The 144,179-nt window shown below is 41.6% G+C and overlaps 1 protein-coding gene across 1 annotated transcript; it reads left to right on the top strand.

Annotated features, from left to right (window-relative positions):
* Window positions 1-24,909: 24,909 nt before the first annotated feature.
* Window positions 24,910-133,458, top strand: MAP2K6 (mitogen-activated protein kinase kinase 6). Its single transcript, XM_004592952.4, has 12 exons — window positions 24,910-25,234; window positions 100,751-100,817; window positions 111,029-111,077; window positions 111,852-111,965; window positions 113,498-113,617; window positions 113,957-114,073; window positions 114,704-114,755; window positions 116,753-116,880; window positions 118,129-118,206; window positions 119,909-120,048; window positions 128,051-128,096; window positions 133,110-133,458. The coding sequence occupies exons 1-12, from the start codon at window positions 25,219-25,221 to the stop codon at window positions 133,185-133,187; spliced, it is 1,005 nt and encodes a 334-aa protein (XP_004593009.1). The 5' UTR covers window positions 24,910-25,218; the 3' UTR covers window positions 133,188-133,458.
* Window positions 133,459-144,179: the final 10,721 nt, after the last annotated feature.

Genomic DNA, 144,179 nt, shown 5'->3' with positions numbered 1-144,179 from the left:
AAGATATGATCACACAACTACACACACACACACACACACACACAACAGCAGGTGACAGAATCACTATAGCGGAATTTCAGTGAACTCATAGACACGCCACAAAGAAAATTAAGCAATAAATAAAGCTAAGAGATCCAGAATATAGAGCAAATCCATAAAATTTCTTCCTCTGACACAAGAAACCCATCATACGGCATAGAAGATGTATTTTTACATATAACACAAGAGAATATCCTATAAATAAAGAAGTATCTCTGAGTTTAAACGAGCCTACTTTCTTCTCGGGAAAGTCTGATAGAAAATGCTCAAACCCTCATGCTAGAGGAAATTGTCAGGCACGCCAGCTAGAAAAGGCAACTGCCTTCAGGAGGGAAGACACGAGCTGGCCTTTGGCTTCTCTGGAGCAGCGTTCAAGGTCCAACGACAATGAAACAGCGACTGCAAACACGCTGTGCCAAGTGGGGCCCGCAGGCTGGCAGCAAGAGCATTAGCAGCAAGCAGACTCTTGGGCACAGTGACCAACCTAGGGACCTACATTTTCAACAAACCTTCAGATGTTTTCAAAGCACAGTGAGATCTGAGATTTACTGATCGACAAAGTTCGTACAGAAAGAAGGCATTGCCAGGAATATGTTATGTGGCAATGACCATGTCCCTCTATTTACAGGTTGTATTCTCAAGCAACAAATTACTTAGAAATCAGTGCTTCTGAATTCTCAATCATGATATTCAGATATCTCAACAAAGGGTTTGAATGTCTCAAAAAAAAAAAACAAAACACCCAAAAAACAAAAAACAAGGTTTGGGACCAGAGAATCAATAGGTCAAAGTTCACTGCTAACTTTTCATCCAACTGAACAAACAGCAAAACAGCCATGAGAAGCAGAGCCAAGGGATATGCCTGTACTAACCTGAATGGTGCAACAACGACATAACTTATGACAGAGAAAATGAGAGGAGGAATACTACAGACCTTCGTGGAACGGAGTCCACAAATATTATGTGAAATTGAAGGATGTGGTGCTTTTCTAAAACGCTTGATTCAGCACCTTCTTGTTTGTAATGTTTACACTTGCGTCTTTAAAAAAAAATTAACCACACAGACATAGTTCAGGAAACAAACTGTCCTGTGATGAAGAGATGTGTTAAGTTCAACACTCTTCGCTTTCACCTCCTCCTATGTTCTACTAAATTCAAGGAATGTTTTCTTTACAATAATTTTACTACCTACAAGGGCATTTTATCACTCATCTTCATCCATTCGTATGCACATCAGTGGTGTCGAACTTTATTTCTAAACAATGTAATTGATTAAAAAAATTGTCCATACTGTGGGATACTGTGCGACGGTTCCATACATGTACACGATGTGCAGTGTGCAAACCGGAGTAGCTAGCATTCCCATCTCATGTATGTATCATTTCTTTGCACTGGAAATCTGAGTATCTTCCTTTTGGTTCTCAAGAAAGCATATAATATATTGCTGTATAGTTATCTAATCGTGCTGTGGAATAATAGAACTTATTCTTTCTTTCTGGTTGTGCTTTGATTAGATGGTAGGATATTTGGACAGCATGTGCATTTACATATTCATGACCCAGGATGGGCATCTGATTTAGCAGTTGCGAGCACCTGGTTTAAGTCTAAACTATTCAGCTCCTGAGCCCAGCTTCCCGCTACTGCACATGCTGGGACATAGCAGGTGGCTCAGGTACCTATATCCCTGCACCCCCATGGAAGACTCAGGCTTCTGGCCATTGCTTGACTTGTAAACTAGGAGATGAAAGCTCTCTTCTTCTTCTTTCTCTCTGCTTTTCAAATAAGATAAAAATAAGTAAATAATTTTTTAAAAGTGTTTATGTTTTTACACTTTTTCCTTGTCTAGGTTACTTTAAAAGGGAGTATATAATTATAAAAAAAAAAACAGTAAAACAAACACAACAGAATGTAAATAGCGGGTCTGGCGGTGTGGCCTAGCGGCTAAAGTCCTCGCCTTGAGGGCCCTGGGATCCCATATGGGTGCCGGTTCTAATCCCGGCAGCGCCACTTCCCATCCAGCTCCCTGCTTGTGGCCTGGGAAAGCAGTCCAGGACGGCCCAATGCATTGGGACCCTGCACCCACGTGGGAGACCCAGAAGAGGTTCCTGGTTCCCGGCTTCGGATCGGCGTGCACCGGCCCACTGCGGCTCACTTGGGGAGTGAATCATTGGATGGAAGATCTTCCTCTCTGTCTCTCCTCCTCTTTGTATATCTGGCTTTGTAATAAAAATTGAATAAATCTTTTTTTTACAAAAAAGAATGTAAATAGCAGTGAATCATAGTGAAAATAAAGGTGGTTGTTTTATTCTTTGGATTTTTACGTGGTTTTCATTTCAAAAATTTTTAGTTAGAACTGGGGCTAGGGTTGTGGAACAGTGCTTAAGGCTCCTGCTGTCAAGCCCACAATCCCATTTGGCTGCCACTTGTTATCTAAGTGTCCTCCTTCCTATACAGTCCCTGCTGTGCACCTGGGAAAACAATAGAAGATGACCCATGGACATGAGCCTTGCCAAAGAAGAGGGAGACCTAGCTGGAGTTGCAGGCATCTGGTTTGGGTCTGACCAGGCCTCCATGTTGTTGCCATTTGGTATTTGGGGAATGAAGCAGTGGCAGCTCTCTCTTTCTGTCTCACTGCAACTCTGTCTCTCAAACAAATAAATAAACGAGTCATATTTTAAAATCTAGTTAGGATTTATGCCATAGAATCCGACCTTTTTTTGGCCTTGGTGCCAAATTGACACATCTGAAGTCGGGAGCCTGCTTCGAGTTTCTCACATGCTGCGGTGGTTCAAGGCCTTGCGTCATCCTCCTCCGCTTTCTCATGCCAGAGAGCTCGATGGGAACTGGCCAGAGGGGACCCGGGCCAGTGCCCACATGGCTACTGGTGTTACAGGCAGACGGTTCATTTGTTATTCCACCACACCAAGCCCTTGCCAATTCTTTATCCTTGGGCTTTGGTTCCATGGACCAGAGTCATGACGGAAACCGCTCTTAAGCTAAAGGGCTCTAGAAGGGACACTCCCTTGGAGTGGGTGCCATGGTGTAGGAAGTAGGCTGTTTCTGCCCATGGTGCTGGCATCCATATGAGTGCTGTTTCAAGTCCTCGCTGCTCCACTTCCCTATCCAGCTCTCTGATAATGGCCTGGGAAAGCAGTAGAGGATGGCTCAAGTCCTTGGGACCCTGCACCCATGTGGAAGGTCGAGAAGAAGTCCCTGGCTCCTGCCTAACTCAGCTCCAGTTGTTGTGGCCATTTGGGAGAATGAACCAGTAGATACCACTCTCTCTGTCTCTCTTTTTCCTTCTCTCTTTAACTCTGTTTTTCAAATAAAAACAAATCTTTATTTTAAAAAAGAAACCCTTGGGCCCAGCCCAGTAGCCTACTGGATAACGTCCTCACCTTGGACGTGCCGGGATCCCACATGGGTACCGGTTCATATCTCGGCAGCCTTGCTTCCCATCCAGCTCCCTGCTGTGGCCTGGGAAAGCAGTCGAGGACAGCCCAAGGCCTTGGGACCCTGCACCCAAGTGGGAGACCTGGAAGAACTCCTGGCTCCTTGCTTTGGATCAGCTCAGCTCCGGCTATTGCGACTGCTTGGGGAGTGAATTAGCAGACGGAAGATCTTTCTCTCTGTTACTCCTCTTCTCTGTATATCTGAATTTCCAACAAAAATAAAGAATCTAAAAAAAAAAAAAAAAAGAAATCCTTCCATCCGTTATTTGGGCTTCTTAAGAGATATAATCTCTGGGTGAAGACAAACTACCACTCCCCTGCCACCCTTCTCCCCTGCCCTCGCATTTCAGCTTCAGTTTCTTTAACCTGCAGCCTGCCTTGGCGTGGAAGAAAATTAAATGAGACTAAAGTATCTGTCCTTGACAAAAAACATAGGGCCACAGACCAGCTGATCTCTTCCTGGCTACACAGCTGACATGCGCCAGGAAATCCCAAGGCTTTAACTTGGTGTGAGGTGGTCTCCAACTTGTGGTCAGCCTTTTTCAAAGCACAGAAAACTTCTAAAGTATTTCAAGAACTATGGTCAATGTTCCATCCATAACAGCTGAGACATAAGGTAAATAAACAACATGAATGAGAGCCAGAGGAAATAAGAGCCACCAACTACAGTGCCATAAATTATACCAGCTACAAATCATCAAATAAATATCCAGAAGGACAAAAGGAATACACGACAGAGAAATAAATGACAAAAATGTGGACATGTTTGAAAGTAGCAGGAATGAGGAGCGACTAGGCAGATTTGAAAAATAAACCAACAGAATGTCTCACCATGGAAAACATAAGAGCTGAAATGAAAAGCTTAATGGATGTGTTAGAAAACATAAAATAATGCTAAAGAATAGTTCATGGGAAGATTCAAGTAATTAGAATTTCAACACAGAGAGGGAAAACACAAAAGAGAGCTAGACAGATGTGCACACACGCACACAAGCCTGGCCTGTCGTAGCAAGAAAGGAGAAAAGAAACAGAGGAAGTGGTTCCTAGCTGAGAGAATTCCAGGAATAACGAAAAACTGATAGTATTGAGGACACTTCTTGTTCCTATTGTTCTACTTAGAAGGAAAGGCTCAATGGAGAACAAGCACAGCAGAAAAGTCTGGAAAAGATGCCCTTTCCCATCGGCTTCACACAGGATGCCGAGTTTGAATTGCACATTGCAGGACGAGGGGCCGCAGAACACGGCGTCATGTTGCCACCTGCGTTACGTTCGCACTGCAGCAACTGTGCAGCTAATAGAGTGGCACAGCGTAGAAGAGGGTGCACCCCACATTGCCTTGCTTCACTACCCCCACTTGCTCAACGCTGTGCAACCCTTGAGGGTTCACACATCTTTTCTTTTCTTTTTTTTTTTTTTTTAATATTCATTTATTCATTAATTACATTGCATTACATGACACAATTTCATAGGTACTGGGATTCCCCCCCTTCACCCCAAACCCTTCCCCCATCATGAATTCCTTCACCTTGATGCATAACCACAGCTCAAGTTCCGTTGAGATTCCCTAATTAAAAGTTTACACCATACAGAGTCCAGCATCCCACTTGTCCAGTTCAAGTTCAACGGCCTCTTAGGGAGGCCCTCTCAGGTTCACGTCATCCACTGGCAAGCCCAAGTGCTGAAACTGTGGGGCCTGGCCGGGTTTGGTTGCGATAAAAAAAAAAAACAGTACAAAACACAAAATGCCAAGGTGAAATGGCCTGTGCCAGTAGGGAATGCAACACCCGACCAGCACTCCTCCCACTGGTTTAGGTGAGGGACGAGAGTGTGATGGGCAGAGCCGGGGAGAGATGCGATACTCATTGGTTCCAATAGAGGTCGGGGCTCAGAAGAGAGCCAACCCAGGGGTTAAAACCATCAGCTGATCGGAGTGATGGACGGTGGCGAGCACTGTGCTTGCTAGTAGTACATGTAGGAGCCTGGACTGGGAATGCCTCAAAGTTTTTTTTAGGGGGATTCCCCTGAACAAAATGGAGGAATCAAAGCATTAATCAAAAAAAGATGGAAAATGGAGTAGATGAATCAACCACCTCAGCTTTATGCTTGCAGCGGAAAACTGGACAAGGGGAAACCCTAAGACGGACTATGTCAATCAGTGGACTCTGCACCAGCCTCATCATACCTGGACTGTTGCTGATGATGTGTTGGAGCTTCTAATTGATCGAGGTGACGCTCTGCTGGCTCTGCCTACAAACCACACATCTTTTCTATTCCACTACACTTCAATCATGGTTTCTTTCTTCTCTCATCTAAGCATCTCTCTTGACTATGCCTATTTCTCTCCATGCTTGTATCCTTGACTAACTCACAACCTCTGAGAAGGCAAGAACCATATCACACTCTCTTCTGCACTGTCAGGCTTTCCCTTAATGCAGAGAAGAAATCAGTGTTCAATAAACCCATCACTGCAGTCACTCTGTAAGTAGCTACTGAGTCCCTGCTGTGTGCTTGCTAAACGCTGCTATCAGCACAGTGTGTGACAGAAAGCACAAGAGAGCAGAACCCTGTGTTCAGAAAGCTTGTGTAATAATTCAGAGACACACAATCAATAAACAAGAAAGCAAGTCAAAACGGGCCAAATGTCAGGTAGTGAAGAGGCCTTGGAAAAGGAAAAATAGAGGTTACAACAGAAAATGCAACTGTACATGGAGCGGTCCGAGAAAGCTGCAGCGTGAAGTGGATTTTAACAAAGACTTCGGTACTGTATGACTGGCTGGGATCTGGGAGAGGATGTGGGAAGAAGGAACTCGCGCACTAGGAGTTTTCTGGGTTTTTGAGACAAGGCAGAGAGGTCATTGAGGCTAAACGAGTCCTGCAAGGATCTTCTGCGGACATTGCACTGACTTAGGCATTTTGTTTCTTCCTTGCTTCCTTTGTTTCTTTTTTCTTTTTTCCTCCTTCCCTTCCTCCCTTCTTTCTTTCCTTCCTTTCTCTTTTTTAAAAAGATTTAGTTATTTGTATTGGAAAAGCAGAATTACAGAGAGAAGGAGAGACAGAGAGAAAAATCTTCTACCCGCTGGTTCATCCCCAACTGGCCACAACGACCAGAGCTGAGACAATCCAAAGTCAGGAGCCAGGAGCTTCTTGAGGGTCTTTCACACAGGTGCAGGGTCCCAAGGCTTTGGGCTACCCTCCACTGCTTTCCCAGGCCACAAACAGGGAGCTGGATGGGAAGTGAAGCAGCTGCGACATGAACTAGTGCCCATACAGAATCCCTGCGCATGCAAGGTGAGGACTTTAGCCCCTAGGCTACCATGCCAAGCCATTCTTGGGTCATTTTTACATGTACAGCACACAGTGTTAACTCTACACACACTGTTGTACCATAGATCTCTAGAAGTTGTCACCTTGCAAAAGCAGAAGTCTACACTCACTAAACAACAACTTACTTTTTTTCCCTACTTCTAGCCCCTGGGAATTACCAATCCACTTCATGTTTCTAAGAGTTTGATTACCTAGTGGAAGTGGAATCACACAATATTTGCCATCTTGTGACTGGCTAATTTCACTTAGTTACATGTTCTCACGGTTCACCCATACTGTAACATTTGAGAATGCTTCCTTCTTCAAGGCTGAATAATATTCCATGGCTTGCACATTCTCCTGGTGCATTCAGTTAGATTGTTTGCAACTCTTGGCTGCTGTGAATAACATAACAGTGGACATATGTCTGCCAATATCTCCTGTTTAACCCTTTTTAGCATATACACAGAAGGCAGGTGGCTGGCTCTTTGAAGAAGCCTCCATGCTATTTTCCAGAAAGATAAACCCTTTTACTTTCTCACCTACCATAAACAAGAGATCTAAATGATTTACATCACTGTTAATACTTCTCTCCTATTTTTTTTCCCAATAGAAGTCATTTTGGTGGGCATGTGGTAACACCTTGTTGTGGTTTTGTTCAGTTCAGCTATAACAACATTGATACTGGTGACCTCTTCCATTTCCAAAGTACATCAAAGAGGAAACTAGAACGCAACTTTAAGGACAGTGATTGCCAGGATTGCCTACCCATTTAAATGATGATCTGCCCAAGGCAGATAGGTAAAGCTCCAAAGATGAATGAGATCATCAAGTAAGATGCCCAAGATTCTCTGTCATTCTTCTCCATTTTCTCTGCAAAGATGAATGAATAAACTGACATAGATACATCTACACACATAATTAGATAAGCAAAAGCATCATCAAAATCAATGGCAGAGGCCCGGCGGCGTGGCCTAGTGGCTAAAGTCCTCACCTTGAACGCGCCGGGATCCTACATGGGCGCCGGTTCTAATCCCGGCAGCTCCACTTCCCATCCAGCTCCCTGCCTGTGGCCTGGGAAAGCAGTCGAGGACGGCCAATGCTTTGGGATCTTGTAGCCGTGTGGGAGACCCGGAAGAGATTCCTGGCTCCTGGCTCCGGATTGGCACAGCACTGGCCGTTGTGGCTCACTTGGGGAATGAATCATCAGACGGAAGATCTTCCTCTCTGTATCTTCTCCTCTCTGTATATCTGACTTTGTAACAAAAATAAACAAATCTTTAAAAACAAAAACAAACCAAAATCAGTGGCAGGACTCAACAAGCTGGTGGTCAGATGTCTGCCTCCATTCTTTTTCCATCTTTCTTGGCCACCTGTGAAGTTAAAATGATCACTTCACAATAGTTGACTTCCAAGCACTCATTTAGTCTTGGTATATGTCCTTAAATGTTCTTTTCTGCTTATTTCCTGCTGCAGCCAATCTCTGTCATTGCACAGGACAGCTCCAACAGTTGACTATACTGGAAAGAGCTCGCTGGGCTCTTGGCAGCTGGAATCTGACAGTGGCATGCAAACTATTAACTAATAAAGCAAATGACTGAAAACTTGAGAGCCAGCTCTAAGCTTTCTGCAGTCAGGATTAATAGACGAGGGTGTATGGAATCAAGGTCTTTCTGTCTCTGTATTCGTACAAGACAGTGACGTGCTGTAGTCAGATGGGCAGCAGGAGCCGTCTGCTTCTGCTGAAAGTGAGAAGATTTCACGATTTTCTGTAAGAAATTCTGCCAAGGTGTAGTTTGATACGGTCCCTATCCTTGCTTTAGTTTCTATGCGGGCACTTACATTCATTACATAACATGGCACCGGACAAGGGGAGAGTGCTTCCACATACAGCACTCTGCCCTGTGTGCGGAATGTGTTAGAAACAAGTTCATGCAGGACTGTGTCCCCAAAGAAGGGGGAACTTCAGGGGAAGTTCCTGGAGAAAATCATCCAAAAAAAAAAAAAAAAAAAGCCTGTCGATTCAAGTTAGAGTTCATGAAAGGAAGCAAAGCCACAGAGCGCTGGTGCTCGCGGCAATGCTCACAGTACTGCATGTGATGATTCGTCAGAGAGCTGTGAAGGTTTTCAGCACGGACACAGCTTCTACGTATGTGGAGAGGGAACTAGCTCTCCAGCCTGACAACTAAACAGCAAACAACACCATGGAAACAGGCCAGGGCAAAGCAGAGGCAGCCAAGAGCCAGGGCCACTTCTGAACTCTGCAAGCTGCCTTGCTCCTGCGTGCCTGAGCAGCGTGGGATGATCAGGGCAGAATGGCAGAAAGGGGTTCAGATGGAAGGCATTCTACTCTGCACTCTGCACGTCTTCTCAAAGTGAAACAAAACAAGCAAAAAGCCTGCCAGAAGGATTACTATATTGTCCCCAGGTGACCCTTTCCTCACTTCCATTTGATGGAAACAGGTGGCGTATTTCAGTTACACACAAATTCATGTTTTGAATCTAAAACCTAGACCAAAGATCATGAACAGGTCCATTGGATACCAGTTTCTTTCTTTCTTTCTTTTTTTTCTTCAAGAATGAGAAATACTGCTGTTCAGAAGAGGATGTCCAAATCCTTTCAGCCCTCCATCTTCCGCAAGACAGCAGCCACATCCACACTCAGAAGCTCAGAATAAATTTAATAGACACGGTGGGTCTACTTCTGAGACTCATCAGGGCGACTCAGTAAATTGAGCTCATTTCATTAAATAAATGTGACAACATAAAAATAGTTTTTCATTTGTAAATTTCAAGAGTGCTCACAATCTTCGGGGAAATTGGTCTTTGTTCTTTGAGTATTACTTGCCATAAATTGCCTGTTCCAAGGAACACAGAAATAGAACTAAGAGTGTGTGCATATAGCATCTTGAAAAATGATTTCCTATCGGTTGTTCGTCTGCTTCCAAAGCATTATGCAGAACTGATTGAAGAGAGAGCTAGAATATCATCCAGTACGGAGCAGAATCATGGCTCTGCCTCTCATTTCTTTCATGACTTATTTTTAAAGTGCTGTTTTTAAGACACCAGGCACAATTTCTTTTTTGGAAGGTGCACTGATGGATATTACTCAACTATTGCTGCAAAACTTTCTGACTTTGAAAAAAAAATCTCAGCTATCGCACAGACGAAATGTTAAAAATATTTTCTTTTCGGGCCCAGCGGCATGGCCTAGTGGCTAAAGTCCTCGCCTTGAAAGCCCTGGGATCCCATATGGGCACCAGTTCTAATCCCGGCAGCTCCACTTCCCATCCAGCTCCCTGCTTGTGGCCTGGGAAAGCAGTCCAGGACGGCCCAATGCATTGGGACCCTGCACCCGCGTCGGAGACCCGGAAGAGGTTCCAGGTTCCCAGCATCGGCTCGGCGCGCATCCGCCCGTTGCGGCTCACTTGGGGAGTGAATCATCGGACGGAAGATCTTCCTCTCTGTCTCTCCTTCTCTCTGTATATCTGGCTGTAATAAAATGAATAAATCTTTAAAAAAAATATTTTCTTTTCTTCGCATTTGGTCTACTCAAACTAGAAATGATGGCAAATTCTCTAAAATAATTTATCCAGATTCAGTAAAAAGTGAAGTGTATGCACGGTTTGCGAGCTCAACAATTTAGACTTCATAGTAACTAGAGAACAGAATGGCCAAAAACAAGTGGAATACAGTTTGGAGAACACAAGGAAGTTCAGTATAATGATGCTCTCTCGAAATCCTCCAGATACTTGCAGAACGATTTCTGTACCTTAACATCTCTTTTCATTCATAAAGAAACACTCATTGTCTATTTGTAAACTCATTATGATGAAAAGTAAATTATTTCAGCTAATAAAAACTATAATTTTTTTCATTCTGGTTTTTTCCTCTCACCACAGCCTAAATACAAGAAATCCATTCGGATTATTTTGGACAGGTGCTACACAATTATTTTTAACATTAATTAAATTAATTAACATTTAGTAAGCATTTCTCCAGAAAGAAAAATACTCCCAAGAAATGCTTAATGCCTCCACTAATTATTATCCGATAATCAAGCCACTGGTAATTTAAAAAATATGCCTACTATACCTGTTAAAATTGAGTTAATTTTCTAATTAACAAGTTAATTAGTAAAAAGGTACAACTACTAGCAAAGAAATATGTATACTGAAAATTAAATGAAAGGGGTTATACTATTTAGGTCCAAAAACTTAAATAATTAGAATCAATCAAAATAATGTTATTTCAAAGAAGTACAATTTTTTCAATAAGAAAACTTGCGCCATACCTTCATCATTGAAACTCTTGCCAAGGCTAATTAATCGCCACCACGCCCCCTGCTGTTCAGTGTATTAATCTATGACATGACGCGGCCAAAGGCGTACCTACACAAGCCCAGCTCCTAGCTACTCAGCCGTCCTTTAAATCCACTCCATGCTGTGGTACCCAACTGCTTTCCCCAGATGACCTTCAGTCTTGCTTAACAAGCATCCAACCATGTTTTGATGTGTTGTAGTAAAAAAAATTTCCTTTCTGCATTCCAGTGGATTCAGCATTTCTATTTAAATTTCCCCAAGTTGGTGGTAATATTTCTTTAACTTCAGAGCTTTCTTATCTCTAGTCTTAAATTAGTTTTTTGTTTTTTATCACTTGGGGGGACTATGTTTTTACATTCTGATGTTCTCCTGAATCAACTACTACATCTATGTACTCAAGAAAGGAGACAAGCTTAGAGGTTTTCAGCAACTGCACACTCAGTATTTAACAGCCTTTGAGCACACACCTGCCAGGCATTCTTCTCACCAGTTTAAAAATATTCATTCACCTAATCTTTTCAATTGTCTCCTAGGGAGGGTACCATTATCACCTTTTTACAGGTGAGAAACTGAAGCCGAGAAAAGTGATTGGCTTAGCTGGAAGTCACAGAACAGCTATTTGGGAGTTTGGGAGACCAACCAACATGGTCTGGCCCCAGAACCTGTGATTTTTCTCACAATGCTGGATGGGTAAGCCATTACCAAAGCACACCTAGGATAATGAAAAGCTGGAAGAACATCGCAGCAAGCCAACCTGGCCATGGAAGTATTGCTGGAGTTGAGCTGATTCATCTTTTATTACATAGGACTGCAGTTAAATTTTGAGGGCAAATATTCTTGGTATTTGACTTTCCTATCTCTACTAAGCTTTTCGGTTTGATGTTAAAGTAAAAATTATATCAAATACACTCCAAATTACCTGAAATTCCTCTCCCCCCCATCAGTATCTGGCCATCCATATTTGCTTAATTCACATGAGATCTTTGCATGTAAAACAGTGTCACATGAGATATCATCGTTCTGAATTTTTCTACCAAACCTCTTTTTTCTTCCAACCTTTACATGTTTCCACAGAACATCTGCCTTTTGGGAATATTCATAATAGTTGCCTCTTCTGATGACATAAAACTTGAATAAGCCTGGTAGATATTAAAGTACTTAGGTGCATTTTTTTTCTCAATGAAAGTGAATGGTTGAGAAACAAACAAACCCCCAAAACCCTGGAAGGGGCCTTAAAAATAGAGTTTTCATGTGACAGCTCATGATTTCTTCTAAAAGTGTCCTGAAAAGATGAATTCTGAAGCACAATATGAAGCACATCACGTAGAACAGCACTTGAACAGCAGTAAGAGTCGATAGACCACATGTTTTAGAGTCACGCTCGTCCATTGGCTATTGGTTATATCAAAACTTGAAATAAATAAAAATCAGTGCAGAATTGAGTAATTAGATGCCTGGGTGGAGAAGTTACTAATAGGTGGGACCATCTAATAGTTCAATCTTGTTCTAATTATATTCTGAAAACTTTTATTTATCTGACACTTAAATATAGGAGAATAATTGTTAATGACTTTAATTTTGCCTGTGTATTATTCTGAGGTCAAATCATATAAAACTATGTTGGTACAGTGATATAGCAGGCTACATCTTTCTAAGCGCTGGTTTCCCATACTGGCACCAGTTCTTGTCCCAGCTGTTCTACTTCTGATCCAGCTCTCTGCCTGTGGTATGGAGAGCAGTGGAGGATGGCCCAAGGACTTGGGACCTTATACCCACATGGTAGACCAAGAAAAAGCTCCTGGCTCCCAGTTTTGGATTTGCGCAGTTTTGGCTGTTGTGGCCATTTGGGGAGTGAACCAGTAGCTGGAAGACTTTTGTCTGTAAAAAATTGTCTCTAAAGTAAATACAAATAGAGCCCAGTGTGGTAGCCTAGTGGCCAAAGTTCTCGCCTTGCATGTACTGGGATCCCATATGGGTGCTGGTTTGTGTCCTGGCTGCTCCACTTCCCGTCCAGCTTCCTACCTGTGGCCTGGGAAAGCAGTGAAGGATGGCGCAAAGCCTTGGGACCCTGTGCCCACATGGCAGACCCAGAAGAAACTCCTGGCTCCTGGCTTTGGATCAGCTCAACTCTGGCCGTTGTGGCCACTTGGGGAGTGAATTTCAGCAGATGGAAGATCTTTCTCTTCTCTGTAAATCTCATTTCCCAAAAAAACTTTTTAAAAGTCAATAAATAAATAAATACAGCTTTCAACAAATTATGATAATGTATATTTTTGGCTAGCACGCTAAGACAGTGCCTTAGGCCTAACCAAAGTCGAGCCTGAATCAGTACTACTACTGCTGAGTAAAAAAAGAGGAATTTACAGCTCCAGGGATAAATAAATAAAGCAACATGTTTTACATTGGGGTGCTATTTTTTTCACAATTTGTGATTAAAATGACTTTAGCATAAAAAGTACTTAACCATCATAAGCAAAGTGTACTTGTTGTCTAATACTTTCACTATCTTTATCCAAATCTATGAAGAAAGCATAAAACTTGGGTCCCAAATTAGCAGTCCCCTGCTTCCTTTCTAGATTGTATAAGAATCAAACATAGATTACAGACCTATAAGAGTTACCCTAAGTTTAACCTGCTTTACCACCTCATTAAGATGGGGTAAGAATGAATAACATGATAGTCAGACATCTTTTAAAGACATGTTATATGCAATACTTCAGGTGACTATGAAAAGAACTTCCCATTACATAAAAGTAATGAGGTATTAAAAATTAAAACCAAACATTGTTTTTTAATAAACGATTATCTGAATATTAAAAATCATCTCAATGTTCACTGTAAACCTGTAAGACGAGCTTCTAAATCATGGCACTCATGGGAACAGGTTTCAAAAATGACATCCTAACTGTGACATTTTTCTTTGAGATTTTCACCACCATTTCAACATTCATTCACAGCGGCAGATGGTGGTGGTCTCGTGCCCCACAGAGTCTTCTTCTATACAATAGCATCTGATTTGGCAACATGCCTTCCAATGTTTAATACATGCCTGGTGGTATTTATTTATGAAACAGAAACAAAGGCTAAGTAAGGGACCCATGAAATAGAAATCTCCAGTTGTCTCGCAAATATGCAGCGTCTATAGATGCTCCTCATTTGCTAAGTGTTTGTCCGAGAGGGAGGGTTGCTGGGAAGGGCTCCACGGCGGACTGCAAAGAATTCCAGTGGCAGGAATAAACATCTCTGCTGCTCTAGCCCCTGCATGGTGGGAGACGGAATCCTGAGCAAGCCTTGGGCACTGCACCGTGGAGAGCCTGGCCTTCACTTGCATGATGGTGTGAGACAGACAGCAGTTCTGGAAAGCTATGAGACAGAGGTTCTGAAATAGCTACACTCTAACACCTGATGTTGTAATCACTGGGAGGAACAACTCAGTTACACAGAAACAAAGAAGACTTCAAAAGATTCAGCACTAAAGTATATTTGAGAAACGACTAGGCATACATCTCAAAAAAAATGTTTTATACCCAAACAAACATATTTTAATTCATTTTTCCATGAGCATATTTTTTTAGTATCTTCACATATTGACTTTAAAAATGTACAGGACCAGGCCCTGCGTGGTAGCCTGGCAGGTTAAGTCCTTGCCTTGAACGCGCCAGGATCCCATATGGGAGCCAGTTTTAATCCCGGCGGCCCCGCTTCCCATCCAGCTCCCTGCTTGTGGCCTGGGAAGGCAGTCGAGGAAAATCCAAAGCCTTGGGACCCTGTGCCCACATGGCTGACCCGGAAGAAGCTCCTGGCTTCAGATCAGCTCAGCTCTGGCCGTCGTGGCCACTTGGGGAGTGAATTTCAGCAGATGGACGATCTTCCTCTCTGTCTCTCCTCTCTGGATATCTGACTTTCCAATAAAAAGAAATAAATCTTTAAAAATATATATAGGACCCATTTTTCTGCTTCAGTCTGCAAAGGTAATTATTAATCTGCCTAATATAAAAGACAGTAAATGCGAAAAATTTTCATCGTATTCCATTTATCTGCCATGTGTTATCAATATAGTCCCCATGGACAGTGGTCCAAATGGGATAATTTTCAAATATTGTTGACTAATGATGCCTATAAAAGTGCAGTTTTGAGAACTTAATTTTCTGTGATAGCTAACTTGTATATGTCACTGGCCTACCGGATTCCCCAGCATACTGGATAGCTTTTTTTTCCGGAAGTGCAGTAGGCCCATTTGACCAGACTCACTCAGGTCTGTGACTGAAGCCCAGAACCATCTATTCAGATCAATGTAAACACATCGGGCAGGTCGAAGGGCATAGCACTTCATCCCCGATCTACGTCATCCTCCAATAGTACAGCATTTATTGAATTGCCACCGTGCATTGGCCGAAGAGCAAAGTATAAAGGAGATGTTCAGGTTTTTGTGGGTTTGGTTGCACATGAACTGAGCCTGTCTCATTACCAATGAAGCAAAATGTGACCAGATTTCTCCTAACCTTAAAAAAAACCCAAACACCACACTTCTGAGGCACTGATGAAAAGTTATTTAGCCCCAAGAATAGACAGCTTAAAGCAAGGAATGACAGCTCAGAAGATCAGTTCTTCTGTTTCCAGCTGAGTTGGTTTGAAATGACATACTTTCATCTTGTGAAAGGTAAAGCAACCCATTTCATATATTTCTGTAAGGATGAAATGATACAGCATATGTATAAAGGGAACATAAACCATAAGATAGTCCCAAAATACTATTAATGCTCTCCACAAGATTTCAAGCTGCTGACACCTATAATCACACCGTTCATTTTTGTAAAGTATATACCTGTATAACTGTAGGGATTAATCCAAGTGTCACTGCTTTTTAAAATGGAGATGACAAATGGGGCTATTTGTCTCACTCTTGCTTGTTTTCTTGTATTCCTTAGAAAAAATGGCAAATTCCAAACACAGATCCTTTCTTGGTGCAGTTATTTACTTGAAAGGAGGAGTTCCAGAGAAAGAAGGAGAGACATGGGGAGGCAGTTTCCATTTGCTGTTGTACCTCTGAAATGGCTACAATGGCTGGCTCTGTATCAGGCTGCAGCCAGGAGCCTGGAGCTTCTTCTGGGTCTCCCATGTGGCTGCAGCAGCCCGACCATTTGGGTCATGACCTTCTGCTTTCCCGGCTGCATTAACAGGGTACTGGATTGGAAACGGAACAGCTGGGAATCAAACCAGTGTCCATATAGGATGCCTGCACCACAGGCAACGGCTTAATCTATAACACAACAGTGCTGCCCCATCTAGCTGATGAATCTCAAAATAAATTTCATATTTTGATCATTTCCAAGTGTGAGATACTAGTATTTCAATATATTAGGACTTGAACTTCCTGAAAGATACATAGACAAAGTGAAAAAGATGGAAAATCATAGATACTCAATGAAAACTATGGGATCATTTTGTTTTCAGTTTCAGGATTTAGTACTTTAATGATGGATGCTCAATTTAATTAATATATGCAGAAATATTTATAACAGGCTTGTTATGCATTCACTGCTCTGTTTAATAGGATCTCCAGGGGACTATGAAAGCATATTCAGGAACTTTCCAGTTGAATTGTGGAGTTATGATTTTGGTAATAGAAACAATCCATAGGGGGTAGCCACGATAATTGGGTACTTTTGGAAATCCATTGACCAGTAGCTGGGGTTTACACACATCCATAGTCAGGATCAATTTGTAAGGCAGGGCTCTACATATTTATTCTGTAAAGGGCTAGATAATAAATATCTTAGATTTTAGAAGCCAGACACTGCAAATATTCACCTCTGTTTTAGTACAAGTGTAGGAATTCAGACAAAAACTATACATGAAGAATGGGCATGGCTGTGTTTCAATAAAACTTTATTATCAGGGCCTGGTGCAGTAACCTAGCGGCTAACGTCCTCGCCTTGCACGCTCCAGGATCCCACGTGGACTCCGGTTCTAATCCTGGCTGCTCCACTTCCCATCCAGCTCCCTGCTTGTGGCCTGGGAGAGCAGTCGAGGACGGCCTAAAGCCTTGTAACCCTGCACCCGCGTGGGAGACCCGGAAGAGGCTCCTGGCTTTATTATGGGCTCAGCTGTGTCTCTCCTCTTCTCTGTATATTTGACTTTCCAAATAAAAATAAATAAATCTTAAAAAAATAAACTTTATTACCAGTAGCAGTCAGCAAGCTGGATTTGGAGCAAGGGCAATGATTTGACATCCTTCCCTCTTTAAATATTTCTGCCTTTCCCTGTAATTTAATAAACATGCAGTATTCCTTCCTCATGGAACCAGGGCATGCAACCCATCACCTTAACCCTTCTGTAACACATTACCTTTGACCATTGAAACGGCAGCCACAATGAGAACCTTGATGGCTTTAAGGTTGCAAACGGAGCAGCAGAGCGAATAGGAGGCTTTGGAGTTATCCTCTCTGGAAGAAGTTGCAAAATGGGATATCAGGTCTGATTGGCCAATGCGAACTCCTTTCCACCACCCTGAATAATACAAGCTAGTCATTAATTAAATATGGAGCTGATTAGGTGTGTGACAAAAGAGTTCTAAGTTTAAGTGTAACTTGAAACTCGCGTTTAAGTGGAGAATACAACCCTTTATTTGTGTCTCTGGAGCGCTGCGGCTCCTTTGCATTCGGAAAGCCAGACCGGATAGATCAGGGCCCCCCCAAAAGGATAACAGAGAGAAATTTCCAGCATATATGTATGCATCTATAGACGTGTATGACATTAGGTCGGTAAGTGTGTACACATATTTTACATACATGCATAGGTACACACATATATGATTATACATATAAATAGAGGGAGACAGGAAGTGAGGGGGGACGTACAAACAGACATTTATTAGAATACTGGAAGGAAAAACAAAAGTTCAATATCTCTTTTTCTATTGACCGGACAGGACTTGAAAAGGTTTCGATGCCCTCAATGACTTAATGTATTGAAGCAGAGTGATCCACTGCTTGCTAGCGCTCTGAAAACCCATACACAGTAGATGGACGCCTTGTCACCGCTGAATGTCACCCTGTAATAATTCCTACTCCTAATTCTCCAGATTTTCTAGAACTCACTTCTTTCTTTCAGTCCGTTGAGTCTAACATGCCTCATTTTCCCCCCCAAGATTTTATTTTTTAATTGAAAAGTCAGATTTACAGAGAGAAGAAGAGACAGAGAGAAAGATCTTCTTTTCACTGGTTCACTCCCCAAGTAGCTACAACAGCCAGCTGAACTGAAGCCAGGAGCCAGGAGCTTCTTGCGGGCTCCCGCACAGGTACAGGGTCCCAAGGCTTTGGGTCATCCTTTACTGTTATCCTAAGCCACAAACAGGGAGCAGGCAGGGAAGTGGAGCAGCCAGGATATGAACTGGCACCCACATGGGATCTTGGTGCATGCCACGCAAGGACTTTAGCCACTAGGCTACCACACTGGGCCCTAACATGCCTTTTAATACTGGAGAAACAGTTTGAAATAGCATCACACTGGAACATTGTGTGTTTCTTTAACTCTGAAGAAATACACACATATTTATATTTATTATGTATATGTATACACACATGTGCACACACACACTCATATATGTATAGAAAGAGAGAGAGAGAGAGAGAATTTAAGCCCATAAAGATTTAGGATGGTCTGCTGGCTTTTTCATCCGATTCATCAGACATTGTTCTTTAACTGTAAAGGCTTATTGACAGTTAATTTGAAAAATCTGGAACCTTAAGAGGAGTCTTAAGATATTAACTCAAAATGTTTAAATTCAGTCTCACAATTACAAAAAATATATATTCTTTCAAGAAAATTCATATGCTGACATTTCTTAATTATTTGATTAACTGAGAGAGAAAGGGACAGAGCAGACTATCAAGCAATTCAGGTATTTCCCTGCAGGTGACAACAAGTGTCAGGGACTCAGTTACTCGCGACATCTGTTGTCCCCAGGACCCATAGTGGCAGAAAGCGGGGGTCAAGAGCTGGAATTGAGAACCAAACATTGCTACTGTAGTTCCGCACACAGTTACCATAACTGACATCTGCATCGGTAGCTCAAAAGAACAATGCTAAGAAAAGCTAACAGAAACAACCTGTCTTAAATGAATTCCTTCAGTAGGTGACACATCTATGCATACATCAAACAAGCCTGGGTTGACTCAGCACATACTCTGTGCATGATGTGGTCTAGACCAGGGGCCACACAATGGTGATGAAACTCTCCATGCCCGCGCTTTAGAGTCAGAGTCCACCACAGGTAAGTACGGAGCAGGCTGGGAGCACATCCATAGGTCAGCTCTGTACTCCAGGCTCACTGCTGTGAGAGGTTCCCAGGCAGATGGCCCCACAGCAGACCTCATGTGAGCAGCGCTTCAAGGGGCTGATGCTCCTTGAGGGCACCGAGGCGTGTGGTCAGGGTTGGGATCTTCACGGAACAGATACCTTTGAACCTTGGATGAAAAAGGACAAAATTTAGAAAATGAAGTGAGGGCCATAAATAAAGGTCAAAGTCAGAAAACAACCAAACAAAAACCCAGCAGGAGTTAGCCTATGGAAGCAGCTGACCTGTGATGGCATAACTCATAGGAAAAATAAACCTGTTTGAATTAGATTGCTTAAACTTAGGGAGCAAAACCCAAACAGCTACAGCTCTGTCATTTTGGGGAAGGCGCTGAAAGCTATGCCTTGTCTCTAATTGGGTTTCTAAAATTTCTGTTAGCAATCATGGTTCATTATAATGCATTCATATCCTAAAAAATGCACTTTACATAGTTTGCAACCGCAATTCATCATTCTCTCCCATAAACACGTTCCTCACAGGGTTCTCCCAATGGGCTTGACTCAGTATACCGTACCTATGCATACACCGTGATCCCCTTGAATCTAGAAAGGTACATATACATACACATGAAATTTTGGCTCTAAGTCCAGCAGCTGGCTTTCCCTTGTTCCTGATTTTCTGAAGACACTTTTGGAAAACATTAATAAAATCAAGTACACGCTAGGGTTGCTGCCTGGGAAACAATGTAGCTAATGGTAACCCAGCCGCTTATTTCCTGCCTCAGCTCCTACCGGACTGTGCTTTCAATGATTATCATTGGCTGCCTGACCAGGAACTCTTCTCCTTACTAAACTTAAAAATGTTTAGCTCATGTAAAATTTTTTTCTCCCTTAAAAAATATCCGTTTCTTCCTGAAAATCATGAGTATTTATTTTTTTTTTAATTGGCAAGGCAGATTTACAGAGAGGAGAGACAAAAAGAAAGATCTTCCATCCACTGGCTCACTCCTCTAGTGACCACACCAGGCAGAGCTGGGACAAGAACCAGTGTCCCTATGGGTTCCTGGCACTTAAAGGTGGAGGATTAGCCAACTGAGCCACACAGCACACCAGGTCCAGTCATTAGTGGTTTTAATCTAACATGTCAGCTGGGTTTAGAGCTGCAAAATGCTAGATGTAAATGGGGCTTTATTCTGGCTGTCTTTATTTTACAGGGGGACCAAACACTGCTGAGAAAGGTGAAGTGACTTGGTAGAGGGCACACAGCTATCTGTCCATGCAGCCAGCTTTCCTCCTGTCTAAAGAATGTTTCTTAGCAAATCTTATTAGGTGTAAATAAGCTTAAGAATGGAGTATGTAGTAATCTTGTAAGGTGCACAGCACAGTTTTCTGAACTTGCCAATATTGACTGCTATACCAGATACTTCAGGGTTTGGTAGGGGACTTCCAGTGTGATCCCCAGTGTCCCTGCCCCCAACCCATCAAATGACAGCCTCAGGGCCACACAGTATCTCCAGATGCTGCCCATTGTCTCTAGGAGCGGAAACTGTCCCCCAGCAGAGAGAACACCAGTGCCAGCAGGTAGGATGTAACAGGTGCGGCTCTTACTGAGCGAAGAGCACACCATCTCTGCCCCATGTCCTCAGCCCTGCCTGTGCTTCTATGGCATTTCTTCAGAAGCCAGTCTGACTTTGCCTATGGGCCGGGCCTCCTTCCAGGAATCTCACACTTGGAATCTGACAGCTCAAGGCTCTCCCCAGTGCCCTAATTTCACTGATGGGGCTCTTTTATTGGAATCTGTTGCTCCAAGCTAGCCAAGGTGACAGGTCTTTTCTCCAGTCTTTCTCATTACTTCAGCATTCACTGAAGCACAAGATATGCAAGAAATTGTTCTAGGCACTAGGGATGCACAGATAATAGGGAATGTGTCTAGTTCCCAGCCGTTTAGCTTCCTAGAGAAGATACAGATGAACATCTGTGGCCCTGTGATGAGTGTTAAGAGAATTTGGAATGTAGAGGGTGTTAGAGAATTAGGGAATATGCCTAATTCATACCAGGGGTGCTGAGGGTGATACATCACGAAACATGGCACAAAGGAACTGCCAAGGAAGCCCAGTCTTTAAGGAGAAATTAGAACAAGTCAGGCAGAAGATGGAAAAGGGTGGCCAGGGAGAGGCAACAGTGTATACAAAAGCCATCAGGAAAAACCCTGGCTTCTGCTAGCTTCAGTTCCAACACAGGAGGAGAAATGGAGCTGTGGAGTGGGCACAGAGCAGGTCCTGTGGAGCCGATAGCCATGACAAGACGGTCGAAATGAATCCTGATGATAATGTGAAACGGAGAGGAGAACACACCGGACTAACATTTCATAAGTATCTGAACCACAGAAAATTAACAGATTCATAGCAAAAGCACAGATCAGCTCGAGAAAGACAACTGACGTGGCTGTTCAGAGAGGAGGCGTGTCAGAATTCCCACTTACTTTCTTACTTCCACCACCCTGGGAGGGGTGCCCCTCTTGGACCAGTGGCACCACCACAGGAGGGGTGCCCCTCTTGGACCGATGGCACCACGGTGGTAGGAGGAGGTGTGGAGGAAGGTAGAAGGAGGGACTGTTTTAGAACAAAGCAAAAGAAGAACGTTTTCCCCTCCGTTAGCTAATATTCACAGAGATCTCAACTTTTCTGTAACTCAAATTTTGTATTTGAAATTCTGAATATCTTTTTTTTTCCCCAGAAGGACAAGTGATACATTTTGCAATTAAAAAAAAAAAAAGAATCAATGAATGTCTGGATTTAAAGAGTTGGTTCCATACATGTGTGTGCTGGGTACATACATTAACTGTTACACGTGCATCGTTTCACTGGTCAGCTGTGAACTACGTACACACCCTTGCAGGGACAGAAGGAGTAAGACGCGCCTAAGCACTGATTACAACTCTTCCAGACAGAGCAGGGATTCTGAAGCTACTGAAGGGCAATGCAACTGACCACATAAAACAGAAATTGAAGCAAGCTCTAGGTGGCTGGAAGTTCAGGCCCCGCTTAGTAAGCTCAGTAGGTCTTCGTGGAGTTTGGTAGCTCTCTGAGAATTAGAACACAGCAGATGTTTCATCCTGTTTAGGAGAGAAAGCTGTCTGCGATGGACTGCTTCTCCATGGGGATGTCTCCTGGTTAAATGGTCCTGGGGTGGGGGAGAAGATACTGGCTCAAGGAGACTGTGGAGCTTGTGTTGACAAGAAAGGGAAGGGATGTTACAGGTTAGCTCCAAAGGGCAGTGAAAGGAAGAGTTTGGCAGTGCCTGCACCTGTGCCCCTTAGGGGAGCCATAAGCACAATCGCTTCAGGGGGAAAAGCCAACAGGAATGTGAGATTGCCTTGCTTAATTCTCAGTAATGTCTGTAAGGGAGATCAGCTTAGTGCACTGCACACTGGTCCTCAGTTCACCTCCTGCACTTTGTTTTCAGTGTTGATTTGTGGACTTCCAGTCGAAACAGGGTGGCCTTCATGCTTCTGATTTATCTGTTATTTAGATGGCCCTGATTTTCCTATAATTCTTTCTAAAATTCCAACAGTCTTCATCAAACGGTGTGGAATCGTTTGAATTGTTTTTTCCAAGGGCCTGCTCTGCCTTTCAGCAGTGACAGGCCTATCTCTAGCCTCTCCCAGTTCTAGCTCAACTTGATTGCCCAGGGCATATTTACTTTCTTAAAACAATGCTTTGATTCGGCCACACCCCTCCTCAAAACCCTTTCACCACCACCTTGAGTATGCAAGGAATAAAGTCCAAACGCCTGTAGGCCTTTAAGACCCTGTAGAATCGACACCCACCCATCTGGGCTTCCCCCCACCACGCCTGCGAGGAAGGGCACTGAATGGATCGCCCTTGTCTCCACCGCCAGCGCCGCCAGGCCCTCTTTGCCTTCCAGTGGCCTGACACCCTCAATCCTTCCCTCTCAACCTGAAAAAGAACATTTCTAGATCTGGTTTATTCAGTGACACCTCCAGTTCATCTCAGTCCATGCCCTCCAGTCCTTGCACATAATTATTGTAGACATGGGGGTCCTCCAACAACCTGGTGGAGAATGGAATTAAAAGGCTTTTTGGCTCCCAACATTTTTTGAAATCCACACTTCTGAGGGAACTGCAAACAGCTCTCAGGGTGCATATGACAGAAAAAAAAGAAAAGCAATGCAATGATTAAAAAAAAATTGCAACTACATAAACTTATCTTTTAATTCTATTTTTTTTTTTTCTTTCCAAGAACTTTTTAGAAGAACTCTCTTTCCGTGGTCTCTTGTGAAGGATCAATGATTTTCCCGCCAGGACACTGCTGTCCCTTTTACTCCTGAGCAGCCCAGAGAAAATGGATCATCCAAGGCCTTAGGAAGGGCCTGGGCACAGGCACTCAACAACCATCCTTGCTTTTACTTCATCTATTCAAGATATGTGACTGGGCTCGGCGGCGTGGCCTAGTGGCTAAAGTCCTCGCCTTGAACGCCCCAGGATCCCATATGGGCGCTGGTTCTAATCCCGGCAGCTCCACTTCCCATCCAGCTCCCTGCTTGTGGCCTGGGAAAGCAGCCGAGGACGGCCCAAAGCCTTGGGACCCTGCACCCGCGTCGGAGACCCGGAAGAGGTTCCAGGTTCCCGGCTTCGGATCGGTTCAGCACCGGCCGTTGCGGCTCACTTGGGGAGTGAATCATCGGACGGAAGATCTTCCTCTCTGTCTCTCCTCCTCTCTGTATATCTGACTTTGTAATAAAATAAGTAAATCTTAAAAAAAAAAGATATGTGACATAATTTACTCCAGGTTACAGTTCACTTTCTCCCCTAGGCCAGAGGCTCTCTGTCCCATCTTTGGTCCAAAAAAAAAAAAAAAAAAAAAAGTGTCTAAACATCTTTGCTTGTCACGTCTGCTGGTTTCTTGGATGACATATAAAAAGCAAAACTTCCCCTGAAACCCTGTAAGGTATGAGCACTGGCCTGCCTCCTCGTCCCGCACCTATCCTGGGTCGACTTTTCAGGGTCCTTGAAACTAACTGCTCTATGGATCGTTTCTTACTCCAGAAAACTTTCTTCCCTGCCACGCCAAATCACTGACAAATTCTCTGAGCGAGGGGAAAAAAAAAGTTGTCAAAGAATGGAGCAGGGAGCCTACAAGCAGGAATGGCTGTGCAGGTTCTGGAGCGGCAGAATCACGACTCAGCACCCAGACTGTGCAGGCCAGCCAAATGCTCTTTCTTTAACCTAATACTCTTTAGCTGTTTCAGGGGCTTTTGGGGAGCAAAAAATCCCCCCTTCCCTTGACTTTGCAATTTTCCGTCCGTCACTTACTAGTGCGTGTGTGTCTGACTTGTCTACCTGGTGCAGTCTTTGTTGAACCCAGTGAGCTCGCTCAGCGACCCGGACGACCACGTTTCCTTAAACCGGAGCCCCATGGACTCCGCGTGGGGACTACACTACCCAGAGGCCCTCGCGTCCTTCGCAGGAAGGACGTCTGCGCACTAAGATACTCAGTTCCAAGTTTGGAGCTTTTAGCTGCCAGCCCTGGCCCATCATGTAGCTGCAGCACAGCCTTCCCTAACGTTGCAACTGGAGGAAAAATCACTTTCCTGTCTGTTTTGCAAGGTGTGCATTTCCATCTCGATTCCCTGAAAGCCCAGCTGCTGCATCGGTAAAGAGAAACTCCACTTGCATGAAGATTGCACGCCTGCAGCTTGCATCTTTGTTGCAAAACTAGCTACAGAAGAGAAGCAAGGCAAAGTCTTTTGTGCTCCCCTCCCCCATCAAAGGAAAGGGGAAAATGTCTCAGTCGAAAGGTAAGGGTGTATTTGCATTACTTGCAAAAATGCAAAGGGTTGTGCATGCATTTATGAATGCACGGATGCAATGTTCGCCTGGCGATTGCATTTTTAAGTTTGAGGTTTTCCACAGCTCAGTTGCATTTCCTGTTTAGTATGTGCCTTTTTTTTTTTTTTTTTTTTTTTTTGCAGACACAGAGTTCCTGTAAGGCAGGGCTTGCAGTTCAGCTGTGCATTGACGTTATTTGCATTCTTCTGCTGGGATTACTGAGCTCTTTCTGCCTTTTGCACAGTCAGGAAAGAGAGCACGTTGGTAGCGTCTAAATGTGCAATGCTTTATGTAATTGTAAAATTCTTTAGTATGCACGCATATTATAAGCAATTTCGTGTGCAACAGGAATACGAACTTTTCAAAAGTCTGTAGATAAAGATGAAAGGTAAAAGTTGAGCTGAACTCCTGGGAAATAAATGTAATCTTATATTCCTTGGGGGAAATGAATGTCAGTATTTAGCTAAATTTCTATTGATATCGCTTTGAGCAGGAGGCAACTTCTGATTTCTAAAGGAAGTAAGGTGAAGTGTGAATAACACCGTATTACAATGAAGCAGATTAGAAGTCCTGCTCTCCGGAGATTCTGTGCTTCACACCGATTGCCTTTGGCGCATTGTATTTAGACACAGCAGTGAGACCTAAATAAATGTTTTGTGTCTGCCCACTTGGTAGATGCTTTGCATGTCGAGGGAGGAAATATCCAGGGGGGGAAACTACTTTTCAGCACAACAGTAACATGACGTGATTGCACTGTTTCATTGACGAGCATAATGAGATCCGTCAAGCGTATATTTGAACATATTTAATCACTTATAATAGGTCGGAAGATCAGGGTTATTGTCGCTTTCTTTACGGTAATTTCTTTTGCATATATATATATATATATATATATATATATATATATATATTGCAAAGTTGTATTTTGCAGGCTTAATGTCATCCTGGGGAGGAAATTAAAAAACATTTTTTTTCCCCTGACAGGACATCAGAGAGCTGAGCTTATGCTGTAAGCTGTCTATAAGGCTCCTAAGTCACTTGTTTAAGAACAATTCCTGCTTTACATATTAAAAGCAAATGCCAAGTGAGAATGTATGGAGTGAGAAGAGTTAGGTTCTAATGAGTTAGGCCACCTGGGGCTCTATTTGAGTAAGATTTGGTGAAATTAAAGTGTCTAAATAAGCTTTTCCACACTTTTTTTTTTGGACGTTGTGGCATTGCTTTTTAATTCTTCCGGAAGGAGGTCTTCTATCCCAACAGTCCCCGAAAAATAGGATAGTTTCTCAGGAGTTCACAGTGGGGCTCTGCTTTCCTTTGGAAGGGGAAAATGAAAAATGTAGTGAAGAGGGACAGAAAACTTCCAAAAATTGGCATTGTGGAAAACCTAAAGGTTCTTAACTGTACAGAGAGATGGTATTTTAGACGAGGCAGCCTGGGGTCTAGTGGAAGCAAGGGATGGCGTCTAGTTCGTGTCTGGTGGATATCCTCTAACTCCTCAGTTCAGTTCCATACAGGTGTCAGTATTATGTCTTGTATCTGCATTAGTCTTTTGAAAGTTCCCTCCTGCATTTTCTTCTATGTTCACTTGTAAATTTATATGTTTGTGAATATATGTATGCAGGCACGTGTACAGAATTTAGGGGTACCTAAACTATTCGAGATGAAACCCTTTCCTGCAGGAAATTTATTAGTATCTGATTGCCGAAAGGGAACCTGTGAGCAAACTTCTAGGCTGCAAGATAATAGGGCAGATATGGAAGAGAAACAGCAGTGTCACAGTTCAGGAGTGGAAGTGATTCTAACAATTGGAGAATTAGAAAGGTTTCCAGAAAGAGACGTTGCTTAGCATGATCTTAATGATCTTATCTTTGGATCTGGGCATCTGAACTAAACCTGATTCCTTTTTTGCATGTTTTGGGGCTTATCCCCCAAAGTAGCTCCCAATGAGTAAAATACATGTTTGAGTTTGAAGTTCCAGGAGCTACACGAGCATGGCTCTCTTCCCTTTTGGGGTGACCATATTGGATGAAGTGCTGGTGGACCTCAAATCAAGTCCCATTTACCCAGAGGCACTTCCTTAAGTGGAGCCCTTTTGGAACACGCATCTGATCTGATGATGAGATTTTTGTCCTAAAGGAAAATTTGGTAACAAAGAAGTGGATATCACTTCAGAAGCAACCGGGGTGTCTTGGCCAGGACTCTGTGGAATTGTCCTGATTCAGCCATGCTATCCTGAAACGGCCCAACACATTTTTTGTTTTTAATAGTACGAAACTTCTTTTTCCATATAGCAGCCAAACAAAATTGTAGGAAAAGTGAAAGGTAGGCACAACCTAATAGTACTGAAAAATTTAACAACATGTTCAATTCAAGGACCTTTGCAAACTTTTTGGATCACTATAATTTGGTGTTACAGACATCTAATTTAAGGCACAGAAGACGCGAAGAATGACAGACTCCCTGGGACTTGGAAGGATTGGATAACTTCTTTCCAGTCTTACAAACAGTGAGATTCTGAGAAAGAAGTTCTTAAAAAGAAATTGTATTTTCCACAGTTTCAACTCTAGGTGGTATATGCTTTTCAGCTTTGTTTATATTAGCCGTCTGGAGTTGAGCTGACATTTTTCAAGTATTAAAACAGTAGAATGCCTTTTGAGGAAATCTGAAATGTAAGTTAACAGGAAGGGCACCCAGAAAGTGCCGGAATTCCTGCACATTACAGGAAGACAAGCTACAGGAAAAATGTGTCATCTACACTAGCCAGGAGAGAACAGCTATTGTTATCTGCCATAATGATCTTTTGAGGGAAGGAGGGAGGAGGGAGCAAGAAGGAGTAATATTTTCCAGTTTACCTGAAAATATACAAAAAGTCTGACATTGTGAGAATATTCTTCTCACTTCTCGTAGGCTCCTTTAAAAATGGATTTATTTCAGTTTCATATAGTAATTAGTCAATCTGGTAAGGAATACCTCTAAGACATGATTCAGAAGCAAATAGCAGAGTGGTAGCAGAGGGCTTAACTCTACTGAATCTTTTGCCTCTGGAATTCTTCCCACTCTGGGAAATGAAATGTGTCAGTTTCTCATTCTGTGTGAATTTTTTTGTGAGGTTGTAGCAGACGGAGTTGTCATGCTTGGCCTGTAATCTGAGCCAGAGTGTTTTATCACCCCGTACATCTCAGGACGTAAAATCAGAATAGGTGCCCTGGGTTGCCTCAACTTGTTTCCTATAAGCGTGGCAGTCGGTGTGGAAAGCAAGATATTAGCAGAAGGGGGCTTCAGAGGGTCTTTAGGTGGTAACTGTACTGCTGGAGCAAGGGGTTGACATTCTTATCCTTTTGTTTTTCATGGATTAATATGAACTATTCTCTGGTATCTTAACAGTCTTAAAGATCTGCGAGAAATATTTTTAAAATAAAAAAAGGGTATAAATAATACTTGCTTGTTAGGGAAGCCTTTGAGAGCAAAGGAGAACAAGAACTTCTAATTACTGAAGTATATAGTTTGGCCTATATCTTTTGGTGAGCTTTTCTTCCATTTTATAAGTATATATATAACTATATATAACTATATATATATATAACTATATATATATATATAATCCAAATGTATATTTGTTACTTTTATCTTACTTACCAATATGCCACAGACCATTTGCAAGTTGATATATTTTACAGTTATAATATCCAATTCCATTATTTTTATTTGAGCAGAATCTTAATGCTTTTCAATTTTCAGTAGTATGACTGTTGCCATGATGATCTTCCTGGTTCACTGGTTCTTGTGCCTATGATGACCTTAGACTAGATTCCAGGCAGTGAAACTACGGATGATGGACGCCCATTCGCTTCTTTACATTTTGGACAATATTTTCAAAAATTATTACTACAAAATGAAATACACTCATTGAAAAATTCAAATCAGAGAAATTCAGAATGAGCACATAAAGCTCAAATTACTGCTTAGTTCATTTTGGGGCTGTGCATTCGTACCTACACACGCACACGTCTTGTGGTGTAGACACGGTATGTGTGATCCCTGCAACCTGCCTTTTGATGCTCTACCATGGCTCTGAGACATCTTCCCACAGTGACATGCGCATGCTTACTTTGTTTCACAGTTACATGTGTTCATTTGTAACAGCCTAGCCACTTTTATTTTAACCCAGTCTCCCCTTCGATTTTTACATTGTTGCCAGTGACTTTTTACAGCAATAAATAACACTGCAAGAAAGAATTTGAACGTATACTTTTGCACATTTGTCCCAATTATTTCTTTATAATTATTCCTGGAAGTGGAAGTCCTGGGCCAAAGGGCAGGCCTGGTTATGCTGCCAAATTGCCTCCAGAGAAGTAACACTGAATTTTATTCCTGCTAACAATATTTGGAATTCCCATTTTCTCATTTCAATCAGTAGAATAAACATTGCCAAATAAACTACTCTCCAGAAAAGTCATGCTTATCTGCATCCTGGGTATATTAATTAAAAAAAAAAACTTTGACAACCTGATAAAACATTTTAAGTTTGCTGTGACTTCTGTTTATTAATGTCAAGTCTAATTTTTCACTCTTCTTTTGACACTTCTGCTTTGGGTTCTTGAATTTCTTTTATGTTCTCATAAGTATATATTTAAATTTTAATCTGGAGTTTGAATTATAGTTAAAGTAAAAACAGATATTGACAAGATTGTGTAAGATAAGTCAGGAAAGATCATATAGGAAAGCTAGATTCCATACATCTAAATAATTTAATTCTTTGATGACATCTAGTTTCCATTTTCACCAAAATGTAATCTTAAAAACACATTTTGTTTATGCTGTATATAACTATTCAGAACCACATGAGAATGATTAGAAAATGCAATGCTTAGAGTAAAATCCAAATTTTGGACATAGTTTAACTCTGGACTTTCCTGAATTTTCTGTTACTCTCTTCAGGCAAAATCACTTTTACGTGAGTAAATAATTTGCATGGGTCCTGGTTGAATTATATGCATTGTATGACTGGATAGCTTACTTCTTGTTTGTTTGCTTCCTGTGTAATACCTAATTGCAAAAGGCACTTGACTTAAATTTTCTAGATTTGTGTGACGAATTAAGGCAGGGGCCAGTGTGGTTGCATATTGGGTTGATCCTCTACCTGCAGTGCCAACATCCCGTAGGGACATTGCAGTTCAAGTCCTGGCTGCTCCGATTCCCTACCCAGCCTCCTGCCTTTGGCTTTGGCAAGCAGCAGAGGATGGCTCCAGTTCTTGGGTCCCAGTACTCAAGCGGGAGACCCAGAGGAAACCTCTGGTGTTGGATCGGTTGGGCTCTGGCCTGTTGTGTCCTTGTGGGGAGTGAACCAGCAGTTGCAAGATCTCTGTCACTCCCATCTATTTCTCTCCCTGATTTTCAAGTTAAATAAATAAATCTTATAATAAATAATAATAATTTAAATAATAAATAAAACATTTAAGGCAGGGGAAAGTTGTGATGACATCACGCATTTTCCAGGTCAGTCCAACAAAACATACTCTATAACACAGCTGTAGTAAATTTGCCTCTTTGTGCCTCCTGATGGTAAGTCACGGAACTGGAAGGAGGGGAGTTAGGAAGTCCAGTCTCCTTGTTTTACAAGCCAGCTCACCGAGGCTTTGGAGTGAGTCGCCAGACGGCGGGGCAGCCACAGGTACTCTTCGGTCTCCTGTTTCTTTTCCAAGAGTTCTCACTAAGCCACACCAACCCCAGGAATCCTAGACCTGACATCTTTTTTTTCCTTAAGAACCTTTTTATATTTCACATTTGTGTTTTGTTGGTTTTTGTGGGGAGCAGGCTATAAGGGGCCTGATGGTACAATCAGCAGGGAGCAGTTTTTTTTTTTTTTTTGCTTAAGAAATGGTGCTAGAGGAATCATGGCAGTAAGATTTCTTACCAGTTTTCTGCCAAAGAATATTTTGTTTTCCAAATACCCTCCTTTTGCCTTCCAGTGCTACATGGTGCTGCTGCAAGTTTTAGCCACAGTGAGTGCTGCTTGTTTTCTTTGAAACACCTTGTTTCAAAGCTCCTGCTCGGTAGTAGCTAAATTTTTACACGTGGGGGATTTTGAATAGTGCCTGGGGGAAAGTGCAATTAATAAGCACATTTATTTTGTTGCAGAGCATTCTGAAGCTCATGCATAGGCAAAATGTTTGAAAAGTTTGTGGCAAAGATAAATTCTGAAAAACCGCCCATGGATTTCATTTTTGTTTTGTTTTGTTTTTGCACCCAAATAAAGCTGATCTTTCCAATTCCCTTTTCTAAGAACTTTTCAAAGTGGGCTCCTATATCTTTGAATTTCAAGTTTTATTATTTATTTAGTTATTTGCATCATGCTTATAAATGGATGCTCAACAATGACAGTGGAAATACTTTTATGAGTAGGGACAGCTTTCATTCTTTGATTTTTCTACGAGGAGTGAAGTAATGAAATTATAATGTAGTTTTCTTTCTATGCTCTTTTTTTTTGCATTAATATCCTCATTATATGTTTGTGTAATTATTTTAAAATTTCAAGAGTACCGTGAGGGTCCGGAGTAGAGTCTAGTGGTTAAGGTCCTCGCCTTGCACGCGCTAGGATCCCATATGGGCAACGGTTTGTGTTCTGGCGGTTTCGGTTCCCAGGACTCTGTGCTTCTGGCGTGGGAAAGCAGTGGAGGACAACCCAGGGCCCTACACCCGCTGGGAGATTTGGAGGAAGATCCTGGTTCCTGGTTTTGGATTGGCTCTGCTCTGGCCATTGTGACCACTTGGGTTGTGAATAAGTGAATGGAAGATCTTCCTCTCTGTCTCTCCTCCTCTATGCATATCTGCCTTTCCAATAAAAATAAATAAATCTTTAAAAAAAGAGTAGCACGAAAAACAGGTTCTTATGGATAAAGAAGTACTATTTCTCCTACTTAGACCCCTTCAGTGGTTTTTAAAGCTACAAGTCCTTCAATAGGTTTCAAGTGTGCAGAATTAAGATGCTGTGTGCAAAGAATCCAAGCAGGGGAGGGTTGACTCTGATGTCTGTGTCCTGCTCCGGTGCCCCAGGCTGGTTTTTAAGTCTTTGGAGCTGCTGAGGGCTGTCAGGGGCAATGAGAAAGTTCTAAGCAATCCTTGACCCTCGTAAGATGTGCGAACTACACAAGCATGGCCCCGCAGGAGAGGATCCAACACTTCCTCCAGACCTGTGGCTGCTGCCCTTCACCTTCCTGCTGGGTCTGCACAGAGCCTTCTCCTTTGCTGAGCTGGTCCATGTAGTAAGGTACCTCGTGCAGGTACCTTTCATATTGTAGAGGGTATTTCACACCAGAGAAGTGTGTCCCAAATGAGCATAATCCAGTCAGCTCAGCTCTGGTTGAAGCATTAAACAGGTGCTTGTGGGGGTTCCCCCTCCATGGATTTTCCAGTCTAAGCTGCATATTTCTCCTTCACTCATTTCTTTGAGATCAGCCTTCTCCGTACAAGCTGTCAACCCCAGATCTCTATCCTGGGCACAATCTCTCACCTCCACTGCCATCACATCACCATCATCATCATCATGTCACGACACTGCCACTTTTCTTGCATTATGCTTTCAAATATTCCATGTGCCTTATGGTGGTGGTGGTGGTGGGAGCAGATACTGTCATTATCCTTAATTTACAGATGATGAAAATAATCATTGATCAGTTGGCCTACTACTGGACAGCCAGCAAGTGGTAGATCCAGAAGCCAAGCCCTGCCAATGTGGCCAAAGCGTGCCCAGCACACCCTAGCTCAAGGCCAAGATACAGTACCGTCTTTTGTAAGTCACAAGCTGAACTGGTTTCTCCATTTTAAAATAATTGGAGATCAATTCAGTATCCACAAAAAAACCAACATTTTAACAGACACAGTCATGATTATTCCCCTCTGTGCTTCCCATGGCTACTCTTTTGTTTTATGTGATGCAGTTGGGTGACAGACACTGAGTAGGTGGATCCTGCAAAAAGTTAATAGAAAAATGGAATTAAATCAGGTTTTGGGGGGCTCAGAATAATTTGAAATCCTCGCAGCCTTCCATGTCCCATAAAAACCAAAGCTATTTGTTATCTATTCTTTCCCAGAAAAAGTTTGTGACCTTGTCCTTTGGGAGGTTACTCATTCTAGTGCGGGCAGTCTCCATGCTGGGGCTCTCAGGATACGTCTTCAACTTGATTTAGAAGTTGTTAACCTGGATGACTACTGGCCTGCAACTCAGCGATCGCTTTGGCCAGGCCACAGGAAATGTCTGAGTGGTGTTTCTCTTACCATAGGAGAATTTCAGGTCATTGCTCATTTCCGCTAAACTGAGTTATCCGCCTCCTTTAAACCATCCGGGGGTCCTCCCCCTTGGCTGGGCACTTCCTGTTTGCTTCATTTTTTCTTTGCTTCTGTCTCTTCCAATGAGAAAGTGCTTAATAACTCTCTTTTTTGGGGGTGTGGGGAGGAGTGTCTCCTAATCTGCTGCTTCTTGATCTCATGTTACTTTTGGAACGTAAATGAGCCACAACAGAACTTAATGGGAGTGCTGTTACCTGGTTTGGTTGGCCATCATCATGACCCCCTTCAGAGGGGGTGCCATCATTGCTTCTTTTAAACAAGTTTTCATTTGTTTATCCTCACAGTATTTGGAAGGTAGAAGTCAGGAAGCCAGAGAACTTGTCATCAATTGCTTCACTCCCTCGTGCCAGCAGCACAGAGGCCAAGCAGAAGGCAGGACATGGGGGCGTATCCGGGATCCCCCAAGTGGATGTCAGGGATCCATCTGCTTGACCATAACCTACGGCCTCTTAGTAGGCATGTTAGCAGGAAACTGGAACTGGGACTGGAGGAGAGTCTAAAACTCAGGCAGCTCCATATGGGGCACAGGCACTGGACGCTGTGACAAATCGCTGCACCACATGCCACCTCCCACAGTTTCTTTGTGTGAAGACTGAAGTGTTTCTCCAAGGTTAGACTGCCTCTGTCTTATCCACACATGTTCCAGTTTTCATCCCCTACAAATGTTAGAGTTATTTTCTTGTATTGACCCTGCAATCCCAGATGGACAACTCTTTGAGAGTCTGAATATACTTTTGTGTGACGTTACCTAAGTAATGGGTATTGTGTGGGTTTCTGAGGGAAGGTTGTGACACTGTGCTGAGGATGAACGGAGGTGGAAGTCCTGTGAAGACAGCTGCTTTGGTGGGACAAACCCAGATCTGTTTACCGTGTCAGCACGAGGTAAATTGAAGCCACCTACAAGGAAGTGCTAATTCATCGCCATTGGGTATTCTGCTTGGTAACAGAGGTGAAGCACACTTTTCATTCACTGGGGCTCCGTGAGATGGTGGCAATTTTCTAGATGAGCAGATTCAGGCCAGAGAGTTGAAGAACTGGCTTCATGTATCAGGCAGATGGTGGCAGAGCGGGAACTTGAGTTGAGGTCTGTCTGACTCCAGAAGTTGAACTTCTGTCTGTACTGCTAGAGCAATGAAGCCAAAATATGATGTTAAATACATGGTTGGAGATAGAAAGCATGAAGAGATTCCACAGCAATTTAGTTAAGTTTTGGCCTATTGGGAACATGAGCGATAACAAACAGGGGTTGACTTGCGTCTAGCTCTGTAGATTCCTTGTGACCTGTCCCTTTAAATGTCTGCAGACCACAGAGAGTACTGTGTGTGACTCATTTTGACTCTTAAGGTTGAATTCCAGGTACAACCCGCCCATTGGCTGAAGGAAGCTGATTACAGTTGGTGTGCTGATAACTACTCTTCTGTATCTATAGGAAGTTTCTCCTAAATCATCGGTATCAAATACTGATTCCACTTCCTGTCTTGTAGGTTGTATTATTTAGGAACTAAGCAAACTCACACCTCGTGTGTTACGTTCCCTGTCTAACTTGAATTCTTTTATAAGAGCAATAAAAACATGGCCAATGTGGCAGTGTCCGTAAGGCCAAAATAGCGAGTGCTCTTTGAGTTTTGTGATTTCCTTTCTTCCTGGTTGTTTCTATGTAAATATTACAAGTGCAGTTTCCTTGAAAATGATGAATGAATTCATGTTTATGCTGTTTTCCTGCTATACTGGACAATGGTAGAGGAAATCAGACTTGTGTGTTTTTTGTTGTTATTGTTTTTTTTTTTTTTTCATGGTGGTGGGTATGGGAGTAAGTAGGAATGGATTTTCATTTAAACCAACGGAGTTTTTCTGGGGTTTCTCTGTAGCCCAGACAGATCAGCCATAGCTGTACTTCAGTTGTCTCCAATGATCTCATGCTGAAGCCTCGAGTTATCTGTTCCCTTTATTTGTTTCCCCTGCTCCAGTGGCATTTGGGATGGGATGAGTTACAGATAAGAGTGAGATTGGGGTAGGCATTTAGAACAGCAGTTAATATTCCCCCAGTCTACCGTGGTGTGTCCAGGCTCAGGTCCCAAGGCTATTTCTGATTCCAACTTTGTTAACATGCACACTAAGAAGCCGCAGGTTCAAGTGTTTGGAGGCCCTGCCACTCACATGATTGAGTCATTGGCTCTTGGCCTCAGGTGATCCTAGCCATCGCTCTTGCATGGAGTTTGAATGTCAACTGAAAAAAAAAAAAAAAAAAAAAAGGAGGCACCCCAGCGTGGCTAAATCCTCATGTTGCATGTGCTGGCATCCCATATGGGCATTGGTTCATGTCCTGGCTGCTCCAGTTCTTGTTCAGTTCCATCCTTGTGGTCTGGGAAAACAGTAGAGAATAGCCAAAAGCCTTAGGACCCTGCACTGGTGTGGGAGACCCAGAGGAATCTCCTGGCTCCTGGCTTCAAATTGGCTCAGCTCTGGCTATTGCAGCCTCTGGTGAGTGAATCAGTGGATGGAAGATCTTTCTCTTTGTCTCTCCTTTATTCTGTTAAATCTGCCTTTAAAAGTGAACTAGCAGTTGGAATATCACTATCTGTTTCAGTCTTTTTAAATAAACCAAGTAAACAGTTACACACTTAAAAAAAGAAGGCTAGAATCTGAACAGCCAGCGAGACTAATATGTTTAAAAATTAATAATTATGCAGACATGGCCTTTCTGTGAGATTTTAAAACCTTGCAAAGTAGTCTCACCATTTTCTTCACCCCTTGCTGCACCCACACCAGTTTGCCATTCTGACAAAAAAAAGTCTTAATGACTCTAAGTATAATTAGAGGAAGAAGTTGCATGAAAGGATTTGTACAGACCAATTCACCAAATGCATTTTTAATCAACTGTTGTGTTTCAGATGTTGTGCCAGGAGGAAATAGATGTGTTTGACTCCTTTCTCTGATTTGGTAGCTATGAGACCTTAAAAAATCTTCACCTCCAGCTTCTGTTTTCTTCCCTTTGGCATGGAGGAACTAACACTCATTCATGGAGTTGTTCTGTTGATTCAGCAAGGTCATGCATGACCAGTGTTTGATACTCATTTATTCAACAAATACTAAGTGTGTTTCAGTGTTTGAGGCACTGTGTGGTGGTAGTCCACGGAGAAACAGACAGTTGCTTACCTCTGCCTGACCCTCAAGTCATTGAGGAGCTTACAGTCCGCTAGGAGGAAGGAAGAGCAGAGAAGTGTGTAGAACATCAACGAGACTCCAAGGAAAGGCATTGGATGTGAAGTCCTGTACTGCTGACCACTGGCCTCGAGCCAGCAGTGTGCCACTGGGCCCTGAGCAGAAGGGAGGTTTGGAAAAAGACTATCCAGTGGCAACAAAAGAAACTTTCAGTACTCAGAGTCAGTTAATAATGTTACAACAGTTTCTTAGAAGAATGAAAGAGAAAATACCCCAGCAAAATATCTGGGCCTTAAATTAAGACCTTATTTGTGTTTTCTAAGAAATTCCTGTTCTTACTAAGATAAATGCTCTGTTATAGCTTCCCGTAACAGGCAATTGGAATATATCAGCTGGTAAACTTTTAGGTGTTTTTTGTATCACGGAAACTCCAGGAACTCTAGAGGTTAATAGTTAAACAAGTTTATCATATCAACCAGGTTTATAGACACACTGTAATTATATAAGCAAGCTGTTGGTTCAATAATCAACGTTTAGCTAGGTCAGAGAATATTTTCCAGAGCATGGCCACAGCTGTAATTTTCATTTTTTATAACTTGCTAACATGCCAACCTGCCTTTGCCATTTCTTAGTGTTTTTTTTCTCTCCTCTAGAAATATCTGACGTCAGTTTCAGAAGAGGAAAACTGTACAATATGAACTCTCATTTTACCTAGCTCAGGAATGGAGCTCTGGAAGGTTCTTTGTGTTGCCAAACTCACTCTCTTAAGAATATGATTGGATACCAGTGAGGAAACTCACACTTGTTTCTGGAATTTTAATTTCAGAAAGATGTAGTGAAAGGTACATCGCTAATTAATGGATGGATTTTTTTTCCTTGTATTATCTTGGGTTCAAAGCCAGAGGGACCCTGTGTGTAAGGGGGTAGTCCAAGCTGTGCAAGCCACCGAACCGTTCTGCTCCTCAATGAACTGATAAAGTAGGAAAGCGATGCAGGTTTGATTCTGGAAGTGGCTGAAAAATACAATTTAAAATTTGTATTGTATTAGGGTAAGATTAACTTCTTCCATCAAAAATTTTAATCTTTCTCATTAGGTGAGCTAACGTCAAGACAACTAATCGGGTGTTGACTGGGGAGTGGGAAGTGGAGGACTTGGCGTTTCATGGATGGGTTTAAATAGCATTCTTGACCAACTATATATGTTACATGCATCCCAACCTTGTTCTAGATAACACAAACACGAATAGGATCTCATTTCTGCCCTCCAGAAGCACGCAGTCTGGTGTATTTGTTTGCTAGGATTGCTGTAACAGAGTAAGACGGATTGTGTGCTTTAAGTAGCAGGAACTAATGTCTTCTAGTTTGGAGGTGGGAAGTCCAAGATAAAGAAGCTGTTAGGGTTGGCTCCCCCTGCGGACTCTGAAGAACAACGTGTTTCCTTTTTCTCCTCTGCTATCTGCTGGCTTGATTCTCTTCAGTGTACTCCGGAGTTTTCATTTATTCAGCTCAAGAGTAGAATTCTATAAGGTTCTTTGTTTTACCAAACTCAAGTTCGGTATTGGCAAAGAAATGATCATAATTTCAGAAATGTATACTTGAAAAGTGAAATGTGTCGAGCACAGTTCTTGGTGTTCCTTCCTTTCTAGACACGTCCCCTGCATCTTCTCTGTCAGGTTTATACAGCATCTCCGGGTCTGTGTCTGACTTCCCCCCCTTCCATAAAGAAGCTGGATGTTGAGGCTGGGAGCCCATCCTACTCCAGCATGGCGTCATCTTAATTCATTATATATGCCACCACTGTCTTTTCAAGGAAGCGCCACATTTTGAGGTGTTGGTGGTTAGGACTTCAATGTTTTAATTTGGAGGAGAGACATTGTCTGACTCAGTGATGAAGCCAAATTGCTTGCAAGGTTTGGAACCAGAGGCAGTGAAGATTCTGAAGAGGGTGAAGTGCGTGTCAACCTGGGAAGTGAGGGAAGCCTGTAGGTAGAAGCAGGACGTGCAGATAGTACAAACGCGCTTGAAATGTGCTACGCAGGGGAAAAAGAAAGTAAAACAGGAGACTTGGAGCAGATGACCTGCTTTTCCTCTTGATTCCCTTTCATTAATAAGTGACTAGATGTTTCAAAACTGGATGGTTTTAAATTAGAAAACATATACATGCATATACATGAGCCACAAAGCTTCATTAACATTTAGTGGCGATGAAAACTATAACTCAGGCTCAGTGGTTGTCCCTGTAGAGATTTTGTTGTATAGCAATGGAGACAGGCCTAGTGGTTGGGGAAGGCAGCTTTCTTTATTTGTAACAAGTGGTTCCAGGGCCAATGGGACAAGACTTACTAGGGAATGAAGGGAAGAATCAAGGATCTGTTGCCAGGTGCACTTCTTTTTAGGAAAAGCCTGTAAGTGGTAAAAATTGTAATATCAAGTCCCACCTTATTAACAAAAGTAATTTATAATTATTCTTCATATATCTTAAAAGTAGTACTCAGCTTTATTTTCTTGGTGAGATCTGGGTCTGTTCAGTGTTAAATGATGCTTAAAAATACCAGAAAGTCAGGCCCGGCATGGAGGTCTACCCGCTAAAGTCCTCGCCTTGAACACGCCAGGATCCCATATGGGTGCCAGTTCTAATCCCAGCAGCACTGCTTCCCATCCAGCTCCCTGCTTGTGGCCTGGGAAGGTAGTCGAAGATGGCCCAAAGCCTTGGGACCCTGCACCCACGTGGGAGACCTGGAGGAGATTCCAAGCTCCTCGCTTCGAATTCGTGCAGTTCCGGCCATTGCAGTCATTTGTGGAGTGAGTCATTGGTGGGAAGATCTTCCTTTCTGTCTGTCCTCCTCTCTGCGTATTTGACTTTGCAATAACAATAAATAAAAATCTTTTAAAAAGAAATACCAGAAGTCACTTCAGTAAGAGGGGACAAAATGGAGAGCCACTGTTGGGGTAAGATTAGTGGGAGGGAATTTTTCTGGCTTAGAACAGGTGTCACATTGTCATGACAAGGTGTTGATGGTGGCAGTGTTGGGGTCAAGTGAGAAGCTCAGAGAAAGTCCCAGGAAGGGGAGGCAGATCCCTTAAAGATGCGGGGGCATGATCTTGGCACAATTGCTCCAAACAGTTAAAGAACAAGTGGGCAGCAGAAGCTGGGCTGAAAGTCAAGAATCCGATGTGTCACGATGGAGGAGAGGAAAGAGAATAAGCAGATGGGTCAGTTGGAAAGAAGAGCTCAAAGAGTGAAGGGTTCAAGAAGAAACTGAACAGCAGAATCTAGGCCATCCAATAAGTTTCTGTTCCCGGTTAGCCGTGCCTGTACGCAGTGACTGCTCACCTCACTTATTGAAATGTTAGAAGCAATTTTTGTTCATCAGGCTACTGTGTGTGCATAAGCATTCATAGAAAAGCTATGGTACAGAGTACTCACAAACAAACAAACAAACAAAAAACAAAGATAGAAAATAGTTCAAAATGAGCCCAGACTTTCCTTCCATAGTGAGTACCTGCTCATGGCTCTCTAAGTGGAAGATGGAGTTGTGGTTAAAGCTGTGATGTCAGGCCACTAGGTTTATGACAGAAACTACCAGTTTTTCTCTCAGGCCCGAAGGTGCCATGGTGTGATGTGAAACAGGAGCCCAGGATCTGAGGCATTTTGGTGCCAGGCCAAATTGTGTACAAGTAATGCAGGTGCTAGAGGAAGGGCTATGCAGCTGTTTCAATGTGATAATGTGTCACTGGGATGTGGAGGGATTGAGTCTTTGGGGTAGCATGTAATTAATATCAAGACTCTGCACAATTTCCATAGTGTTTGATCCATATTTCTACTCATGGGGCTCTGCCATTTTCAAAAAGATTTATATATCTTATTTGAAAGATAGATTTACAGAGAAGGAGAGACAGAGAGAAAGAAAATCTTCCATCTGCTGGTTCACTCCCCAAATGGCCACAATGGCTGCAGTTGAGTGGATCCAAAACCAAGAAGCAGGAGCTTCTGCATTTCCCACACGAAACCCCAAGAAATAGATCTTATTATGTCCCCCTTATGGAGACAGTTAGAACTCAGGTCAGTAATACTTCCCAGATTACACACTTAGTAGTTACAAAGCCAGGGATTTGACTGAAATTCATTTAAATTCTGAAATTTGTATGTATTGTATCAGAGCCATATCAAAATCAAAATAGTGGAAAATCAAAATACCTATATTAAATAATAGAAAGGAAGTTGTTTAGGTTATCAGATATCCACTTGATGTAACTGATGGTGAAGACAGGATTGTAATGTGAATGAAAAGACACTCATGGCCCAGGAAGCGTGGGTATAAACACATCGACAGTGTGATTTCAAGTCAGGTCAAGCATCTGTGCAAACATCTGGTTGTTGCTTTACCGCAAGTAAGGTGGTCTTCAGAGGAGCACAGTTGGGCATGGTCGGAGCTAAGTAATGTATTCTCGGACCTTCTCGTGCTTTCCTCTGGCCCTTCTGTAAACCCCTCACTGCATGTTCCTCTGAGCGCTTTCTCAGTTCACTACTTTCCTCTGTAGACCAGGCTTTTTTGTTTAAACTGGCCACCAGATGCATGGTGTAGCGGAACTCACACATTCTTTGTCCTTTGGACTTCGTAGTTTCAGAAAAATTTTTTTTCAGTATTGCTTTTAAAATTTATTCCTATTGATTGTTATTATTATTTACCATTTTTTGACTACTTATAGTCTCCCTAGTGAGATAAAAGTCGCTCCTTCTATACAAAAAGACAACAAAAGGGAGAAAATCTAATGCTTAGTGGCTGCTGGAGTTTCAAGATTTAGAGCTGAGCACTCATGCCGGTGCGTGTGAGGGCCTGTGCTGCGACCCCCTGAACATGCAGAGGTTCTATAGGTTCAGCTTCTCTGATTTGGGGGCCGCAGGTGGACAGAGTCAGCAGCCTGGAAGGAAATGTATTTCAAGAGAGCTGAAAGCATGAGCTGTGGTGGTTAGGGGTCAATGATGCTTTGGCAGTGTTCTGACCTGTGGTGTCTTGCATCATTGTTTTATGACAAGGAGAGGCAGAGATGGGGAGATATTTTTCACCTGCTGGTTCACTCTTCAAACACTTGCCCAACCAGAGCTATCCCAGGCTGACACAAGGAGCAGAGATGTGAGTGTTAGAAACCCAAGTGGCTGGGCCATATTTGCTGCCTCCAAGCTACATTATTACCAGGCAGCTGGTTTGGAAGCATGGAACATCCGGTACTAAAGCCATCCTTCGGATATGGGATGTTGGTATCGCAAGCTCTGCCGTGAGTTGTTGTGTCACAGTTTCCGCCCGCATCATCATTTCGGTAAAACTTCATTATAAAGTTGCTTACTGTTGATAATAAGAACATTTTATTAGTAAAGAAGAAACATGTTGTATTTGCTTGTACTTTCTGTGAGTGGAAGAGGCTCAGACCGTACACACTTTCATTTCTCCTGCTGCCAGTGGCCTTTCTCAGGAGGCTCCTGGAACAGAAAAAGGCAAACTTGTATTCTCTAATGACTAAGTGATGAATACAACATGAATTATCCAGCGACGCGACAGTTGTCCAAGTAAATGTTATACAGAATTTGGGAAACAGATATGTATGACTGCAGAAGACAGTGCTTCCGGTGGGGAAAACCTCAGGAATCATCCAGGCTGAGCAGCTCGTTCTATAGATGGAGCACCATTATCAAGAAAGATGAAGCCACTAGAAGATCGTGTTTAGCTAAGTATGGATGAAAAATCTGAAATCCTAGAACGGGGGTTCTTTTTAGCACCTCAGGTGCTAAGTCAACCTTTGGTCCTCTGGGTAGTCTTACAGACTTCCTGTAAGCACAGAAACTAATCCCTGAGGCTTTATTTAAGAAGCAGCAACAGGCATGGCAGAAATGAGGACTTTTGTTTATTTAATTGATTAAATGATTCAATGAGGCTATTCACTCTTCGATGTAGTCGTTCATCCATTTATTCATTTTCTGGACTTCAAAGGGATAGTATTATTTTATATCACAGGCAGGGAGACAGAAGCACACACATGCACACATACATGAAAACACACATATGTGCACACGTGGAGTGAGAGGGTGTGCACTCCCACATCCTGATCCACTTCCTAAATGCTGACAATGACCAGAGCTGAGCTGGACGGGGCAATGGAGCCAGGTACTCCATTGTGGGTGCTCCAGGACAGGAGAAAGACATCCCGACTGGAGGCATACCCACTCAGCCAAGGATTGCCTCAGTCCCTGCGGTTTTATTAACTGCTTCTCTGTGTGGTTATTGCTCTGCATCGGGGAATGCATAGATCATTCTGCTGGGAACAGATACATCTGCTGGTATTTGTGGTTTAGTGACAGCTCGAAGGACAACTAGTTAATTGAGACAATCTTCAAAGGTAAATGGGAGGACGGCACGTTGGTAGTGGGTCATCAAAACAGACTCAGCCTTGGTTTATGGAGCAGGAAATCCTATAACTCTTTGTGTTAGGAATGTAAGGGTCACCTAGCAGAGCAGTGAAGGGATGACGTCAGAGGCATGGGCAGGTGCCAGGAAAGGAAATCTTTGCATTTCAGGGCACATTCATTACCTGACTCAAATATAGTATAAAATACTATGAGGAAATTTTTTTTAAACAGCAGATAGATTAGCATGGTTTTTATATTTTAGACTCAACTCTTCATCCATATCCCTTAGCAACAAGTTCTTATTAATATTCTGAGCTTGACAAGGGATGGAATTTGAAGCCAAATTGGCCTAGAGCTTTTTTTTTTAAAACAAGTCTCTGGCTAACTATATTGAAAAAAGAAGGAAGAAAAAACTATACTTGTGTTGGTAGGAAAGGGGCTCATTGGTATTGAACATAGTTTTCTTTAACTACCTCTTGATGACTCAGCCCGTAATGACATTTTGTTGGCGTTTCACCAACTTGCACTTGCCTCTGTTTAACAGGGCATGACTTGAGGTCTGACGATACAGTTTTCATCCACTTGGGCATGTCCCTCACCCTGCTTTTTTGTTTTTTAGCTAGCTGACTCCGCTATCCTGCCTGCCAAGGACTGGGGAGCTTGCTGGCTCTTCCCATTCGCCTCGTCTATGAGGTCATGCTAGTACTGCTCACATTTGAGTGCCTGCCATGCTGGAGGTTTTCCAGAGTCAAAAACAGCCTCTGTCGCAGAGCTTGAGCCCTTCTGCACCTCTGCAAGTCTGTCCTCTTTCCTGCAAGAGGGGAGCACTCCAGGCTTTGACCGAGTCTTGCCCAAGTGTGGAGGGAGCATTTGGGTGAATTGGAAATGTCAAACAAAACCCAAAGATGTGTTTTTTTTTTTTCAAATTTCATAAACACTTAATATTTTTTTGTGTGGTGTTTTGCATTTTTTAAATATGAAATTTTGGAAGTCTGTATCTACAGTCTTGCCCAGTTCTTAGCAACAAACTTAGCAACAAGTCAGAGAAAAAAAAATTAAATAGATTATGTTGGATTTTTAACTGGACCTGTGCTTTCATCCATATCATCTAACCTTCTTAGGCCTCAGTTCCCCCTTCTATTGTTTTAAAGAAATGTTTGATTTGAATAAAAATACATTAGGGCCAAAACATGTGACACTACAGAGACGTAGTACAAATGCATAAGCCAAAATTCAGAAGTGTGATAAAGGCTGAAATATGTCCCATATTTCATCTTTCTTCCACCTCATCGCAAAGACATCATCCATGCTTTTCTAGTTTTTGGAAGAAATGGAAAGAAATGATCTACTTAAAGCACACGCTGGTAGTAACCTTGATTTACTTGTTTTCCAAAAGCCTTCACACCTTTACACTGTGCTGAGAATTAAAGATGAACAATAGATAGAAGAATGTCCTTTGTGTCAGTTTCCCATGCAAGACAGGAAGTCTTGACAATTGCCTCAGCTTTATGTGTTGGTTTAGATTTGATGTTTCTGAAAGTTAAAAAAAATCTAAAATATATTTCAGTTATTTGCAATGGGTTTACAAGGGTAAGTAGATCGCTGGCAGCAACATTAGGTCGTTAGACTGCAAACAACACTTTAAAAGAAGTGACAGCTGTCACAGCTCTCTGTCCTCAGTGGGGATTTGGCTTTGGAAAGATTACAAGTTTGCAAATTAACAGTTCTCATCTAAATTCCATTCTTTTTCCTGGAGCTTCTGCTCCCGTAACCCCACCCCTGGCAAGAGCTCAGCGCTTTGACTCTGTTGCTTCAAAGAATTGTACTTCCTTTTTCTCATACCTGGGTATGGTAATTGCCGGGCGGAGTTGCAAGGGAAATCAATGAGTAAATGCTGTATTTTTTGTTTTGTGACTGTGATTTTTTGGTAAACATTCAGCATATATATTTTTAAAATGAGTGAATGGGTTTTTCCTCTGGTTATTTGCACATTGGAACGAATTTTAAGAAACACTCGTAAATTTCAATTTTGTCTGTGGAGCCAGGCTCAGTGCCTGGCATGCAGTAGGAAGAATTGAATTACTTTTATCCTTGTCCAGGGTTAGCCTTATGCAAACTTGTAAAATAAATGAAGGGTGTCTTTTCGGTAAATTCAGTCTCCTTTTCCAGTTTCTTGTTTCATTTCTCACAGGAGAACATCTTTCCACATTTGCCAAATCCCCATAAGCTCTCTTTGTCTATCATTGTGGTGACATACAATATAAAGTTCACTATTTTCATCATTTTGTAAAGTATTCAAGTCAGTGACTTTTAGTGTATTCACAAGATTGTGCAACCCCTACCATGTCTAATTACAAAACATTTTCCTCACCCCAAAAAGAAACCCTGCACTTGTTAAGAAGACATTTCTATTTCCTCTACTTTATTCCCTGGAAACCACTTAACCTACACTCTGCCTTTAAAATGTTGCTTATTATGCATATTACCTGTACATGGACTTAGACAATATATTGCCTTTGGCTTCTGCCTTCTTGTGTTTAGTGACAAGTTCTCATAACCAGTAACATTGCTTCATTTTGTATAGCCAAATGATCTTCCTTTGTATTGATCTGTCATATTTTTCCTCGGTATGTTTTCTTTCAAAATCTAGAATCTAGACAACTACTGAAAAATGAAATAGTAAAGCATATTTTTGTGTAGCTCATAGAATTAATTTGAGAACTCATTCAGGAGAACTTGTGCTATTTGGAGAAAGATAAATAGCTTAAAAGAAAGAAATACAGGAATGGGAAAGATTTTCTAAGAACATAGAAGATTTTCTTAGAGCCACTGAATCATATATTCGAGAACCACTGCCTTCTTGAAAAGCTAGATCTGTAATAGTTGAAGGACTGGAAAAAGCATCGAACCGAGCAGATGGACACAGAGGTTTGACCCTGGTTTAGTTGTTCGTTAACTGTGTTGCTTGGCTCTAGTGTTTCAGTTTGTCCTTTTGGTTGCTTTGAGTTTGGCTTTGTATCAAACCTTTTGCAAAGTGTATTTACAAGTAACATCTCACTTAATTCCCCTGCAACTTAAATAGTATCTCTATTTTGCAAATGAAGAATCTGTGAATAAGAAGGTGCAGAAGTCTACATACCCTGGTTGAAGTTTCACTTTTAGTGTTTTGTGAGGGAGAGGCTCAGCTCGTGTCTGACTATCTTTAGCCTGAGCTCATAACCACTGTATGGTAGATGTTGGCAATCTATGGCTCTGTGTGTGTGTGCTTTTTTTTTTTTAAAGCCCACAAACTGAAATGGTTGATGCATTTTTAAATGCTGTTCTTTCAAAAAAGCAAAAGAAGGCTATTTCGTGACATGTGAAAATTATATGGAGCTCAAATTTCAGCTTCTATAAATAAAGTTTTATTGGAATGCAGCCATGCTCATTTGCTATGTATTATCTCTGTGCTGTGGAGACAGAGTTGAGCTATTGGAAGAGAAGTTGTATGGGTGACAAAACCCTAAATATTTACTGTCTGTCCCTTGATAGAATAGACTTGCTGAATGGGCATCCATAAAATAAAGGCAGAGAAAGAAATTACTGCTCAAATCTCATTCAACTTTCGCGTTCTGAAAATTGTAGAGAAACATCTTAGATCTTCTGAGGTTCCTATGGGGTATGTGCCTTCCCTCCCTAGCAAGCTTGAGGCCATCTAACACAGACTCCATACTTCCTAGCCCAGTGTACCTTACTATCCTGGCCTTCTTTCTTCTGCGTCTCCCTTCCTCTGCTCTGGTTAATAGCACATTACCATTTATTGGATGTTTTGATCACAGCCCTCAGTGTGCTTAGGAACAAGGTTTAGATGTGATTTACACAAGATAAGGTTTATTATTTCCACTTCTGGGATGAGAGTGTTGAAACATGAGAAAGTCAGGCTGTTTTTGTAGGATATATCAACAAATAAATTGTTAAGAGTCCCAATCTCAATCTTTCTGATCTAAGGGACCTTACTGCTCTTGTTTGATGTTATCGCAGCACTCTGCATCTAAAGCTAGTTCCCCAACACCTAATCTCCATGCAAAGTCTTCATCAACTTCCTCTTATTTTACCGAAAATCTTTTCCTTCTGTATTAAATTTTCATCCTGAGAACATTCCTTTGGGTCATCTCCTTTGGGTAAAATAGCTCCATTTTACTAAGAATTAAAATATCATTTCATGAGCCATCACAATTCACACATCAGACATTGTGCTAAATAATGTGTAGGTGTTGTCTCATTTACTTCTTATGATAAACTTGTAAGATAAGTATTATTTTTTACTGTTTTAAAAGAGGTACATCTATCTGCTGTAGTGCTGGTAGGCAAGCTAGAGAATAAGTTTAAGCTCCATTGGAAGGTGAATGCATACAGAAAACATAGTATATGTACATGAAAATGAATGGAATCCCAGCATTTATGACCATATGGCCGAATCTACAAGGTATTCTTGCATTAAGTGAAATAAGTCATGAATAGACAATTATCGTGTGTTCTCACTCGTAGGAAGAAGCTAAAATTGTTGATCTCATGGAAGTAGAGCATGATAGTTACAAAAAAGTAAGAAGTATTGGGGTTGGAGAATGGAGGTGGTTAACAGGGTGGGATGTGTGGTTGGATAGGAGGAATAACAAGTGTATTTCTCAAAGCAATTAAAAATAAGGATCTTGGTTGTTCCTAACACAAAGAAGTGATATATTTTGAGAGGTTAGACATGCTTTTTACTCTGACATGATCATTACATGTCATGCATATGTGTTGAAATATCACAATAAGTATGTATAGTTATTATGTGCCAATTAAAAAAATTTAAAAAGTTATTTCCATAAAAGGTAAAAGGTAAAGGATTAGAAACGGTAGGGATTTATCCAAGGCCATACAGCTAGAGATGTGAATCCTCTGCGATTTAAGTATTTCCATTGTACCTGGTCTTCCTACACTGTACAGTTTCTGTCCTCTGGAGCTCTAGGGCGGTCTTTTTCATTTGGTTCATTGTCAACACAACCTGGTCTCTACCATGTCTCATGTCCAGTCACTAAGGACACTGCTTGTAGTTATTTAATTCATCATTTTTGCTCTACTAGCTATTCCTTAAGGACAGGTCTGTTGGTTATGAATTCTTAGTTTTCTATGATTTGAGAATGTATGGTTCCATCTGCATCCCTGAGACATTGTTTTCCTGTTCATAGAATTGTAGATTCACAGATTTCTTTCCATGCTTGAAAAATGTTGTGCCGGGCCCGGCGGCGTGGCCTAGTGGCTAAAGTTCTCGCCTTGAACACCCCGGGATCCCATATGGGCACTGGTTCTAGTCCTGGCAACTCCACTTCCCATCCAGCTCTCTGCTTGTGGCCTGGGAGGGCAGTCGAGGACGGCCCAAAGCTTTGGGACCCTGCACCCGCGTGGGAGACCTGGAAGAGGCTCCTGGTTCCCGGCTTCGGATCGGCGCAGCACCTGCCGTTGCGGCTCACTTGGGGAGTGATTCATCGGATGGAAGATCTTCCTCTCTGTCTCTCCTTCTCTGTGTATATCCGGCTTTCCAATAATAATAAATAAATCTTAAAAAAAAAAATAGATAGCTTACATTGTATATTCAGCAACAGCATGCAGATTTGAAAAAAAAAAAGAAAAATGTTGTGCCACTTTTTTGTAGCTTCCCTTGTTTCTGATCAGAAATCTATTATCACAAAGTTGATTTCTCCTATAGATAATGTATTGTTTCTTTTTAATTGCCCTCAAGGTTGTTTTCTTTGTTTGCAGAATGTCTCACTATGATGAACTTTGGCATGAATTCCCATGAATTAATCAAACTGTAGACTGTGATAATGTAAGACGCTATAGAGATTATGGAGTCCCTTCCTTTTGGCCCAGTTAAATGGCTTTACTAAGATTATCCAATCGGTTTTGGCATCAGTCTCTATACTCTACCACATGTCCTAGAAATATTCACTGAATTATATATGTTTTCACACATTAATTCATAAAATGGATATATATAGTGTGTTCTGAGACAGTTGTTGAAGAAAAGGAAGATAAAGATCAGTTTCAGGGATGTGTGCTTGAGAACCAGTGGCTCTTTAAAATTTCTGCCTTAGACACCAGACTTGCCTTCTTTTTTTTTCTTTCAAGATTTATTTTATTTTCATTACAAAGTCAGATATACAGAGAGGAGGAGAGACAGAGAGGAAGATCTTCCGTCCAGCCGTGCTGTGCTGATCCGAAGCCGGGAGCCAGGAACTTCTTCCGGGTCTCCCACATGGGTGCAGGGTCCCAAGGATTTGGGCCCTCTTTGACTGCTATCCCAGGCCACAAGCAAGGAGCTGGATGGGAAGTGGAGCTGTCGGGATTAGAACCAGCGCCCATATGGGATCCCGGCATGTTAAAGGTGAGGACTTTAGCCGCTAGGCCACGACGCCGGGCCCCTGACTTGTCTTCTTAACCTATGGCAATGGGTCCTGTTAGGACTTTGTTTTGTCCCAGGAGCTCACAACTGGGGTGAAGAATCATGGCAAAGTAGAGATTTTAGTAAGATCCCGAGAAATGAATAATTTACTGGAAATGATTAGAGAATTTTCACAGTGGAAGTGATATTTGAACTGAGTTTTGAAGAGTAGAATTTCACCTGACTTACGAATATGTTTCAGTGTGAGGGTGGATCCTGGGAAGGCAGAGGAGACATGAGTATGTCCTATTTGTGTTATAAGTTCACTGGTACAGGGGATGTGCCAGGTGTGTATTATTAGGACCTAGGAGGAGGGGAGAAGAGGCAGAGAGAAAGAAAGGACACAGACTTCCTGTCTGTAAGTTCACTCTCCAAATGGCTGTAATGGCCAGTGTTGGGCCAGGCCAAAGCCACGCTCCAGAAATTCCATCCAGGTACAGGTCAGTGGAAAGAGCCATCATTCACTGCTTTCCAAAGTGTATTAGTAGGGAACTGAATTGAAAGTAGAGCAGCTGGCCCTTGAAGAGGCGTTCCTATGGGTTGCCATATTGCAGGACGCAGCTTAGCCCGTTACACCACAATGTCAGCCCCTGGTGCTTCTGCTTTTACCATCCTGTTCTACCTGCCTTCTACTTCTGAGTAGAGTGGGTTGCAAAAATAACTTCAGATAATCTGTATCTTCTGGATTTGCTTTCATTTACCATTAAACTACAATTTGGTTACTTTCAAAGTCTGAGTCACCTCTGATCACTGTTATGTGACACAAATAGTGAATTGGGAAGGTTAAGAATTGAAATAAACGTTGTGGCCCGTAATCTGGAAGTTTCTAGAATGTTATGCTGGTGCTGGTTGATTTGCTTGACTTGAGGATGATTTATGGGTTCATGAGACAGAAATTGATTCCTAGTATTTCTGGAAAGAACCCACTGGGAAAATTTGAGGTAGCTTATACCAGAGAACCAGAGAACTAGAATCAGAGGTAATGATGCTGAACAAAGTCTCAAAATATGTTAAAGAAGGGGCTTGGTACAGATAGCACTGCTACCACCAGTGGATATAGATACCCAGTTATGCCACTGCTACTTGACATAGTATGTGGTCATCGTAAGAACTGCCTCCCCTACAGCCCGACCACATGCTCACATTGGGATACCACTCTCATTGTCAAGAGCCTGCATGTGAGCATATGCTGTGCTATCATGTTTGCATCCATGTTTGGCTGATTCTGGGATTTTAGAATGTGCTCTTGTTGCAAAGGATGCTGACAAAGCAAGCGCCCAGCACTTTCTGGATTCTGTAGTGGGAGGTGGGTTCTGCTTCAAAGGTAGAGGACTGTCCAAATATAGAAGCAGACTAAGAAACATGACAGATGTCCGCCATGATCTGCAAGCTGGCTGTCGTGTGAATACCGCAATTTCTTTCATTGACGCTTGCAGTAAATGCAAAGGATATTTGCATTGTGAGAAGATTTTTCCCAATGCTCTGAATTAGAGGAAGGAAACTTGACTCTGGCAAACTCAGCGGTGGAGAGTGAACTCCTGGGTCTTAGATTACTTACTGACCTCAAAAGCAAAAGGGCTGGCTCAGCCTCAGCTAGGGCTGTCAGAGAGCTAATTCTGGTTCACATAACAAAAGTGAAATTTCAAATGTGAACGGCACTGACCTAATTTGTATGAGCTTTCAGAAATCATAGATGCAACCCTAGCTCAGTGTGATTGCACACATACTATGTTAAAAGCTTCATGAAGACGAATGAGTAATTTTCTCATTTTGAACACAGGGGATGGTAGCTTCTTTGGGGGTTACATAACTCCCAGGTGGTCAACCCAAGACTAGGGTTCTGCTTCTCCAGGTCTGGTTACACCATATGTCTTTGTAAGAACTCCCTTTCCTTTTGAGTAACAGATGAGTTATTTCTAATGCGTTCAGCAAAAGCATCCTGGAATGAGCTCGAACTTTAGTAATGGTGACTGAATTGATAGACACACACATACTGACTTCCTTTCTCGTAAGCGGTTGCTTGATTGAGGATTGTGATGTGTCCCTCTTCTCTGACTTGAAAGTCTTGTCAAGGTCTTTACTTCTTATGGTGAGAAATTTGTGCTTTGAACATTAGTTTCAAATGCATCAGCTTTAGTAGGGACAGATGTTTGGAATGGTGGTTAAGACCCATATCCAAGTAACTGGGTTTGAATTCTTGTTCTGTTTCTGATTTCAGCTTGCTCTTACTGTGCACCCTGGAAGGCAGACAGTGACAGTTCAAGTCCGCAGGTTCCTACCATTCACATGGAGAGCCATACCGAGTTCCTAGTTCCTGGTTTAAGTCTGAGAGGACCTGTTGGGGAGTGGACCAGCAGACTGGAGATCTTTATCAGTCTCTCTGCTTTCAAAAGGATAAAAACTTCCAAAGATGTCACATTGCAGAATAAACAAAATAGGGACACGCACACCTAAGGAGTTAAAAGTTTAAGCAAGAAAATGTTCATTTATTTTTTTTTTATCCTGTAACAAAGGTATTTTGAGTATGTAGCAGGTTGTCTTACCAGATGCTGTTTCCTTTAGCATTGAATTAGTTTGTATTGCTTTTGTCTCTTCTGGAGATGAACAGAAACTGGCGAGGTGGTGGTGGGATGGTGGCTCTATTGCTTGGTTTAAGAATATCAAATATGTACAATCTAGCCAATAAATGCCAGTTTACTATCAAGAAATAGACTCTAGCATTGCTCTAGGGACAGTGAGCACTCCAGAGCTACTGCTAGGATTTACATGAATGAACAAGCTTTTTGAGTAGTGTACAGAAAGCCTGACCTACGGAGTGTGGGCAGATGGAACTGCTGGGTTGTGAACTGGGTTACACAGGTTACCTCTGTAGTAGCAGGACTGAGTAAAATCATGTTCTGTGCCAATGTTGTACCAAATCAGTTCCTCCACCAATGTTGATAGGTTTTATTATGTGCTATTTGCTCATGTATAAGAGTTAGCTCATTACTCTTATTAGGAGGATGTTGTTTCTTTCTCTTACAGATAAAAAGGAACCAAGGCTCAGGTTTGATGAGTAATTTTTGGCGCACTGGTGGAGGTGGTTAACAGCAGACTTGGGTCATGGCACTCTAGAGACACAGCCTCACTGCCTGTTTATTCCTTGCTTTTTGGCATCCTGTTAGTAGCCCACAGGCACTAATACACACACATGAGTGCCTCCTCCACTGTTCCATAATTGCTTCATTTTGGGGATTGGGTGCTTGAAATACAATTACTAGACTTTACAATGGATTCTCTGAAAGATGTTGAATTATGTTATGCTGTGAAGTAGTCATTGATGTGATACTTGCAGCAGGTTTGATGATGTGAATGATTTATATAACTTCATACTTATTTGTAATCTTTGTTTCCTATATAAAAAAGAGCTTTTAAAAAGTTCATGGGGAATGTAAAGTAGATTCAGCAATTTGTTTCTTTTTTTTTTGGATGAAACACACTTATCTTTTTAAAAAGATTTATTTTATTTTTTTGAAAGGCAGCATTAGAGAGAGAGACAGAGAGAGAGAGAAAGAAGGAAAGAGAAAGAATCTTCCATTTATCAATTCACCTTCCAACTCCCATAATAGCTATGGTTGGGCCAGGCCAAAAGCCAGGAGCTTAAAATTCTATCTGGGTCTACGAAATGGATGACAGAGACCCAAGTACTGTGGTTATGGTCCACTGCCATCCCAAGTATGTTAGTATGAAGCTGGATTAGAAGCCGAGAAGTTGGGTGTGAACTAACCCTTGCAGGTGGGATTTGGGCATTTGTAACAGCAGCTTAACTAACTGCACCATAATACTCATTGCAACTCTGTTTTCCATACGATTCAAATCGACATTGCCTTTTTTTCCTTATCACTTAGATGCAGTCTAACTTTTGATTTAAGAAACATGACCGTTTTTGAAAGCCTGCAGTGCCTAGAGAGCGCTTGGAGGTGTCTAGGATGCAAGCCCTTCTTTTTCTAGCGCACAGTTCACGCGTCTGTGATCTCCCTATTGTGCCTTACCACATCGACTGCCATCAGAGTGCCTGCTGATCATTACCAAGGCCCCACTCTCAACTTGTCCCTGGCCACGGTGCTCTCCATTCTCCATTGTGTATTTGTTCCTTTAGCCACCCCCAGGTATGGAGATGGTGCTGCTCTTCTGGCCAGTGGGCTGCTTGTTTGCAGGACGGGGCGTCCTCCTGGTGCCTTAGCTTTCCTTGGCTCTTTGCAGCCTTGCCCGGAGGATGTGTTTACATCGCTGGACATAGAGGTGCTTCCTTTCCTTTTTCACCGCTCATTTCCTCTGTCCCTAGGGTTCATTACTTTCCCACATGTTGAACTTGCTCAAAGAAGGTCTTGTTTGCAAATGAAGCATTAGTACTTGCTGTAGGACTGGCTGGGGTAGCTGGAAGTTGCAGGTGATCAACCATGTGTGGGGTACCAAGGCCAAGGGCAAAGGCTGGCACCGTTTGAAAGGAGCACCACTAATCCTTGAGTGACATTGACCAACCATTACAAGAAGCCTGTTTTCCTCCTTTTCTTAGGATTATGAAGGATATGGAATTCTTGAATCCGGATTACCTGGTTCAAAAACTACTCATCTACTTCCTAGCCATATAGACTATATATAGTGTATATATGTATGGTTTATATACATAAAAAGTCCGGAATAAGGATGATGCATAGCAAGCAGTTGCTATATAAGAATGAAGTTTTGTTTATTTTTGTGGAGGTTTGAGATGTGTATTTTTGTTTTTGATCTTAGAGCAAGACTGGCAGTGATATCTCTGACCGTTCTGGATTGTTGCTCGTCGTTTCTGTCCTTATTTTGAAGTAGCAGACTTGGAGTCAGTATATTCTTCACGGAATTTAACACTGTGGCACAGTCAACTCCTGGCTGGATTCCGAGTCTGAGACGTGAATATAAGGGTTCTTTAGCAAGTTCATGGAAAGTGCATATTGCCTTTCACATGCATCATTCCAAGCATATTCTCTTTCCTTTTGTTTCATTAACTTCTTGAAGTGCCCTTGCATTCGCAGTGGTTGGCACCCAAGTTGCATAGCCAGGATGCAACCCAGAACTCCATCCATGTTCTCTCTTGGAGTCTGCCAAAGTTGCTGCTGTCTCCATGAGGGCCATTCTGTTTGATTTAGACACTTCTGGGTTTGCAATGAAGCACTAGGAACTATGTGCTGTGTATCTTCACTAATGTTTTTCTTCTCTGCCACATTTTGCAAAGAAGAATATGGATTTAAATTGGCTATGCAAACTTGGGAGAACATATCCTTATAGCATTTTTAAGGATCATATCTCGCAATTAACATGAACTCAAAACTAAGGCCATGTTTTTATTTTATTTAAAAGCACATGTTGGAAGCACCCAGGTGCCAAGCACTAAAACTTGAGGTGAAACTCTACCCTCAGAATGCCCTCAACCTATATGGTAGATTTTGTAAACCCATTTGTGTCATAAAGTATCACAGGGGTTTGTGATGCAAAGCATTTGCGGTACATGTGGATGTCAGAGAAAAGGGATTCTCTTTATCTTTTCAGTGAAATAGGATGGAGGCCAATCTTGAAAGTTTGTGGGGAGAGAGATTTTATTCAAGCTGAATTCAAAGCATTGAGTAGGTTGGCATGAGTCAGACAGGGAAAGCAAGCGAATTCCAGACAGAGAATATCCTGAGTAAGGGCACGGGAACACAAAGCGTCCAGGAAGTCTGAGAACTGTAAGAATTTGTCCTGAATGAAATGAATTAGTGGTGAAGAGACTCACAACAGTTAACAATGGTTGGGGCTCTCAGTTGCATGATGCAACTGGCGCGGGTCTGACTGTTTAGGGTATTAAATAACACGGCCTTTTCAGACTGGTTATTAAGCATGATATCCACACTGATAGAAACAATCACATCTTAGGAAACAATGAATACTACCTTTTGTGTTTGACCCCTACTCCCTAAAGTGCTGTCTTCCCAGCACACCACTGATTGTGAAACTATTGCATCCTGCTCCCAAAGTCTCTTTGTGGCTTCCCAGTGTAGGCGATGGGAGCCCATGTTCATGGTAAGTGAGCAGTGTACTCTGACCTGTCCTCCAGGAAACAGGCCCGGAGGGTGGGGTCTGTTTTGAAGAGAGGAATTGGGAGAGAATTTTTGGGACCAGCATTTGAGGGGCTGCCAAAGAAGCAGGTATGGGTACAAGAAGTGCAGCTGTAGCAAGGCTTTCCTAATCACAAGGAAATGTATCTGAAATGGCCCATCAGAGTGGCCCTATTCAGAGGCCTGGAGGCCAGACCTTTCTAATTCTGTAGTGAGCAGTCAGTGGATAGAGGCTGCCTCTGTGGGAGGGTTTGAAACCCTGGCAAAGTGGCTGTTTTCTAGTGAAGTAATTGCCTAGGGAAGGCTCAGCAAGCAGGAAAGAGAACCTTCCCAGCCATCTGAGGATAGTTCTGGGTGATGCAACCCTGCAGCTAATGCACTGATTGGAGGGTACACGAGATCCATGGGAGCTATGAGGCCAGGAGACTTATTGAGGGTGTATTGTGATGGTCCATGTTAAAGGCAACTACAGCAGCAGCAGTGGGGCTAGATCTTATATGAACTACTTCTCCAACAACAGTGATTCTCATAGGAGGATGGAGAGTTGCTCTCAAGGCATATTTGGAAGTTTTTGGAAAACAAAAGCATTCTTGATTGTCAAAACTGGTGGTGGGGTAGAAGGATGCTACTAGCACCTAGTATGCCAAGGCCAAGGATGCTGGCAAAACTGTGTTGCACACAGGACAATCCCACAACAAAACACGATCAGGTCCAAGGTATCTGTAGAGAAGAGTTTGGGAGATTCTGCTCTCAGGGAAAGGAAGTGTGAGATATTTTCCTTCACTTCTCTTGCTCTAAACATGGCTCTCTGGGTATTGAACACATGATTCAGTCTCAGAGAGCAAAAGTGGAGCTGGTACTTCAGATCTGGAGAGAGCAGAACTTTAATCTTGTAAGGCGATATGTGTCGAGTTGTTTGCAAAGCCCCACATGTCCCATAGGAAAACTGCAATCCAGATCAAATTCCAGGTAGCAATAGATTCTCATGTCCTTCCCTCCTACCATTGCTTCACAGACTAATGTGGAGTTTTATATACATTGAACAACTATAGAGACAGAAGAAGAAGAAGAAAACAAGCAAATAACAATAGGGTGGAACTGTTAGAATAACCTCTGGATTTTGCTAGCACAGGAACAGTAGAACTACAGGGATGGTTCCTTGCTCTGGAGGTGGGCCTTTTGGTACAATGGAGTGGACCTTCCACTAAGATTATGATATCCCATATCCTTAGTGCCGATTTGAGTCCTGGCTATTCTACTTCTTCCTCAGTGCATAAGCAGTGTATGGTGGCTCAAGTACTTGGGTTCATACCATCCTGACTGGGGAATTTTCTGGCTTTAGCCTGGCTCAGCCCTGTATATTATGGACATTTGTGGAATGAACCACCTGATGGTAGATTTCTTTTTTAAAAAAAGATTTATTATAAAGTCAGATATACAGAGAGGAGGAGAGACAGAGAGGAAGATCTTCCATCCGATGATTCACTCCCCAAGTAAATGCAATGGCTGGTGCTGTGCCAATCCGGAGCCAGGAGCTAGGAACTTCCTCCAGGTCTCCCACGTGGGTGCAGGGTCCCAAGGCTTTGGGCCGTCCTTGACTGCTTTCCCAGGCCACAAGCAGGGAGCTGGATGAGAAGCAGAGCTGCTGGGATTAGAACCAGCGCCCTTACGGGATCCCGGTGCGCTCAAGGCAAGGACTTTAGCCACTAGGCCACAGCACCGGGCTGTGAAAGTTTGTGTTCTTATATTGAGTTGAAATCTGGTTGTTGTATAGAGTGACAGCCTCAGTCAGATGCTTGGAGATGGCCGGGTTAGAGTTGATGAGGTGACAGCAAGCAGGCTGTCAGGACCAAATGACTCCTGGAAACACTGTGACTGTCCCTTGCTGGAACAGACAAGGCGGGGCAGTGGCGGTTGGTGGGAACACAACTACAGATCTCCTGGCCTGGTGCTAGTGGAGGAAAATAAAGGGAAATGTCATTCTTGGTGCTGGAAACTGTATAATGCAGCAGTGGTCTAATAAGTCTTTGTACAAGAAGCCAAATAGTCAAAATTTTACATGTAGCCCGTATGGTCTCAGTTACAAATCTGCTGTTGTAATGTGAGAGCAGACAGATGATACACAAATCAAGGGCTGTGCTCCGATAATACTTTATGCAAAGAGGCAGGGTGGTAGTGTTTGCTAATTCCTGGACTGGTGTCTTGAAAAGCAGAATTCATTCTCAGCTTGATGTTAATGCACTGTTTAAAGCAAGCATGGCTGTAGGGACATATGATCCACTGTAACATGAGCAAGGGACTGAAACACATTCATTTTCTTTCCTGTATTTTTGTGTCTTTCTCCTGGTCACCTCTCTCATTTTAAATAATTTGGAAAGCATACCTATATCTAGGCATGTAATATGTATATGTATGTTTACATATCTGAACTGTTTATTGATCGATAATAATTATTTTCTAGTATTTTTGGAAGTGACACATATTGGGGGAAACCTGTTCTGGTCCTTTCTCTTAGCTTTTTTTCACATGCTTTATTTTTCTCTTGAATGTAGGTCTTCGGTAGATTTCATTCTCTTTGCCATAAACTGTCGGGGCAGTTCTCAGCTTTGATTATGTACTAGAGTCACCTGGGGAACTCTGAGAATGCCCAAAACCCAGGCTGTGTTCGTACTCAGAACCCAGGGGACAGGTCCAGGCATCCCTGTGTTTCATTGCTGTCCTGGAGGATTCCCAAGCACTAACAAGGTTGAGAATGGATTCCGTGGACTTAAAGAAGAAGGAAAATATATCCTCTTCTGAGGACTTGATTGGCTGAAATCAAGAGACAAAATTTCCTGTGGCCCTTAGGTTAAAGGCATGCAATTGGAATTCATCAGATTTTAAGGGTTGTATCTAGATAAGTAATTTCTGACGACATAGTCAAAGGTGCTTTGTCGTGGTTTGGAAGAGGCGATAGAAGCAGTATCAGGAAGCTGTGACAGTGTGGTTGTTGCCTGTATTTCCAGCCAGAAGTGCCTTTTCGGTGTGTGCAGCAACAACCTCTAAGCCTTGAGGACACTCCCAGGCTTCAGTGATGATGTCATTCCTCACAGTCGCCAGTCTCACTGGAGTTAACTGATCAAGGCAGATGTTCTGGCGGTGACGAGAGGGAATAACCTTCTGGTGTTGTCATGAGCGCATATGTACTTGATGATATTTCTTAAAGAGAACCTAATTGACTAAACTAAATGTGATTTTTATTGACTGTAGGAATATAGAACAATTAAAAGGTACACTCAAGGAACTTTTATAGAGATGTTTTGAATTAGTTTGATGGTATAGATATGAGGTTACAACTGTCTTATTAGGATGCACTTTTTCAAAAGAGATTAGCTGGCGTTTTGCTCACAAATTTGATGCAAAGCTCTGGTCTTAGAACCTTGAACCGCTCTACTCAGGCCTTTACTGGGCTGAATTTTATTTTTCAAAAATTAACTTATTTGAAAGGCAGAGTGACAGGGGGAGGGAGAATGAGAGCGAGAGCGAGAGACAGAGAGGAGACTATTTCATTCCCCAAATGGTTGCACAATGGGGCTGGGCCAAAGCAGACCAGGTGCCAGGAACTCCACCCAGGCCTCTGGCAGGAACTCAAATACTTGCTCATCATCTGCTGTTTCCCAGATACATTAGCCAGGAGCTGGATCAGAAGTGGAGTAGCCAAGACTCGAACTGGCACTCCTCTGTGAAATGTGAGCACCCTAAATAGCAGCTTAGCCACCTGCCCCCCAACACTTCCCCATAGCCTAAATTGGGAAGATTGAGTGCTTCATTTGCTAAGCCATGGTTGCAGAGGCATGGGCTGCGGAGAGGAGACCAGGATCCAGGAGTAGAGAAGGACGAAATGGTCTGAAGTGTTTTGTGGGTGGGAGTAAAGACTTTTGGAACGTTTCAGGTTCCACGAGAGCAGAGGTGGGAGAGTTGTTTTGTTCAGTGGAGAACGATGGAAAGATAGTGGTCCACTGTGTCACAACTGGATATTCAATGGGCAATTGTAACAACAGGGCTTCTTTGCCTCTTCTAGGAAGATTTACAGATATGCACCTGTCCAGGGTGGGTCACTTAGTAGTTTGGCCAGAGCCTGGCTTTGGGAGGTATCCCTGGGATCCCTGATTCCTTTAGCTTTTTCTTTCTGCTAACAGGATGATTACCATTGACCTAAACATTATGATGTAATAAGACAGCCTCAAAAAGCAGGAAGAGAAGGGGACATTTCTCACCCTGGGTCTCATTATTATTTGAATCAGGAAGGAAAAACCTTTCCAGGAGCTCCCAGCAGACTTCCTCTGGACTCTGAAACCCACTGCCAAAAGTTCTGCTGGTTGTTCCCTTTTAACCTGTGTTGGCAAAGGGGTGGGGAAGGGGCCACTGTGGTTGGCAAAAACTGGGGGTGAGCAGGTTTTCTGTCAAGGACAAAATTAGGAGTATTTCAGGCTTTGCAAGCCACTGTTGCAAAATCTTGTTTGCTCTTTTTCTGTTGTTGTTTGGTTTTTGTTTTCTTTAACCCTATAACATGTAAAACCGTTATTAGCTCCATGATCTTATGCCAAGTCTTAGTCCTGGCATAAAGCAGTTAATTGTGTTTCCTCTCCTGAGGCTGCAGGGATCTAATATTCCTGCTCAAACTTCCACCCATTTTCCAAGCGAAACTGGGGTGTTGTTAACAAGTTGAGTGAGAGTCAACTGCATTTGCCTCAATATGCAATTTGTAAAGTTGTTGTAATAATTGTTCAATGGGTAACTTAAACAAAGCAATGAATCGCAGTCCTGGGCACACCATAATCTATAAATAGCAACTATCTATATTATTATTTAGTTCTGCTTTTCTTTTTTGCATTTCTGTATCACTCCTGGGGCATTCTGTCAAGTGTTTGCATGTAACTCTGCTTTTTAGACAATACTGAACATTGCTTTATGACTTGCATTTGGTTCAATTTCTCGCCATTGTGGGAAAATCAGACCTGGTAATTTTTATGTTTATCCACTGATTAAAAAAATATGAAATTATTTGTCCATGGATCATTTGAAGAGGAAAAATCAGAATGCAAATTTAGAGGACTTAAATATTATATTAAAAATACCAATGGAATTAAATGATTTCTTTTTTGGAATGGAGATATTATTTGTTAGCCAGATGAGATAAGGTAAAATGCAAAGTCAAGAGCTCAGTGTCTGGACACATGGGAATGTTATAATTTGATCATGGAAATGTCTTGCTCGAATCAGCAGGGAGTCTAGTTCCACAATGGAGAAATGGGAGCTCCACCACTAAGGAATTCCACCACGTGGTACATACGGTCTCCTCAGTTGCCCTGATGAGGGCGAGAGAGAGATGGGAGCTTATCTCCTGGGCTCCTAACTTCCACATCCTGGAGGTGATATATTTCACGGCCACTCATATTTCGATGTCTATGTCCAAGCATTTGGGTGAACCTAGCTGCAAGGAAGACTGTGAAATATGAGGCAGCATTGGAGTATTGGATGAGTAGTACTGTCGTTTTCGTAAGTTAGCCGGTTTACTTACAAGTAAACCAGAAGGAAGAATATAAGTAAACCAGGGTAATGATGATGAGTTAAGCTTGTAATAATCGAAGTTCTTATACTTGTCTCCTTTTCCATGCCTTTTCATTCTCTTTTCAATAGTTTAGAATCTTATCAGTAGTCTCTAAAGTCAGAGTGGGTTAGCAAGAAAATGATGGAAGTAAAAAGGTGGATTGTAATTAGATTTCTACAGTATGAAAGTTCAGGTGGGTTTATTGTCATAATATCAAAATGTTTTTTTCGGCTCTGTGAGCCATTTCCTAACCCAGTACGTCTGAGCTTCGGGTGTGGTGGTCCCATAGAGTGCATCAAGCCATATCGAAGCATGGTTCTGGTTGCCACACAGAGTCAGGAGCAGAATCAAGTGGGCAGAGGCTGGGGATGCTGGGAAACTTCCTGTGTTCTGTGTGACGCATTCTCTGACAATGAAGTGTCACCAGGACCTAGTGTCAGCGGTGCTGAAAATGTTCTTTTACTTACTAGCTTCCAAATCTTCATACATCTGGGCAGATGTTTCTTCCATGTTTACATGACCTTGACTTATTCCAGCGTTTATGGAAAATATATATGTAGAACTATTACCCTCAAAGTTATACCCTGTAGCCAGTTGATACTTTAAGAGAATCTTGCAAGTGTTAATAGTTTTTCTCATGGATTGAACAGAATCTCCAAGGGCAACTTTTACATTATTTCAGTATTTTACAATTTAGAAACATATGTTTAAGAGGGACGGTGAGAGAACACAACAAGAAAACGCACAAATGCTGGTTTACTCCCCAAATGCAAATGCCCTCAATGGCTGCGGCTGAAACAACCCAGACAACTCAATCTACTTTTCCCGTGAGAGAGCCATTACCACCTGCCGCCCAGGATGCACGCTATCAGAAAGCTACGATCAGAAAATGGAACCAGGACTTGAATCCAGGTACTTCCAAGTGGTATGTGAGCTTCCAAACAAGCATCTTAACCATTTGGTCAAATGGCCACCCCTCGATATGCCTCTGTCCTTCCACATGTTTACACATCCATTAAGTTCTCAACTATTTTGTATTGATTTTGCACGTGACCATTGTCCACGTATCATGCTCAACTAGCTACATACGCAATTTATACAAGGATGTGGTGACCATACACCAAATGCGTGAGATTGATTCATGTGGATAAGTCAGGAGACAGAATAATTATAGCCATCGAGGGCAGGATGTTGGCATGAGGGTGATAACTCAGAGACAAAGTTGGTTGATACGTTTCAGCCCAAAGACTGTTATTTTCTGGTTTATTTTTTTGCTACTAGATAAATCATTTGTATCTATACAAACTTTAACACAAATTAATATGTAATTTTGCTGGTGCTGATTTACTGATCAATAGTAAATACAAGTCATGCAATTAGACGTTGCTCTGGTCCAGCACCCTTATGCATCACCAAAGGGACACGTGGAAACAAGTGATTGGCGCCAGGCACAGTTTCTCATTCGGAAGGTCTGTGCTGGTGAGACGTGGTGTTTCTAACAAGGTTCTTGGTGATTCTGAGACTTGACAATTTGAGTACCATACTCCGGTAACCACTGAAATAGTATGTCAGTTAAAGATGTAATTGATTTTCTGTTGCATTTTAAGATTTGCAAGTATTTCCTTAACAATCATGCACGATATTTCCTGACTGTGAAACAAAACAGATAGAAAAGGAATGAAGCTAGGGGAAACTATCCTAAGTGGTCAAAACCTTGAATATCTTAGTGACTGAACTCAAGGAACTATTTTTACTCAGGTGTGATAAAGATGGGTAAATCTTGGACCACCCTTCTTTAGTGAGGCCAAGTGGCACACATGGGGTTTAAAGTGTCCGTGGTGTGAGATGAGAGAGCTGCAGTGTGTAGCATGGGTTCTTACTCACCTCCTAGCCCGGAAGTGATTCTTCTCACTTCCTGTGTCCTGTTGGCCAGAGCTTACTACAAAAGAGGTCAAGAAGTTTTAGAAAACTCACAGACGGTCAGAGAGCATGCTGCAGAACACGTTGGCAATGATCATATGATGATAATTCTTGTACTATATTTGTGTCTTTATATTGCACTGTAGATTTCTACAAGCATAATTAATAGATACAGGCTATTATCAAAGAAAAGGTGAAGTTGAATTAAACAAGATTCTTATACTTGAAACTCCTGTTAATGATGAAAAGAGTTATGTTTAGGGAAAAATACTAGTTACATAGACAAACATAGCACCAGGTAAAACAGATAAAGAGAGGGAACTGTATGTTGCTAAACCTAAAATCTGCGAATATGTGTTGGCAGCAGAAAGTCAAGGTAATTAGGCAGAATCTCTATGTGTGGTGATCCCCACATGGTTCGACTCACAGCATTTTTTAAATCAGCACATCGTTTAATTAGGCAAATTAAACTGTTTTCTCCCAAGACTAAAGGTGATACACAGTGTATTTCTTCCGAAGACTGTGCTTTGATCATTAATGAAGTTGCCTTTCCCTGTTAATCATTTTGTGTTAGTGTATCTTTGAACTAGCACAAAAACATTTTAAAACTCACAGTTGCCAAAGAAACCAGTGACTAACAGATGTGGTAAAACCTGAAGAGTGTAAAGATACTGAAACTTCAACATTTCTGTTGCTGCTGGGAAAAAATATCATCAAGCTTTTGAAAAAGGAAGAAAAATCTTTGCATCCATTGTCACTCTTTAAAGACACCTATACTGTCACCATAACTATTTCCTTGAAATTTAATTTTATTGAAATTTACATAAAATGATTGATTTTGCTCAAATAAAAATATTTGTGAACAAATGGTAAAAATAGTGAAATAAAAAATAAAATAGTATACAATTAAAAATGTGTGGTGGCAACTTTTCAATCTTGGGATGCAGCAAAGCTTAGGTTTGGAGTAGGTCAGGATTCTCTCTTGTGCCATCTCAGTTCCCTTAACGATAGTGTTGAACCTCCTGCATCACCAAACATTTACTAAGGATGTACTCCAGCAGGCATAAGTTAAGCGACATCTAAGGATTTTTCCATTTGCAACTTGTTATCGTTTCATCTTATGAACTCTATAGTTTTCTAACTCTCTCTTTACTTGTCTATAAAATTATCTTCTAGAAATGTGGTGAGTATTAAATGGACATAGATACCAAGTTCCACAAAAGGAGGTGGACTAATGGTTCCTCTAATTGTCTTTATTTAATACTCTCTAATATGTGTTAGGAAACTTGCTGGCATCTCTGGTGTCTAATGAGCAGCCCTACAGATCTTCCCATAACTCAATGGATTCCTGAGTTGCTGAAATTTCTACTGAAATTCCAGAATGTCAGAAAAAACTGGAAGGAGTTGGTCACTCTCTTTAGTGTTCCTTCTTGGGACCTAATTGAGGCTGCCCTGTGGAAGTTTTCTGTTACTTGAATTTCTTTTGCGGCAAAAATATTACCTGTGTTTAGGCTTGTCCCTTTGCTTTTACTATTGGGAAGAAACTTGGATAGAGATGCCTTGGAATTGTGTTGTCTTATTTTAAAGAAGGGCTTCTGAGAAATCCCAGCGATATTCTAGGATGGGACTTGTTTTGAAGGATGCAACTTGGGGGTTTAGCGGATGGATGAAGTCTCCTTAGTGGTGCCTCTAATTACTTTTGAGCACCAAGAGAAACATTAAAAAAGGACTCCCATCACTGGGTACCATCACCCTGTTTTCCCTCTCATCCCGCATACTTATCCTCCAATGTGGAGAAGCACAATATTGCCAAATTGTGGCAATGTTTAACTGGAAATCTGAAGTGCTTAAGGCCTCACTGCTGGAAATAATGGTAGCTAGACCTTCAGATTAGCAGCCTGACAGTATCAGAGAGTTTGTAGGAAATGCAAATTTCCAGTGCTTCCCCAGACCTGCTTCATTAGAATCCATAGTTGGCCATGAGTTGATCTCAAGTTGTGGTCCTATGGCTGCCTGCAACACAATCACCTTTGAATGCAAAGACTTAAAAAGAAAACTATTACAACTCCCTCTCCTTTTTCCTTCCTTCTTAAAATGCACAATCACTGGCTTGCCCTTTAGTTCTGCTCAGCATTTCAGGGGCTTGATTAAGCTACTTCCTCTTAAACAAATACCCACAGGAGATTCACATAATCCTGGGAACCTATCTGAGGGAAAATGGGACTCTTGTGTTGTCTCTGATTTCGCTTGAATTTTGAACTGAAGAGGTGACCTCAAAATTAGTGCAAGCCTGTTGAGATCCATACTCATTAACCTTCTACTTTCCCACTTCTGCTCCAAAACTCTTCACAAAGGTCACTAGGGACTTCCTTATTTCCACACTCGCTGGCCATTTGGATCACTTTAAAGCAAACCTCTTAGAGGTTGGCAATTTTGTAAGAAAAAAAAGTCACGTGTTTTGGTTCTAAGTTCCTTTGTTGGTGTGCAGTGTTGAGCGTGAATTTGTGTTTTGAAGCCAAGGAGAAATTGGACGTGATTCTGCTTGTTCTTGCCAACCCCCAGGTTAGGAAAGTTGTCAGTTACCAAAGTTTTTAGTGCTGAAAAAACACTTTTTATAAATTCAGATTTACTACATTGTTTTCTAGTATGAAGCTAATTATTTTAATTTTAATTCTTTTAATCCCTGAGTTCCTTCAGGTAAATTTTTGCTTGTATTTTTCTCATGATATTACATATTATTTAGTTGAGTCTAAACAGACTATTGCTTTGCTTTATTGAATTTGCTGCATTCATGGTGGTTACATAATTTATTATCTTTACATTAGGAAACACTTGACCACATATTTAACACTTTATTGAAGGGGAAGCCCTCAAATTGAAAGAAAATTGAGTAAGAATTGCACAGAATACAAATACAGGACATTGCTCTAAAAATCTTCTTCCTTGCTTTTCTCCTCTTGCTTCTTTACTTTTCAATGAACATAAACCAGTAGGTCTATCAGACTGTGTAGGAAGAACCATGAGACACTCACGAGGAAGTCTGATCATTGAATCAATCTAACAGGTCGTGGGTGTCCAATGGCTGGGGGAGGAAGATGATGAAGATGGTGTAAGTGGAGACTAGAATGGGACACTGCTTTTAGTAGGATGGGACAGTGCCTGAATTGGATATTTTTGATTAACTTTGTAATTATTTAAAAGCAAAGAGATGGAGACAAAAATCTTCCATAGACTTGTTAATTCCCCAGCTCTCTACAACAGGCAGGTGTGTGGGGTTGAGAGGGAAGGCAGAGGCCAGGAACCCTGGAGTTAAATCTGTGTCTCATGCCTGGGTGACGTTGATCCTGCTGCTTGAACTCTCACAGCTGCCTCCCAGAGTGTGCATTAATAGGAAGATGAAATTGGAAGTCGAGCTGAGATGCAAACCCAACCATGCTGGTATAGGGCACAGGGTTCCCAGGTGGCATGTTAATCATCTATGTTAAATGCCCATCCCTGCTTTTTTTAATTGTTTAAAAATTTTAATTTATTTATCTTGGAGATAGACAACCAGAGCTCCTGTCCACACTGTTTCACTTTCCCAAATACCTGCTTAGTGGCCCCTGCGTGCCTGGAGCTTGGAATTCAATTCAGGTTTCCCACATGAGTGGCAGCAACCACATCGCTTGAGCCATCAATGCTGGTTCCCAGGGCTTGCATGAGCAGGAAGCTGCAGTGAGCAGCAGAGCTTAGCATGGTATCTAGGCACCCTATTGCGGGGGGATATGGGCAACAGAAGTGGCACCTCATCCAGTAGACCAATTCTTAGTCCCTTGAAATGAATGTTGAAAGGTGCTTTCGAAGGGTAGAGGCAGGGGAATGCCAGGCACCAGGGCTGCTGGAGGGTCAGGACTTTGGGGTGTGAGGTTAAATGATGCAACTGGAGAAGAACTGAGAGATGAGATGGGTGAGCAGGAAGAGTGGACATTTGCATTTTAATTGCAAAGAATCATGACCTCAGCTCTGGCAGCTGAAATGACTATGGGTTGGAAAGGTACAATATTGAAAGGTGGCAGACCATTAAGAAGCCCAGTGCGCATGCTTGGCTAAGATTGGTAGACTGGGGTTCAGCCTTGAGAAGTCACCTTGAGACTAGGTTTCCACAGGAGGACAAGCCGAAGCTGGAATCCTGGGGGAGGTGATTCTCTGATGGGGAGGAAGAGCTGCTTATATAAAATAGCAGGAAAACTTGTTTGACAAAACTACTGTTTCCAAGCAGTTGTAAGAAAGTCCCATGGACAGTCATGTGACTGGTGGTTCCTTATTCCTTCACCACTCAGAATGAATCTACTGCCTTTGACATGACAGCACATGAGATGGTTGGAAGAAAGTCTTGTTGCTTTTCTTTAATCTTACCTTGTGGCTTGTACTCTGCCACTTTTCTCTTGCCCCTGGAGTGTATGTGACACAAAGTCTAAATCAATGACCAGCCCTTCCCCCCTTGGCCAGCGGCACGTGCTCCAAACAGAACAGTAAGAAGGAGGGCAGTGAACTTGCTGTGGGCTTTATTCCTGTCTTCTTTTGCAGAGCTGTCCTCCTTCTAATTTTTACATCAAATTCTGTGCCAGTTGTTGGGTCAATGAGCCACGGGGGTTAGAAGAGATAGCCCAGGGATTGTTGAATAGTCTGGCAATGTATTTTTTTGACTGTTTATGGTAATCAACAGGGTCATTTTTCATTCTGGCCTGAGCTGGTTTGAGAAAACTAGCTGCTGAGAGAGCCGTGGGGCTCCGCTTCCCTGTGGGGCTAGCTCTAAGACACCCATAGGGAGCTGTGAGTTAGCATCCTGAAGCCTCCCATTGCCCTGAGAGGTCATCTGAGGCTTCTCCCTCCTTGTCCCAAGTCTAACTGTGATAGTGAGAGAGACAGGCACCACTGCCAGCTTTACCCACTTAATAGTCAGGAAGGAGCCCAGGCCAGCAAGATTCCATTTTAAATCATTGGTCACACATCACGCACACACACACACGCACACACACAGCAGCTGTGTGCCTCTTTTCATAACTTTGTCTCCATAGCTGGCAGCAAGACTGCTTTTCTTTGCAGAAAACGCCATGTCAGTTTCAGTGAGATTGAACGTGTAGACATCTGCAAGGAGGCAGTTTGGAAAGGAAGGTGAAATTAGTGAGGTTTCCATTTCACATTTGGAATGAATTACACACATTTGGGATTGTAACATGCAAACATAAATGCCGGCTTTTCCATCCCAGGCCCTCCTGGCACACTGGAGAACCTTTCCTTGGCAGGTTTTTGATACAGCACGGGGGGTGAGGGTAGGGTTGGTGGTACTAGCCAGGGACGACAGGGCTACTCCACGTTAGTTAGCTTGTGGCAGGTCGGCCTCAGTGTCCTCTGGTCACTTGATTACGATGGCAATGACAGTCCCTCCATAGCAGGACAGCAGAGCTCAGTGTGCTGTTGGCTGCTGCAAGATTTCTATTGAGCCATTTACTTGTCTAAGCCATGACCAACATGGTTTCTTCCAGGGAATTCTAGATGAGCAATCTAAAGAACATTAGATTGGAGTGCCAGTTCTGCTGTAGTCTAGTTTCGTGGTTTGATTAATTTTCTAACCCTGCTGCGCTACGGTTTAGTCTTCCTCATGTGAGGTATTGATTGTGAAAATATGTATTATGTATGCATTTTATATACTTTTATGTATAGGGTCCCAGTTTTTTGCATCAACGTATCTTTTAATTGTATTTTCCTGTGACTTTTGAAAGACCCTCAGGGATCTGTATGCCACGAGATTGTTGCCCTACGTACGTGATCTTGTGTTCCTGACAGTGTGTGGTTCTTTTTGACACACTCTGAGCTCTCAGACCTTTCCTGCTCCTAGATTGCCTTTTTCTAATGTATTTGCCTGCAAGAAATCACGTTTTTGGTACTTAGATCAAATGTGCTCTTGTATATAGAATTCTCTACAAAATTCCTTACCCTTCAGCAATCTTTGGACTTGGTGGAACATGCACCAATGGAATTATGTGGCGTCTTGGATTTGCTTCAAAGAAGTCTAGTGGGGGGTATAGCTGAAACGAGACTGGGTAAGCATTGATAATTATTTAATAATTATTTAATTATTTAAGAAGAGCCATCGGTACATGGGGATTATTACCTTGCTTTCTTAGGGATTTATTATAACAGAAGGCTGGGTAACAATCAGAAGCTTTGTTACCCAAGCCAGAGGTGATGTCTCTTGCTCATGCCTGATGCTTCTTTGTGCATCTGCTTCCTGTTATACATATTGATGACCAAGTCCAGCTCAATCATGCCATCCTGACAGCCATGCATCCTGATTGGCCCTTTGTTCTGTTTACCCTCTGAGTTACCGTTTACTTCAGATTTTAATTTTCAATTATTTAAGCGAAGTATCATTATCAATAGTGGAATTCAGACAAGCCAACTGCCACATTTTTATTTCTAGTCTCTGACATGATCGCTATTGGTATATTTGGCTGTGAGTGATTACACTGAATTTTTTATTTTGCTGCTTTATTTATTCTGGTTATGTGTTGGGGGTGATCTTCTGCTGTTTGACTTCCCATAATTGGTCTTTGGGACAGGTGGAAGCTGGGAGCTGGGAACTCAACCTGGGTCTCCAACATGGGTGTCAGGAAACTAAGGACTTAAGCTATTATCTTTTATGCCCAAGGAGCACATTTAGGAGTATGCTGGAACTGAGAATAGAGTTGGACTTAAATCTTTGCACACTGAAGCTATTAACTGTTCCACAAGCCCTCGTCTCTGGATTTTGTTTCAAGGAAGGGCGTGTCTGAAGGAGAACTGGCCATGGCTATTCCTACATGTTCTGTACCTTTCATAAAGTGCTTCCTGTCTGAAAAATCAATACAGTCAAGGCTGGTGAACTCATTTTCCCTCCTGATTGGTGATGGAAGTTATTTAACCTGCTGACCACGAGGTGCACCCAGCCATGTGGGCTGTATTCCAAGCTGTGCTCAGTGAAATGTACTGTGAAAGGCTTCATCACAAGGTGTCCTGGTCTGGCACATGGCCACCATAATTAGTAGTCAAGAAGACAGACTCTGAAATTAGACTGATTGTTCCTCAGCTCGGGAGCAGAAAAGCTGACCATCCCCTCTGGGCTTTCTCTACTGGGTTCTCAGCTTCCTATCTATAAGATGCAGTTAGTAGTAGTTGGTTATACACTTTTATGGAGAACAAGTTATTCTATGTATGGTGTTTGGAAGAATGGTGAACACTCAACAATTGCTTTTTCTTATTTCTACCAGGCATCAACTTGTCCAGGCTGCTGGATTGTGTGCTTATTTAACAGGGGAAATATATTATCTATTTTTACAGATTTTCACAGACCCTGTTGCATAATGACTCCCAAATAATATTTGTTGATTGACTGACTGAATGAATGATAAATAGTTGTTTTAATGCTTGAACTGGTTGGAGTGTATTGGATTGCATTCTGTATATGTGAGATTGGGCCATGTCCATGCAAGAATTCCAGACTCAGCCCATGCCTGTGAGCAACCCCATTGTCCAACTCAAGCACAACGTCTTCAATACAGCGATATTACTGTATTCTATAGGTCAATACGTTACTGTATGCTTTATTTAGAGTCTTTATGTTCTTTGTGTTTTCTAGCAAAATGATCCGATTTGGACTTGTAAGTCTTAGCATGGGCGAACTTTTCTTCCTAAAGCCAGTCATTCAGCAAGCCTCTGCTAAGGAACTTTCTGTATCCTGGGCATTTGGTAGAAAGAAGAAAGGCTGCTTCCAGACCCTCCTTTGTTGCTGCTTTTGTCAGTTGCTGAGTGACAGGATAGGGGACTCGAGGAAGAATTTGCCAATCCTGTTAGAACTTCTTGCTGCTCCTCATCCTCCCAGCCTTTTCCTCTCAGACATTTTTAGGCCTCTTTTCCATTACTGTCTCTTCTCCCTTATTTCCTTAAGTGAAGGCATTTTATACAGAAATGAAAAATGTGAAAAACAGCACTGTCTTGTTACTTCTATGGCAGCCTCAGCTCTGCCAGTGGTTGGAACACCTCAGCTCTGTTCCTTGGCTGATTTCTTTGTAAGATTATTTTCTCAAGACATCTCTGCCACACCTCTTCCAGAAGTTTGAGACTTGGAAATGCCTGGTATCTGCTGTCAAAGGAAAAACTGAACTGTCTGCTCCTGCTAGCATCCCCAGCTGAAATCTCAGAGCCTGGTCTCTTAGACATGTGTTGTACTTGAAGAGGTGAATTTAAAGTGTTATTGACAGAACTGATTACACGGCAGCCCCATTTTCCTCATCTGTAAATGGTAAAATCACTTCCACTCACTTAAGGCCTTTTCAGCTTCAAAGATTTATGTTTCACTTATTCTATCAGTTAAGCTGGTTTTGAATGCACTGGGAGTAGGAAACGAAATAGTTCGAATTAGAAAATGATATACTTTGCATTTTGAGTGATAAGGCAGAGAGAGGGAGAGACAGATAGATGTCTTCCATATGCTGATTGACTTCCCAAGTGCCTCCATGCCGGAGGTGGACCAGACCCGAGTTAGGACCTCAGTATTCCATCTGGAGCTTCTACGTGGGTGGCAGAGACCCAAGAACTAGAGCCATGGTCTGCCGCCCCTCAGGGTGTACATTAGCGGGAAGCTGGATCAAAAGCAGCATAGCCAGGACTTAAGCTGCGTATATTTCCATACACACACTTTTCCCGAACCCCACCAACTCAGGGTTTCCAACTATCAATTTTACAAGTGAGATTCTGATACACCATCTGTTTGTTAAGGTGGATGCTAGACTGGCTCTGTTGCAAGGAGAGTGCTCACAAAGCAAGAAAGTGCATCCTAATGTTTACGTGGATTATGGTAAGAATAAGTTAAGAATGACTCATGAGCTAGTAATGTTACTGGGCCCCATTCTACCCTTCTGGCTAGTTCTTCAGGGGTAGCTACATGTTGCTCAACTAATTATTTCTTCATGCATGCATACCAAGCAGGAATAGAGGAGTCTCAACAAAGTTACTTCAAAAGGTTTGTGGAAAATGGAATAAAAAGATAAGGTTGTTTCAGTACAAAAAGTTTTTGAAGCCCATATGTATTAGAGGTCTTCAGAAAGTCTTTGGAAAATGTGTATCATGGGACATCTGTGCATATATTCCAAAAAGTTTTTATGCTAAATAAAAATAGACTTTTGAAGTCCTTTTTCATTTAACGTAGAGAAGATAGGCTTAGTAGAGTTAACATATAGGATGAATTTAGACAGAAGAAAACTAAAAGATGTTAGAATCTTTGTTTTGACACTATTTCATGGAGAAAGCCTGAGTTGATGTTGTATCTAATACTTGAGGATATTTGCTTGTTCTTCTGCGCAGGGATCATGCCTTACGGTGCTCACGGGCTGCAGTTCGTTAGTAAGTGAGCCGTCTGTAGCCAGGGAGGTCTGAGATCACCAAGAGGGGAAAAGTGGGAGGAGACTGAGTTGCATAGAACTCTGAAATGCCATTATAGTGCATTTCCTTTCATTGTGTGTTTACTGGCTCTTTTAGAGGGTTCTGCTGCTACTTGCTTAGGGAACAATGCCTTTTCCCCCCTTAATTTGAAAGTATTTGTTTATTTTCTTTGAGAGAGAGAGATCTAATCTAGTGGTTGGATAACTGAAGTCCCCGGATGTGGGACCTCAGTGTAGGTCTCCCATGTGAATGGTAACAATCCAACTGCTTGAGCCATCACCTGCCACATTGCAGAGTGTCCGTCAGTGAAAGCTGGAGACAGTAGTGGAGCTGGGACTTGAACCCAAGCACTTTGATAAGGGTTGTGGGTGTCCCAAGCAATGTCTCAACCCTCCACACGATGCCTGCCCCAACAATGGCTTTAGAATTGTACTTTCTGGTGAGACAGTTGGGAACAAACTATAACAATGATGCTGTGTACATATTTGTCTATAATAACACCTCCCAAATCTTGGCTTCCCAACCAATTCCAACCTTGAAGCTCAAGACTGATAGCTTTCTCAACTTGGTCGGCTCATTAGCCCTATCTTACTTCAACCCAAGCTCATACCTTACCGTCTTTCCAGATTTGTATTTCCTTTGGTTTTATTCTTGGTTGGTACCTGCTGTTTCCCTAGAAACACATTTTGTGTGATGCTATGATTCTGCTCTCTGTCTTCATTGTTACTGATTGAGTCCAGTTGCCTCCTTCTCTCACTGGACCTTTATCATTACTTCTCAACTTGTTCTCATGCCTTTAGTCTCCCCCCTCCCTTTTAACTACTCTTCACATTCCACCAATGATTACAAAGTTATTAATTCAGACTTCAGCCCCCATTTACAGCCAATCACCTTCTTCTCAGTGTGGAGGTTTCTGCTCTCAGACAGCTTATTTTCTAGTGTTGAGGATCAACAACACTGTGAATCTTCATGGACTAGGTTGTATTACAGAGGCAGCAAGGGTTTGACATGGAAAGTAAAAACGTAGACAGGCTTTGGGTGAGATCTTAAGGAATTAAAGTGGCGAAAAGTAGAAGAATCAATTTCATGGAAAGTAAAGGGTTTGTGCAATGTCTCTGTATGTGTCAGAACTTGTTGGTTTCAATGAACTGAAAATTAGGACAATTAAACCCACAGCAATTGACAGTAGACATGTAAGGTGGAATCAGAGAAGTGGGAAGAATAATATCAAACAAGGAGTGCATTTTACTCCAAGCTTAATGAGAAACCACTACATGAGGATAAATTGATTTCATTTACATTTTACTATAGCTTTTGCTCTACTGACCATAGGTTTGAGAAAGAAAAAACAGACAGTGTGCAGACCAGGTAGGAAAACATTTTGGAAATCCTCTTAAGAGGTGCTAATGATGTGAGCTAGTGTGTTAATAATATTGATGGGAAAGAGTGGAAAGACTTTGAGATAGTGTTTTGAGGTAGAATCTTGGAAAATCCTATTCAATTAGAGTAAGTTAACACATGAAGGCAGGGATTCAGGATGGCTGGTTTGACTAAGTGAATAGAAAGGAAAAGATTTTGACCTAAAGGGTTGGATTTTGTATGTACTAACTTGTCTATGAGAGATCAGGTAGTATTGAGAAGGAGGTGCTTAAAAGGTGGTCTATGTCATAGATTTACCATGGAGTGACAAAGTTGGAATTGGTGACTATATCAGTGTGAGAGAAAAATGCCTGACTAACTCAACTTGAGGGGTTAAGCGTAGAGAAAACCAATAGAGGAGACAAAGGGGCAGCCAGGAAGCAAAGAGAAAAACTGGAAGGAAGAACTGACTTGGAAGTCAGGAGAGTAGACCGTGTAAGGAGAGAATGGTTGAATGTGGCATAAGTTCCAGAGAGGTTATATTCATTTTACATTGCTGCAGTATCGAACTACTGTGACTCTAAAATGATGTCTTCTTGTTTATTGTCTTACAGTCCTGTATGTTAGAAGTTCTGACTGTTAGACGTTCTCAACAGGCTGTAAGACAAAGGTTTTGGTAGCCTTGGATTCCTTCTTCACACAGTGATGAGGACAGTGGGTCTCCAATTCCTTGTTGAAGCCTGAGGTCCTAGTTTACTTGCTAGCTTTACCTTTCATGCTTTGTTCAATTTTTAAAACCTGTCAGGGGAGGTCAGTTTTTCTCACATTATGTCTTTCTCTCATCAGCTCTTCCATTTACAAGGGTTCAGACAATTGCATTGGGTCCACTAAAATTCTAGGGATCTCTCGAGATCCCTATCGTAAATCATACCTAGAAAATTCTTCATGCCCTGTGCATATTCATAGGTTCTTGAGGCTGAGGCCTGAGGTGTCTCTGAAGGTGGATGAACATCATTGTATCTGCCACAGAGATTGAGTCAAACGAGAAAAGTATTGATAGAGGTGTTGGTGACCTTGGGAAGAGCTGTATGGTGCCGTGGCCAGGGGGGCACTGTCATGCAAGTGAGGATGTAGAAACAATATGGTGTAGGCAACCCTCCCGAGGGTTGGGGTTATATCCGGAGAGGCAAATTCGAACACAGCTGTTTGCTGGTACAATTCAACCATACAAGAGTAGCATGGTATGATGCCAGGGAGTGTCGGAGAGGGGAGGAGGCACTGGCATCTTTGTTCAGGGAAGATGAATGCTTTGTTCATCAGAGAAGGGACAAAGTTCTGGAATAAGCTATGCAAATACTGAAAATATTTCTAGGACATCAGTGGATGGGTCCAGAGCCTAGTGGAGGAGTTGGCTTTTGATGGAAGGGTGTGTGTGTGTGTGTGTGTGTGTGTGTGTGTGTGTGTGGAGGATGGAGGGAGAAGATAGCCGCCTTATGACAGTGTGATGGAAGATAAACGAGTTCCCATCTTGTGTTTTTTCTTCCTACAGTGAAGTGTGACACAGAGCATCAGCTAAGAATCGTGACTACACATATCTTTGGCTTTTCCCCAGCCCTGCCCACTTAGTTCTCATTTCCTGATGATCTCTGTGTTGGATTTTATATCACAGCCTCGCAATTCCTAGCATACAGTCATCTGGGCATTCCACACCTCTCACTTCTGACTTTGTGTTTGCTGGTGCCCTTTCCTGGGATACCGTCCTTCCTCCAACCTTCCCCTTTATCACCCTCTCCTCCCCTCTCCACTGCTATCCCCTTACCATTGGATACTTCTTCCCCCGGAGTAACCCGTGAAACCTCCCAGCTGGTTAACTGCTTGGGTTTGCTAAGAGTGCTCTGCTTGTATTTCTTTTACTTCATTATTTTCTGCTTTTTTTTTAATTGTTTAATTTAAACGCAGTTCCATAGGCTTAGGGGTTTTACTTCCACCATCCCCAGTTCCCTCCTTTCTACCAATTTCCTATCTATTATTACGATAGGATGGTCCTCAGCAACAGTCATAAGTCCATCATTATACTCTATAAGTGTATCCTGAAATTGTAGATACAGACAAGTCCAGCGTCCTATTGTCAAGGTATATTTAACAGTTTCATCGGGAGTCCATCTTGTATTCGGGAATAAAGATGCATATTGTAATGTATTTTCACTTCTTGATATGCTAACTATTACACAGTTCCCCGTCTTCTCTAGATGAATATAAGTATGTGTATGTTTACATATATATGTGTGTATATATATATACAAAATATGTAATTTTGCATGAAGTTTGCCTGATATCAAAAAGAACATATGCTATTTGTTCTTTTGCAATTAGCTTAGTTCACTAAGAATGATAATTTCTAGCTGGGTCTGTTTTGTTGCAAATGTAGGATTTCATCTTTTTAATGGCTGAGTAGGATTCCATAGAAACTACAATTTCTTTAGCTATTCCTCTTTCAAAGGGCATCTGGGTTGTTTCTATATCTTCACTATTACAGATTGTGTTTCTGTAAATATAGGATCACAGGTCACTTTCTCATATGCTAATTTCATCCCCTTTGGATATATATTCCCAGGAGTGAGATAGTTGGGTTATACAGAAGATCAATTTTGAGGTATCATAGCACCCTCCATACCGCTAATTTCATTATTTGTTCTGTGTCTGCAACCTGTACCAAAATGCGTGTTTGTTGAGGGCAGAGGCTGGGCGTCTTTCTTCCTGGTGTCTGTGGCACTTGGTTTACACACGCGAAATGCTCAGTCCATGTTGAATATACTGATCTCATCAATTCTGCTGGGCGGGGACTGCTCCACTTCCCTGCCTCCACTCTTGTCTTGGGGTGATCATTCATTTACTCTCCAAAGTGTCCTATTTTGAATGATTCTTTTATAGGGTCACCCTGTGGCTGAAGCAGTTATGTAATATCTCATTGGTCCCTAACAGCAGTTGTTTGCCTGGGAAAAGCTTAAGAGCTCCACCTGGGGGTTGATGTTTTTGAGCGTGCCACCCTGCTCTTCACTCTGTGTCATGGATGGCCGTGGTGGAGTCATTTGTGATAGGGAATCGTCCAAGGAGCTCTGCAGGATTAAAGCTCTGGCCAAGTTGATCTCTTTCTATTAACACAGCTGTTGCAGATGGTGACAAAATGTCTAGGGCCCTGAGCAGTGTGCACCTGGGGCCCATGGGAAACAACCCCAAGACACGCTCAAATCCACAGGCTGCCTTGACATTTGCTCCTTTGGCTCTTAAGCCGCCAGTCTATTTCCTCCGTGTGGCAGTTTGCACTTCTGTTTCTTTTATTCTTGCAGATACTCTTTTTTTGCCTTCAGAAGGATGCGTGTTTAAAAAGCAGCTTGTCTAATTCGCACAGAATTTAGTGGCTCTTGATTACCCTAGGAATCTGAAAAGTAGGTCTCTAAGAACAAGTACCCAGAGGACCCAAGTTGAGATAGATGGTTGCGTTTTGGCTAAGGCCTAAGAGGCGTCTGCTGCCTGTCCGAGCAGCAGAAATGTGTGTGAAAAAAGCATATGCATTTGCTGCATTGATGCTTAGGTTCTTGGAAACCAGACAGGGTTAATTTAGAAGAAAAGGGTGATGACATTTCTCACGTCACAGGCATCCTGGGAATATGATGAAGTGGGGGGCTCTTCTCCCCACGCGTGCGTGTGTCCACCAAAGGAATAGTTTCCACAGAATTTCAGGTGTTTGATGTGCCTATCCCATTGCGTGCTGCCTGCCTCCTGTTTTCTGTGCTTTGCGGATTTCTCGTATGCTGATTAGAAACTCTTTTCGCCTCTTGCAGCTCACTCTCGTCTTTGTCACTGTGTGCCTGGAGAGGGAGGTCCCAACCCCAGCTCCGGGGGTGACTGCTGGTGGGGGTGGGGATGATGAGTGATTTAAATCAATTGTGTTGGTTCTGTGGCCTCTGCCAGAGATGGGCCCGAGCAATGAACATTTGATTCAGTACAATCCTGCTGCTGAGTTTTGGGCAGAAGCTGTATCATTTTTGAAATGAGAATGATGCAGTACTATGAATGAAGGAGTGAAACTCCTACATGTATTATTGGATTGGACACATCAGAGAAGGTAAACACACACACACACACACACACACACACACCCTGTGAGATGGACTAGACTTGGCATATGAGTATAAAGTTATGATTTCTAAATATGCATGTGGATGTATGCTTGTATGCAGGTACATATATATATACATGTAGTTATAAATGTGTGAATGCATGCGTGTATGCAGATGTATTCATATACTCCCTAGCTATGATTGGTGAAAGAATCAAGAAAAATTGGTACTCCAATAGCAATGAACACACCCGATACCCAGAACCTGACTAACAGAAAATGATTCTCCTTGTAGAAGTTGTAGAGTTTGGGCATGTATTGTGGTGATATTGGAATACCAGACTCTTTCTCAAAAGTTATTTCTCTGAGCCATCAATAGGTCATCCTACACTTCCGTTAGTCTGGTTGACTTTTTAGGGGAAAGAGAACTAGTGGAAGTATGCCCATCAGTGAGTTGATTCCCTTAATATCTTCAATGATCTTTGGGAAGGGATCTCAAGTCAGGAGCTGAGAGCTCAGCTGGGGACCTTCTACATTGGACAGCATGACTTCAATTACTTAAACCATTACCAGTTCCTCCAAGAGTTGGCATTCATAGGAGGCTGGAGTCAGGCGCCCAAGTTAGGGGTTGGGCCTGGGTTCTCTGATGTGGGATGCTAGCATCTAAACTGGCCTTATAATTATGAGGCCAAATAGCATCTGAGCCAGCTACTTTTGAGTAATACTATATATATGTATATGTATCTATCATATGTGTTTTATTTGTTTACATATGTATCTAGATAATAAAATTATACATTGGGCCTGGCTTTGGTGGTCCAATTTATAATTTTTCAACTTTATCTATGATGGTGCCAAAGTGGTATTCTGTAGAAACTGTGCTTCCAATTTTGAGTGTTTACACTTTCACACTAGCGATACATAACACTCTGTTCATATTCTGGACTGTGGCATTGTGCGTCAGTTCCCCATCAGCCCACAATCATAAGGGAAATGATTGTTGCCCCAGAGTATTGCTAAGTGATGGTACTTGGTACATAAAATATATTAAATCAATTTTTAACTCATGAATTTGCAGGGATCAGAACCCCACCGCAAGTGGAGGAGCATCTGCAATGGATTCCATTCTCGTTGTTACATCTCCTTTGACATGAGTCTGTCCTTGGGTATGAAGCAGTGTTGTGTGGGATACCATGCACAGAGATTAGACATTCTTATGTCCTTGAAGCTTGCACAACACTTACACACAGAGAAGGCAAGCCTGTTTGGAGGAGGTGTCAATTGTACTAAGCAAGAATTTTTCCCTCTTCCCTTCAGGGTAAAAGTGATCTGTTATCATTGCCCTTTCACCAAGGGTCTGGCTGATCTTCTAGAGGAGGCAAGGTGATCAGCATCTCTCTCTGCGTTTAGCTGACATTCAGCAGTGACAATCGCTAGGTCATTGGTAACGGGAATCCTTAGTACTGGGATTATGCACAGCCTCCTACTCTGCTACCTGAGACACCACATTTGTACGGCCCTTGTGACTGAGCCCTGGTGACTGAGGAGAGGAAACTGGCCGACTTCCATAGGAGAATCATGTGTTCCACCAAGCAATATTGGGTTTGCTGATTCATATGGCTTGAGTTACGAGGCATATTGCACTAGTCTAGACTGCGTTGTACCATTCTACATACTAACATGAAATGCAGAGCTTGAAAGAAAGGCTTATTTATGAGGGACATTTTTTTTTTAAACTAATGTGATCCCAAGTAGTAGAGGGAAAAAGAATATACTGATCACTGCTTGGTACACATGGTGTTTGATCCCATTAGATCTTCTAAGAGCCTCCTGAAATGTATCTCAGAATTTTATGCTTAGGAGGCCAAAGGGTTTCCTTGTGTCTTGATCACCGATATTTATTGATGCTTTACCTCCCATGTTGTGCATGTAAACAGGCCTAGGAGCTTCCAATGGTTCTTTGAGGATTTGTAGAATAGGGAACCAGAGAAAAAGAAGATGACTCAGCTGAACATGAGACACTGTCAAATTGCATCTCTTTGAAAGCTGGTCAAAACCTATGGTGAAATGGAAAACCACATATAGGGCTATAGGCAAGCAAAGATAGGTTAGAAATGTCACCTGTGTCATACTCACGAACACACTGCACTACCAGTAGCAAGGGGAGTGCTGGTCTTGAACAAGACACACCTGGTTTTACTCTTATCTACTTGTAATACTTTGGTTTATTTACCTGCCCATTCTAAAGTCCACTTTCTCATCTGCACACTGAGTATAGCAACTCATTATGCAACCGAGAGGGGTAACAGAGGTGATTTTAGTAGCTTAGGCCAAATGCAAATGGTAGTGTCCCAATTCCCAACCACAGAAAGCAGCAAGAGGTACAGATAACTTTCTTGTATTATAGGATAAGAGGGATAGGGACAATAGGATAAAGAGGATAGTGGATAGAGGTAAGTGGTGAGAGATGAGTTCATAGGAAAAAGATAGTAGAGCAAAATTTAAGAAGAGCTCTTAATAGGCAGAGAACAGTGTGTGCTTGTTGTAGGGAGAAGGAATAGATATGTATATTCTGGGTAGTAGGACCAGCGTGGCTAGAAGCTTAGAGTCCAAAGCAACATTTATGACATCCAGGCTGTCTCTCAGGGATGAAAGATACAAAAGCTCATGTAAGCTTTCATATGCTAATGGAGGGCTTTGAATTATACTTGGTGTACAGTTTGGAAGGTTGTGTGGGCAAGCTTGCGCAAAGGTTGGGAGTTCAACCTAAGTGGCCATATCTTTTTCTTACCTATATGGCTGCCCCCAGCTCGTACAGCCTGTGTAGGAAGCTCGTTTCTTTCTGCAACTTTGAGAATATCACTCTGCAATGTAACCATTAAGAGTATAAGGAACACCCCTGGGGATGGGGGGGCAAGAAAAGGGGGCACACTTTCATTTCTCATTTTCATGGCATAGCCCAGTGCTGTTGCATCATGGATATTGAGTAAATATTTGAGGAAAGGATGAATGAATGAAAGCACTTCATGTTTGTCTCTTCTAGTTCCCTTTTGGATGGCACTGTGAGCTCATGTGGTCCCTTGGGGGAAGCAGTTGCCTTCTTTGTGCCAGTGCTGGCTGGGAAGGAGCTGCTGGTTGGCTTTCTGGATCCTGCAGATGCAGTGTCTCTGAACTTGTGAGGGTCAAGGCTCTGGATGAGTTTTGATCTTAGCCATGTTGAATAGATGTTTCTCCATTTATCTTCCTGGGTCAGACCAAGCTGTGTTTCAGCCTCTGCTTTAAGTTTTTCAGTTCATTGAGAAATTGTGCGGTGTTATAAATACTCAGGAGGACTCATGACTTGGCCAGGGACTATGGCTTCTGCCAGAAGATATGGGACAGGATGCATTATACAATGAAATAAACTATAATAGCCACGGATATTTATTTTTAAAATAACGTAATAACCTGTTTAACCCAAGTAGCACTGAATGTGACAGGATTTAATATATTGAAGCCTTATGTACCAGAGTTTTGACATAGCATCAGAATACTCAGGGGAACTAATCCAAGGAAAAGTACTTTTGCTTTCTATGATATCTCTGTGGCCACACCATTCTTTGGTTGTTTTTCCCTAATAGAGAGGATTTGGAGAAACAATCTGACATCCCCAGATTGAATCTTGTGTAAAAATTTAGGAAAACAGTATGCACGTGTAATCATTAAACAGCCCAGGATCTGATGTCCTCGGGAGCAAAGCAATCTAAAATTCAGCATCATATCCTAAAATTGTGTGTCTCCACTCTCGGCTGCTTCACGTTCTCTCCCTTGCACTCCTCAGCACGTGAGACGCCGCAGCAGCCCTAACCACAGCCACCTCCTCACCCCTCCTCTTCTTCACAGGACATTCCGTTCTCCCCACCAGCCAGAACCTGTTTGCAACTTGGCATGCAGGGAGCATGACTCTTTGCATAGTATTACCCCCTGGGACGGTGTGTGTTTCAGTTTTTCATACAGCAAAGCTTCTGGTCGGATAGCTTGTGGCTGTGGAGACAACTGGGGAGAAGCCGGCACTGCCTTAACTCCAGGGATTGTAGTCCTTGGCAGAGGAGGAGGAAGCTGTCTTGGCGTCTGTCACTGGAGCCACTGGATAGGCTGGAAAAAGTTCATTTCTTTCTTCCTCTTTTTTAGATCCAGAACAAGGGACCACAACACCAGCCAGGAATTTAGAGATTGGGAGGGGTGACAAAGGCTGGCATGGACTTAAGGAGCCTTCTAAAGGAAGTCTACCCTTCTGGAGTGGTTAAGCAAGCAAGCGTGCTTGTTGGGAAAGCAAAATCCTATGAAAACAACCTGAGTTCAAGAGTGTATGATTAAAAAAAGTAAAAAAAAATAGTGTTTCCTTTCTCATTGAACAAGGAAAACTGTATGGTTAATTTGGAGAAGTGGTCCTTCCAGCTTGGGCTTTGAATTCAAACGAAAATTGGTCATGGTGACGTTAATGCTGGAGAAAAAGCACCTACACCTTCTGAATGTGCAAACTGATAGTGCTAGTTCATTTTTACTCTCTTCAAAAAAAAGGTCTTGTTTACAGATATGATCAAACACATGTAACTGGAAGTTCACCATCTCAGCCAAAGGCCAGTCCAGCCAGTGGCAGTAAGGACATTCATGTTGTTGTGAGTCTGTCTTCAAACTCTTCATTTGATACTCCTGGAATTCTGTACTCATCAAAGTCCCCTCGCCTGCTTTGGGCGGCTAGCAGTATTTCCTGTCTCTAAATGTGACGACTCTTGGTATCTTGTATAACGGAGTCATCCACCTTTCTGTCATTGGCGTATTTCACCAAGGGAGCTGTTTCCCTGGTTCATCCGTGCTCATCCAGGCAGCATGTGCTGGAGTTCCTTTTGTTTCCAAGACTGAATCGTATCCTGTTGTATGTAGAACACCCAGAATGGGTTCACACATCAATGCTTCCACTTTTTGGTTTTTATGAATCATGCTGCTGTGAACATGTGTGCAAAAGTAGATTTTTTTGAAGCCTTTGTGTTTCTTTGCTAGGACCATTGGGACTGAGTACCCTAGCCAATGAAATCCAACAATGAAAATTCCATAGGTTGGAAGGTGGTATCAGGATTAGTTTCTTCTGAGATCACTTTGTTCGAATGATTTATAAAATTTTTATTTATTGGGAAGTCAGAGTTACAGAAACAGAGGGAGACAGAAAGATCTTCCATCTGTTCACTCACCCCCCAAATGTCCACAGTAGCCAGCACTGGCACAAGCTGAAACCGAGAGCTGGGAGCATCTGCCAAGCAGCTGAGTCATTTTCCACTGGCCTTTTCCTGGTCCATTAGCAAGGAACTGGGTTGGAAGTGGAAGTGGAAGTGGGACATGAACCAGCACCCACAGGGGATGTCTGAATGACAGGCAGTAGCTTTACTCACTATGCCCCAGCCCTGGTCCCTCCACTGAGGTCTCTTGTGCATGTCTGTATTCTCCATGTAAGTTCATGTAGCTGCTCACTCTATCATGTATATATCCATCTTCTCTTATAAGGAGACAGCAACTATCTTGGATTAGTCCCTCTCCTATAGACCATAAATATGGTATTTTTTATGTTTTGGGAATTAGAGCTTTAATATACAAATTTTATGGAGATGCGTTTTGGCCCAGGACATTCTGTTTTCAATTGTTTTGGCTATAGCTCCAGGACTGGAATTGCTAGACCCTATAACAACCCAACTTTTACATTTTTTAGAAAGCAGTTTATTTGTGTAAGACGATGATGAGATCTAAAGGCATGTAAAGGGCTTCACGTAAGGTTTGTCTCAGAAAATAATTCAGTTAAATGTGTAGACTGTAAAGTTAACTAGTCGGATCCTTGATTTTTAGACAAAAAAATTGAGTCCAGGAAATTTTAAATGACTCAAGTCTCCAGGATTCCAGTTAGGTCAAACTTGGAAAATACCCCTGGGTTCTTATAGTAACAGGCGTCTATGTGATCACATATTACTTCTCCCTAACTTTTTTAGAAAACTCTGCTATTTGCTGCCTTCTGTGTTCTTTCACTATGTTTTCTAGTTTTTAAGCTTTATTTTCTTAATACGTAACATTTTCACATGACCCAAATGAAAAAAACATCTACAAATGTTTGTAGTAGAACAGCTTTCTCTTCCTTTTGTGTTCCAGCATCCTGGCAACTGATTAGTGTCCCTGTTTCCAATAATACTTTATGCATATACAAGCAAAAAAGTACATTTTAAATTCAAATGGCATATGTCGTCTTTTATATTTTCATTTTTTTTCACTTCAGATATTTTGGAGAACTTCTCGTATTCTGCAGTATCTTATTCAGCCACATAGAAGCCCATTGTGTGAATTCCTGTAATTCATTTACCCAATGCCCTGTTGTTGGACAGCTGATGATATTGACAGTAGTGGCATGAATACGAACAACAATATTTCTAGGACAATAGGACTCTTTAGTTCTAAAGGACTCTAAAGTTACAGGAATGTTTTCATCAAATTGCCCTTCGAATAATTTTCAATGGGGAGCACCGATTGCATCAGAATGGACTTGCTTTATTGATCTAACGGTAACTATTTGAGGGCGTAGGAGAAGAATGCTGTTGCCAATTTTGTTCAATACTATACCACCCGGGCCTATTCAATGTGAGAGAAGTAAAGCAAGGAAATGAAACAGGTGCATTGGGAAGGAAGAAGGGAAACAATTTCTGAGCACCAACTCTGTGGCATAGTAAGTTAAGCCTCCATTCGCAGTGCCTGTATCCCATTTGGGTGCCAGCTTGAGTCCTTTAAATCTTTTTTTCATCAAAATTTCTTGTGGCTTCTTGCATATATTAGCTAATCCTAAAATCCACAGGTTCATTCAAGGAACACAGAGTGACAAATACAAACTTGAAAAAAAAAAGATCTGGGGATTACATTTCCTCAAAGCTACAGTAATTAAAACAGTATGATACTGATATAAAGGTAGATGTGTATTGATGGAATAGAGTTGAGAGTCCAGCTTCTCACAGTTACAGTCAGTGGACTTTAAACAAAGAGCCAGGACAATTCAAGAGGAAAAGGAATAGTCTTTCTGAGAAATGCTGTTTGGACGATTGGATATATATATATGCAAAGGATGATAGTTCTAATCATTTTGTATGCAGTTTGTACGCAGTATGAGGTACCTCATACTATAAACAAAAGCTACGTACCAATAAAATGAAATAGCAAAATGCAAAAAGTTGAAACAATAAAATCCTTATGAGAAAACATTGATGTAAATTTCATGACCTCAGGTAACTCAGTGGTTTCTTAGATTATGAAAGAAACTGACAAAAACATCAATTGTATTTCCTCAAACTTAAAAACTTTTGTGTGTCAAAATACATTGAGAAGGTGAAAAGGCAAACAGCATGATGGAAAAAATACTTATAAATCACATATCCGATAAAGGAATTGCATCTAGAATAAGGAATATTTACAGCTCTAAAATAAAAGAGAACCAAATGAACAAGTGAGAGTTTAAATAGGGATTTTACCCACAAAGATATTCATGTAGCTAAGAAACATAAGGCGTTCGTGTCAGTAATCATTAACTGTCAAGGAAATACAAGTCAAAAATCCTATGAGATACATACACTTGACATCCACTAGGATGTCTATGATAGCAAAAGTTAAGAAAAAAAGTATTATCAAGTGTTAGCCAGGGTGTGGAGAAACTGGATTCCTATACACATCCTAAACAAATCTGGTAGGAATGTAGAAAGACTTACTTGTTTTGAGAAATAGTTTGACAGTTTCATGAATGATTACACTTGGAGTTCCCATTGAAACCAGAAATTTCATTTCTAGGTGTATATTCATTCCAAGGCAATGAAAATTATCTATCTGCAAAATACTGGCTGTACATGAATGCCTAAGCAGCAAGATTCATGAAAGACAAAAGGAGAACACATTGCCAATGTCCGTCCATCGATGAATGCACATTGTTAACCATGGAAAAAGGAAGGACTAATGCAGGCCGTGTTATAGATGAACCTTTCTTCTCTGTGACACGAACCACTCACAAACATGCATGTTGTGTGATTCTGTTACACCGAGTGTCAAGAATTGACAAATCTAGAGAGAAAGAAAGTTGACTTGTGGTTTTCTTGGGGCCAGTGGAGAGGTAATGTTGGAAGTAAATGGATAGAGTAACTTCTAGAGAGTATTTTTAAATTTGTTTTATGAGTGATAAGAATGTTGTACAACTTACTGTGATGATCATTGTATTATACCAATTTAAATTGGTGATTTCTGTGATAACTATTTGAATAGGTGAATTATGTTTCAGTAAAGTGTTTAATGAGAATTTTGGTGCAGAGGTAGTATTATGAATCATATTGTAGACTACGAGTTTTATGACTGAGGTCATTTATGGATTCAAATTCTTTAGCAGTATACCATCTAAATTTTTAGAAGAATAAAAGAGTCACATTCTCACGCTTGGCCTTTGAGGTGCATGCATTGTTCTTGAGCTGGGAGCCATTTCTGAGTCATTTGTTTCCAGGTTTTATGATGAGGATCTTTGGAATGGAGGAGGCTTCTGGAAAACCATGAAGTTTTTGATCATATCTGCTTTCGGTCTTACACAGTTGCTTGTTGGTCTCTCACGTTTCTCATAGGACACTGGCTACTGCCTCAGAGGGTTGAACACCATCAGAATGCAGGGAAAAATTTCATGTCAAACCCTAGAAATTCCAGTTCCACTGTTTCTTGACTTTGTGTTTTGTGGAGCGCCGTGGGAAATCTTGGCAGAACACCCAGTTATACATCGATAATGAGTGCCTCTCTCAACTTCCCTTCACGTAGAATTGTCTCTTTGGTCATTCCTGTTGCTCTTTGCTCGCTTGGGGTAAGAAGAAGTCCTGGACTGTTTTCCTCTGTGGCTCCCCCCCTCCACTGTGTCAGTCCCACAACGTTTGTGGATCACTGCTCCATCCATACATTTGTGTACCTCTGTGCCCTCTTTTGGCCCTTTACTCAACTACTTTTCCTGGCTTGCTGTTGCTGTAATTTCACACCACTTTCTGAAAAGTAACAACCAAATCTACAAAATTCAAAATGTTCCTTAGATCATTGTTTTTTGCTAATACAATATGCTCTCTTGTTTCTCAGAGGTAATGTTTTTAAGAAGGCTATGGCTTTTTTTTGTTCATTTTCCTTTAGGTGAACTTTGAGAAATATAAAAAATATGGCATGTTTGAGAGCCAGGCACACACACACACACACACACACTCACACATACACACACGGAGAGAAAAATGCACACACACATATAAGTACACACACCTTTCTCTATATATAATAAAATACTTTCTAAGTATGTAAAATAATATATTAAAATACATAGAGAGAGTTGGATAGGTTATAGAAATAGAGATCTCACACCCATTGGTTTACTAGAGAGACACTGAAGTTTGAAGCTGGGAAGCCAATGTAGGGTTTTGAGTTGATGCTGGGACCCCAACTGCTTGAGCCATCACTGTTACTTCCCAAGCTGTATTGGCAAGAATTTGTAGTCATGAGCTGGAAGTCAGTAAAAGAACCATATACTCCAATGTGAAACATGAGTATCTTAAACCACTGGTACAGACACTTGCTCAGTTTATACAGACTTTATAAAATTATTTGAAAGAGTGGCAGAAAAGGGAGGGACAGAGAGAACTCTTTCATCCAGTGGTTCATTCTCCAAATGCTTGCAACATCCATGGGAGGCCAGGCAGAAGCATGAAACCAAGAAGTCCATCTGACTCTCCCACATGGGTGGCAAGAACTTACTTGGGTCATGGTCTGCTGCTTTCCTGGGGCCCTTAGTAGGAAGCTGTTCTGGAAGTGGAGCAGCGAGATGTCCAAAGAGCACTCTGATGTGGCGTGTTGACTTTGCAAGTGGCGGCTTAACCTTCACACCACAAAACTGACCCCTAGTTGATTAAGAGACTGAGGTGACAGAATGAGGAGACTTGTGCCAGTAAGTCTAGGATGTTTTCTTATGAGGAGTATTCTGCATATGAGAAATGAGTTTGCCACATGGAAGAAAGCCGATTTTCGAAATAGTTTTCCCAGACATTGTGTTAGAAGCCCAGCAACCACAAGCAGACACATTCTGGCTACAGAGATGGATTCATTGCGTTATTTGGTGTAAGACCTAGCTTATTTTTTAAGGCATGTTTAGAATGAGAGAAACTATTGGTTTTAGTCCTAAGAGGTAGAAATTTGTCCTGTACAGAGAATTTCCCCAAGAGCATTACTAACATGTATTTAGTTTTGTGTATGCATTTTTTTAATGGTTTGGATTCTGGCATGACATTAAATTTAAGAATCTCAGTGACCTTAACCATTTAGTCTAGTCTACTGGAGAGTCCTTGTCCAGGATGGGAGAAGCATCTGCTGACACTGTTGTCATCAGGTTAACGGGATCAACCAATCTATGAATACACTAAGAGTTCCATACACAATGCAAGCATCAATAAGACACAGCATCTTGCACACGGTGATCTCAGCAACAACTTTTCAAATAGTCACTTGATTATTAGGTTTTCTTGCTAAAGTAATTACTATCAGGTAGCGAAAAAGCTTTTCAGTTTCATCATAAGCCTTCTTAGAAAAGTGTTGTTAGCTCGTAAACGCACCAAGCTGGTGTCTACAAGCAGAAAACTTTATGATTTTATCTAAACCTCTACAGGGTTACTCTCAAACAGGAGAGCACCATTTCGTGAGAAAATAGCTTCACTGCATGAATGTTTTCCATTTAGCATCAGGGAAATGAAGATCCAGGAAGCTTAAAACATCATGGGCAATGATAATGGCAATATAGATTTCTGGTTGATGAACCTACAGGGTGCCACATCATCTCCTGGTAAGCAGCTTTATAACCTGCCCGTGTTATCTAGAGAAGCCCAGGCATATGAGCAGAAAGCCAGCACAATGGATTCCATCCAAGACTTTTTCCTTTGGATCCCAGAATTTATATATAGCCCTGACACAGTTCAGCAACAATCCTTCCACCAGCTAGTGGAAATAGACCTGTGATGAAGCGTAATTTTAGCTGAAGGTCTAACTGCAATTGTCCTATATGGGACAACTGCTGCTTGTACCCATAGAAGCTTTATTTGGACATAGTCCTTGAAATAACCTGAACCTCCACTGTAGTTGTAGTGGTCCTTAAATCAGATACTTCATAAGAAATTCTAAAATCTGCTTTACATGAAACAAGAAGTCAGTAAGTTCTAGTTGTTATTTTTTTTCCTTCTAAGTGTTAGCTGTTATGAAGAAAGTACATCTTGCCACAAGAGCAGTGAAGCTGAAGGGTTAAGTTCAGCCTTTCTTTATCCGGCATGTATGTATAAAACGTCGCTGTACGTTTTGCTTAGGCCTTTTAACCCTGTAAAGGAAGATATTGATATTTTCATTCTAGAGATAAGATTTATTTATAGAATTGATATCCCAAGTTCTCAAGCTAATTGATCCGTTCCCACTACTTTTTGAAATGTTGACTAACTTTTCAAATTGCCATGTACCATTTTTGGGAGGTTTTTGTAATATATGTATATATATATTTAAAAATGATTTTTTTTGAAAGAGAGAGGGATGCAGGGAGAAGGGGAAGAGAGAGAGAATTTCCCAAATGCTCATTCTCTACCCAAAAGTCTGTAACAGCCAAAATTGGACCAGGCCAATGCCAGGTGCCAGGAGTTCAGCTGGTATCTACTGGAGACTTTTAAATCACCTGACACAGATATGAGAGGGTAATTCCTTCACTCTTTTATCCTGCTTCTAATAACCGAGCTTGTGAGAATTTTGTTAGTGATATTTAATTAAAATTAGCCCAATAAAAACTGAAAAATTAAAAAAAATATAAATTTAATATATCCAGAAATCAGTACAAGTTTTCATGTTGTATTTTTTGCAACCTTTAGAAGCAGCGTGGGGATCATGTGTATTAGATACCTTGGAGTATATTTACATCATACTTTCATCTCACATTTCTGAGATTGCATGGGTAGATGGAGCATTGTTCTGGGGTAATAGATAATTTGAATACGTTTTCTCAGGTTTAAGCTTGGCTATTACCTGATATTACATGTTTAAAAAGTGACAGACTGGAACAGTTTCAGACTTACTGCCCAAGACTAAAGAATTCCACTTCACACATGAGTTATGACATTGTTTGAGCAATATTTGTCATTGATAGTGATGATGGTTTGTTCAGGAGTAAAATCTAAGACATCCAGTTCTACAGGGCTGTGTGATGTTCCCTTTAAGGGTTGTGCGAGATCTGAAATAATACTGAAATATGAAGACCTTCGGAAAAGGCAAAACTACTTTGAAAATAAGGATTTTTTTTTTTTGGTAGATTAGTGTTCCCTTTTCAGAAAACATCACAGTTGAAACTGGTTTCCTTGAAGTCATTGCTTAGTCTTTGCTTTTTGATTGACTGTAGTGAACCTCCAGCTGGAAGTGCACCACGACTTAGTGACAGGTGCAGAGTTTAGAGAGCAGGAGTCAAGAGCCACTTTGTGAAATGCGACTTTCAGAACTCGCCACTTGTCTGCAGTGATGAGTTGATGCTGTGGAAATAGCCGGAAAGGGAAGGACGTGGTTGGAATTTTTCAGACTTGGGGGTTGGGGTTTTAGCGTAAAGAATATTGTCATTTTTCATATTGTTTTGGTAATTGCTTCTTTACCCTTTTGTTTCATGGTGGTAGGGAGCATGAAGACTTTCAAAATACCCCACAGGCCTGGGGCTAGGGCTATATTTATTCCTCATCATTTTTCCTCCCAGATGGCCAGACATCGGAAAGAACTGGGAGAAGGGCGGCATTCTTTCCCTTCCTCCAGCAAAGACGAGCAGGATTGGCAGGTGGTGTTGGGACAACTTTGTCACGACTGAGGAAGCGGAAAGACTATCTTTGACGAAAAGGCAGAGAATGAAGGAACGCCAGGATGTACACTTTGTGTAATGTGAAAAAAAATCCACCCTAATGTGTATGTCTAGTACGCATATAGAAAGGGAGATAGCCTCTCTTTGTTTTCAACAACAATGTAAAAATGGACAAATGATGTGAACGAGTTGTTTTTAACAGGCCATTAATAGGGATCTGTATTGGAGGTGGAGCAGCCAGGGCATCAACTGGCGCACGTTTAGGATGCTGGCCTTAGTGTCTCAGCCAGCAGATTTATCCACCATGTCAAAACGCTGGCCCCTGATCTAGATATATATATTTTTAAAGATTTGTTTTTATTGGAAAGGCAGATACACAGAGAGGAGGAAATAGAGTAAGATCTCCCGTCCAATGATTCACTCCCCAAGAGGCCGCAACGGCTGGAGCTGAGCCAATCTGAAGCCAGGAGCCTGGAGCTTTTTCCAAATCTCCCACGTGGGTGCAGGATCCCAAAGCTTTGGGCTGTCCTTGACTGCTCTCCCAGGGCACAGGCAGGGAGCTGAGTGGGAAGTGGGGCTGCCGGCATTAGAACCAGCACTCATATGGGATCTCGGCGCGTGCAAGATGAGGACTTCAATCACTACACTATCGCACTGAGCCTTTTCCTGATCTAGATTTCCTTCACAAACAATTTCATGAGACTAGAGGAAAGGGATCTGAGAGAAAGGAAGCATGAAGGGAAGGGAGATTTCATAATAAAAAGGTACCTCCCCCCGCAAAAGCAACCAAGAAGCACATCAGCTCCTCCGAAGGCATGGATTCGTTCTGACATTGACTCAAACACAGAGTAATTCAAAATTTTGAGGTATTTATGAGACAATTAGACCTTTGGACACTAAGCAGATATTAAGAAAATATTTGATCATCTGTAATGATGATATTATGATTAGATTTTTCTTTATAAATTTTTGGTCAAATATTCATGAATGAAACTATTTGATGTCTGGGAATGTTGGCATGACGTAAATGCAGCCAAACTGGTCATGAGTGCCCGCTCATCCTCCAAGTGTCTCGTGCGGGTGCAGGGTCCCAAGGCTTTGGTGCCCCTACATTGCCCTCCCAGGCCACAAGACAGGAGCTGCATGGGAAGTGAAGTAGCCAGGACACGAACTGGCACCAATGTGGGATTCCTGGGCATGGAAAGGTGAGGATTCAGCCACCAGGCTGTCAGGCTTGACCCCACTCTTTTTTTTATTTGTCTCTACCTTATGTAGTTCTGAAACAAATTCCTGAATCACGTTTTATTTGTAAATGTCTTTTTTCACCTCTTAAAAAAAGCTCTCTCTAAATCAGAATTTGGTATTTCTATCAGTTTGTTTGACCAAGATTTAAAACACAGTTTAAAATATTTTTTAGCTTAAATAGGGAACACATTTTATGTATTTCATATGTATGGTTCTAAGAGCATGATGCTACTTCACTCTTTTCCCTCCTGACTCCCACCCTGCCTTCTTCTTGTCTTATTTCTATTTTAATTTTTACAATGACATACTTTCAATTGTTCTTATAATAGCAAGCTTAATTCTCCAGTACATAAAGAATTCAAAAAGTAGAATGTAGAAAAACCACTATCCTTCAAGAGTAAAAACAGGGCTAGAAACAAGAATCAGAACTCAAAAATGTGAATTTAATTTCTATACATTCCATGTTTTAAACATAATGGCGTCCAGTTTCATAAAACACTGTGGTTGCAGCAAAACTGGCAAGAACAGGTGTTACTTCTTTTCCCTTTTCAAAAATGTTACCACATATAAAGAACATGTGGTACTTGTCATTCTTTGATTTATTTCACTCAACATGATGTCCTCCAGTTTCCACTATTTCTCCGCAAAAGAATTTCATTCATTTTTATAGGCAATTAGTATTCCATTACATTATCATATTTATAAATTCACCTGGTGTAATACACCTTTTTTTATTCCTAGTATTGTGATGAGTGCTGCTTTTTTTTTTCTCATGACCACGTTAGCTATTCAGGGTCCTTTGTGAACAGTGTGCAGTTTTGAAAAGCTCCGATACATCACTGCACTTCTTTGCAACCTGCTGACATATTTTTATTCTAAGGCAATGTTTTTGTAACAGTGTCATGAGTGTAGCTTTCTTGATACCGACAAATGAATGAAGCGATACAATGAGGTAGGAGATAAGTACAGACGGAGGATTTGCTGTTGAACCACTGCTCACCTCCTATTCCAACTTAGCCCGGGTCAAGTAGAGGGTGTTGGCTGGGCTTTGTTTTGAGGTCTTTTCAAGAACACGTACCTAGAATTGAGTTGTTAAGAAATTTTTATTTATTTGAAAGAGAGAGGCATAGAGAGAGAGTTCCCTTCTGTTACTTCACTGTACAAATCACTTCAACAGCCAAGATCTGGCCAGACTGAAATTAGGAGCCTGGCATTCAATCCAGTTTTTCCATGTGGGTAATAAGAAGGGAGCCAAGTGCGTAAGCTGCACTAATTCTGTCCCCTGATGGGCATTAGCAGGCAGCTGGAATAGGAAGCTTAGTTGGAACTCAAACCCAGCACCCTGATGGTAGACCCAGGATTCCCAAAGGACTTTTTTTTTTAAAAGATCTATTTTTACTGTACAGTCAGATATACATAGAGGAGACAGAGAGGGAGATCTTCCGTCTGCTATTTCACTCCCCAAGTGGCCGCAATGGCTTGAACTGAGACAATCTGAAGCCAGGAGTCTGGAGACTCTTCTGGGTCTCCCACACTGGTGCAGGGTCCCAAGGCTTTGAGCCGTGTTTGAAGCTTTCCCAGGCTACAAGCAGGGAGCTGGATGAGAAGCGGGAGACTGCCGGGATTAGAACCGGCGCTCATATCGGATTTCAGTGCATATGAGGTGAGGACTTTAAGTGCTACGCTATCATGCCAGGCCCTCCCGAAATGATTGTTTAACCTTTCTACCAGACACCCGCCCTAGCACTGAATTATTAACACGACAGGATATTAAGCTCCACTGGGTCTTAAGGAAACAACTTTAATTGCATGAACCTGTTAGAAAAACCCTCCTGAAGGTCTTCCTTGAAACTAGAACTGTTTCTGATTGGTTGCCGGTCCATCCCTGTACACACCGGCCTATTCCCTTTGACAGGAATGAATTCTTTGCCTCCTTCACTGATTCTTCATTCTCGCCTTACTTTCTCACAACGTTTTTGCCTTGACTGCCTTGCTTCTGTTCTTTCTGTTCCCATCTGTCTCCTTCAGCTCTTTAGTTGACGGTCACTCTCAGATCCACATTCTTCTTGCACCCCATCACTCTCTAAAGCTACATTTGCTTGTTTGGAATCTGCCACTGGTTCCTCCCACATTGGATGCTTAACATACCTGAGCTGGAATTCAGGGTGGGCCCTGTGGACAGTGTTCACTCTGATTAGTCTGGCTTTGTTCTGTCACTCAGTTTCATCCAGGCGTGCAATGCCGGATGATGATGACGAAGGCAGGAACGACTTGGACAGGCATCCCTCAAACTACTGGCTTCTGTTCTCTGTACTTATCTACTAACTTGCCAGAGCCTTGTAGATTTTGCCTCTGAAAAGATTAAGCAGCTTACTGGTTTGCCAGATGGCTATGATCTCTGCTTGTCGTTTCATGTGTCGATTGTTTACTCTGTATGTGGGTAAGATATCAGCTGTGACTTTTAAGGATTTGCATTCTTAGTCAAAGGGGTGGGTGAACAATTGGCTCCGTGAACCAATGCTGGAAGGGGGAGCTTTAGAGACAGGCCTGGAGTGCTGTAGGAGCACAGGAGTCATTTGTTAGTTGTGCTCTGGGTTTCCTGAAGGTGGGGCTGGATCGGAATGGTGAAAGAGAGCAAGGGAGACAGGGATTAAGAAGCGGAGCAGCCAGGACTAGAACCAGCGCCCACATGAGGTGCTGGTGCTGCAAGTTGAAAGTTAGCGTGCTGTGCCACCACATCGGCCTCTGGAATTTAATGCTTCTTGGCCAGAAACTACTTGTTTATTTTGGGGAAAGTGACAAGAACTTAGCCAGGAGCTGGGGTGGGGGTAGGAGTAAGTTACCTTCTCATCTGAAAATGAGAAAATGGTGAAAGAAGGGAAAATCTTTCCATAGATATGCAGTAGATACAGGGTCTTATTTATTTGTAGTGTTTGCAAGAAAACGAGGCTGCAGTGTTGCCCTCAGAGAGCCTGAGTGTGTGGAGCTAAAGTGGGCAGAAGGAATGGAAAACAGTTCAAGGTGGATAAGATGTTAGGAACATAGGGTTTTAACATAAATATAGGAGCAGGAAAAGAGGGAGATTTTGAACAAATAAGATGCCCATAGAGGGACATTCTATTTAGCTCACAAGCATGGAAGGAGAGAAGAATGTTTATGGGGCATCTGTTTATATTTATGAGCTAGACAGTGTTTGTCTTCTTCACACACCATGTACCATTGTCTCAGTGATGTGGGGAGATGGCTTATCATCCTGTTTGCATGTATGGAAACTGAATTTACAGTAAGAAGTTCTCTCAAGATCACGTTGTTAATAAATGTCCCAGCCAGTATTTAATGTGTGTCTTATCAGCCTGTGTTCTTTTCACTCTGTTCTGAGTTTCCTTTTTCTCTCTCTCTTTTTTGAAGGGCTCAGTGTGAATGCTCCAAACAGTCAAAAACCAAACAACAAATACACAGTAACCGACTAGTTGTGACATGTGGGGGCGTTGGCAAAAAATAAATCATGGCTGTGGGGCAATAGACAGTGAAGAAATAAGCAGTAAGCAATTTCCAAAATGAACTAAATTGTTACAAATGGTGAGAACAGAAAGGAATAAAATAGATGGGGGAAAATGGAGCCAGTGTGGGATGCTGGAATGTGACAGCGGGGGGGGGAGCTGTGTGGACAGGGATCCTCAAGGGGTTCTTAGGGTGATCGGGGGCATGTTGCAAAGGAGCTGAATTTGGAAGGTTCCATGCTCTTCACAGGAAGAGGGGACAACATGAGGACCAGTGAGCTCCCAGGAACTTCCTTCTGCCCTCTTGATCTCCAAATGGATGCACGTTTTCACGGGAGGTTTTTTTTTTTTTTTTTTTTTTTTAGCTTTTATTCTCTAAAATTTACATAATACCCAAAATATGCTGGAATCCCGTTGGCTTGAATCGTAGCGGCATACAACATCTAGGGGTTTGGAAAGATGCAAGGGTACCTGTCCTTTTTCAAGGTTATTTATTTATTATCTATTTGTTAATTTGACTCATTTGGAAGGCAGGGAGATCTTCTCTGCTGACTCACTCTGCAAATAGCTTCAACAGTTGGGTCCGGGCCAGGCCAAGGTTGTGCTCTTGGACTCCCATGTGGTGTTAAGGTCCCAGCTACTCGAGTCATCACCTGTTGCATCTTGGGGTTCACAGTAGCAGCCAGCTGAAATCCAGTGAATAGCCAGGACTTGAACTCAGTGCTCCAATATGAGATGTTGAGTGTGCCATCTACTGGTTCAAATGCCAGCACTTCTCTGCTACGTGCAGCTATTGCAAAGCCCGTCCTCCCCCTGAACTCCGGTTCTCTGCCCTGTTCTGTTAGTCACTTCATATATAAGCATTGCAACCGAATAGCATCTAAGGACACTTCTCTGTCAAGTTTATTGCCAGCTCCGTTGGAACTGAAACCTAGTTGCGAGTTGTAGGCAGAGGGCAGCCAAGGCCTCCAGGTTGCTGGTTACTTGGCTAGAATCCCCATTCATATTAGGAAGCAGATTTTTAGAATAAATTTGGCACTGGAAGCACTGCCATCCTTTTGTGAAGCTGCATCAATAAGTGTAAACCCCCTAATCATGCTCTTCAACCCTCGGCCAAGCTGACAAATATTTAGGCATTGGAATATTCTCGGATACCACCTTCTGTTGACTGTGTGGGATTCTTGTGCTGTTTGGGTTGGCACTGGAACACGATCTTCTGTTTTATGCAATCAAGCACATCAGAGCAGCTCTTTATGCTCAGCCTCTCCAAGTGGGTGCTGAGCAAGATCTCTTGTGTACCTTGTCATTTTCAGTATGATCCAAGTTTAGTGAATATTTCTATGGCCTGGTAAATATTTTCTAGCTGTTGGCATGGGCAGTTTCGCTTTATTACTTTCTTCCCCTCCTATGCCATTTGCTCCAGGCTAGGATTTTAATGACCCTGCTTTGGTTTAAGATGAATTTTGAAAAATATATGTGTATGCTGGGACTACAATATTTTCAGAGAAAACAGGCGTGGGTGTGACAGGGTGATGTAATTAAAGTGCTGCACGCACCCAATAAGACCGATGCATTTATCCGATTGTGGCAAGCAGAGAGGAAGGCTTGTTGAGATTCGCAGATACACAGAATTCTCTTTGTAAGAAGCTTTGCTGCGAGCATGTGGCGTAATAAGCCTATTTTCCGATCTTTAGTCACTTTTGCTTTAAGGCATCAAGAGGAAAGGACTATTTCCCGTGGCTTGCTGCTTGACTTTATTATTCCTGTTACTCCCTGCTGTTAATTTTGCGTGTGTGTGTTCAATGTTAGCATCAGGTGTTGGCAGCCTTCTTAGGGGAGATAGATTGCTTTGAAATAAACACAGCTGGAAACAGACCAGATATTGTTTTTCTTTCTTTCTTTTCTGAAATGGAACAGACATTTCTAGAAGGACTGAAGAGTTTGGTAATGGCTACAAAAACTTTATAGATTTATTCTTGCGACTCTTGTTAATGATTAATGCCATGTGTGGGTGTCCAGAGGAACCCACTCTCCTTCTTCCTTCCAAAAGCTGCATTTTCCTGGGAACAATGAACTTGCTGGGGTTTACTGCCATCTGAACTTGAGGAGGGGGTGGAGTTGGCTCAGTTCTGTTTCTTCCAGCTGAACTGTGGTTTAGGAGTTAAGAATGACTTCTGTGGGGTTTCCTCGCGTTAGCTCTGCTTGCAGACTTGAAAATCTCCAAGTCGCTGCTACTCGTCTCTTCCTGTTCTATGCTTCCCAAGAAAGGCAAGTAAGTGAATTATGGCATGTTGATGTGTGTGCACATGTGTAATTTTTTTTGTTTCATTTAATATCCTTGTTAAAGTAAAGCAGAATATTTGCTAACTATGATCAACTCGGTGTTGTGTCTCTTTGCACTGTTTCTTGTTGCTGTAAGAAGTTGATATGCTCTGAAATACTTGATTTCAAAGAAAACTTTGAGGATGATGCGAATCTCCACCTTCCACATAGTCAAGTGTTTAGTCTGGATAGGAGAGTCTGGTAATATCACTCGGCAGGCAGCAAGGTCAGGGTCACAATGATGTCGAGGTAGGATGAGGGGTTGGTGGGCATGAAAAGTAAAGTGGGGCAGAGGACCAGGGGTGTTCTCCATCCTTGGAAGAGTTCACTGTTGCTCTGATCATTGATTCCTCTGGTATGTCGTAAGTTCTGTCTCACTGGCTTATATGTGTATGGCTTGCTGAGTTACGGCACAGTAAGTGCTATTAGGAATTGCTGCTAATTCGTGGCTATCTTGAAGTTTTCCAAAGCAGATTTTCTCCTCAAATAGCTATTTCCTTCTCTGACTTTTAAGTTATAAATGAAAAAAAGAGAGAGAAATACAGGAATTTAAAGAGTGAGTTCTACTTTTGATTTGCTTCAGTGGCCAGTGGACACCTTTTTTTATAGGTAAAACATATATTCTAAAGGATTGTATCTGTTAGGATTCCCTGACTTGCCTGTTCCCAGTAGTGGGATATATGTGTGGTCATCTGAAAAGGTTGAGTCTCAGTCTCATTTGGTCCTCACTGGACTGTCCATCTAATTTAAAATCGCATACGCTGTCTCTTTGACTGATGGCTATGGATGGGACTTGTTGGAATTTGGCCATATGTCATTTTAATTCTAACAACTGGATCCAACACCTGCCATGGCTCCCTGAATATAATAAGCCCTTGTGTTTTTGAATTCATACTATGTATTTCTATTCACTGTATGTGTTTTCCACCCACTAGGACTTAGTATCACGTGTTGTATAGCCACCTGGGTAGAAAAGTGAGACATGAGTTTTGGATCTTGTAAATGCACAGATAAGCTGGAAAGAGGAAAGACTGGAGAGACCTATTTTAGAGAAGGTGGTCTTAAAAGACTTTCCCATGTTTTGACAGCCAAACATATTTTCTTCTCACTTTATACAATTTTACAAAAGTTATCTAAATTTTGATCTTTAAAAGCAGGGAAAGAGAAAAAAAATACCTTAATTAGCCTCGGATAATAAGGGCAGTGTTGTTCCTGATTGTCCTTTTAAAAATGGGACTGTATAGATTGTTTCTCTCTATAACTGTTGGAACTGCTTATGGTCTCCATTGTCATGTACGTTATCTGACTGAATGTCTCACATTGGTCCAGGCAGCAGGTATTGATGTTGTATTACAGTGATGCTTTTATTGAGCCCATTGACAGTCAGATGAGATTCAAAGTGGCAGTTACTCCTACCATTCCTACCAGGCTTCCCTCACTCCACTTTTCCAAAAAAAAAAGGGAAGTTCTACTGCCTCTCCCATGTGCTTCCCATTGTGAGAGAGTGGAAGGAGTTCCCATCTTGCGTGTCAGGAGATTTGGACTGCTGCTGGACTGGTTCATTGCCTGCCTTGTTGGTTACTGAGTTACTCAAGTCTTAGGCATCATTTCCTGGAGAGGAGGTTACTCTTCTAGATTTCTTGAGTTTCTTTGTGGCTTCAGGGTCTGAAAGCAGTGTTAACTGCCCTGCAGTGCTCACTTGCAGTGCGGAGAAAGTGGTGAGAAAGTGGGTGGGACTCTGTTCTCTAGGCGGCTTTCTTTTACCCCTGCAGGTGGCAAAGGGATGCAGAATCTCCAGATGTGAGGCAAATCACACATCCTTATAGGACTCTGCTTTCTGATCTGGGTCCTCAGCTGGTGACTCTCAGTCTAGTTCTTTCTGACTCCAACCAAAGTCCTTGAGCCAAACTTGCTTGTGGTTCCAGCCCTGGGAAGAACAACATCAAATTCCCTTTCCATTTCGTTCCACAAAGAGTGATAACTTCCTTACAGGAGCCCATCTGTTCTCAAAATCTTTTTTGGAACAAGGCAAATGTAAATGAGTATTATTGTAGCCCTCAACTTGTGGCAGGTGTTTGAGTAATGGGCAGGGTGGAAGAGTGGAGAAAAATTTTTTTAAAAATTTCTATTTCCTTTTTTAACTCCAGCAGCTGTTCACAGACTGATTTGGAAAAGGGTGGGATACTAATGTAAAGGTGGTTGTATTCTTCTGACATTCCAAAGAAAACAAAAGGCATCACCCTAATTCTGTAAAAGAAAAATGAAATGTATTGGAATGACCCAAGAGAGAAAGCAGATTGTTGGAGGAGAGAGAAAGTTGACATGATTCCGACGTTTCCAGCCTGGATAGGTGAAATGCATCCTCCAGGACGACCTGTCACGATCTGAGTCTTGTTTCCGCTTGCTTTGGTTTCATCACCCACAGACTCCCTAGGAAGGAAGTGCTGTTCTACACGGTAGATGAGAGCTTAGTACTCAGGGCACTCATCTCCTTCTGTCACAGTCTCTGTGTTTCCTCCCTTGTTGGGTGTGATTTAGACCGTAACTTTTTGCTATTTCCTTTCCAACAGGCAAAAAACGAAACCCTGGCCTTAAAATTCCGAAAGAAGCATTTGAACAACCTCAGACCAGTTCCACGTAAGTTGGCAAAATCATTATCTTCATTCAAACACTTGTACTTTGTGTCCAATCCAGTGGGGGGGTGGTGAGGTCAATTTTAAATTAGATACCAAGGCTGCAGCTTTGGAAATGATATTGTCAAGAAGAACATCTTCTCACTGTGAGTGGAACAGAAATAATTACACTCTGTCAGTCAAACTGCATCGAATGAGTAGTTTTGAACTCAATGTTTGTGCTTATCGAGCATGTAAGAATTGAGAGTCACTCCATAATGATGTAAATTTTTGCTGATGGTATGTTGGAGCTTTCAATTGACTGGGATAATACTCTGCTAGCTCTGTCTTCAGACCAGAGAGGGTATACCTAAGAAGCCATTGAACTTGACTGGACAATAAGATGCTGGACTCTATGTTTGGTATATGCTTGCAATGGGGGAATCTCAACTGAACTTGAGCTGTGGTTAGGCAACAAGGTGGAGGAATCCACCATGGTGGGAGGGTTTGGGGAGGGGTGGGAGAACCCAAGTATCTATGTAACTGTGTCACATAATACAATGTAATTAATGAAGTTAAATAATAATAATAAAAAAAAAAGAATTGAGAGTCACAGGCATTTGGTAGACAGAGTCTTGTGTCAATTCACAAAGGTTCTTTCTTGCCTCTTCCCTAGATCTGAGCAAACAAGAGATTCTATGAGAGCTACTACTATAAAACTTAGGTTGAAGTGGAAAGTTGGTATTTGGCTTTGACCCATATCCTGACACTTGAGATGAGGTGAAGGAATACTACTTTATTGGCTGCGGGTTTTTGTTTGTTTATCTGTTTTTGTTTTTGGGCTTTTCACATGCCTGAGTGAGCTCAAGGTTTAGTGAGGCAGCACACCCTCTCTGCTGGCCTCCTTGTTTATCTCTCTCTTTCCTGGGCACCAGGTGCCTCCTACCATCTGCGTGGGAGGAGCACAAACTCCCAGCAAACAAGTTGCAGTAGAAACGCCAGAGACAGAGAACAAGCAAAGGGGAGGCATCCCTAAAGGAATTTTGGGGTTGCAATATGTTTATTTATATCTACGAAAATGACTTCCCCTGTAGAAGTTTTTCTCCTTAACTTTGATTGATCTTTTTTTTTTTTTTTTTTTTTTTTTTTTTTTTTTTTTTCCAATTTGGTAGAAACGGGAGCGGGGGTGGAGGGGCCGAAAACGAGAAGGGACACATCTCCTGCCATAGTGGCAGGATGGGGAGCTACCAGGGCAGGGGAAGGGGCACACGTGGAGGCTGGGACGGGCAGAAGAGAGGGGGAACTTTGATCCATCTTATCAGAAGGTCTATGCTCTGTTGTTGGGATTTGATTATGACAATGACGATATCACAATGCAAGAAACTTTTCCCTGAGGAGCCTCCAGGGACAGAATTGAACAGAGGGCTACACTTCAAACTCTGGACCAAAGCTTCAGGGGCTAAACTCAGGTTAGGAGGATCCTCATGAGAACAGCTGTGAGAAGCACTTCCTATACCTAAAACAAGATTGCCTTTTTTTTTTTCTGTTTCTTTTATTTGATCACTCAGGGAAATTGGTGGTTTCCATGACCTGTGGTTTTGAGAATGTGTGATTAGAATTTTTTTTTTCTTACGAGTTACTCAAGAACTTAGAGTCAAATAGATGGGCTACCCTTCCTACCCATTGGGTACTGCAGGGAATAACTATAGATTCATGGGAAGCTACAAAGAAGTGCAGAGGGCAGTAAGCTTGCTTCAGCCTGTAACAAATCCCCACTCCCTCCACGCTAACCTCTTGCTTTTTACTATTTCATATATGAAAATCAAGAAAGTAGCATTAGTACAAACGATGGAACTTATTCAATGTCACTGGCAAAGTTCATAACTCATTTGAGAGAGAGAGAGAGAGAGAGAGAGAGAGAGAGAGCGTGTGTCTTGCAGTTTCTCACACGTGCAAATGCCTTAGCACTCCCATAAATGAAGATATTCAACTATTTGAATGTTAGGAGATTCTTTCAGGTTATCTTGTAGTCAAACCTATGTCTTTTTCCCCATTTTCATCCCCAATTCTTAATCAGCGCTAAGCATTTTGTTACATCATGATTGTTTTGTAAATGAAAGCATGCATCTCTTGTTGAGGATTTTTAAAAAGTTGACATACTCTTCTTGAGGTTCATTCAAGTTATTATGCATAGTGATCAATTCTTACTATTCGTTTCTATGTCCTTGTGTACTTCAGACAAAGGGTTTAAGCGTTTGAAGGAGAATATGGGTGGGTTTTTGGTGTTTTAGTTCTTTTGAATAAAGCTACTATGAACATTTGATTTGTAAGCTCCTGCCTAAAAGTAAGTTTCCATTTCTCCATTAATACACTTGAAATTGTAATTGCCAAGTTTATATGACAAGCCCTTCTTTAGCTTTGAAGGAGCTGTCACGTCATTTACTGGAGCGATTCACCATTTTGTATTCTCACCAATCATGTTTGAAAGCTCCCATTTCTCAGCCTTTGCTGTTACCACTGTTTTTCATGTTGATGTGTCGTAATCCCATCACTACAGTTTAGATTTGCATTTTTTCTGGAAGCTAATGATGCAGAACAGAAAGTAGGTGTTTATTTTCCATTTGTGTATTTAATTTGGGAAAATGTCCATGCATTCTGTTTTGCCTGTTGTCTAATTGCACTGTTTATTGTTGACTTTTGAGAGATATTTATGTACTTTATACACAAAGACTTTTTCAAACATATACTAAAGGTTTGTAGTTTGTCTTTTTGTCCTAGCACAGTCTTTTGGAGAACAAGGCTTTTAACGTGTGGAAGTTAAATACTTTTCTATTTTACATGGAGTTTCTTATTTGGAGCTATTTATGGAACAAGCGATGAAATTTAGGATGAGTTTTACATTTATTTATTTTTGGTGATGCATTTCCAATTATTTCAACATCATTTATTGAAAAGACTACTCCTTATCTACTGAAATTCATTTGCACCTTGTCCTAGTATCAATCTGGATAACTTTTTTTTCATCTATTCCTCGGTTCTCTGTTCTGCATCATTGACCTGTATGTTTGTCCTTTTGCCAAACTCAGACTGTTTTGATCATTAGAACTATATATATATGTATATATATGTATATACATATATATATATATACTAAGTCATAACATCAAGAAAAGCAATTCCTACTCTCTCCTTTTTGTTTTTTCAAAGTCACATTAGTTTTTTTGGAGCATTATTCTCTTTTCATTTAAGGTTTAAAATAGGCTTGTCTGTGTTGATGAGTTTAGTAGGAATTGTGTCTAACCTACAGATTCATTTTGGGAGAATTGATATATATATAGAATACTTAAATCATTAACATGTATTGAGGTTTCAATTCTTTAGATTTATATTATATATGTTTAGTATTTAGGTTTTCTTTAATTAATTTCTAACACTTTACAATTTCCACATATTATGCTTTGGAAATATTTATGCCTAAATATTTCATTTTCTTGGACACAAATATCAGTGGTGTTCAGTGCTTGGTTTTGGTTTCAGCTTGTTCATAGTGAACATACAGAAATGATTTGATTCTTTAGTATTGATTTTGACTTTCCTAAACTCATTTGTTGTAGAAAAAATTTTGTTAGATTCCATGGTGGTTTCTATGTAGACAGCCAATCTATCTGCAAGTAGAGAATTTTGTTTCTTCTTTTCAAATTTGCATTTTTGTTGTTGTTGTTGGTTGAAGTGGCAAGAATGTCTACCACTTGTCTTCTGGTTCACTTGTCAAATTCTGGCAACAGCTAACTCTGGACAGGACCCAGGGGCACAGTCTGGGTCTCCCACATGAGTGGCAGAGACGCACCTATTTGAGCCATCACCTGCTGCCTTCCAGGGTGCACATTACCAGGAAGCAGGAACCCAAAGTGGAGCCAGAAATTAAATCCAGGTACTCCGCACTGAGGTATGACACTCTACAGTTGCTCTCAGCCCAAGGGCCGAGAAACAATAAGATGTTAGCATTCTAAGTAGTGCACCAAATATCCAGCCTAAATGTCCACCTCTGGGTTAAGTGATGAGGCAGGAAACCTTGCTTTGTTTCCCTTCTAACAGGAATAAACACATTCAGTCTTTCACTATGAAGTATGATGTTCAGCGTGGAGGTTTTGCACATGCTGTTTATGGGACTAAAGATGTCCCCTTGCGGTCATAGAGTTTACTGGCAGCTTCGAGTGGAGTTGGATTTTGCTTAGAATCTTCTTTTCATCAATTGATGTGATCAGCAGATTCTCTTCTTTGCCTTATCGACATGGTGTATTACACAGATTGTTTTTTAAATATTGAAGTTGGCTTACATACACAGAACAAATGCCAGTTACTTGGAATTTTTTTTTTCACATTGGGGAAACTTTGTTTACTGGCATTTTGTTGAGGATTTTTTTCTGCATCAAAATTAATGGGAGATTTTAAAAAAAGGTTTATTTATTTTTATAACAAAGTCAGATATACAGAGAGGAGGAGAGACAGAGAGGAAGATCTTCTGTCCAATGATTCACTCCCCAAGCAATGTGATGACTGAAGCTGAGCCAATCCGAAGCCAAGAGCCAGGAGCCTCTTCCGGGTCTCCTATGCAGGTGCAGGGTCCCAAGGCTTTCAATCGTCCTTGACTGCTTTCCCAGGCCACAAGCAGGGAGCTGGATGGGAAGCAGGTCTGCCAGGATTAGAATCGGTGCCCATATGGGATCCTGGCACGTTCAAGGCGAGGACTTTAGCCGCTAGGCCACCGCGCCAGGAAATGTTTGACTTTACTATTTTACTGTTTACTCAATCCAATTTTTCTTTTTTTTTTTCCTAGTATCATAGCCATACTGGTCTTATATACATGAGTTGCTAGGTGTTACTTCTCCTGTTTTCTGACACACGTCATATAAAATTGGTGGCATTTATTCTTTGCGTGCTTGCTAACATTTTCTAGTGAGAGACCTGAATATGTGTTTGCAAAATTTTAATTATAAATTCAGCATTCAACATAGCTAAAGGACGATTCGGATTACATATTTCATCTTAGTTAATTTTTGGTAGTGTGTATTTTTAGAAGAGCTGGTCCAGTTATGCTTTTAAACACATTTTAATTAATATAATGGAACAGATTTTAAGCATTCCACGGGTACAGTTCTAATAAGACAATCTTGCTTCCCTTTCTCCCCCTCCCACATATCTGCTTCAGGTTTTGCTAAGACATAACTTTAATCCACTCTATATTTACAGGCTTAATTTGCCACAAATCATAACTTTGAAAAAGTCAAAAGTAGAAAGACCCCAGTTCCATAGGCATATAAAGAATGGCGGAACATGACAATCATGTCACAAAAGGACTATTTCATCCCGTGATATTTTATATTCTATCTTAACTGTCACGCATAGAGAAAACATGTTATTTGTATTTCTCAGACTTTTTTTAAAAAAATTAATATATAAGTTGCATCCATTTTGTTACAAACAACAGGATTTTATTCTTTTTTATGGCTGAGTAGTGTTTTATAGTGTATACATAGCACATTTTTTTTTTTTTATTGTTTTTTGATACAATTTGTTTGGCGATGGGCTCTCCCCTCTCCCTTCTCCCCCCCCCCCCAAATTCTCTCTCCTCACCTCTGTTCTCCCCTCTGGGTTCATAATGTGTGTCCATTGTGAATTTTCCCAAGTCCATCATGCTTCCACTGGAGTGTCTCCCATCCATGTAGGAGAATAACTTCATTGTAATGAGAAGGTTAATTCTTGTATTCTGGGGCCCTAATGTAGGTACAGTGAGGATTAGGCCTTCGTTGTTTATGGGCTGTAGCAATATCAGTTATATGTGGACACTGATTCTCTGAGGTGGCCATAAACAATCCACCTCTTGCGTAGCACGTTGTCTTTATCCATTCCTCACTTGATGGACATCTGCATGGATTCTACATCCTTGTCATTCTGAATTGAGCTGCAAGAGTCATGAGGGTACAAATGATTTTTTCATTTGCTGATTTCATTTCATTTGGGCAGATCCCCAGGGGCAGAATGGCTGGGTCGTATCTGGTAGGTCTATTTTCAGATCTTTGAGGAATCTCTATAATGTCTTCCAAAAAAATGGCTTTAGTAGTTGCAAATGAAAACCTCAACTAGGTTTCACCTTATCATATTTGAAAGGTTATCTTCCAAAGCCTTACAACTGTAAATGCTGGTGAGGATGTCGGCGGGGCGGGGGAAGGAAGATATCCGAATCCACTGTTGATGGGAAGTTGTCACATTTCTCAGAGTGAAGCTGTTGTAGTATTTCCTAATCACCCTTTCAGAAGCCAAAGCATGTTGTGTGTTCTCCTGTTCTCTGCCTCCCCTTGGTAATTTGTACCTACTCTAATTATCTGTGATAATTTTGCTTGAGGTTTGTCAATACCTTTCTTTTATTGTTTTCCTGTTTTCACTTTCATTGCATTCTAGTGTTATTTTCTTTTTTCTGTATTCTTATATTAACCATCCAACTGTTGTGTATTTCTTCCCTTGAAATTTCTGATTGTTTTACCTTTGACTAGTTTATGCCATTTTCTACATTTTATGATTTTTTTGGAGGCCTCCATAACTTCTTCCTTGGTATAAGCCAATGAATACAAATCTATGTAAGGGTGAAAGTCATTTCTATTTTGTCTTTCCCTCGTGTGGTAGAGTATTCTTCAATATGCTTTCCTGTTCCACTCTAAAGTCCACAGCAGCATTGAGCCACTTGAGTTCTTGGTCTTATTTTTATTATTTTAATAACAAGGCTTCAATTTGTACTCCTAAAGAAGTAGTTTCCACATTAGGTGTTTTTTTTGGCAATGCTTTGAGGCTGGCTTGATGATTGTTACTATTCGTACGCTGCCTCCTTCTGCAGTGCTACACAAAAATAAACAGCACGAGACAGAGCTCCATTCTCCCTGGCTCCGTGTGGGTGGTCCCTCTGCTGGAGCTCTTCTTCTGAGTCGCCCCTGCCAATGTGTCTCAGATTTCGGGGCTGTCTCCTCATTTGATTGATTGCCACTAATTCTAAATCAATTCTGTGCTCTTCAATATCAAGTCTTTTCACCCTCCTAAGAAAATCAGGAGGCAGGTTTTTTTTCTTTCTTCCTTTTTATTATTACTCTCAGTTGACAAGTGAAGAAAAGCAGAACTGTGCAAGGGTCGGGTGCTTTGTTTCAAGCTGTTAAGCATTGTTTAGTGGGCAGGAGGCCAGGCTGTGGAGCCACGATGCCCAAGTTTGTATTTGATATCCAGACTTCACTCTTTGAACAACTTCGGCAAGACTCTTCACTGGACTAAGCTTTAGTTTTTCCATTTTAAAAAACTAGAATAAACAATGATGTGTTTGTTATGAGAACTAAATGTCATAATCCATATTAGATGTCTAGAATAGTGCCTGGCCCATTGTAACTGCCCAACGCAAGCTAACTCCCAGTTATTATTAGAACACAAGTTTTAAGCGGAAGAGCTGGGCCGTAAACTTAGGGGTCTTTGGCTCTCAGTTATATTTTCTTAGCCAAATATTAGACAAGCAGACACTGTAACCAAACAGCTCAGACTAGTTAAGTAAGAGGCTGTACTCTTTGTTTCTATAGTAAACCCGTCATCGTGGGACAGCTCTGGTTTGTAATCTTTGAGTAAACTTACATTACTTAATTGAATTCAATGTTAATTCTCTGCATTAAAAGAGGCATAATAATACATTCAAGAGGTATGAAAATTAAAGAAGCTATTTCATTTAAAACATTTAACACAGTCTCTAATCCAAGCAGCTTTATAGTGAGAACATTGAATAATCATTGTAGCAACAATTACAGAGTGATATTTGTATAGGATTTTAAGAAAATAATTATCATAATAGATCAAACATTTTTGTTCAATACCTTTGGTCTTCTAGGAAAATATTCTTGTAATAAACTTGTTTTTTCCCCTCCAAAATTACAATATTAAACAAGTTGACAGAGAGCATTCAACTGCTGCATGAAACTCCTGCCGAGTGTCAGTGTTCCAGGTGGACTGATGTGTCCAGCCCGGGACAGAGAGGACACAAGCTCAGCCAATCCAGTGCCGGCTGTCAGTCTTGGTCTCACCTATTGATGTTTCTGGCAGACTGTATGAAGCCAAAGGCCCAAAGATCAGATGGATTGATTCTTTTTCATAAGACAAGCTCGAGGCCTAGGGAACAGGTTCCTGGATTTGGACAGAGGTCTGAGGAGAAGTGAAGCATTAAGTCCATATCCATCATGGCACTCTCTCTCCTTTCCCCTCCTCAAATACAGCCTGCAATGCAGGTGAGTTGAGTTTTATTTCCCGCTCTGTTGATGACTGTACAGCTTCAAATATCACAGAACTTTCAGATTTCAATTCTCTTAACCTGGAGAATAGCATTTTGCCTTATGATTAGGTCAAGGTGCAATATAAACACAGAGCCAGGATCTACAAACTTTTTTTTATTATGTTAAAGGCCGTGTAGTAAACACTTTAGGATACTTAGGCCACAGCAGCTTCTATTGGATAGTCTTTGCCATTTATTATAGCCATTTGCCTTGGAACAGTCATTCTTAACTGGACTAGTGGTTTCCACCTGCCATGTTCTGTTTTAAAATACAACAACAGGAGACCTGCAAGAGGTCTTATTTAGTATCGTCATAGATTGGCAAGAAAACAAAGCTAGCTGTCAACAATAAGTGATCTTTTTGTGGCCTCATACTTTTTAAAAGGCAGAGCGCTGAATAATTACAAAGGATTTTTTTATTGTTCACATTAGACACATGTTTCAAGTCATTTCTGTCTTTATTTCAAAGCACCCTTGCAAGCAATACAAACAAATAAATTGTGAAAGGTGGAGAAACAGTGAATTTCTAGAAATTTGATTCTTCTGGGAAATTTTCTGAAGAAAGATTCAGTGCTCACAAGCACAAATGGGTCAGAAACACAAATGGCACCGAAACGTCACCACCATTTGTGTGTGTGTGTGTGTATTTGTGTGTTTTGTTGTGTGGTTTTTTTTGGTCTTTTCCTTTTAGTTTGAATAGAAGGACTTCAAGTATTCTGTATCAAGGGAAGTTGGAGATAAGGGAAGACTTGTACTGAAAAATCTAAGATCTGTGTTTGTATCTGTGGAGATTTTCTTAGTTCTTCCTTATCAGCTTCGTGTATGTTTAGTATCAGTAACGAAGATAGAATCATAACACTTCAGTGCTGGGAAACATGGTCATTGCCAAAAGATTCTTTTCGCTTTGTTTTTTCTTCCTCCTAATTTTGCTTTTTTTTCTAAAAACAGCGTGGCTGGCATTGTGCTCCACGGAGACTGGGGTTTCAACCTGCTTGGTTACCATGTGCAATTGCTGCACTAGAATTCTTTTGTCTTTGATTGTTGGTTGGTTGGCTTGATTATCTAGGCATGCTACCTTGGTCATGATACCTGTAATGCACTTAATTCGAGAAAATGCTTTTCCTAGGATCCCAAACAGGGGCCCAACCACGGGTAAACATCCGTCTCCTGTGTAGCCTGGGAATGGCAGAGACAGGCTTCAACTGACACAAACAAATACGCGAAAACATATTCTGGCAACACAAACTCTTGTGAGTTTGACTGCTGAAGTGTGCACACTGCCATCAGCATCACCAGCCAACTTTGGAAAGTTGGTCCGAATTCTGAGCTGGGAATCAGGGCCTCGGGCCGCTGGGACTCCAGGCAGCTCGCTTCACCATGCTTTTTTTTTTTTTGTCCACCTGTGAAGCAAATGGTTAGATATGGAATTCTAAGTTTTGATCATTTTTAAAGTGAAAGAATCATCAGACATTTAGAAAAATTGTGGAAGGAGGGATGAAGTAATTGGATGAAAACAAAAGCATGAGGCTGACTAGTATAGTAGAATTACCATCTCACTCTATACCAGATGGCTGCTATTAATTGGATATTTACTATATGCCAAGCATTCTGCTAAGTGTTTTATCTGGCACATCGAATTTAACGCTCGTTCCTACTCTGTGAGGTGCTAATGCAATATAGTCACATCCCCGTATTAAGGAAGAAAAGGAAGCTGGAGGAGATTAAGTGATGCACATTATTTTTCCTCCTGTACTTTCACGTCCTTTTGTCACTTTCTCTCGTTTCCTCCTTCCTCTGAAGGAAGAGCCGCTCCCGTTGCATAAGGCTGTGGAAAGACACCTGACAACACATCTCAGGTTGCTTCTCTTTTCCTTTTATCTTTTTAGGCCACCTCGAGATTTAGACTCCAAGGCTTGCATTTCTATTGGAAATCAGGTGAGAAAAGGCATGCGTTTCAACTGCATGCTTTGTTTTCTGACTGAACCATAAAGGTTACAAAGTTACTTTCTGTAATGTGCTGTCAGGGAATGAGTGGAAAAAGTTTGAGTTTAAAAGAATTCCAGATGTTTCCAGTAGAAAGAAACAGCATTTCAAAGGTAGACCGGTTATCCTGCTATCATGGTTACACCCTGTATCCGTGTTGAAAGATCGCGCCTTGTCCCATTGATGTACAATTATCGTGTCATCTATACATTGTTTTGAGGATTAAACATGACTAAAAATCTAGAGAGTAAAGTGTGGTTGAGTAAAATATGGTTGAGTGATGAATTGTAATCCGGCTATTGAGATTCTGATGGGAGGAGTTTGAAGAGAGGTGTTTTGATTGGGTGGGCATTTCTCAAAGTGCAGCTGTTGACTTATTTGCTATCAGCCAGTCATGGATGATAAACATGATTAACATAGTGTTGGTCAACAACCTGCAGAGTAGGTGGCTCTAAGTGAGCCGTTCAAAAGCTGAGTTGGATGGAGTTGAGTCTCTGTGTTGCTTGTGGCAAGCAGGGAGCCTATTGTGGAGTCTTTGCAACTCCTAGTTCGTCTTGTAACATCGCCTTGAAAGCAGCTGCTTCGACAACCTGACACAACGCGGGAAAGTTTCAGTCCCGGAAAGAATCCTTATCACACTGTGAGAAACCAGGTAGTGGACAACACAGGCTGTGCCTACTGTTTGTATCTCTTCCCTGTTTGGCTGTTATTTTCTTTCTCTTGCAGAACTTTGAGGTTAAGGCAGATGACCTGGAACCTATAATGGAACTGGGACGAGGTGCGTACGGGGTGGTGGAGAAGATGCGGCACGTGCCCAGCGGGCAGATCATGGCGGTGAAGGTAGAGTTGATGTTTCCCCAAATGTTTTCCATCTGCAGTGTATGCATTTGTCCATCTCAACTGTGAACCAGCCCCTTCCACCAAAGACTGAAGCAGGAATGCTAGCCTGGCGTTACCTGCCTTCGCCCCACGTCTGACCACTCGGGTTTGATTTTGGCTCCGGCTCCTGAATGCATCTTCCTGCCGGTGCAGACCCAGGGAGACCCAGGGAACCAGTAGTAATGGCTCAAGTAACTGGTTTTCTTCCCCCCATCTTAGGCCTGGATTGTGTCTTAGTTCTCTGCTTCAGCCTCAGTCGGTTGGAATGTGAACCCATGGGTGAGAACTCTCCCTGCTTCTGATATAAGATAAAGAAAAACTGAGAGAAAGAAAAAGGCTGGTGGCTTTGACTCAGTGTTAGCAATGGTCCAGTGGCTCAGGCCCTTTTGCTCTTGGAGAATGAAGATTTCTCCCTCTTTTCTTGTAGATTTTTCAGTTGGTTCATCTACTGATCCTTTGCTAAGTAGGCAAAAAGAAAAAAAAAAGTGAAGACTTAGTGATATGATCTCTTTCCTGTCACTTTATGACATAATCACATTTCTAGAAGGCAATGTGTGTTGGTGTGACTGGTTTTGTTCTCTCAGAAGCCCTGCGATAGGCACAAACAGCGCTTCCACTTCTGTTTGCTTGCTCCTTTCCCCTCTCGCTGCACTGATTTTCTTATAATAGGTATTTATTCCAATTCTAGTTATCCACTCTTTCCATGGGCTTCAAATCTAAGTATTCAGCTGGATGTGGGTTGAAAATGTTTGGGAAAAAATGCTTGTATTAAACATGAGTGGATTTCCTTCTTGTCGTTTCTCTCTCGACAATACAGTAGAATAACCATCTGTATGGCATTTACACTGCAGTAGATATTTTAAATGTTCAGATTTAAAGCCAATGGGAACATTTGTGTAGGTGATGTGTAATTACAGTGTCATTTCATATAGAGAACTTTCATGTCCTTGGGTTTTGCTATAGGAGAGGGAGGGTCCTTGAACCAATCTTTTAGAGATACCAAGGGACAAGTATGGTTGTCTCAAAGTTAGATACAGGTTTCCAAAGTTAGGTACAGAGGAACCCATAGAGTACTCACATAAACTGGTTCATTCACAAATGCCCACAAAAAACTCATGGCTGAATTCAGGAGCTGATAATTCAATCCAGGTCTCCCATGGATGTGGCAGAGATCCAATTATTTGACCCATCGCCACTAACTTCTAAAGTCTGCCTTCATGGGAAGCTGAATCAGATGTTGGAACTCAATGACAGAACCAGGTACTTCAACCTGGAATGAAGGTGTCTGATCTGGCATTTTAATTGTCAGACATTTTGCCCCTTTCTTGTTTTTCCTCTTACAAATAGCTGATTGCTTAGAGTTGAGATTCAAAACGCCGAGTTGTTTTGTGAATTTTTGGACTGTTCTTATTACAGAACTCTTTAAGGTCCCTGCCTCATTGGTGGATGTCCTCCCGGTAATAACCATAAGTTTTGTATGCATTCCCATTCAGCGGATCCGGGCCACAGTAAACAGCCAGGAGCAAAAAAGGCTGTTGATGGATCTGGATATATCCATGAGGACAGTGGATTGTCCCTTTACCGTCACCTTTTACGGCGCACTCTTTCGGGAGGTAGGTGATTTTTCAACACTAAGTCCAGGGAGACTAGCAACTTGCAAAGCAGTTTATCGGAACAGATGCGTCCCACACACAATCATGGCATCGTATCTTACTGATCTTATTGGTCCTGTGTGGAGGATTTTCCACCTGTCCAGCAATGCTATCCCCATGTATTCAGCTGGCTTGAACTGATGGGATTCCCAAATGTGCTCAGTTATTTTGAAGTTGCTGAAACTCTTTTTTTTTCTCCTAAAACTCAAGCAAATGATAATTCTGAAGAACAGGTGTTGCTATTTCTTCTTTTCCCCCCTTTCTATTTTCTGTAACCATCTGTGAATTCTTGATCTTCAGGGTGATGTCTGGATCTGCATGGAACTCATGGACACATCACTAGATAAATTCTACAAGCAAGTCATTGATAAAGGCCAAACAATTCCAGAGGACATCTTAGGGAAAATAGCTGTTTCTGTGAGTACACCATGAACAAAAACATGAGCACTCTGGGACATGTGTCTGTATGTCTTCAATATAAAATACTGCCTGGACCATGGCTATGATCCAGTGTATCCCTACTGAATGCTTTTATTGGGGGATAGATACAAAAGCATCTTACCTCTTGAGCGCCATGTAGGAGAAATTGCTTCCACACACTGGTTTTTGTCATCTCTACATTAAATGACTGTGAATAGTGCATTCACCTGCTAGGGTTGCATTTCTGTTTATATTCTGAAATTCCTCTATTTCACTTTTTGTTTGTAGATTTTTGATTAAAAAAAACCCTGACAGCAAAAGGAAGAAAAATTAATACAAAGAATGGCTGCTACCTGAATGGGTATTCATGCTCAGGAGGGCAGAGAAGAAAAATAATTTGTGAGGACAAATGGGCACAAGACAGATGGCAAGAGGCATCCTCTCTGCTCTGGGATGTGGTCCTCTGTGGAGTCTAATGTGTGCATTATTCTAGATAGGACACCACTATTTGAGAAAATACCTCACCCTGTCTCCTTCAACCAGGGATAAAAAGCCTGGATACACTGTTGTGTTATTCGATATCTTTCTGATTTGGGATAAATACATTTATCTGTGTTTCTCTTGCAGATTGTAAAAGCGTTAGAACACTTACACAGTAAGCTCTCCGTCATTCATCGAGGTAAGGACTGTGGCGTTCTCTGGGCTGTTCCTTTGCTAAAGTTCTTTTCTATAACCTGCCGTCCCTTTTTCTGTCTTTGAGGATGGATGTGGAAGTGAGTCAGGCAAAAGGACCAAGGGCGTCCCCTGAGACTGGATAGCCACCCAGATACATAGCTGAAAACAAAGGAAGGCATGTGCTGTACATAGTGGAGTATAAAGTACAGTTGCCAAGCAGTGCGGTGAGATTGTATTATTCATCTAGTTTAGGAAATATATAAAAATTCATCTTATATTGATCATTATGTGGGGCCTAGTTAAGAAAACAGTCAACAGTTCAATCAGAATTCTGCATTTTAACAAGGTCGCCTGGTGACTCTTGTGCTCAGAAAGTATCAAAGTCTCTGGTGTGAAACAGAACCATTTCAGATAGCCAGAAGGCCACATAAACTATTTCACTTTCCTCTCTCCCACCTTCACTTTCTCCCTTACGGTTGTACTTTCATCTCTTCATTTGCTCATTCATTTTTCTATCTTCCATCCATCCATTTATTCATCTCTTTAGTTCTTATAATCTCCTTTAAAGCATCTTAAGATCTAGCAGTTGCCTTAAAAGGAATCTGAGGACAGAATATATCTTTATGAACATTCTACCGAGTTGTCTTGGCAGAGGAAAAAAAATAAAGATATAAAAGCAACACAGAAAAGAATAAATCACCCTACAAATATGAAATTATCAGATATGCAAGTATAGGTAGAATGTAGACAGGAGTTGTTTGTCACTGGAAGACTAAAGCCAGTGAAAGCCTTGGAAATGTACACCTAGTCGGGTCTTTGAGAAAATTCTTGCAAAGTAATGAGTTTAGTCAAGCTTTGTGGGTTGGGTAGAACTTTTTAAAAATCTTTTTTGAGGCTGGAAATAATGTAAAATGTCTTGCCCAGAGTCCCTATTTTTGTTGTTTTATTTTTATTAATTGTTGTCCTTAAAAACGGGAGAAAATAGAAAGATGAGGAGAACTGTGGAGAGGAATACATATTGAAACAAGATTGTGGATTGCTCACAAATGTGAAACTGAGTTTTCAGGGTCTATTTCAGGATCAAGAACTACTGTTTTATCCTGCGTAATGTATGCAAGATATTAAAAATAATGAAATGAAATTTAATATGTATCATTCAGTTTCTGGAAAAAATATAAAGGACAATTTTTAAGGCGTTTAGATTTACTGTCCGTTTCTGTTTCCATGTCCCCTGTGAGACATGACATACATGGAAAAAAAAGTCCTATATTTTCTAATTCCATTTCCAGAGATAATGGTATTGCGTTTTTCTGCAGCGTGTGAATGGGTAGGCCATGCCTCTCGTCTGAAGAACTCACCTAGAACATACCTGATAATATCCCGTATAAACTGTCGCATGTTTCTGAACCATCTCTCGCAGAACTAATTGCTTTGATCACTGTATTAAAATCTACCTTTCACTGTTTGATCTGCTATTTCTTCATTATATGTAAAGGTACTTCAAAAAAAATCATGGAGTTAAAAGACACAATTATTTTACTACACCTTTTTTTTTTCTTTTAAATTAGTGATTATAACATGTTTTCCATGAACTGAAGAATCTCTTCATGCATAGATTTCAGTTTCTTCTGTAATCTCTAATTTCAGTTTCCAAGAACTTTGGAAATACCTTGCATGTAACGGATCATTTTGAACTGGGCATTAGGTTCAGTAATAATTTTTTAAGTTCATGCTACATAGATGGGGAGCAATGAAAGTGAAAAATGCATAGAACCTTTTTTCCTGGTTTTTATTCCGTAATCCCAAAGACATCTACTAAAAGCAAGTTGAAAGCAGTAAGTAGCAGTTAAATATGTTTCTAGATTGACAGTTACTTTGATGCTGCACACCTTAGGGCAAAGACGGTATTGGACAAGTGAAGATTTCAGGCCACCTGCTGGTAGGGAGATGAATTTTCCGAACATGCTGGAAACATGGCATTCTTGCTGTTCTTACTTTCAGATGTCAAGCCTTCTAATGTGCTCATTAATGCCTTGGGCCAAGTGAAGATGTGTGACTTTGGAATCAGTGGCTACCTGGTGGATTCTGTTGCTAAAACAATCGATGCAGGTTGCAAACCGTACATGGCTGTAAGTATAGCAGCTGAATATAATATCAAAATAATTTTTGCCGGCAAAACTTCCTGGCACCTGCCAGGAAGTGGGAAATGAGTGATGGCCTTGGAGAAAAAAACTGGAAATATCCGTAAGATTCGAGAAACAGTCTGCATCTTCTTTATTCCAAAAAAAGGTTTTCTCTCTGAAATCCTTAGATATTTGCTGCAAACATTGCTGTAGTCCTCTTGGATGTGTTTAACGAAATACCTGTAAACTCCATGGTAATAAACAGCAAAAGTGTGTTTCTCGTCCTTTTGGAGGCTTGGAAGTTCAGGATCAAGGTGCTTCTAGATTCAGGGTCTGTTTTTCCTGGCTCGCAAGCATTGCCTTCAAGCTGTGCCCTTGTATGAAGGAAGAGCCTCTTTGCTGAGAACAAGGAGTCCATTCTTGAGGGTGCCACTCCGTGACTCTGTCACTGCTCAAAGATTTTGCCTCCTAGAAGCAAATTGGGATTAGTGTTAACGAATGAATTTTGGAGGAGGAAGGTACAGCATTCAGACAATAGCATTCTACATTTGTTTTTTTTTTTTAAAAAAAAAAACAGAAGCAGTGCGTTATTTGAAACAAACAACAACTAATCCACACAGCCCATAAAATTTTCACTGACTTGGAGGTGAGCACCTCCTGGTTTGTTGAGGACAGAATAATTAAGCACAATTTAAGTTACCCAAAAGAAGGCAGTTGGGGTCATGATAAGAGAACTTCCCGATTGTGTGCATTTGTTGCGATAAGCAGAGAAGACTCTGGGGTTCTCTTTCACTGATGGTATAAACTGGTTGGACATGTACTCCTCTTTGGGATCCAAAAGCTTCCTCTCCATGTTTTGATAAAAGCTAGTTGGGTTTATGTTCCCCAGATAGCAACCTTGTCATTCTCAATGACTCAACTGCTTTTTTTTTTTTTTTTAAACAAGGATGAGTCTACTTGTCCCATGGGGTTTTATATCACATGCTCTATTTATTCTTAAGGCAAAACTGAAATTGGTTGGGTAGGGAAGCTGACCCACTACTGTCTGAGAAAATACTAACATAGATGGAAATTTCATTGGAAATGTGGTTAGTTGTTGTATTTATGGAGTCTTCTTGGCTAGGCTGTCATGTTCATGACAGCTTAGCACACTCATTGGGCAGGGGTGCTAACCCCACCCCTAGAAACTTCATTGAGTTCAAAGAGTCGTCTTAGCTATCTTTCCAGTTTCTCACTTGTCTCTCTCCTTTCCAGCCTGAAAGAATAAACCCAGAGCTCAACCAGAAGGGGTACAGTGTGAAGTCTGACATTTGGAGTTTGGGCATCACCATGGTAGTGTATGACAATCGCCGTGGGCTGCGAGGTTCTGGGGATGTGGCTGCAGTTGGGTGGACCTTGGGACCAGGCTGCCATGTCCTGAGTGCTGGTCTCCAGCTTTCGTGTCTGTCTGAGATGACAAGAGACTTTAAGAGATGATCATTTGTAGCGTCTTATAGAAGAAGTATTGAGCTGGGATTGTGCAAACCACGCTTTCTCTTTTTTCCACCTCTTGGTTGTAGACTCTTGAGTAAATGATGTAGTCATGTGCATTTTCTGTCCTCATCTGGAAAGTGGGAGTGTTTGACAAGACTCCAGTTAGGGTTTAAAACGTAAATTGTTCTTGCCAAAGCACACAGCTGAAGCTACACAAAGATCCCCGAAGGGCTTTGTTATCCAGGCCGTGGGTCTGCTTCCCAGGACATTTTTATTTTAGCTTTCATTACTGAATAGATCAGGTATATTCTAAAGACTTGATCAGGTATATTCTAAAGGCCAGCACCAAGGCATAGTGGGTTAAGCTTCAGCCTGCAGCACACCTACCCATATGGATGTCATTTCGAGTCCCAGCCGTTCCACTTCTGATCCAGCTCCCTGCTCATGCACTTGGGGAACCAGCAGAGGACAGCCCAAGGCCTGGCAACCCTACAGCCACAGGGGAGAGCTGCAAGCTCTTGGGTCCTGGATTCAATCTGACCCAGTCTGGGCCGTTGCGGCCGTTTGGGAAATGAAGCAGTCCATGAGTTTCTTTCTTTTCCTGCCTCTCCTCTCTGTATGTAATGCTGCATTTCAAATAAATAAGCAAGTCTTAAAAAAAAAAAGACTTGAAAGCAACAGCTCCATTTCTTTAAGCACGACCCTGCATGTGTATGAACAGTTCCTTATTTATACCTCAGTGTTCATCAATTTTCAGTGTAACACCTGTGCCTGGAATTCTCCACTGTGCTCCTGGCTTCTTCTCTGTGAGTCATTGTACATTCCTGCTCTGCAAACACATGATCCCCTTGCAGAAAGCGGTCTTTGCTCAAGTCCAGAAAAGGCTCAGTCATTGGGTCCTAGATTCCTTTTTTTTTTTTTTGGCTTTTTCACGAATGGACCTGCAGATGGCAGCAGATGTCCAGCCCTGTCCAGACCTCAGGGTGTGAACTGGAATTGTCTTAGATTCTCTTAGAATTTCTGTGAACCGTCACAGTTGAGTTTAGTAAATAATATGTTTTACCTAATTGTATTTTTTTTTTTTTTGATTCTTTTTGTTTACTTGATAGACACAGAGAGAGAATGAGCATCCACATGTTTGCAACACAGGGACTGGGGTCAGGCTGAAGCCAGGGGCCAGGAACTCCATCTAGATTTCTCATGTGGGTGCCATGGACCAAAATTCTTAGACTTTCACCTGCTGCCTCACAGGGTACACACCAGCTGGACTGGAAGTAGAGCAGGACTGGAACCCAGGCACTGCTTAGCCTGCTATGCCACAACACCCATCCAATGTTAGATGAGTTTTAAGTTTAAACTGCTTTCTGTAGTTAGGCATTATTATTTTAACAATCCCTGACATTAGGAATTTGAGGGAAAATAATCAAGAAGAGTTCTTCTTGCCCAATTAAATGGCAGCTTGAGAGAGATTTTTATTTCACTCTGGCTTGCCTGGATTGAAATGTGCTGTTTCCCTAAGGCAGCTGCATTCATGCCGTGGTCTTCTTGTGTCCTCTCCTAGATTGAGTTGGCCATCCTCCGGTTTCCCTACGATTCTTGGGGGACTCCCTTCCAGCAGCTCAAGCAGGTGGTAGAGGAACCATCGCCACAGCTCCCAGCAGAGAAGTTCTCAGCAGAGTTTGTTGATTTTACCTCACAGTGGTAAGACAGCCTCCTCGCCAAGTGCTGGTGTTAACAGAGTCCTCCAGCAGGTGTTACGCATCCTGCGCATATTCATCCCAGCAGTGTTTGTGGAATACCGCCTTTGGAGAGACAAGGATGGCATGGTCACAGGCCTTGCCCTCCTTGAGCTCACAGTTCAGTAGGGGAATTTCCTACATTGATAATTGTCCTGCGATACGGCAAGTCCATGGATGGAGATATGCGTATGGGATTGGGGAATCTCAGATGGATAAAGCAGATGCGCCTTGCACGGTGTCACAAAAACAAAAACAAAAACAAAAACAAAAAACTCCCTTCTAGGGATTATAAGCGAGTCAGTGTCGACTAGTACAGAAATAAAAAAGACGACGGAACCCATTAGAAGCCTAGGAATTGGCAGTGGCTTCAAAGAATCACTTTAAATGTGAAGGTACTGAGTCTTGGGTAGAGTGACTTAGGAAGTATTGTGGAAGGCGCCAACTGTTTTCATTGCCTGTGTCATCCAGGAAAGTTAAGAGGGAGGAGAGTTGCTCACACATTTGAGTACTTTCCATCTGCCTGGCATCCCCAAGAGTCTAGCCCAACGTCATAAACACAACCTTTGCAGATACTAGGGCACAGATGTCATCCAAATGAGTCAACATGGTTTATCTGGGCATCCCTTGGACTTGGAGGGGAGCAGTTCTTACCACACCTGGCTTAGAAAGGGCCCCCAATTCTGAATGCTTTTGATTTACAGAAGAACAGAGTAACTGCTTCATCATGGTATTGTTAACTTGGCCTCTATGCCCTTTGGGGGAAGTGTTCCAATTAGAGCTTCCCTGGGAAGCACAAGAATTCAAGGCAACTCTCTCTAATTTTGTGGGACTAACATCTTTTGGACAGTGTTAATTCTAGGTCTCTTCTCTTCTTTACTACTTTCCTCCTAATACTATGTGAGGCTGGTCTATAGTTGTTTGATTTTGGTCTTGGTTTTAGCTGAATGGACAGACAGGAGCCGGGACACTAAATTCTTTTTTTTTTTTTTTTTTTTTTTTTTACTTTTCAGTAATATTTTTGATTACTTTTGATTTTTTTCAGTTATAGTCATTCTAGAATGAAGCATTTTTTCTTTTTTTTATTAATTATTTTGCATTATGTGACAGTTTCATAGGCTCTGGGAATCCCTCCACCCCTCCCCACGCCACTCCCCCCTGGTGGATTCCTCCACCTTGATGCAGTATTACAGTTCAAATTCAATCAAGATTCTTTCCTTGCAAACGTATACCAGGCATAGAGTCCAGCTACTTATTGTCCAGATGGGTTGAACAGTTTCTTGGGGAGACCATTTCTGGTCCGAAGTTAGAGCTGGTAGAACGAGACACTAAATTCTAACACACTAGCCGAGTGTCTGTAAAATATGTGTCCTCTGGGCTCCTGGGGTGTGTCCTTCATTCTGTTTTCCTTGAGTGAGTATACATTTGCCAGGTTGAAATGGGATCGGTGTTTTGCTTTCTGGATTCCACAACTTGGTTTGTCTGTTTTGTTTCATTGTTTGGCCTTATCCACAAACGTTTAAAGGTCACATAGGAAAAGACATGAGTCATCTTGAATAGTTCAGACCAAGAATTCTCAGGAGAGCTCGTCACGGGGAAGGGTTTTCTCTAGGGAAGTTTCTTCAGTGTGTGCTTCCTGTCTTTCTCCCAATTGTCTTCTTCTTGCAAGAGTCGTTTGTTAAGATGAAACCAGTGTAAGAAATTTATGAAATTGGAGAGTGCTTTGCAATCACTGGTTTGGTATGATGATTCTCAGCTCCCCCTATAAAATTTGAGAGTTTTTGAAACTCCTATTCTGTAGGCCACACCCACAGAGATTTGGACTTAATTGCTCTTAGAAGGAGCTGTTATATCAACACTCACTTCTAGTCTGCACTCTAATGTACCCCAGGAGAACCACAGCCTTGACGTAAGATCTGCGAGATCTGTTATCCAATGCTAGACGACGTCTTATCATCTGTAATTATTTTTCTTTCCCTGAAATGTTTTTTCTCTTATCTAGAATTTTCCCTGAAGAATCAGAACATTAAAAGTCTTTACAGATATTTGCAAAATGACAACTTTGAGAGAGAAATGTTTTCCAGTGTTATGTGTGTATATATATACACAAGTGGCCATTCTGGATACCAGCATTAGTTTCTGTGGTGACCACACTGCATCTCCTATCCCTCCCAAAACCCGGTAGTGTCCTCATGGCCACCTCTCTGAGGTCTGCCACCCTTTTCCATCATTTTTAGTTCCAGTTGACATTTAGTAGCAGTTCTTGTAGTGCATTAATTTAGCAGTCTTGAGTTGTGGGTGTGAGCCAGCTTTCCTGGAACTCCTCTGTTGATACTGTCAACACAGTGTCATTTTATTTGCATTCAAAATATCAATTTGTTTCATTGGAGGGGCTTATTAAAAATAATTGTAATAGGGCTCGGCAGCGTGGCCTAGTGGCTAAGGTCCTCGCCTTGATCCCATATGGCCGCTGGTTCTGGTCCCGGTGGCTCCACTTCCTCTCTATCTCTCCTCCTCTCAGTATATCTGACTTTGTAATAAAAATAAAAATAAAAATAAAAATAAATCTTTAAAAAAATTGTAATAGAAATAGAAGCAAAATTTAAATCAATTCCACTTAGGAATTGTCCAAGGCTACTTTTTTTTTCTCAGAGTTGCTGTTATAGTTCTGGTTGAATCTGATACTTAGGAGTATCAATTTTTGTAAAGTGATGAGTCTTTTGGGGGGGTTATAGAAATTGGGAAACAGAATGGGAAAATTAATTCTGAGTTTTATGAGCATTTTTAAACTTATCCTCAAACGGGTTTTATGAAGATGCAGGGACCTCTATTTTAGATCCCGGATTAACCCTTATCTTCCCCTCCATAAATCACTAATATATTTTTTTATATTTCCTAAGGATGAACATTAAATTAGTTTGAATTAGCTGAGTTAAAACAGTTGTCTAATGCCTTGAAAAAGTACTTTTTTAGGCTTATGATTGGATTAGATCTTTACAGAAGCAATGTTATTTCACCCCAAAACAGCCTCATTATTTCACTACCTAAAATGTTATTGCTAATCAGTTTAACTTCAATATGAAGCTGACTGGAAGGAATGAAGAACTGGTTGCTGGAGAGCCCCTTTGTTCTTGATGAGGGCAAGGATCTGGTCCATGACTGCAGGCTATTTGCGTGTTATTAACACCTGTGCTGTAGGGACCCATTGGCCTAGAGGACTGTATTTTGACTGATTGCTATGTACCTCATATATGTATCAAATAATCAGGCTATGGTCTTTCAAGACTGCTCAACATTCCCCAACTCCATGTGATAAGTACAGAAAGGGACAGACAGAATTGCAAAGTGAAACATTGAAACTCACTTTTTATTTTAAGGAAAGGGGAAGATTCACAGCAGAACTTTGTTCATTTATGTATTTTTGTTTATTTGAAATGCACAGGCAGAACTCGTCAGTTGGTTCGCGCCCCAGTTAGGGCTGAGCCAGGCTGAAGCCGGAACTGGAAACTCATACTGTCTGGTCTGCAGGAGCCAGGGATCCAGGGACTTAAATGTTTACCATTTCCTTTCCGAGTGTGTATTGGCAGTAAGCTGAAAGTGGATGCGGAACTGGGGTTCAAACCCAGCCACGCTGATAATGGGATGCGGGAATCCTAAACTGCATCTTAACTGTTAGGCCAAATGCACGCTCTTGATCTCACATTTCAAGATAAATCATGTATGATTTTTTGGTTGTTTGTTTATCTCGTACATCCTTATTTGGACTGACTATAGGAAAAAGGCGCATGACTCACAACTAAGGTAGTGTGTGAAAGCATTTGCTCTCATGGGATGTACCCTACCCAGCTATGCAGTGATGTCACAAAACTGTGCAATACATCACGCACCTGCCTCCAGGCTCCAACCTGGCAGCCACTGTTCCCAGCAGTTAAAGACATCATCGTCTACCCAAAGTTGGATGTGGAGTCCCAGGCTGGTCCACTTCTTTGTGGTAACATCAGAATAATGTCTTGAAGAAAAAAAAAGTTGAGGCATTTATTCTTCACGAACCTGTCAAACACAGTTCTGACAAGCCCTTCCTTTCTAGACTTCTTCTGAGATAGAACTGCTGAGTGAGATCTCCTTTGATTAATCACACATGGTCTCCTTGTTATAGCGGTTTTAAAGAGTTCCTGTGACGGGGAGTGCTGGCTTATAGACCTAGTCCTGGCTCATAATCAGGGATTCTAAGAGAAGAGATTATTATTCCACTCCCGCAGAAAGCTTAACAACAACACCAAAAAATCAGCAGGCTTATATATGAAGGTACTTTCAAATGTTTGTGGACAAATGAATCTAAAAGAGAAATTTATTTCGGTGCAAAAAGGTTTGAAGTTGCACGCATAGTTCTTTCATTGTATGCATTTCTATGAACATCTCCAAGTTCCTTCCTCCCCTTTAGGATTAGCTCCTCCGGTAGGCTCCCTGATGGAAGTCGCAGGAATGCCACTGCACACTGGCAAGGTAGCTGGACCTCTTTATTGCTCTTCCTCCACGCCGATGGAAGAGATTCAGTGCCAGCTGAGAGCCTGTTTCCATTTTGGAATGTGTTGGAAACCCATCCAGGTGCCAATACTATTAGACTCGGAGTAACTGATGTAAAATTGAGATGATCAAATACTTTCTCCTACTTGTTCAGGAAGGACAGCGTCCAGCCCTAGATGTTTATTTAGCTGATGAGAAATGTATGGCTTTAGAGATACAACATGTTTTTATTCTGTGGATGCAGCAAATAGCTCTTCTTGGAAACGATCAGGGGAACTGAAATGGGCAGAGATTCTCTGGTCAGCACAAACTTCAAGCTGGCAATTCTCCAGACAGCATGAAGCTGTTTTTCAGTGTCAGCTATGGTCAGAAGCGTGTGTTGTGGCATTGGAAGAGGAATTAGGGCAGTTAGCTAATTGCACGCTTGAAAATGACAAGCCACTTGAAAATTCAAAAGTCTGACTCAAACCCAAAAAGAAATTGGTGTAGCTTTGAACTCCACAGTTATTTTAGACTGAATTTCAAACGCTTCCTATTAGACTTGGAAAATTTGTCTTTTCCTCTAACCTTATCCTGGGTACTTTGCTATTCTTAGCCCATGTTTAGAAGCATTCTTGGATTTAAAAGAGGGAGAAAAATAAGTTTTATCAGTTATATCAGTTCACTAAGCAGCCTGCCTTGGCTGTCTGGTTTCCTGCAGCACTCTACACTAGGACGTAGGTTGAATATTGCGCTTTCTGATCAGGGGTCGTAAGTTGAGAAATAGCTTATTCTCCAGCAGTCTCATAGATTTCAGGAATCATCCACACGTTTAGGATGGGTCCATGAGGAATGCTTTCCGCACTTTTCTTATGCGAAGATTTTAAAAGTAAACTTTCTGGAGAGATTTTTGTAACCTGCCTCTGGAAGTAAGACGATAAGACCTCCTGTTTTTTTTTTTTTTTTTTTTTTAATCACTTTTACTTAAGAAATGAAAGCATTTAGTTCTTCCACCTGGTGGGGATTCTTATTTCATTATCTTCTAAATAGAAGGTAAAAAATTTGCATTGTCACACAGATCTCTAATTGGTAAAAAAAAAAAAGTCATCACTTTAACATTTCAGAAACAAATGTCTTCTTATCTATTATTTCTTTGGTTATGTTGTTGACTAGTTCAAGTTGAGTATGGGAGAGTGGGCCATAGTCCCCCACAAGTGGTTCCAATTTTGTGCAGAAATTGGATCTAGATTGTGACACTCAACATTCATCACTTGGATATTGAGTGTGGCTATGATGTTGACTTTGTTATTAATTTAGCAAGTTAAATTTTGCAAATTAGCTATTTGTTTCACTAGTCTTTTTTTTTTTTTTAAATAGGGCTCTATATGCATATCAGCAGTACTCCTTGGGTCATATTTCTGCTTCAACTTCTTTCTCTTGAACTTAGAACTACTTTGAACTTAGAACTATTTTGCTTCCTGGGGTGTGGGGTGGAAGAGTGGGAGGCAGGAGCTGGGAGAGCAAATGCCCTGGACCCAGGGGCCAGCTGAGTGAATGCCATCTCAGAGGAGCAGCCAGGAGGCAGTCCCATGGAGGCACACCCTAATTCACATGACCCAGGGCTTCTTAGCCTCTGCACTGGTAATATTCTGGATTGTTCTTCATTGTGGGCACAGCCCTGGGCATTGTCGTGTGTTTAGCAACATGCCTGAGAAGTGACCACCTAGATCGCTACCAGGTGTTGCCGCATGCCCCCTCCAGTTGAGAACCACCTTTGTGAGGTTGTAGATGCACTGGAGGAACCTCTCCCTCAGGCCCACATTTGCATGTGCAGCGTCCTTGACAGTTGCTAATTCATTCCTCTTTCTCAGGTGCTCTTGTTTTTATCCTCAGTTGAGATGACACTTCCTCTCAGAGGTTGTCGGTCACTGTGGTCACTAGGTCCGAGGGTGGCACTTGCTTCTCACATCCCACCCGCAGCCTGTCTCAGGGTCCCTGGCTTTCAGTCACAGCGTTGCCTGGAATCAAAGTGTAGGCTGTTTGTAAGTTGTTTGGGTTCAGAAACTACAGTCCTCTTCTATTTCTTTCTTTCTTCACCTTTCATTTTGCTTTGTTTTCAACCACAGTTGCTCCAAGTGTTTCAACGACTTCACTCTCAGGGTTCTGTGCCTTCCCCTTACCCCGCCAATTTTGTTAACTTACATGGGTAACAGAGCTCATACCATCCATATGGGGGGGGGGGTCTCATTTTGTTTCAAAATGATCCATAAGCATGAATCCCAGCAACCTAACGATCTGTCATGTTTTGGTTCCTTCAACTCCAAGCAAGATTTTCTTCCATTTCAATGCCAGGCAAAAATCCTTTCCATTCATGTAGGATCTTGTGTGCTGGTGGGGCCAGCAGGTTGGCTTGCAGATCATAGCTTTCAAAATCATCATTTCCTCCATTCTGTAACTTGGGCTTGTAACTCCAAATAAACTATTCCTTTTTTGTTTCCATTTTATGGCCAGGGGTGGATAGAGGATAGGAGTGGGAGGAGACAAGGGGTGATGTATTTGCCCCTTCAACCTGCTGTTCTGTTCCTTTGGCTTCGGGGATCCACTGTTATTAAATAGCTGGGTATGTCGGAAGCTGTGTGATCAGAAGTCACTGATGACAAGATGTGACGACAATACTTAAGAAGAGTTGCAACATTGCTGAATGAGTGTGCTTTCTGTTTCATCAGCCAAGAGACAGGAACAAGTAGATAGAGTCACCTTAGAAATGTTATGGGCTGCTTGCTTCTGTTTCAGGCAAATTTGATAAAGAACAATGAAAGCAAAGTATACATTCAGGAGAATCAGAAGCACAGGCGATTAGGTAAATGCAGACAGCGAAAAAGTAATAAGTGTGATGTAAGAAACACCTACCAATTTCTTTGTCAATCAAGCTGGAATTAGAAGCTGCCTTGAAGGAAAACATTTATATGTTTTGAAGTACACAATACTTCAAAAAATTCTTGTGGGGAATGGAAGTGGAAGATAAGATGATTTTGGTGCAAAAAGTTTTGAAATCCACGTGTGTTTTTTTTTTTCATAGCGTTTTGTTTTTCTATTAACTTTTGGAAGACTCCTCATATGTATGTAGCTCAAAATTTTGTGACAAGATAAGCTTACCTGTTAACTTCATTTTCCAACAAACATTTTAAAACCTCTGCTGATCATGACAGTAGATCAGAAAAGTTAGTCTCAGTGTCACTGGTTGCAATTATTAAAAGGAAAATAAACACACACACACACCCCTATATTTCTCATTAAGATGCTCCCAGTAAGATAAAGCAATTTTAATGTGTAAAAAAAAAGTCAAAATAAGGGGCTTGTAATTTCAATATATTTTAATAACCGATTATTGCAGTTTCTTAAAACCTAGACTATCAAGTGAAATGTCATTGCTAGATTTTAATGGGCTTAATTTTTTCCTTTAGCTTGAAGAAGAATTCCAAAGAACGACCTACGTATCCAGAGCTTATGGTAAGTATTGCTAGCAGCATAGATGAATTTTTACTATTACCTGGTAAAGGTAGCGCGACTAACATGTGAATTATAACCAAGTAATCAGATCGGGAGAGTTGACTCACTGAGGCACTGCTGACGGAAATGGAACTCAAGAAAGATGGGTTAAGAGTTGTTCATTCATGGCACACAATTTTTTAATACAGCTACAGTGTATCACTGTTTCTAGCACCCTTTTTCAGTCTCACAATGCAGTCATAACATATGATATGTATTTTAAGTGTCAAAGATATTAGGAATAAGAAATTACTAAAATAAATTAAGAAAGCACGGGTTAGGAGATTTCAGTAATAAAAATAACTTAAGTGCTCTGTTTCCCGGTTTTCACAAAATATAGACTTTTATATTAAGTGATGATGGCTAAGGAAGGAAGATATATTTTGTTTTCTTTGTAAGAGAAAGCATTATTAATTTGAATTACAATACTTCTGTGTTTGCAGTTCATTGCTGTTTTCTATCTAAGGAAATAGGAATATAAATAAAGTCTAGTATTGTTGCTTTAAATTTTTTTTAATGTGCTATAATTCAATTCTAAGCTAACTCAAGATGATTTTGATTGGACCTTAACTTAGTGATGCTTTGCTCAACCTTTGAATGTATTTTTGAACACTGGGGAAAAGATTATAAAATTCAGGCATTTGGCTGTTATTTGAATCCTTATCTAGATTTGTTTTCAATGATCAAGGTTTTCACTGGAGCGGGGTAGCAGTTCCATCGATACATGGTTCTGGAAGCACAGCTATTCCTCTAGCATTAAATATGTGCTGCTATCCCTTCTCACCTGCAAGCAGTCTTGCTTTCAACCTGAACTTGGGACATATCTTTCAAGTACAGGCTCCTGGTGTCTTAGAACCAGGGGGTGGTACTGTGGATGAGACCTGGGAAAAGACACCTGAGAGAGATGAAGTCTGCGTGAGTTACGGAAAGCTGGTCAGGGGTGTGTGTGTGAGTCACAGCGAGGCACGTGAGTTGTCAGTTCTGGTGGTGAAGCTTTGATTTGAGTGTAGTTTATTCTCCAAGTGGATGATGTGAAGATCTGGTCAACTCCTTAGGCTTTCTGTTGCCCTCTCTTAAAAAGGCAGTCTCCACTGCGTGGAGCTGAGGTCCACACTTCTAGAAGGAAACAAGTGGAAAAAGATCTTAGCATTCTGTGTCTGATTTGAGGATTTCTTTGTTTCTTAAGCAGCCAGCAGAAGTTTTGTTGATTCTAGCTAACCTTTGTTAGCATATTTATGCAATCCTTAGGGCATTTCAAAATTAATTTCCCATAATATGAAATAGACTTAAAATGGTATCCATAGGATCCTGTGTAATCTGTAATTCTCAATTACCTTTATTTATTTGAAAGACAGATACACAGCAAGAAAGCTCACTAGATAAATCCAACAGCAGGTGGGACTAGGTCAAGCAAAACCAGGAATCTAGACTTTATCTGGGTTGCCCATTTGGTGGCAACCACTTAAGCCCTCAACTGCTGCCTTCAGAAACACTAGAAACAAACTAGCCAGAACCAGAACCAGGTATCCTGAAATGGGATATGGATTTCCCAAACACAAGCAGTTGCTTAAGCCAGGATACTCCAACATCTACCCTATGTGGAATCCTATCGTTAAATTGCCTTGTTGCTTTTTTAAAATTCATGCAGGATAAAAAAAATATTTTCTATATAGAAAGAGGTATCACAAACTTTTTATAAAATGACATAGTATGAAAAAAAACATGCAAACATTTAAAAATGACCAAAAATAAGCTTATTTTTTAACACTACTTTTCCATGGACTTTTTGAAGTTCCCTTGTATTTCCGGCTGTTTAGAATACAGAACTTGTTTGTGTCCAAATGATCTCTCATGCAGAAATCTCACGATTGCGTTGTAACACACTGGAGGCAAACACAGGTCTAAATCCTCAGTGATGTTGGATTCCACCTCTCTAATCGCTTCCAGCCGTGTAATATTTTATAGCCTACATATTCATTTATGATCATGTGGACTCTCCCTTTGTCCTCCTTTTTCTGCTGAAATTAGTCTTTGTGGTACTGGACAGAAACTCGCCTTTTAAGAACATAACAATTCCTTGTTTTTCTGTGGAATTGAGGTTTTTCAATGGAAAAATCTGGGTCCAAATTCCATGATTTTCAAATTGGGAAAGCACATGCAGAGAATCTATTGTTTACATTTTAAGAGTTGGTGAAGAGATTGGGAGGAAAACGCATCCTCTCTGTGTGTGAAGGGCTGTATCATCAATGCATCAACCAAGACAAGTACCTCCCACACATAGGGCAGACTGTGGTGTGTGCCTCCCAAGGTGCTGTGGCTGATTGCTCTTTCAAATGTCTCTGAGCACTTCCTGTAGCTGGTATTTATGGTTGTTGTCAGCTATTTTCCCTTCTGTGAATGACTAGGTAGTAAGGATTGTAGACTCATGAATTATTACTCGAATCTGTAGGTGTAACATGAATATGTAAAGGGAAAAGTGAGTGTGATGCTATTCCAAGTCAACATTAAAAAAAGCAGGGAGTGGGCTGGATTTGGCTCATGGACTATATTTTGCTAACCCCTATCTTAGATAATAACCACCAGAAATGATATATCCCTCTAGTGATTCTGCATGGAGAGGATTATCTACTCCAAATACCTTGGAAAGTTCCAGATGGAACTGCAGTGGGAGGCAAGGATATTTGAACACATAGAAAACTATAGTGTTGAGCATGAAAGATTGTGCATGGGTTATAGGAAGCTTTGCCTCCTTACTCCGGCAGAGTGCTCCTGGTTCATCCTGTCTTCTGCAAGCACCGCAGTGAACCCAAGTGGTGCACACTCCTTTCTTCTCGTACCTGTCTTTTCTTTTGGAAAACAGCCTGGGACCATGGTCTGTGAATTTTCATGACACCTCCTGGTTTCTGTGTGTGCTATTCTTAATCCCTTACACATCGAAGGAGCTGGGTTCCCTCCCTACCCGCTTCAGCCTCAAACCCACAGAGGACCAGTCACTCTTTCCGTTTTGACATGCCTTCCCCTGCCCTCCTGGCTCTCACAGCATTTTCCCAGCTTAGGAATAAACTGAAAGCTAAGGAATTTTTTTTGTTTGTTTGTTTTTAATGCAAGACTTCAGGTCAGGTGATTAAATTCATTCATAGACTCCTGAGCTAATAGTAGCAGAACAAGAGGCAAGGTGGGGCTGGCAGGCTTTGAAAACTATCAGCAAGGTAATCTGAGGTTTTGCGTGTCCTGTTTTGATAGTAAAAAGATTTTGAATACATGAAAGGGTCCTCAAATGTCAAGAGGATGTGGGAAAGCTAACAAGTCTGCTGGTGAAGCACTTGGTAAGTGTGCTGTGTAAGTGGTTAGCAATTGGAAGTGGTGCTGCGCTTTAGTTGTCTGGGAGCTCAGGGTGAAGGACCTTGCATCTAAAGCTCCAGTTGACACGGTGGGTGTCAGGCTGGGAGCCAGCTCCCAACCTGTGTTCTCAGATGGACAAAAGCAGAAAACCTCTTTTCCATGTTCTGAGTCACAGCACTTAACCATGGCCACCTACCTCTTGTGGTAGAGCGGGTAGGGCGAGGGGTGGAGGGGGATGTATCTCTTTGTCCTTCTTCCAATTGCATTGTTTCCTGAAAATTCCATGGCTGGGCATTTGGTTCCCCACAGGGCTGACTCACTCAGCCTTCTGCTGTCAGGTTTAAAACAAGTGCAATTAGACAACCTACATCTAAGCAATATGATGGTTGTAAACTCAAATGCCTAAAGTCAGGGGAAACAGAATGAGTCACGCACATGTCTACATGCAAGAATGTTCCTATTTGGCTGCTCAGCTGGCATTGAAAATAGAAACTCCCACCAGATATAGGGAACATGAGTGTGACAGGTGGTGGCTCTGGGCACTAGGTTCTACTGTCATCCTAGGATTGTTTGGTTGTTTCTCTTATTGTGGAATGTGTGGATGATGACCTACCGTGTCCCTTTTTGATTAGAGGTAGAAAGTTGCATTGTGACAGCCAGGCACATAGTGTAAAAACAAAAGTGAGCAACTTGAGAAGGTTGTTCTGGTGAAGAGAAAATGAGCATCCTTCAGGACTTTTTTTAATGTGTGACCTTTTGCAACATGCTTTGTCCCTTCTCCAAGCAAAGTAAGACAATATTTCTTTAATGCTGTTGACATAGTTGAGAGGGTCACATGCCCATGTGGGCCTCTGAGAGAAGGTCGAGGTATGGAGGAAGGTCGGTGGGACAGATGTTTCAATTTTTTTCCCTACTGTGTCCTCAGGGAGGGGGGTGCATGTCTTGATATTAAACTACATCAGCACCTGGGGATAGGGGATGGTCACTTGATGACCTTTTGGTGACCCCCCTGTGGAGGAAGAGAGTCCTGAGGGTGTTACTTGGACATTTGTTGGTAATTCTAAGACATTGCACCAGGGTTGAGAAAACTTTTCCAGGGTTAGGATCAATGTCTGATCAAGTTCACCTTGGTGTATTCACAGACCCCCAGGAACATGCTGCAAAGCTTGGTCAGGAGAATTGTCCAACCTGTTCTACTTGCCACCTTCTGAAGGGGCAATCGAGGTCCCCTGCTGTTCTACATGAGATGGCTATCTTGTCCCCCATGTGCATCTGGGCTTGCTGACCACTGCACAAGCATTAGCTTGTGAGGAGGTCTAGTCCTGACCAAGGTTGACTACACATACTCCCTGTGGCTGGGCTTTGAGTCACTGGTCTGGTTGGTGATTTCTCCAAGAAAACTCTCCTGGGTGACCTCAGACCTTACTCTTGTGTGTACCAGCTAGTGCAAGGTCAGGTTCGCTCTGTTATCTGCTCTAGCCAACAGTGTGCATGAATTTAAGAAGAATAAGAGTCCAAATTAGCCCTGATTGGGAAATATAATATCTACCAAACATATCTGTTAAATTTCTAATCTCAGATATTATCGATGACAATTGCTAATTCTTATTTTTTCTCTTTTTTCCCTCCTAGCAACATCCATTCTTCACTGTACATGAATCCAAAGCAACAGATGTGGCATCTTTTGTAAAACTGATTCTTGGAGACTAAAAAGCAATGGACTTCATCGGTTGACCCTACTGTGGATTGGTGGGTTTACAGGGTGAAGAAGTTCACTACAGTGCCAATAGGAAGTCATCTTTGAGATCACTTAACCCTGCCTCTCCGAGGGTGTTCGCTTCCTGTTTTCTTTTCTTTCCCCCCTCCTAAGGGGGCCTTGGAATCTATAGTGTAGAATGAACTGTCTAGCTGGATGACCTATGATAAAGGCTTAGGACTTAAAAAGATGATTAAATATTTAATGATGTGTCATATGAGTCCTGAAGCTTCTCAGACTTCTCTTGTTTTTTTTTTAATATATATATAAAATGAATGCATTGGCCCTGGCATAAAGGTGCTACCATAGTGATGAAATTGTAAGTAGATGTGTTGTGTGTCCCACTTATTATTTTAATATTTATGTTTAAGCGGTTGGTTTGCAAAGATTCCATTTTATGCAAGAAGGGAAATAACAAAAGATAAAGTTGGGTTAGCAATATTTATAGGGCTTTTATTTTTTAAGTTCAATCATGTCTGTGATCCAGAAGGGATTATTTAATATGCATCTTTAAGACTATTATAAAGATATCAAAAAAAACCCCTCTTCTTGTGAAGTCTGTGTGCAGCTGTCATGGCTGTTGCTACGTTGCCAGCTACTGCACAGTCCTGGGGAATCACTACATCTTTTAGGTAAAGTGGCAAGATGGCCAAGTCAGTCCTGCTCTTCCCTCAACTTTGGAAAACACAGAAGTTACTTTGACCACAGCACCAATAGGGGGCAGGGGAGAATGGTGGATATTTCTGGTATGATATTAATGGAAAGTGATTTGTGCTGTGATATTATATCTTCCGTATTTAGCCATATGCTTGTGTGTGTGTGTGTGTGTGTGTGTGTGTGTGTGTGTGTGTTTGGTATATCCCAAGTCCTGCCTGATGGCTTCCATGAACATCTGTGTGTAGTTAGGAGGACATTAGCCTGTCCAGAGGGGAGATGGGTCAAACCACCCAGAGAACGTGTGCCTTCAGCTTTTATCTCTTCTGCAATGTTTATGCCCCCCAAGATTGCCTTTTAGCTAATGTGCTCTTTTTCTTTATTTGTTTTTTTTTTTTCAGTGAAAAAGCCTTACTAATAATGGAAGGGCTGCCATAGAACAAAATGAAAAGCCTTTAGTGGTTCTTTGATAAGATGTAGAGCTAATGGGGAACGGGGCAGGAGGGAGTTGAATGAGTTTCTGGGACTAGAAGACCACTTTACAGCAGGTGGGGTGAAGTGCACACCAGTCTTCTTCTGTGTGCACCAGCACACTTCATTGTAGGAAGTTTTCACTCTCCTGGACTCCTAACAGGTCAGCTGGCAAGAACAGCTGTATGTCATTGCCACAGGTCCTCCGTTAGAGTCTCTGGGCTCCTTTAAAATCAAGGAGTGAAGTGATTGACACGGAAAGCACAGAGTAGCATCCATAACCAGAAAGTATGGCTTTTGGACATTATGTGTATACAGGCTTCTCTCTAACTATAAAATCAGAAGGTTTGTATTAAAAAAGAAATAAGGGGAAAAAGGCTTCTTTATTTCTTTAGAGAGGAGGGTTCGATTGAATTTTCTTTTCCTTTCCCTTGCACACTTAGAGTAGTTGGTGTTTTTTCGTCGTGGTTTGCACCTTTTGCTCATGCAGTTGCACTGGGCACTGCACTGCGCGCAGTCCTTTGTGTGCAGTTCCAAGGGGTGTGAGCTGTGTGCTTGATAAACATCAGCTGTATCTGCTCAGAAGCTACCTCTGACTTCATTTCTTTTCTAGTGGGAAAAGGAGTGTTATCCAAGCGTTTGTGGCCATTTCTCATTCACCTTCCTGAGAGAGAGAGAGAGAGAGAGAGAGAGAGAGAGAGAGAAGTCATGACTATATTCTTCATTCTGGTCAACCATCTTCTAAACTAGAAATAATAGATGTATAGAAACAATAAGCTGGTAGAATATCATCACAGTCAATTAAGAGTCCCAATATAACATCAACAGCAATTTGCAATATTATGGAATTGACATGGTTTTGCATAACCAGTATGTTAAAAAAAAAAAAAGCAAGTCCTAACCGCAACCTATGATTAACTCATTGACATTTCAATTTTAGTTTATATACAGGACCGGCTGCTATATACCTTAAAATGGCTATAAGGTACCATTCAGCTGTCTCGTGTCTATTTCATTTTAGTATTTAGCCATTTGTTGTGTTGAAGTATAATTTTGCTGATCTTGGCAGATTTTAGGATAATCTAGACTGGCTTGCAACTCTAACAAGACATTTGTCGACATTTAAGGTGCAGAACATTTTTTTTTTGGGGGGGGTGTGCAGGAAAATCCTCAACACCATGGTGAGGAGTAACTAATCTTTGTGTCCCACCCAGCGAGGCATGAGCCAATCCACGCCAGCTCTTTCCTGTCAGATTTCAAGCTCTACTTTCTGTTGTTTGTCTATTTATTTTAGGTTTTTTTAGTTTGTATGATTGTTTGTTTGCTCTGAGGGGTTTTCGAAGCGATCCCTATGGTCATTGCGAGGGAGGGCGGGGGTCCAGAGGTGGAGCCAGGCTCAGACCAGAGAAAGCTCTCCTCCCTGGTCCCGAAGGACATTTATTGTTCTTCTGTTTCTGCGAACTGCTCAGGGCTTCTGGTTGTCTTTCCGATGACGTTGGTTTCTGCACGGTAGTGTTTGGACTTCTTCCATCCCCAGTGGAAGCTCCGGTTGGAGGTGGGTGACCTCAGAGTACTCGGCCTCCGAGGGCATCCAATTCCCTGTGGCCTCCTTGGCAGTTGGGATGTAGTCCTTGTTGCTCATATTAATAGTTTGTGGTGAAGGTCTGGGAGTCTTCATGGTTGGGATCCAAGCTTCCTCCTTACCACCTGCTCCCCTCTGGAGTGCCCCCCTGCTCCACGCACATGACCTCCTGTTAAGAGGTTGTCAGGATCGCACCCGATTCCCCCCTCATGCATTGGTATAGTAGTTTTACTGTTGTTTAGTGCCGCTTTGAGTCTGTTGTCTATGAATTACCAAATTTGATCTTGATAGGCTCTATTGTGCTTTTTTCTCACTCTTTTTATGGTCCAAAGATGAAGTTTTACCACATTTGCGTGAAACTCCATATCATAGGGCTCTGGAGATGATTTCAGATGACTGTTCCCTCCCCTTCCCCAAAATGTGTGCATTTTTAAGCCAAATTGACTTTCCTGAAATAATCTTAGTCTTTCAAGATGACACCCTGAAGGAGAAATAACTTACATAGATGTGTATATAGTTGTTGGTAAACAATCTGAAGCTTCCAGTTTAACTCATGGCGGCAGCTGTGAGCTGTGACTGAAGACTTTGATGTGGAGGCGTAATCCATTATTGGAAAGACTGTGTTTGGCCACACTGATGTTCGTCCAGAACGAATTGGTTAAAGAAGCCATCTGAAATTGAAAAAAGTATGTGTGAGTTTAGCTTAAGAATGTTTGTGTGTTAAGTTCTTGTGTATCCTTCAAGCTTGCAAGCATTGCAGCTACCAGAGCTCAACATTTGCTGTCCACTGTGCCATCCATTGTCTTAGTAATTTTTTTTTGTGGTGCCCTCAGCCAAATAGCTTATTAAGTAGTTACGGCCAACCAGCTTAACAGTAGGAGTGTGCCCTAGGTCCTAAATAAAGATGAGTCTATGTTTCTCTTAAAAATCCGTAAGACGCTGCTTTGTGAGTTTTCTGTGGTGCCTCAGGACCTCTCCTACGGAGTTTAGGCACCCTAGACACAGGCGAGGCTCTGTGGATGCCGTGCACAGCTGGCATTCTTGGTCAACCTTTCCTTGTACGATTCCATTCTTTGCTAGGTTATTACTGTTTTTGCATGTTTCTGGCAATTCAATTTTTAATTAAGATCCTGTCCTCTGCTGTGTATTAGTCCTGCAAGGGAAGACGTCATTGTCTGGAAAACGAAATACTCAACAGCCAGAGGGTGCCACTAGGACCAAGATTCTCCCTGGTGTCTCCAAATGGCCTTGATTTCCTCTACTCCCCCAGAAGGCAGAAATGGGCTACTTTTTTTTTTTTTTTACACATGAGCATTGAAAATGTCCTTGTTGACCAGGGACCTCAGTCGCTTTGCTTAGGGAAGCTGTTTTGTCTATCAAAACACTGAAAGTACAAAAACAGATACCGGGTCCCTAACTTCCCACTCAGCACTTTGGTTTTTTTGGCTCTATAACTCCTTCTGATCTTGAAGCTAAACTTCACATAGTCATAAGATTTATTGGAGTTGGTGGTCAGATGTGGTAAAAGTGAATTAAATTTCTATTTTGCTGAAATTTTGCCTGTCTAACTTCAAAAGGGGTGTGTTGGCTCAAAGGAAACTTTCACTTTGAATTCACGGGTGAAAAAGTATTTGAAGAAAAGCCATCTTCTGTCATTGCTGTTACTTTTCAAATGCAGGTACAATTTCATTGAAGAACCTGAAAATTGGTCTAATTAACACAGAAACATGCCAGAGCAGAATCCAGAAAGAGGAAACCCCGTAACCAGAAGGAAGAGATTTCATTGTAGAAGTTTCATACTCCCCTTGCTTGGGCATGGGGTGGGGGGCACTGACAGTTCCGATGCACTTTGGCTGCCTTGGCTTTGACTGGGATATTCGGGATTCCTCTGAGCATCTGATGAAAGCCAGCTCCTTTTCCCTGGGAGGATTTCTGTCATAGGAAACACATCACTTCAGGAATATTCTCTGTTGGGGAGAGGGGTACAGATTTCAGTTTATGGATGCCAGGGAATCAATAATTGATTTCTAGAATGTAGACTCTGAATTCTAGACCAAGGCAGGAAAGCTTGTTCTGTTAAGGGCTAACTAGTGAGTCTTTATTTTTGCCTTTGTGTTCTATACAGTCTTGTGTGTAACCACTCGGCTCCCGTGTTGTTGCATTCAAGCAGTCATCAGCAATATATAAGTAAGCGTAGTAGCTGTATTCCTCAGGTAACAATGAAGCTACTGAGTAATTTTCTTCAGAATAAAATGAGTTTCTACTTCTTCCACATCTATGCAATCATCAAGATAACATTTCAGTTTGGAAGTTATAGGCATGCTTCTTGGATGTTCATCGTATCCTTGGTGCTTAGTCTCTGAGCATTTTTTTTTCTGCGTGGTGTGATTCCCATGCAAGCTGAATCAGGAGCCTGGGCACAAATCATTTTGTTTCTCTATCCCCTGAGCCATACTAGGTTTTTGAATTGAGAAGATCAAAGTAACCTCAGAGTTAGAATTCTTAGCACCTTCAGTTCACTCACCTGGTTTCTTTCTCTCTTTTGAAAAAGGAAGCATAGTTTTTAGCAAAATGCTTTTTCTCAGGTGGCTTTGCAGCTGGTGTTCTCATCGTACACAGAGGACTCAGGCCTGCTCCCTGGTATTTGCTCCTGGACTTGGGGCAAGGGATCTCTACATGTTTAAGGGGGCTGCACAAAATGCCTCACTTTTGACATGATCTGCTTGCGTTTCTAGTCTCGGCTGGGTTTCCGGGTTCCAGAGTTTCTAGCAGAAGCCCCACCTTCCCTCTGGATCCAGCACAGCTGTATGAGTGGCGAGTGCTTCTGCCTCTAGGTGTGACCTCTTGGCTGCCCACTGTGAGCCCTACAAAGGACTGGCAGTCACGGCTTGAGCTCTCTCGCTTCTTTCCGCCTACAGCAGTAGGTGGCATCTTAGAGCTGGAGTCTCCCTCTTGTTTAGAAAAATATACCTTTTCTTGCTCGCATCATCAGGCAAACAAATTTAGAATGAGGTTTGGAAATTCCTTACAAGAGTGCATTTCAGTATTTCATCTGGCAGTTTGCCTACAGGAGTGTTTTCTCTTCACCCCAGGAAGCATATCCCGACCCCAGAAAGCATATCCCGACTCCAGAGGCTTCAAAATGAAATTCTTCCAGTGGAAGCCCACTGCTGTCTAGCCATCACTTACCACCTTTCCTGGTACCTGCAAGAAAAAGTGTCATTTTCTCAGCTTAGGGTGTTGCGGCTGACATCTATGGAAATATTGCACAATACCAAGTTTTCTGATGAGCTAGTTTGGAATTAAGACTTTAATTGGGGGTCAATATTTTCAGTTCCCTCCCCAAACTCCTTTTTAAATGAAAAATTCCCTACAAGCCTCTTTGCTGTTGGAAGTGAAGAGAACTCTAACTAGAAACATTGAGCAAGGCTGAAGGAATTTGTACTACAGGCTTGGCTTTTGTTTTTAAGAAACCAACATCTCCTTGTAACATAAACATGCGTTGATAGAATTTAAGAGTATCCTGCCTAATTTGTTGGCACTCAGTATTCTAACATCACTCATTTTGTCATTTGAACTTGGGCAGTTTGCCTTTCGTTTTTGGAAGTTCAAAGTTAGGTTTTGGGATATAGGCATGTTATTTCCTTTTGAAAGCTGTCAAAAGGAAGAGATTTCGTGTGTGTGTGTGTGTGTGTGTGTGTGTGTGTGTGTATACAGTTAATTTTGACTGCACCGTGATTTTCCCCAGTTTACACATTTGTATTTCTGAGATTTTTGGGTCTAAGGATGGGGCTAAAGGTTTTAAGGGGTGGTGATTGAACTCAGGGAAGGTGTGGGCAAGTATGGTCACCTACTTGAGTTTTCATCTGAAAAGCAGAATTTCCTAAGGATTCTCTGGGGTCTGAAGTTTAGGCCATCAGCAGTGTTTTCTGGTTCCTCTTCTTGCGTTTGCTAGTTACTGATCCTCAGACAGTCATATATAAGCTGGGCAGACTGAGTTGCTTTTCTGGAAAGGAACTGATCCAGCCCTTTTCATGTATCGATAATCAAAAGCAACAGTTTTGCACCAGCCTGCTGAAGTGAATTCTGTTGTTTGCAGTTCTTGGAAATGGAAAGGAGAGCTAAGAAGTCTTTTACCAAACTCCCATACAAAACATGAGACCTTGTAATAAGAACTTCTATGTGACCTTCAGAGAAGAGCTGAGTTGGGCATCATATTCCCTAAAGCATTGTGGTCAGGAATGAGTAATTAACATCATTTGGTCACTGCCAACATTTGTGCTGGAGTCTGCAGGATATTTCAATAGAGTAAACCAGACCATTCTCTTGTCACTGGACTTTGGAATTGAAGGGCTGAACAGCAAAGAGAAACTGCTATTTGGGGGGGCGGGAGGAAAGAAAAATGCATGGAGTGATTACACAAAATTAGGAATTTTTTTGGAGAAGAAGCAGTGATAACACATGCTTTAACTTATTCACAATATTATTGTATTTATAAAGGCAATGTGCTTCTAAGTGCAAAGCCATTAAAAAACACAGTTCTTAATTTCTTTCATTTTTTAAAAATTTGCTTCGCAGTCTTGAACAGTAAGAACATTTGAAGAATGGTATTCATTTGGATATCAGAAAAATATCCTTGGTTTGTGTAGTGTTGTTTGTCCTACAGTGTTACAGTCGGAAACTGATGGCACCCACCAGAGTAACTGGTTTGAGGGGGTGGTCAGAGAAACAGAGCCCCAATGGTCGGAGTGTCTGAGTGACCATAGCGCATCCTTCAGCTACCTTCTGGGTAGAGTTAGAGATGAAACTTGAGCCTCTCACATTTAGCTCTCAGGACAGATTTAAGCAAAGTGAGCACCACAGAAGTGTGTTGGATGAGCACACATTTCATGGTGCAGAGAGTTCTGAGTGTTTCTAGAAATACGCTGCAGATCTTCATGAGGAGGGCTACAAGTTGCAATTTTAAGATAAAATGCTCAATGCTATTGATTATTCAGAAGAAGTTTTTTTTTAATTATTATTCTGATCTCAAGTCATCTGTTTTTCATGTGATACCTGCAGAGATAAGAAGGAAGGGTGGCCTGGCTTCCAGAACACACTCAAGTGCACCATGAGGGGCTCTTGTCAGGAACTGAAGTGGAACAGAGTTTAATAAAGGTCACGATTGCGTCTCTGGGCCCCCATTAACTTAAAATTAACACATTGGGTCTCCATTATTTTTCCTTTTAACTGGAAGTCCCAGTGGCTATTACAAGCTTGGGAATTTTGAAATGACTTCTTGAAGACTCAAAAGAGTTCCCAAATATGGGAAATTTTACAGATAGCCACATCTGTGAATCTCTGGCCTTTTGCCTTACACAGGGATATGGGCTGCAATAAGAGACAGCCATTCAGTTTCACTTTTAAGCACTGAGCATTTCAAAGAAAACACGCAAAATCAATATGTGATGGCCACGCAATAAACCCTTAAGTGGTTATTTTTCTAAATTGTTTGAAAAGGGTATGATCCTCTTTTATTCTCCCAGTCATGAGGAGTGGTGTGATTGGAATCTTGATGGATAGTGGGATTGGATTATTAGTATTTTGGTTTTGGCACAAACAAGCATTCTAGCTGAGATTCAAGCCAACAGCACTCCCCACTGCTGGGTTTTGATAAGCTGTTATCAATGGGTAACGAGACCTTAGCGCTAGACACCGAAAAGCACAAAAGTGTATCTGTCATGAACTAAACACAGAAGAATACTTAGATACCAACCGAATAATCTCAGGTCCCTTGTATATACAAAGAAAGAATTGGTGGTGAATTTGACAGCAGATGTTTGCCATTGAAAGAAACTTAGCAACTTGAGTTTCACAACAGCCAGGTTAGAACCCTATGCTCAATTTTTGCCAAAAAGTAACAGTGGGCAACACTTTGTCATATTTTCAGCCAATGTCTGTATAAAAGTCATTTGAGATGGATTGATGAAAATGTTTGTATAACTTCTGTCTTTTATTACCTCCGTGTTTGATTTAATGTTTTGTCTCAGACTTATTTTCTGAGTGCGGTGATTTTCTGTAACAGCTGAAGTGATGTTTTAAGAGAATAATAGGTATTTTTAGAGGAAAACTGTTGTCTGTGTAATTAACAAATAGAACATATTTTCTATTAGACAAAATTATCATATGGGATAATTTGAAAATGTTAGGGAAGTAGTTTCAAATTATTTATGAATAGTGTTCTGTATATTTTGTGAAAATTTCAATAAGACACTAGATGGAACATTTCTATGGTATTGAAATTTACCAAAAAAAAGTTTTATTAAGATAGATGAATTTCCCTGGCTTCATTGTGCTTTGAAGTCAAAGCTGAAAGTGCTATTTCCATTTATTATTCTGATGTCTGGAAAAAAAGATTCTTGCGCTCTGTGAATTTTATGACACCACATTTTATTTGCATTTGTGATTGTCGCCCCATGTGGCAGTCTAAATTTGTGTTTTGAATCCATATTTATCACAAAGAGAGTTGCAGGGTAAGTAGAATGCTAGAATGAAGTGATTCCATTTGTCAGGCTTCTGCTACCTCTTCTTGGCACGGAAAATATTCCAAAAGAGAATGAGAGAGATTGTGAACCCTTATGCTTGCAAAGTCATTTCCAGCATTTGAAGGCAGTGTCTGCAGAGAGTTGGTCTGTTGCATTTTGTGGATTCTCCTGCGGACTCCTTTTTCCTGCCTGCCTGTGCAGCACACTGTTAGCCATCCCCTATTGGAAGCCCACCTCTCTGCGTGGATTATGGCTATCTTTGTTTTATGACTGAGGTAAGCAGAACTGTGGAGCGTGGAATTCATTAGGAGTTTTTCAAATAAGGATTTCTGAAGGCTGTGGGTGGGATATTTCCATGCCTTTGAGGTGAGTGGTGAATTTAAATTCTGGCTCTGGGAAATCATTTGCTTGTAAGCTGCAGAAAGAAGGAAGCAGCTGTGATGTATGCATTTTCTTACGTGGAAACCACGGGGGAGCTTTGTGAAGCTGAAGACACTGTTCATCATTAATGGGAAAAGCAAAGCTATGAGTGTCGGATGGTAAATAAAAAGTACTCTGGATTGCATTTTAAAACACCTGCTTTGTGGGACTGTATGTCTTTGTGATCGATGCTCATGGACTTCGGTATCCTCATACACTTTCATTTCAGCTTAGCTCTTTTTTGTTATCACAGTTGATTGTGGGTTTTTTATTTTTCCTTTGAAACTATTGCTTACCATCAGTGGCATGTTATCTCAAACTCCTGCAATGAAGAAGCTAGCTAACATGCAGGACTTGGGGTAGATAAAAGATTAGGCTATAATAGAGTTCTCAGAAATATGCTGAATTGAAGGATCAAAGTTGTGTGTGCTTTTAACATTTGCAGAAACCACCTGTCCCAGTTAGTGAGAGATTCATCTTTTTATGAAAATATCATTGGTGAGGTGAACTTAGCAGACTGGATGGCTGCTATCCATCCACAAATAAGGAATTATGGTTGCCAAAGTGGGTGTAATTTTCCCTTCTAAGGATGTAAGTTATTATAGAGTGCAATTGCTTTTCTCAATATTTTTGAAAAAGTCATGTTATCATTTTCCTCCTTCTTTCTGGTCCAAGAGCCTATGAAGAGAAGAGTGCATTTCTGATGTGCTGTGACATATTTCTTTGAATCCATGTTTTCAACAAAGAAAATGACTGAGATGTTGAACAAAGTGGTTGTTACATCGTTCATGTGGTTACTGTCCTGGCTCTCCTCTCATCACCTCCAAAGGAACGTGAAATCGGGAGATTCAAACTTACACCGCTCTGTTGAGGAGTGTTGACTTTGATTTCCTATCTCAGGATATTCGTCGGTTTCACGCTGCTGCTGAGAAGGGAAGGAACCAACTGCAGACACTCAACTGGCTTCCAGATGTTTGTGTGTGTGTACATAGAACTTCACACTGTGTGTGTTGTGCGCAATGTGTTGTCAATCTATGAACTGACTCAAATGACACTTTCAAGATAGACATGACAGTGATGATGGAAAAAAAAAAACTCAAACACCCCACCACCTCTTTTTGCTAAAGTGCTTGCTGTGAGTTGCAAAGCTAGGGCAAGCAGCAGAGCAGTTGGGATCCAGGTGCCCTTGGCAGAAATGATGTGTTGATCTCATAAGCAAATGTACAACCAATAAAACGATGTTTTAAAAGTGCAGTGAGTCTGTATATTAATTGGATGCTTCATATGTCCTAGGA

This window comes from Ochotona princeps, chromosome 17 (genome assembly GCF_030435755.1).
Source record: "Ochotona princeps isolate mOchPri1 chromosome 17, mOchPri1.hap1, whole genome shotgun sequence".
In the NCBI taxonomy this organism is placed as follows: Eukaryota; Metazoa; Chordata; class Mammalia; order Lagomorpha; family Ochotonidae; genus Ochotona; species Ochotona princeps.
The sequence above is the reverse complement of the archived record's forward strand: the minus strand, read 5'-3'. Positions and strand labels throughout refer to the sequence as shown.

Excerpts from the sequence above, each read along its gene's own strand:
- MAP2K6 (XM_004592952.4), top strand. Across the intron at positions 113,618-113,956 it reads ACGGCGCACTCTTTCGGGAG|GGTGATGTCTGGATCTGCAT; the intron begins GTAGGTGATTTT and ends CTTGATCTTCAG. Across the intron at positions 116,881-118,128 it reads GTTGCAAACCGTACATGGCT|CCTGAAAGAATAAACCCAGA; the intron begins GTAAGTATAGCA and ends TCTCCTTTCCAG.